Here is a 144179-nt window from a genome sequence, read left to right as displayed (position 1 = left end):
TATTTATGACAGTTGCAATGTCCCAGTCATATTGATAATCTTTTGTGACTTCTGACAAGCAGTCAAGGGAGAAACCAGATTTACTTAACAATCGTGTTACTAATTTAACAGCTGCAGTGATTCACTTAGCAAATGTGGCAAGAAAAGTCATAAAATGGGGCACTTAGCAAAATTAATTTTGAGCTCAGTTGTGGTTATAAATTGAGGACAACCTGTATTTTAACATCTTACTAGTTGGATTACTGAAATGCTTCATATTTAGGAATCCTCTTGTAATCAGAAGCTTCAAATGATTTAGACATCAAACTATCTAAGCTATGCTGTTTGTTTCTCCTAACTGCTAGAGAGCATTTTTTATTGTAGCTCATTAGAAAGCAAGTCAGATTTTATCAAAACTTTTATCAGGGTAGAAATTAAGTAAAAGAGATAGGGACAGTCTCAACAGAATGACTATTATCTCCATATGTAGGTTTTATTATAAAAACAATCTATTATTTGAGCAGCACAGTTCAGTGTACTAAATTGTTAAAAGAAATTCTGCTGAATCTGCAATCTTCTCCATTTCCCTTGAGTGACAATGAGCAAAAGGCATTTCTTTGAAAAATCTAGTAGCTAGCAACTGTCAGAACACATTTTTCTACATGAATATTAAAGCCTGTGACTTGGTTGTCCCATAGGGGAAATCATATGTATAAAAACATTGTTCTCAGTATTATGCTGAGCACTTGTTTCTCACATCTATACCAGAAGTCCCACAGGCCTTTAATTTTTTCAGGACATGTATATTTAACATGTTGGCAGTAATTCTTATGATATTAGGGTAAGTTTCCCAAACTTCTTTCTTCCTTATCCAAAACTGCTGATTCCAAAGTCCTTTTTATTATTATTATTTTTATCCAATGTAAGTAAAATACTTTAGGTCAATATAAATGTCCCTGTTGTGATTGGGTAACGCATTCAAAGGCAAAAATGTAATAAATTGATGGTGTAATTATATGGGAGTATCAACATCTACATTCTACAGCAAACATACATACCATGGTTTACCTTAAAAAAACCCAAACAAAAGTGGTTTGAAAACAAAGATCAGATCATCTAATTACTGGACTAGAAATAAAAAAAAATAAAAAGCAATGAAAGTATTAATCAGAATCTTAGAATTAGGAATTGTTGAGTTTAACCTGGATTCTTCGTGTTCAATTTCACCAATATGTACATTATTTCCTATTTTATGAGGAATGATTCATTTTAATCAAGATATTGGGGATATTGCTTGAAAATCCATTATCAGCTTGCCCAGAGTTGAAATATGGTTACCACTGAATAGCATTCATGTGCATCGGGTAGCATTCAACACAACAGTTCAATTTCACCTTAACCAAGAATGCTTTAGATAGTGACCCTAATTTAGGGTCTTAAATTCTTCTACTTTAAAGTATTAAGTTTGACAGAAAATAAGAAATACACTAGACTTTTATATAAGTATTGATTTAAATAAATTATCCCGTTATAATTGTACTTCTTATATTTGATTTACCCTTCAATCAATGCAATTGAATGCAATTTATTATCTTAGTAGAATATATTCTAGGTCTGTATAACAGAGTTTTTTTGCAAGTGGGAATGTTGTTTCAGATTTTGTTTGGGAATCTAATCAAAAAGCAAAGCTCGACTCCTAGTGACCATCTAGATATGGTAGTTCCAAATAGGGATTTTTTTGGTAATGATATAGGTATTACCTATATTTTTTGCCTATATTGCCTTGCCATTGCCTTCATCCAAGATCCAGTCTTGCCTCTTCTAACTTAGCCTGTAGTCCCAGGCTGAATTATTTATTCAATATTACCTAATCTTGTCCATTTTTGTTTGTGTTGGAGATCAGCTCTTCGATGCCACCTGTGGTGACAAGTATTTCATTCATAATTGTAAAAAGGCTGCATAAAATTCCATCTTAAACTGCCCTCATTGAAATACAAGGTATGGAGAGGGACAGAAACTAAGATAGATGGGCATCTGAAAACAAAATACTGTTAATTCTCTGAAAAAAGGCAATGAAAGTTAAAATTCCCAAACGTATAAAACTTAAATCAATTTCTCTACTATAAATACTATTGTTGGATCATTTCATCCCCAAACAATTAGACTGAATATTTAAACCTACTGCAGTATACCAATTTAAATTGGGTCTGCTTTTCAATTATTTATGTAATTCATTGACAAAAAAGAGTTTGTACTGATCTGGGATTAGAATTAGAGACTGAAGCACTTGGTGTATAAAATCCTTTCTTCATTGATTAAACCATGAAAAAAGATAACTGTAATAGAAAACATTACTATTGTTAGGACTATTTTTCTATGAGACTGGGTGTTGAAATGTCACAAAGGAACAATATATAGTGTCACCTGGTTTCAGTCAATTCTGCTGAATATAACAGAGTTACATGCCTGTTTAATTAAGCTATCATAAACAATCTTTAAGTACATATTTTTCAAATACAAATGATCAGCACACTATATTGTTACATGGTATCAGTTTTTAAGAAAACAGTTGATATTTAAGGGCAAGAATACTATTACATGAACAAAATTTATATCTTATGTACTGAGAGTTTCATAGTCATTCGGACAGAGATTCAGCAGCACCAGTTTCAGAAAACCTTTAAATTAACAAACTTATTAATATTATGCAATTTATGTTTGAAAAAATATATTCTGAGAAACACTGGTAATCTAATTGCACAGTTCACTGGGAGATCTTAACAAACCATATTTTGTCATGTATCATTCATGTTGCTGTGAAGATAAAGTAAACATCCCACCTGACCCAAGATCCTTAGATGAATAGTCAGATAAGCCCAGGGCTTTTTTTCTCATAGAACGCTCAGAACGGAGTTCCGGCACCTTTTTTGGATGGAACCTTGTAGGGTAGGCAAGGCGGCTTGTATGACATGTGTGAGTTCCAGCACCTTTTTCTTTTACAAAAAAAGCACTGGATAAGCCTATCTTTAAGAAACACAGCTGTAAATGTATCTGCCTTTTTACTGCTATTCCAAAGCTAAATTCCCGTGTCTAAACCTATGTAGGTTTTAAGTATTTAGACTTGCAGTCAGAGCAAACAGAATTAAACTAATATAAATGATGCTGTTAAAAATAAATTTACCATATAAATCAAACCACTCAATGCATTTTTAATTTTGGCATTAATAAAAACATTACTAGTGGTAAGATTTTCAGTATTTGTATATCTACTACTTTCTTCCATCCAAGCATTTCTGGTTTTGTTTCTTTTATTCAAGGAAATGTAAATATTTGCATTTTTATCTGTCGTAAGCTCCAAATAGATTCTCATCCCAAACTCTTTTACATTATTTAAATATCAGAAAACTAATTGACACTATACATATACAGAGTACAATAGAGTAGACCGGCTTGGTGGATTTAAAAAAACCTTTTCCCCCCAGATTTGCAGCATGATAAAATCCATGTTAACATGTAGTATTTGATATCATCTGATAGCAAATTTGGTATGATTCAATAGCAAATGTGGCAAGCAGTGTAGGAACTTCAGTAATTGTCAAGAGCCCTCAACTTGAGAATTCAACGTTTCATGGCTAACTACAAGGTTGTATTTGTCTAGCATACAAAGCTTGTTTACCCATGATTTGTTAAATAAACTATATTTGTCTGTGTTCATACAGCAAGATAAGCAATGTTAAATTGTACAGCTCAGCATGATTTGCGAACAATCTATACAATGCAGTTGCAATCCCATGCAACAAAATGCATGTAATATTCAGAACTCAGATTTCTGAGTAACTGTCATCTCTGTTAAAAAAAACACTAAGCTTCTGAACATAATTTTCATACGTAACCTGTTGCAGTCAATATATTAGTCAGAAAACACAGAATAGAATACCAAGGACAACCAAACCCAATGTATATATGACTATTAATCTTTGCTGAAAGTTTAGGTCTTTACTTCTACTCCAACTTGAAACAATTCATTTGTCTCTTTGATGGTTCAGATTAGTTTTCAGAATGTCTTATTTACATATTCTGATAAAGAGCATACAAAATTGTTTATCAAATTGTACCTCATAATTACTCAATCTAAAACTAAAATGAAATTTTTCTAAAAAACTTATTTAACTGAAACGAATCTAAGCTTGCCCTTCAACAAATAGCATCAATTCATGTTATTATAGTAAATATAGGCTTTTTCCCCCTCCTGCCATCTGTGCACATTCTCTCCCAAATCATTACAGCAATTTTCAGGAAAGGAGGAATCTGCTAAGCCAAATTCTCCCTAATCTTTCCAGTTGAAGCAATCCATGGAAACACTGTATCCAGCAATATATATATTAACAGAAATATTTAATTTCATAAGGGCGAAATATTTTCAATTGCTTATGTGGCAAGTATATGTCTGTTAAAGTAATGAATACCTTAAAATTTGATGCCACCCAGAAAATTAATTTCATTATTATCACTACCAAATATAGACTAGCTGTTCAAACATACACATTGTTTTGAAATTTATTTTTTTCTCCACTCTGGAATATTATCTATGAAAAGGAAACAATGATTAAATCCTGTATAAAAATAATATGCAACTAAAGCTTATAAAGCAGATTCAGGGATTGAGAGTTGTTAATGAATTCTTCTTTGTTGTCTAGGAAACTACACTACACCTGCCAACGGAATACTAACCTGAATTGGTATTTAATCATAATTCTTGATAATTATAAGGTGATATTTTTTATTTCAAAAATATGTCTTAGTGACATTTATTGATGAAAACAGATTAACCAGTGTGAAATTTATAGTATGTGTATTTACATACAGATGTAAGAGTCTATTGTAGAGATAAAAATAGCCATGTTGTTTCATTTAACTTTTATGAGTCCAACTTCTGTTTTTAAAGAAATATAAATACTTAAACATTGGGTACATATTGATATGCTGTAACTACAAATGTTGTGCAGTTTCAGTCTTCTTAGGCATAAAGATTTGAAAACAAAATAATTGAGGTGGAAAGTTGGAATGTGTTCCTCTCAGTTCCATTTAGATCTGCAAGTGTAAAAAAAAATGTTAAAATGTTGCAATTAAAGCACAATTGCTCAGATCAGAACAGAAAGGCAATACTATCTACTAACAGTCACAATAAACTTAAATCTGTTGTATTCAGAACTACTCTACTCAAACTGAAATTGTTCTCATTTATTATTTTATTTACAAAATTTATATGGCTGTCCATTTTATATGAAACCTGGGTAACAGATGGTTAATAACAAAACGAAACAAAAACCTCTAATACCTCAACAAAGGACACCAAATGTAAGTAGTTAATCATAATCATAATAGTAAAGTTGGAAGGGACCTTGGAGGTCATCTAGTCCAACCCCCTGCTCAGGCAGGAAACCCTATACCATTTCAGACAAATGGCTGTCCAGTCTCTTCTTAAAAACTTCCAGCGTTGGAGCATTCACAGCTTCTGGAGGCAGGTTGTTCCACTGGTTAATTGTTCTGTCAGGAAGTTCTCCTTAGTTCTAGGTTGCTTCTCTCCTTGACTAGTTTCCATCCATTGCTTTTTGTCCTGCCTTCAGGTGCTTTGGAGAATAGCTTGACTCCCTCTTCTTTGTGGCAGCCCCTGAGATATTGGAACACTGCTATCATGTCACCCCTTCTCTTCATTAAACTAGACATACCCAATTCCAGCAGCCATTTCTTATATGTTTTAGCCTGCAGTCCTCTAATCCTTTTTGTTGCTCTTCTCTGTACTCTTTCCAGAGTCTCAACATCTTTTTTACATCGTGGTGACCAAAACTGGATTCAGTATTCCAAGTGTGGCCTTACTAAGGCATTGTGAAGTGGCATTAATACTTCACGTGATCTTGATTCTATCCCTCTGTTAATGCAGCATAGCACTGTGTTGGCTTTTTTGGCAGCTGCAGCACACTGCTGGCTCATATTTAAGTGATTGTCCACTAGGACTCCGAGATCCCTTTCACAGTTACTACTATTGAGCAACGTACCCCCTATACTATACCTGTACATTTGGTTTTTCTTGCCTAAATGTAGAACCTTACTTTTTTCACCATTGAATTTCATTTTGTTAGATAGCGCCCAATGTTCAACTCTGTCAAGATCCTTCTGCATCTTAAGCCTATCTTCTGGAGTGTTGGCTATTCCTGCCAGCTTGGTGTCGTCTGCAAATTTGATGAGTTCCCCATCTATCCCCTTGTCCAAATCGTTGATGAAGATGTTGAAGAGCACTGGGCCCAGAACAGAGGCCCGGGGCACCCCACTACACACTTCCCTCCATGTAGATGCGGTTCCATTGAGGATCACACGCTGAGTACAGCCGGTCAGCCAGCTACGAATCCGTCTGGTGGTGATGCTGTCTAACCCACGTTTTTCTATCTTATCAAGTAGTAGTTTGTGATCTGCTTTATCAAATGCCTTACTAAAGTTGAAGTAAATTATATCCACAGCATTCCTCTGATCCACTAATTTTGTCACTTGGTCAAAGAATGCAATAAGATTTGTCTGGCATGATCTGTTTTTGACAAACCCATGTTGGCTTTTAGTAATGACTTTGTTTGCCTCTAGGTGTTCACTGATTCGACTGTTCAGGCACCATGTAATTCGACTGTGTGCAACACAAATATAATTTAACTACTTTTTATGATGTTCACATATTAATTCGACCTCAATCTCTGAAAAAAGTATTAACCTCTGTATGATTAGGACAGTTAAGGATTTATAAAAAGTCTCAATTCTTGTAACACTGAAGTATAATGAATCATTATAGTATTTACATGTAAGCAATTTTGCTCAATCTTTCAGAAATCCATTTACATACTAGGAACAAAAGTGCTTTTTAATCATTAAATGACTGGAACTTGACAATCTAATCTCACCATGAGAAGTGCTTAGATAAGGTTTCTGGCAATCCACATAAAATCAAATTAAACTGCAAGGAAAAAAAGTCAGCCCTAATTCTGAGCAGGAGTTACCACTGTCTTCCTTTCATGTCTACTTCATGCTAAGTAAAATATATATATATCCAAATTTGTTACTATCATAAGCAAGGATAACAGCCTATAGGTTTCATGTGGTGCAACATCTGGTGGAAAATGGCCAAATTTCAGTCATGCAACTACAGAACTTTTGAGGAGGGTGTTATGGGTAGTGACGAAGGTTCGCCACTCAGAATCCTCTGGCAAAATATGAACATATATTTAAAAAAATATCAACAGCATTCCTTCTAGTGACACAATAGCATCACCGTCAACCGTCTATGGTCCTCCAGGAGGTGAAACTGAATCTCAATTTTTCAAACACTGTCAACCTGCCCTATACTATAGGGACAAAAATTGTGGCATATTACTATAAACCTATAGTACTCTGTTTCAAGATTTCAAGAACCCCTTAATTCTGTGCTAGCAGATTACATAGGGCAGACCTTTTCCAGTGAGAAGCCTACCGTCCAAAGCTCAGATAATTTTCACTATATCCCTGCTAGATAGTTTCTGTTCACTAAGATATAACAAAGCTGAGGATGAAAATTATGAATACACATTCCCTTTGAACCAGACATGTTAATTTTAAGATAAAATCTTTCTGATTACTTACATCATCAATATCTTCATCATCATCTCCAATATCATCAAACTGGATTTCATCATCATCACCAGGCCCAAATGTATCAGTTTCATTAATTTTGGCTATGTACAAATGAAAACACAAACCATGAATATATTTTTGAAATTGTTTTTGAGTAAGAGGCTAAGTCTATGTGTGTCCTTTATTCACAGTGTCCTGGGCAATGATGAGAATTTCTTACCATGCTCTGGAAGTTCTCCATATGCCTTCAGACTTCTGGCTTCATCTGCATTGTATTTTAGAATGACATCAGCCTTGTTATCCTAAATAATATTATTGTTGATAAAAATGATTTCAGATGAATTTTATGAAAACTTTATTACGATATTTTAAACACCTTTTTTACCAAGCTATATCTAATGAGAGACTCAACCTCTGACACCTTAAAACATTAATTTGATTTGCTCTGTACCATCTACTGACAATAGAACATTGTAGTAAATAGCTCACTAGATCTACGTATTCTTCAAAACATGTATTATTAAAGCTATTACAGAGAGACTGTGCTATTTACCAAGTTATAACTACATTACTAGGTAATGTAAAAACTAACAACCCACTCAGCTTCCCATACTACCATGTTTCTTCAAAAGTAAGACCTAGCAGCAGTAGGATCGTCAGCCAGACTTTTTTTGGGGGGCGTGGCCAGCTGATGTTGGGAGGCCTATGGGGGGACAGGATTTCTTCACTCACACCCTTACCTTTTCCCCAAGCAATTGCCACTTGGCTCTTAAGGGACCGCAGAAGGGGTGTGTTCTGTACCAGCCTGCTACCCATTGCCTTCCTCTGTTTACTAATTGACTGCCTCCTGCGTCGGGCGTCCTTGAACAGGGCCAGCTGTGGGTCATCTTCATCCACACTGTCAGGCTCACACAGCTGGGTCTCCGTGGTGACCAAGTGGGAGGGGCCTGGCTGAGGGCTATCATCAGCAAGATCTTCAACCCCCTCAGCAAGGTCTTCAACACCCCCCTCCTCCTCTGAGTCGTCCGACCCAACTGCCGAACCCACAGGCTGACCCTGAATCACAACACTATCCCGCACCGCAGGGCCCTTCCCCCGGGTCTGCCGATCCGGATGCGGTCGGGATGGAAATTGTTCATGAAAAGCGGTCACCAACGCAGGGGCATGAACGGCGGTCGCGTCTTCCCAGGTGAAGTCCTCTGGTTCGTAACCTTTCCATTCAATCAGGTACTGGAAACGACCTTTCAGCCAACGGGAATCCCTGATGCTGGCGACCTCGTACTCAGGGGTGCTGCCTCCATCACGAGGTCCTGATGGGGGAGGTTCCGCTCGGCGGAGTGGACAGGCCGGTTGCTCGGGGACCAACAGAGACCGATGAAAGACTGGGTGCACGCGCAGGGAACGTGGCAGAGTTAAGCGATAGGCCACCGGATTGATGACAGCCTCGACTGGGAACGGTCCTAAATATCGGTGATCTAACTTTCTCACCGGCCGTGTTGATGGTAGGTTCCTGGTGGACAACCAGACCCGATCTCCCACCGATAGTGGAGGCGTATCCCGTCTTGACCGATCAGCAAACCTTTTGTAATCGGCCTTGGCCTTCTCTAACTGACGTCGCACCAATCGATGGATTGCCTGTAACTCTGCCATGAAGTCGTTCGCTGCCGGCTCCGGTGAGTCCACGGGAGAAAGGGGGAAAAACTGGGGGTGATATCCCACATTGGCCAAGAATGGTGTCATCTGTGTGGAGGTGTGCTGCGAATTGTTAAATGCAAACTCAGCTATGGCCAGATAGTCCACCCAATTGTTTTGCTGCAGATTGACGTAGCAGCGCAGATATTGTTCCAGGATACCAATGACCTTCTCGGTTCCCCCGTCAGCTTGAGGATGATGCGCGGACGAGAGGCAAATCTTGATATCCAACGCATGCATCAAGTCCTGCCAGAAGCGGGCTGTAAACTGGGCCCCTCTATCAGAGAGGCCGTGCAGCCGAAACACCTGCTGAATGAACATACGACTAGTAGCGCGGGCTGATGGTAAGCTGCGACAGGGGATGAAGTGCGCCATCTTGGTCAGCATGTCCACCACCACATACACTGTCGTAAAACCAGAGGATGGGGGTAAATCCGTCAGAAAGTCCATGGACACAGCCCCCCAGGGTCTTTTGGGTGTCGGCAAAGGCTGCAGTAATCCAGGCGGGGCCCCTGTCGCTGACTTGGCCTGCCTGCAGGGGATGCAGGAGGTAACGTAGGACTGGACATCGTGTCGGACTCGGGGCCACCTCCTCCTTCCGCTGAGCCACCCACACCTCCTGCTGCTGTGCCTCCCGGATCCGAGCCCGTATATCAACCGGCTCCTGCACCGCAACAAAAGACTCGATGGGGATCACTGTCCTGGGCAGAAGCTTGTCTTCCACTCGGGAATATTCGGGCTTCCTGGACAGAGCATCCGCTCTTTGATTGTGCCCGCTAGGTATGTACCGAACCCGGAAGTCAAACCTCGCAAAGAAAAGAGACCACCGGATCTGGCGTTGGTTCAAATTCCGAGCGGTCTGCAGGCTTTCCAAATTCTTATGGTCCGTCCGGACCTCGATTTGATGCCGCGCTCCCTCCAGATGATGCCTCCAGGCCTCGAACGCCGCTTTGATGGCCAGCAGCTCCTTCTCCCAGATTGTATAATTGCGCTCCGAAGGGTTCAGTTTTCGTGAATGGTACGCGCAAGGGAAGAGGGTACCGCTGGGTGTCGTTGCCTGGAGTAACACCGCCCCAATGGCAATGTCGGAGGCGTCCGCCTCCACAACAAACGGCCGTTGCGGGTCAGGATGCTTCAAGATGGGCTCCTTCATGAAGGCTTCCTTCAAAGTCTGGAAAGCCCGTTGTTCTGGAGTGTTCCACTGAACCAGCTGGGTCTCCGTGGTGACCAAGTGGGAGGGGCCTGGCTGAGGGCTATCATCAGCAAGATCTTCAACCCCCTCAGCAAGGTCTTCAACACCCCCCTCCTCCTCTGAGTTGTCCGACCCAACTGCCGAACCCACAGGCTGACCCTGAATCACAACAGGGTGAAAAGGGGAAAAAGTAATTCTGTTCTTCCCTGGATTGATTTCAGAAGCTGCCCTGCTGCCACCTGACCAGTGCCAAGGCCAGACTACTGGGCTTGCTGCACCTGCTGGGGGCCAGTGGTGCCTGGGCTGGGCTGCTCTTCATCCAGGGCGACGGGTGGAGGCAGGAGCGGCTCCCTGCATGGGCCATACGGCTGCCGCGCGACCTGCCGCTGCCCTGTCTGAGCTTGGCTCTGGCCGCAGCTCTGCTGTTGTTCTAGTGGGCCCGTGGGCCAAGCTCTTGGCGCACCCAAGTCTCCACCTATCCTTCCTGCTGGCCCTTTTGCTCCTGGGACACTTATTGGCCGTGATGGGTACCAAGTGGCTGCCCGTGCTGCTTCTGGCCTCGCAGGGGCTCTTTGCCCTCCTGGCCGCGCTGCTCTGGATTGCCCTGCTGGGTTGCTCCTGCCTGGCGTGGGGCGTTTGACCTTTGGAGCACCCCCTCGCCACTGGCCTGCCAGGGCCCTTTGCCAGTGGACGATGGTGGAACTGTGCCGCCTGCGCCTTTGGGCTGCTGAGAGTCAGCCTGCATGTCTACTCGGTGCTGCAAGCACCTGGTTATGGGCTGAACCCATAGTAAGTAAGCCCTAGTGCTTATTTCAGAGGCCAAAAGAAAGTAAGACCTGGTATTACTTTTGGGGAAACACGGTATTTGTACTGAGATTACAATACTATACTAAGTAACTCTGGGTCTTACTACTAATATAGCTAGGTTAGAACAACACATTTACATTCTTATGTTTAGTTTGAAGATGAATCAACACGCATAGTTTATAACATCATATAGTCTGTCATTTATATTACTGTCTTGTAACCATATCCGTATTCAACACTACCTGTTTATGACATGACTAAACCTCCCTGCAAAACTACCTACGGTCAAAGAAAGATGTCTTCTTCCTATCCTGTAACCTGTATATTGTCTGTTTTGAAAGATAATGTTACATGTTTGAGCAATTTAGGCTTAAATAAATTATGCTTAAACATAAATTTTATAAATGTTAAATTATTTTTTACCTTTTACCTAAGGCACTGTTCAAGTTTTATAAAAGACATCCAAAGGAAGAAAAGTATCCTTACATTTTTTTTACATTCATAGAAAATAAAAATAAATGTCAATGACTAAATCAGTATTTGAGTTCCACCTTCTGTTGACAAAAATTCAGCCAAACTGTCATCACATTGCCCTATGTAATAATAGTAACATAATATACTTACCTGGTAGTCTCTTAAACCCACCAATATGATATCTGATGTATTTATCCAAACCTAAAAATCAAAAGAAAGAACTGAAAGAAATTTTCTTTTTTTCCACACTAACATTTAAAAAAAACATATTTCTCATTTGAAACACTTAATGAAATGTAATCTTTAAAAGACTTGTAATTGGCTGAGATAAAACAATATAATTCAAGTATTTGATCAGTTGCTGAATATGATATGATGTGTGCATAATATTGCACACTAATGTAGAGGTTAAATCACAGTTGAGTCTACCTGCACATCTTCACATTTAGTTATGCACTCTGGAGCAGAAAAACCATACGGGGAAAAAAGTAACAAGATGCCCTGTTCAACCTTCAACATTCTGATTGTAGAAATTTTTAAACTTTTACAAGTTTGGATAATGTACAACTGCACCTATTCCATTAACCTTATACCATTGAAGCTTTGAGTTATAAAGTAATGTTTGCAATGCTAATACAGAATGGATCCAAAATGCTGCATGCTTACAGTTAGTGGGGAGAATATCTGCAATGAGTCATTAGCAATGGGATAAGTTAAGTAACAGAGAAGTAGAGTAACAGTTCATAGAGAAGGAAGAAAGATTTCCAGGAACTGGAACAGCACTACAGAAACTGTTTAATTTAGTCTTATTTAAGAACTGTTTTCAGTGCTCAAAACAGTATGCAATGTAGAAAACAGTAAGGAACAAGAAAATGTGTAAGGGAAATTGGAGTGAAATTCAGTGAAATTCTTGAAATATGAAGTATTTACCACCAGAACCACAATCAGCTGGAAATGAAAATGGTGAAAAGTAGCAAACAAAATATACAGAACAGGTGTGTATGCAAAACAGGGAAAAAATGCTTCAAATCTAAGAAAAAAATAATTATTTCATGGGTTCTATCAAACGATTTAAGTCATCCAAGATTTGGCAGAACCAAATGTGCTTTCATTGTTTCAGGTTTTAGATAAAACAAATCCAAGCAGGTAGTTAAAGCAGGAATGAGGCACATCATGTCCTCCCCTTTAGCTTCAAGCACAGCACATCCCACTGGTCTGTTCAGCCTTTTTCCTTCAGCTGCAGATTCAGTTCCTTGGCTTTCTTCTACCTCCCACTTAACTACTTCCACCTAGATGAAAACAGCCCAATTTTGTTCTGTGCATGGATTAAAAATAAAAATCTGAGAAAGACATTCTAGTTCAAGGCATGGAAGATCCAAATTCAGGGTTCCGTGCATAGAACAATTACAAGACATATTACATGTCTGTAGTGTAGAACCTCCAGCGGCATCAGAAATTAGAACAGAAAAGAAGATACAGCAAGAATAAAAGATGTATAAAAAGAAAACCAAAAATAGTAATGGTAAAATCAGCAAATGCAGCAGTCAAAACACAGGATAATAAAATGCTTTTTTGAGTCACTAGTTATATCTGTAAAGGAAGTATTGTGTTATGAAAGGCACAGGTCACTCCACCAAATCAAGACCTAGGAAACAGTAGCAGTATATACATAATATACTGCCACATTAGTTGTTTAATATACCAAAGTATTTGAGGTTGCCCATATATCAGAACGCATTAACATACCTTTTTTCTTAACTTTCCTCTGATATGACACAGCCTTTTTACACCATCGAAACATAATGCCTCCAGTCTGCCATTTCCCAACATCTTGATAACTTGGGCATATTCTGGAACACGATTATAGGAATTTGATAATTTTATAATTATGTAACAAATTTATAGCTATTATACCAGAGAAACAGTCTCAAGATTTTAATATATGACAGTTGATTTTAAAAACCTCATATCACAAAGTAGCTATAGCTATTTGAATTTCTTCATCCATCAATTGACTCATGGTTCACATATTGAAAAAGCAAAGTTTGTGTGTAGATTTTTCAGATCTGGGGTGTGAGGGTCTTAAAACAAAATGCATCATGTTGATGCAGGGCTTAGTGATGGAGCTGTGCCAACCATCCTCGCGCTGCTGGGAGTGGCGGCGGCAGGGGAAGGCGGGATCTGGCATGCGCCTATACTTTGCTGCTGCTGCCCCACATCGTCCCGCCTGCACCTCCAGGCTGTGCATGCGGGACAATGTGGGATGGCAGCGGGGAGGGGTGGGCATGCGGCACAGCTCACTTTCCCCTGCCACTACCTCCACCAGCGCAGGTATGGGCAGCACAGCTTCGCTTCCAGATCTGCTGCCAACCAGGCTTGCCGATGCAGGGATCACTGTTGCCGCCTCCTGCTTCCCTGTATGGTTGGCCAGTCAAGGGGCTTGGAGCAGCAGGAGGAGCAGCAGCAGCTGCCCCCGTCAGAGCCACCGTGTAGACAGGGCCAGCACCAGGTGAGGGCTCCTTTCCGGCCATCCCGGGGCCGTCTCCACCCATGCCGATGGGGCTGCCATGATGCAGGACAGCCAGCAGGCTGTGGCTGCTGACAGATACCACTGGCCCCCATGCGCTCACTGGCCTCTTGTGTGTGGGGGCCGATGGTGTCAGGCAGCAGCTGTTCCGGCCCCTGCCTCGCCTTGCTTTGTGGCTATCGGCACACCCGCCCTGCCTCACCCCGCAGGACAAGCATCCGGCCCACCCGCCAGAGATCCCCTAGATCTCCCCCAACCCTGCCCACCCCCCACAGGCGTCCCTCCCCACAAGCATCATTGAGGTGGCCACACCCATCACTGCCACGCCCACCCAGTCGGCCATGACCACTGCAGCCATGCCCACCTGGCACCCGGCGATAAATAAATGGGTTTTGGATTGCAGTTTGGGCACTCAGTCTCTAAAAGGTTCACCATCACTGTCCTAGACTTTTCTAGGGATATCGGACAGGAGCTGTCACTGAGAAGAGTATCTGCCTTCGTGCCTAAGCTTCTTGTTCAGGTAGACAGAATAAAACAGTGTTCGAGAATGTGAGATATTTATAACAAAGTTGTACAGCCTGTGGGAAGGTAATTGGCTTGCTTCCTTTCTATTGAGGATATATCAAAGTTCAGAATATTTGGAAAGTAGGTTACGATTCCTCCATACTTCACTGTAACGTAGCTCACTGGCACTTGGAATTTCATATGGCGGACATGGCATTCTGAGTAAGTAAAAGTAAACTCCAGCCCTGTGAAATTACTTGAATCCATCAACACTGAAACAGTAATCATAAGGCAGACCTGACAATGAGTTACTGAGATGTAAACATGGAAAGGAAAGTGTACTGAAAAACACTGGAGACGTTTTGGTCACTTCTCGGCTCAAGTGCTCCACTGGTTTGTAGCCTTCCATTTCCTCCCTTGTCTATGTTTTCTTTCTTCTAAATAGTGACATACAAACTATTCTGGGTGACAACAATAGACAAAGACTTTCTCTTCTGTGGAGTGCCTTTTCTTCCTTAGTTAAAAACAAAAATGTCCTACTCAGCTCCCTCTCTCTCCTGCTAAAGATTTTGGCACTGCTCTACTTAGGAGTTGATTGGATGCCCATTTGTCCTTCCAAAAATAATATGTGAAAGCTCCATCACTAAGCCCTGCATCAACATGTTTTGCATGAGAGCTTGGAGAGTAATGGTTTTTCTGTTTAAGTCCTAACAGAGAATTAATTCTATAAAGAATTAATAGTTAATACTTCCAATATCTCAATCTGATCCATGATCATGACTTATTTTGTGTCTCTCAAGAGTTACATGTCCAATCTAAAGATCAGGAATTCATGCAGTCAATGATATATAGCTTCAAGAAGGCTATCAGAGAAGTATTCCAGCAGAAGGCTAACTCTCTGGGTATCCTTAATTTTCCAGTCCTGATTCACTAGAGTCAAGATTTTGTAAAGCTGCAGCTCCCATCATTTTCTTTTCCAAGCAAGTTGCCACTCCTCTTGCCTTATCATTTTTTGTGTGTGGTCCCATTGCAATTCTAAATGCTGGGATTCTTGTCTCCAATTCCAGGCGAGAATCTTCTGTAGTGGAATTAGGAACAGGAATACATGAACAGAAGAGCAAGTACAGGTGAAACTCGAAAAATTAGAATATCGTGCAAAAGTTCATTTATTTCAGTAATGCAACTTAAAAGGGGAAACTAATATATGAGATAGACTCATTACATGCAAAGCAAGATAGTTCAAGCCGTGATTTGTCATAATTGTGATGATTATGGCTTACAGCTCATGAAAACCCCAAATCCACAATCTCAGAAAATTAGAATATTACATGCAATCAATAAAACAAAGAGTGTACATAGAACAATATCGGACCTCTGAAAAGTATAAGCATGCATATGTACTCAGTACTTGGTTTGGGCCCCTTTTGCAGCAATTACTGCCTCAATGCGGCGTGGCATGGAAGCTATCAGCCTGTGGCACTGCTGAGGTGTTATGGAAGACCAGGATGCTTCAATAGCGGCCTTCAGCTCTTCTGCATTGTTCGGTCTCATGTCTCTCATCTTTCTCTTGGCAATGCCCCATAGATTCTCTATGGGGTTCAGGTCAGGCGAGTTTGCTGGCCAATCAAGCACAGTAATCCCACGATCACTGAACCAGGTTTTGGTGCTTTGGGCAGTGTGGGCAGGTGCCAAGTCCTGCTGGAAAATGAAGTCAGCATCCCCATAAAGCTCGTCTGCGGAAGGAAGCATGAAGTGCTCCAAAATCTCCTGGTAGACGGCTGTGTTGACCCCGGACTTAATGAAGCACAGTGGACTGACACCAGCAGATGACATGGCTCCCCAAATCAACAGACTGTGGAAACTTCACACTGGACTTCAAGCATCTTGCAGTGTGCGCCTCTCCATTCTTCCTCCAGACTCTGGGTCCTTGGTTTCCAAATGAGATGCAAAAGTTGCTCTCATCAGAAAAGAGGACTTTGGACCACTGAGCAACAGACCAGGTCTGTTTTTCTTTAGCCCAGGTAAGACGTTTCTGACGTTGTTTGTTGTTCAGGAGCGGCTTGACAAGAGTAATATGACATTTGAAGCCCATGTCCAGGATCCGTCTGTGTGTGGTGGCTCTTGATGCACTGACTCCAGCCTCAGTCCACTCCTTGTGAAAGTCCCCAACACTTTTGAATGGCCTTTGCCTGACAATCCTCTCCAGGCTGCGGTCATCCCTGCTGCTTGTGCAACTTTTTCTTCCACACATTTCCCTTCCACATAACTTTCTATTAATGTGCTTTGATACAGCACTTTGGGAACATCCAACTTCTTTTGCAATTACCTTTTGAGGCTTTCCCTCCTTATGGAGGGTGTCAGTGATAGTTTTCTGCACAACTGTCAGGTCAGCAGTCTTCCCCATGATTGTGATTCCTACTGAACCAGAGTGAGAGACCATTTAAAGGCTCAGGAACCCTTTGCAGGTGTTATGGCTTAATTAGCTGATTAGAGTGGGACACTTTGAGCCTAGAATATTGCACCTTTTCACAATATTCTAATTTTCTGAGATTGTGGATTTGGGGTTTTCATGAAATGTAAGCCATAATCATCACAATTATGACAAATCACGGCTTGAACTATCTTGCTTTGCATGTAATGTGTCTATCTCATATATTAGTTTCCCCTTTTAAGTTGCATTACTGAAATAAATGAACTTTTGCACGATATTCTAATTTTTCGAGTTTCACATGTACATGTTATTTCTCTCCTGGAACTGGGACTCAGTCCTTTGGGTTTTCTCAGCTTGCTCATCTTCCAGGAAAAATGTCCAGATAAGCCCTGCTGAGCTGGAATGCTTCAATGTATCAAAAGCCTTGGCAGCAACAGTTCAGCAGCAAATACTGTAAAAGAGTACTATTTGCTACTGCCATTGTAAAAACAAAAGAAACTACCTTTCTCCCATTCACAAAGGAGTACTCATTCTCTCTCTCTCTCACACACACACACAAACAGGCAAATCATCCCAATGATTAGAAGACTGCAAATTCTCATCCCTTCAATTAAAAATAAAATTTATCATGCTAAACTAATGTAAGACATTTTACCCTAGAATTAAATCTGTTCTACATTTTTCAAATCAATATGTTTTTGAAAAAAACAACACATATTAGTAACAGGCCACAGAACCTCTATATTATTTGATATGAGCACATTAATTTACATATTTTAGGTTCTGTTTTTTTCATTCTATGGCTTCTGTGAGTCAATTTTTTTTTAAAATTAATATTATGGCATCCAGTGTAATACAGAATTATTAATTGAGTTACATGTGATACTACTTAAAATACAAAAAAGATTTTAAGCTAGTCTGAAATAATTTACCTTATTTCAGCATAGGGTTTTAAAAGAATACGTCAACACTAAATAACTGAATGACTCCAGTAATGAGTGTGCAAAGAAACTAAGATTTTTTTTTTACTATAGACACACGGATACGTACCAAATGCAGTACAGCACTTTCCCAAAAACTTTCTTCCACTGCATTTTTCATTACATAGATTCTGATCTACTCTCTGCATGTTCTACCAATTTGTCAACAAAAAATGTTCTTTTCGTTAGTACATCCCTTGGGTGAGGCCCATATTTTTCATATACCAATACAATCTTCTGCAAGAACACCACAAATAAGCCTTCCTCCTACTGAACCGCTTAATGTTAGAAAATGAAAAAAGAATACATCTTACCTTGTCCATCCTCTTTAAAAACTAATTCTCTTTTTTCAGATTCATTCTCATTCTTACCTCGTCGTCTGTTTTTACCTCCCTTTCCTAAATTGCAAAAAATGAAAAAGTAACAGTTTAAGGCAGGGTTCCCCAAACCCGGTCCACTGGGAACCAGGCTGTGCAAGTGGCGGGTGAGCACATGAAGTTCTATTTGCGCATGCGTGGGATTAGCTTGCATGCATGAAACCATCCCCACTGCCGTCCACCGCCACTGGTCCATGGAGCTGGAAAGGTTGGGGATGGCTGGTTTAAGGCAAAATCTGAAACTTTCCAATAACACTATTGTTGATAAACCAGAGCTACATTAGACCCTTTCCAAAAAGTGTGAAATTATTATGATACATTAGATTTCCATCTAATATCAAATACAATGGATATAGAAAGACCACACACCTCTGTTAAAATGCCAGGTTTTTGAGATGTAAAAAAATTAGACCAATCACTTCAGAATTCTTTCCACCTTTAATACAACCTATCAACTGTACAATTCAACTGAAAAACAATTTGTGGAAAAAATGAAAAACTAGAATATGAGGCTGCAGAATTGTCCACAGGCTTGTATAACTAGGCATGTGATTGTGTTCAGAATTAACCAATCACATTCAAACTTACAGTAAATAGTAGTCAGTAAACCCCTGCCCTCAATTAAAGTGACTCTGATCATGCTCATATAAAGTTCAGCTGTGCTAGAAGGATTTTTCTGACATATACTCAGTTGCCTCTTACAGTAAAGTCCATAGTCTACAAATATCAAGATAATTTCATTGTTGGAAGGTAACAGTCATGACAAAGATACAAAATTTTCCCAAGGCATTGGATATACCACTGGAACACAGTGAAAACAGTCATCAAAAATAGAGAAAATATGGAACAAGAGTGACATTACTAAGAATTGTATGTCCCTCCAAAACTGATGAAAAAACAATAAAAGTGATCCAAGAGGCTACCAAGAGGCCTACAGCAACATTAAAGGAGCTGCAGGAATTTCTGACTGTATTGGTTGTGTACTACATGTGACTACAATCTCCTGTACTCTTCATACATCTGGGCTGTGGAGTACATTGGCAAGATGGAAGCCTTTTGCAAAAACCTAAACAAAGTCTGACAAAACCATGTGGAAAAATATGCATGGTTTGATGAGACGAAGGTTGAAATTTTTGGCCATGATTCCAAAAAGTATGTTTGGCACAAAAACAACACTGCATCACCAAAAGCACATCACACCCAGAGTGAAGCATGGTTATGGTAGCATTATGCTTTGGGACTGCTTGTCTTCAGCTGGAACTGGGGCTTTAATCAAGGTGGAGAGAATTATGAACAGTTCCAAATATCAGTCTATTTTGGCACAAAACCTTCTGCTAAAATGCTGAAGATGAAGAGAAATTTCACCTTTCAACACAATGATCCAAAGTTTACCTCCAAATTAACAAAATAATGACTTTACCAGAAGAAGATCAAAGTTTTGGAATGGCCCAGCCAGAGCCCAGACCTGAATCCAATTGAAAATCTGTGGAATGACCTGAAAAGGGCTGTGCACAAGAGGGGTCCTCAAAATCTCACAGATCTGGAGCACTTTTGCAAGGAAGAGTGGACAAAGATTCCTAAGCAGGATGTGCCATGCTGATAGGCTTCTATCCCAAAAGATTGAACGCTGTCCTAAAATTAAAAGGTGCTTCAACAAAGTATTAATTTTAGCATGTGCGTCTTTATGCAACCACATCACTGTAAGTTTATTTTCCCTCCTTTAAAAGATTTGTTTTTCAACTGAATTGTACAGCTTATGTGCTAAAGGCGGAAAGAATTCTAAAGTGATTACCCTGGTGTGATTTTTTTTTACATCTCAAAAACCTGGCATTTTAACAGGGGTGTTGTAGACTTTCTATATCCACTTTATATAGCTGAATTAAAGTAATAGCAATAAAAATACCAAAGATGCTTAAACTTATAATTAACAATGGCAACTACTACAAGAAACAAAAGTTTAGATACTTACATGCAAATATGAAACCACTCTGAAAAAACTGTAGGTCAGATTTGCCTAGCCTAGTGATACTGGAAACAGGAATACCTAGACCATAGGACCAGAATATCTGGAGATCATGGAAGGACAACTTCCAAGACATTTTAGATCAGTAAAAACTAACTTTAATCTATTACTAGGAAAGCTATGTACAACCTTGAATTTAGTAAACAATATTTTATCTAGTCCCGCCTTAGCCATGAAAGCCAGCTCGGTGACCTTGGACCAGGCACTCTCTCTCAGCCCAACTCTTCTCACATGGTTATTGGGGGGGATGTTTTAAAGGTGGGATATAAATAATTTTTGGTTCAGATATTTGCAAATCCTGGTATATTTTTCTACTTTGCTGTGGAGATGAAAGCAAGCAAGCCAGGGTGCTTTCTAAATATTTTGTATGCATATATGTATATTTGTGTGCATGCCTGTGTATACACACACACACACACACACACACACACACACACACACACACACACGGTATACAGGTGTACACATATGCAGTTAAGAACAGCTTCAATTCTGAATGTGTTAATGAACCACCAGTTTAGATTTCACAGTAGTGAACTACTCATCTTCAATATTAAAATGATAAAACCATATTCAGTGTTACATCAATGTGGCATCTTTTTAAACATCACAGGGAAGTGTATCCTGGTAGTAAACAGTAGGAACAGTCTTTAAACAGTTCTGAAAGGTATTCTTGTACCCCTCTATTGACAAAAATGAGAGGCCAAAAAAGAAATCCAGATATCAATTATCTAAAACTCAAGGCCAACCTATGATTCATAGAATTCATCCAACAGCCTCTCATTTCTGTTAAATGTATAATATCCGGTCAAAACCAGGAAGAATCAACCTGTAACCATAGCCTTAGCAGTAAGCTCCACTTTATTAAAGAGAGATTACTCTTCTCTGAGAGTTACGTAGCAGCACGTAACTGGAAGGCGGTCTAGAAAAGGTCTGCAAGCAGGCTTATTTCCCGGTCAACTATCTTAGGAAAAGGCTTCGGCCAGAAACGAGGGAGAAAGCACGGGGCGAAACACGTGGAGAACCGAAGTCCTCGTACAAAATTAAAGCCCGGGGGTCCAAGAAAGCACCGAAAGAGCCAGGCCGACCGGCGTCTTCTCCTCGGGGGGATTCATCTACAGACAACGGCGTGGGGAGAGAGAGGAGTCGCGTGGAAGCCAAATTTTTTTTTCCGGGGGGGGGGTCAGAAAGGCCTCACCTTTATTCTTCGGCATGTTGGCGGCTACCAATCAGCGGACACAGCCTTGAGGAGCCCGAACTTAAAGGAAAGAGCCCTTTTTCACACTGCTGGCTCAGGCAAAGAGCAAAAGGAGAGACTGACAGCGTGACGTCGCGCAATAGTAGGTAAAAGTCGATGCGGCCTCGGCCAAAGCCCTCCGAGAGGAAAGGCGGAAGAAAATCTCGGCCCCAGAATGCGCTTCGCGCTCTCTCAACTTCCTCCGGGAGCTCGCGAGCCTTTCTAGCGCCCTCCTCCGGTGGGAGGAATCAGTGCTGGGGAAGGCGGTCCTACGATTTGGAGATCCATTCCGTTACTGCCTATTTACTTGGCATCATAGTAGTTTATCCATAAGCTGCACAAATTGCCGTAAGCCTCCTTCCAAACAGTGGTGCCTGATTCATTGCTGCAATTCTACTAACTCATAACCATCAGCCCACCAGAAATCCCGTAGCTAGACTGCAAAAATTCAAAGAAGTTTCGAGTTTCCGTATCTCTTTGCCTTTGCTGCTTCACAACCTGGATATGTTAGCCCAGGGGTAGGCAACCTCGGCTCTTTTATGACTCATGCACTTCAACTCCCAGAATGCTGACTCAGGAATTCTGGGAGTTGAAGTGCATGAGTCATAAAAGAGCTGAGGTTGCCTACCCCTGTGTTAGCCTGATTACCTCCCTCCCCGCTTTCTCTAAAGTAAGGTATGGTAGAGAAATGTTAGACTTCTGGAGAAAAAAGTAGGAACCTGCCCCACTTCACATCGGAGAGAACTGTGTAGAGAGAGTTTCCTCCTTTAAATTTCTGGGAGTCTACCTCTGTGAAGATCTGACCTGGAAAGTTAACACAACTCAGGTGGCTAGAAAGGCCCAACAGAGGCCTCACTTTCTTAGGGTCTTGCAGAAGAACAGGGTAGAACAACAGCTAATGACCCTCTTTTACCGGTCTACTATAGAGAGCGTCCTCTCGTATGGTATTGTGGTTTGGTATGCTGGTCTGACCGCCGCGGATAGGAAAGTATTACAGAGGGTAGTGAGCACAGCACAAGACATTGTGGGCTGTTCCCTGACACCACTGGATGACATCGCCAGGGCTCGTTGCCTTGGAAGAGTGAGGAAGATTCTCAGGGATGACTCACACCCTGGACGGTATCTCTTTACTCTCCTACCATCCGGTAGAGATATAGGAATATAGCCAGCTGTACCAACAGGCTGAAAAATAGCTTTTATCCGTGGGCTGTTAGGCTTTTAAATGGGACATAATCTTATGCAGAATTGACTTGGGAGGCCGGTGTGTGGTGTAGTTGGTTCACATAGTGTGGTGGGATGGAGGGTTTGTTGTCACTGTGTGTTGGGGGGAGAGAGCAGGGGGGGGGGAGGCTCAGCTAATCTCAATGTACACATATTGTACTTTGACAATAAAGGTTTATTATTATTATTATCAAATGCACTTCTTTGGTGTTCCACATAGGTATATGTTTATGTTCGTTTATGTTTATTGGACTTATATACCGCCCTTCTCCCGTAGGACTCAGGGCGGTTCACAAGGAATTTAAAATAACAATACAAATTACAAAAGTTAAGAACAATTAAAATAATTAAATTTAGTCCTTGAATAAAATAAAACCCCTGTTAAACTCCAATTAAAACCCAATTAAAATAAAATTACAATTAAAATTCTCAGTCCTGGCCGGAAAGCTCAAAGAGCCAGGTTTTCAGGTCCCAGCGGAATGAACGAAGGTCAGGGGCAGTCCTGAGCTCTACGGGCAGCTGGTTCCAAAGGGCAGGCGCACCCACAGAGAAGGCCCTCCCCCTGGGTGTTACTCGCCGGCAATCTTGCAGGCGGTACCCTGAGAAGGCCCTCCCTGTATATTGTAAGCAGGCTACCGAAATGAAGGCTTGGGCTAGGCTGGAATGAATTTGTATATAAAGTGGGTGTATATCCTTTCTCAAATTTATATATTGAATAATTGAATGTATTTAATGCTCTCATCCCAGCTTCTGCCAACCTAGCAGTTCGAAAGCATGTAAAAATGCAAGTAGAAAAATAGGGACCACTATGGTGGGAAGGTAACAGCGTTCCGTGCGCCTTTGGCGTCTAGTCATGCCGGCCACATGACCACAGAGACGTCCTGGGACAAGCGCTGGCTCTTTGGCTTTGAAACGGAGATGAGCACCGGCCCCTAGAGTTGGAAACGACTAGCACGCATGTGCAGGGGAACCTTTACCTTTACTTTAATGCTCTCTGTATTTAAAATTTTCCTCGCAAAGATTTTAGGCATCAGGTTCCGCATGTTCTGTGTATAAAGATTATCTTTTCAGTTCTGAAATAATTATAATTTCTAGACCCAATTTATTCCAAGAGATTATGTAGCTGTTTTTTTTTAAATTCTGTGGTGTTTCCTGCACCTGTACCTGTTAGGTGGATGCTGGGTGAAAAAGAACAAGGCTGACATTTGACCGTTCTAACAAAAGGACAATATAAACCAGATAATTAACTCTAGACCAGGAACGAGCGAGTCTTCCCCCAATGTAGTACCTCTATAGATTGGGATGACCTCAGCAGAGACAGCATTAATGGCAACAGAAGAAAGTGAAAGTGCATGCTTTAAATTGGCTGACCCCAATCAGGTATGCATACATCAGATATGCAACCTTCTGAAATATTTTATACTATGGCAGCAGATATAACTGAGTGCGAAGACCCATCATTGTAGATGAGTATTATTGCCAATTTATAGGAAGAAAACATCCTAAAGTATGAGCCTAAGTTGAATGTGATGCTGGCAATATATTTGCTTTCTATAACTATTATTTTTTAAAACAAAAATTGTGTAAATACAGAGCAATTCTAACAGCTGAATCCATGAAGCACATAACAATCTGATATTCATAGTGCTGTATCTATCTTAATAAAAACTAACTTTCCAAAATTTAGCCACAATTAACTGAGAAAATAGTATTCTATTTCTTAGCTTTCTGCTAAGTGTCTTTCCTTTGATCCTTTCTCTTGTAACATAGAGCAACACTGCTTCTACCTTCCTCAGATGGTAGAGAAAAAACAGCAGCCCAATCTTAGGCATGTCTTCTATTTATTCTAAAACATTCAATTTTGTCTTCCTCTGCTTAACTTTTATATATGTTTCATGAGTTGTCGTAGAAAGCCCTCAATATTGCTTGCTAACTACACAAAACTCAGGCTTGTAGATCTCTATAGCAACAAACATATTATTAATTTTTTAACTGTCTATGAGACATACAAATGAAGAAATACAACTGCTTTGCAACAGACACCTAGGAAAAAATAAAATGCTTCATAAATGCAGTATTTTCAAAGTTTATTTGCTTTATCATTTGAGTTTCTTTTGAAGACTACAAAACCTTTCTTGACAAGAATACAAGCATTAATATCCTTCCAGTCTCATATGTGGTAATGTTTGGAAACAAGATTACACACATATATTCTAAAAACAGAGAGCTCTCAATAAAATAATCAAAAGTATCCCATACTTTTTGCCTAGTTACCAGCATTTTAGTTGCAATGCTAATGAAAGCATCTGATAGATGCAACTTTAATGTTGTCTGAAAGATACAGTACAGTTAAACATGTTACTATATCTTATATTTGCATGCTATACTTATGAAATATAAAGAATTATTGTACAGAACCATATAAAAATATTTTATATGTGTATTTTAAAATTTCTTAAATAATTGCCAGCCCCATTGTCATTAAAATGGTAAAATAACGTTATCCATTGTAAGTGGACTTTCCTTTGTTTAGGTCAGAAGTATCTACATATACATCAGCATCAAAAGCTATTCATTACTACCAATCAATAATTTATATGCTGCAAAACCTTTTATTATTATAAAAACAGTGCTTTAGCTGATCTATATCTACATTTATAAGGAACCTAAATAAAATTTCTCAGCATTTATCTCTTTATGGCCTGACCCTGCCCTTGTCTGGCTAAAAATTCTCACATTTTTTTCTGCCTGCTGGAAATGATTCATTACTTCAGCAACATAATTACATACTGTGTGGGAGAAGCCGGTAGTAAACTATGCCTATATTTTACCAAGAAAAACACTCAGATAAAGTGATTGTTGATATGCCAGAAGATGATTCCATGAAGTCGGATGGCACACACTATGCTACTGAAGAAAAGCTGAGGACCTTTTGGAGTACTAATGATATTTATGATGCAATTAAATTAAAGTTTTCTGAAAATCTAGTGCTGATATTGCGATTCAAGAAAAAAATTCAAAGGCCGCAAAGACAAAATTAGGGAGGGAACATGGAACTTAAAAACATGATTATGGGAAATTTAAACACAATAAAAGATACAAAGTATAAACTGCATTAACATCTTTGGCATCAGGAAATTGAAATGGACTGGAAATTGGACACTTTCAGTTGGAAAATCATACTGTTTATTATTCAGGACATGAAATATTAAGTGGAAAGTGCTGCTTTCATAGTCAGGAAGGATGTAGTAAAGACAGTGCTTGATGACTGATATCAATTAGATCATGGGTGTCAAACTCGCCGCATCACGTGACGTGTTGCGACGTATCTTGACTTTTTTTGCATTGCCAGAGCTGTGGTGGGTGCGGCCTCTGTATGATGCAACCGGCCCGCGGGCCAGCAGTTTGACACCCCTGAATTAGATTCTGCAGGCAATATAATATGATGGTTATTCAAGTTCCATTGATGCAGAAGAAGAAGAAGTTCTATAGCCAAGTTCAACCCAAGATCGACATAATGTCCAAACAAGATGTGTTGCTTGTGGTTGCTGACTGGAATGCCAAAGCTGGAAACAGTAAGGAAGAAAATGTAGTTGGACTACATGGCCTAGGGAAGAGAAATGAAGCAGAACTACTTACCCATTTCTGCCAGTCCAATAATTTCTTCATTGCTGACACATTCTTCAAACAGCCACAATAAGGACTATACGTTTATATGAGCACACTGACAACAAATGGAGTATATTATTGGTATAAGGAAGTAGAAGAGATCGGTTATAGAATGCAAAAATGGGCCAAGGTCTGATTGTGGAACAGATCACAAACTCTACATAAATTTCAAATCAAGCTAAAGTGGAAGAACAAAGTTAGCCAGTTTCCCTGATATGATTTTGAGCACATACCCATTGTTTTCAAGGGGCAACATCAGGAATTGCTCTGAAGGTCTGCACCTTAATAGAAAACCAGAGCAACTGTGGAATGGTCAAAGAAGCTGATGTTTGAAGGAATGTGGAAAGGGACTGTCAAACACTTAACACAGAAGAAATCCACACTGGAATGATGTCGTTACAGGTGGTAGGTATTCCCAAGAAGAAGAGATAGCAAAGCCAAGAAAAACAAATATCTGGGAGGACTTTCAGAGAGTTGTTAAAAGAGAGGAGCAGTATTTCATAAGACATCCAAGTTGGAAACAGAGAAAATGAAGAAAAAGTTTCCAAAAAGAACTCCTATCTCCAATCTCAAGACATTGCATCCATTCGCTATAATAAAGGATACCAATTGACAGTCAGTAATTCATTAAATGTAGATCAAACAAGTGGAAAGTGTATATATAAGGGTTGTCAACATCTAAAATACCTTAGGATACATTGTTTACAAGAACTTCCAGTTCTAGAAGACACAGATCATTACCAAGTTATATCATTACCATGTTGAAATTGATGGAGTACCTGTAGAAATATGGCAAACTGAATAATACTTACCAATATTAAGGAGATTTAGAGTGTGCAAACTATTGCACAATATCTTGACTTCACATGCTGTTAAATAATGTTTAGAATCATCCAATGTAGATTAGACTTTTATATGAAAAAAGAATTATCAGATGTTCAAAGCTGATCTTTTAAAAAGACATGGAACAAGAAACATTATTGCATTCATGCTGGATAATTGAGAAAGCCAAAAAGAAGTCAATTTATACTTCAGTGGCTATAGAAAAGTCTTTTACAGTGCTCTCATGTCAAGCTATGAATTTTCCTTAGGTTTGACTATGAATAATAAACATATCAGCAGTCGAGAAATACAGTAATGCAATTCAAGGTCTTGGAAAATATATTCAGGTGCTGTAAAGTATCTGTACTCACAAAGTTTAGAATTAGACAAGCAATGGCTTTTCCTGTGATGTTCTATGAATAAGAAAAATAGATTAGGAGAACAGAAAAAATATTGATGCTTTTGAAATTTGGTGCTCAAAAGAATCTTCAGAATAACATGGATAGCTAGGAAAACAAGCAAAATGGATCATAGAAGAAATAAATTCAGACTTCTCACTCAAGGCACAAATGATCAGGCTCAAACTATAATTTGGACACATTATATAACTGAAGACCCAGTACCTTTTAGAGTCCATAATGTTGGGAAAAGTGAAACAAAAAAGAACAGGAGATTAGTAGCAAGGTGGATGGACTCAATTGCAACAACTATCAATGTACAACCAAGAGAACAAAAGGGCCAGGTTGAGAACAGTTCAAGGGAGAAAGTCTATCTACATAGTTGCTAAGACTTTGACACTCACTTGATGACACTTAATCCACCAATTTTGAAAATCATTTCAAGATACCTTTATCAGACATTTGCATACTATTTGTGCCGAATCATTAATGCTCGGTGATTCTTTATCATGGATTGCTCATTTAGATAACTGCTTCTTATGGGTGGAGATAATATGTTGCTGATGAAATTCTCACTACACATATATTAAATGGCCACTTAAGTTCTAAACCACATTTGCAGTGAATTATAAGGAAATTTTAATTTTTTTATATGAAGTCCTCAAAGAATCTAAAAATTAAAAGTAGCAATCAATGAAGGTTGTGTTTTGTAATATCTTTCTTTTTGTTATAAAAACACAGGGAGTATAGATTATTTAAAGGCAAGAATTGAAAGGAGAAACACTTTTTCTTCTCAGCTATTAAAGAATAATATTTTAGAAAACATCAATCAGAACAGTCTTAAACACTCAACATATTATTTAGGATTAACTAGTTGGAAGTCACCTCCAATTTATAAACAAATTTTGGTTGATACTAATATTCCCAGCCAGGGAAGACAAAATTCATAGAAGACACTGAAATAATACTTTTCTTTTTAACTTCAAACTTATAAATTATATATTTTCTGATGTGTTATGCTTAAATAATTTCTGGGGAATAATGAGTAATAAATTTTTACCAGTTTTAAAATACTTTAAAAAGGAACAAATACATTACCTATTTTTCTTAAGTAACTTGGAAAATATGACTGAGTTATTGTAAATATAACAATATTTAATGAACTGTTCTTTTTCTTATATGCATAAATGATTGCTTTATATAAAGTAAAAATGTTGGTAGTCTGTATAGGAAAAGTAAATTATTTAATTTAATTTTTCTTAAGGTCAGATGAAACTTTATGATAATATTAAATCTAAAATTTCCAGTGCAACCCAACTGGAAAAACACCTGCTTTTTTATTTATAGATAAATTCCAATGTGTTCATCTTCATGTTCTCTAACCATTACATTTAAGATCATGGTAAGCTAGGCCTATAAATGGATTACATATGAAATACGACTATATATGCTTGAATCCAACTGTTCAAAATTATTTTGTAGAGAAGACATATTTATAAATATGTATACAGACCTATGTATGGCTACATTTATTTCCAGCAGAATGTTATACAAGAAACCTCTAAGCATATATTGTTAATTATAAATCTAACTGCATGAGTCCACTGTGAATGCTGTTGTTGTTAGTTGCTGTGAATGGCATCTTTAAAACATCTAATAAAATCCCTCAATTTGGAAGATGGTTATTAAAAATGTTCATGCAGAGATAGAATATTTTTCCTGCAAGACTATAAAATACAGTAGTAGCAAAGTGAAATAAAATAAGTAGAGCAGCAAACTAATACAAATAATGGATTCATTTTCCCAAGGTTTAAGATATAAATATGTCTTATATGTCTGCTCTTTACTTATTAAGAAAGAAGCAAAGATTTGTATCTTCTCCCAAAATGGAATAAGCATTTTGTGAAATTTCTGGAACTTCAGCAACAACATTTAGCATTTCAGCATCTTTGTTAGATTTAACCCATGTCCAAAAACAATTAGTGCATGTTTATAGACATCAAAATAAGGCATCCATTTGAAAAAAACTCAACATATTTTCTTTAAAATTTCAAAAGCACTCCAGAACATGTTTATGTAGTTGTGAATTGCACCATAGATGGTTTAAGGAAATCATGGCAAAGTAAATGCAATAAACACTTTAGGGTTGAAAACTACTGATGTTCAAAATATTAAAAATAGACATATTAGAAAACTGCAGCAGATAAAACCATACTTTTCCATCCATCCAAATCTAGGAAACAGATCATGCCCATGTATTTCATGTGGAAAATCTAAATCATTTGAATTGTCCCCATGTTACTAGACCCTGTCATGAAAAGCTATCTATAACTACAAAATTTAGGTCATAGTTAGATATCACCTATTTAGGATCTGTCATTGTAATTAAATCTTGAGGCAACATGTAGCAAAATTAACAAATATTTTCAAGCATGACAGAAGAAAATAGCATTTTAAAACTTCAATGTTTAACCAACAGTAAGAAATAAAGGCCTCTTGGTGGCTAATTGGCAGCATCTATACAAGCAAAGACTCATTTAAGAACTAGCGTGTGAAAGGATTTTAAATTACAGTACAAATAAAACTGTGGTAACCTGAAACAGTTGCTTGAGTCTGTACAGCAGAAACATGAGATGAAACCCTTGAAAATACTACAAATTAATATCAACTAAAAGGAAGACAAAGAAACTATAGGACCCAGTGATTAAAGAGATCACGGACATTTGATAGAAAAAAAGATATATTTCATTGCCTACTTTGTATCTATCACAATGATCTGAGACTAACTTATTGGCAAAATGCAAGACAATAAAGAAATATTACAACTGTATAAAGAGTAATTTCTTTGGCAGAATTCTGATGATCCACCCAAAATTCATTTCTTCAGCATACTATATTTTGCAATACATAAAAGTTAGATATCTCACATATGCAAGACAATTTAAAGAGGTGAAAGTTTTCCCCAGTTCCCATGAAAATGATAAAAATAACCTCAGAAATAGTGCCATTATGTTTAGTATGTGTGTTTATGATTGCAACCTTAGCATCTGATTATACAGCATTCTTCAAGGTTGTAATCTATAAACATACCAAACCTTGAAGGCAGAGCCCCTAGAAACAGTTAAAGACACTGGGACACATTCTGTTCAATTTGTACTCATTGCTGCTTTTGTCTATAGACTGAAAGTGGCCCAAGTATAACAGACCTGCTGTTAATTTTTTAGTCACAAAAATGATCTAACATCATTATTATTGGAGAAAGCACTACTTCAATTTAAACATTACATTTCTGCCCTCTCCATTTGCTGATCAGCACTGTGCAATAAATACTGTTGCTGTTTAAGCAACAAAGAAAAACCAATTACAATTAACATCAGCCGAACCAAAGTTAAACTATTTAGCCATAGTTTCTGAGGTTCACAAAAAGACACTCATCATGACGATATGCAGACCCTTTTTGCTTCCATACATAATAAACCACATATGTGATTAAAAGATTCCATTTATACCATTAAATGCTTTAACAATTCCCAAGATTTCTAATAATGTGTCCATGGGAAGATCCAAGCAAGGAAATACACATTCACAGAATTACATTCAATAGCTGTTTAACAGTCAAGCTGTTTTAGAGATGTCCAATCATACTGATTAACATTTTAATCAGATTTTAATTGTCAAATCAATTAGTCTAAAGACAAGGAAACAGTACATAATTGTATTGTTAGGAAAATATACAAAACATATAAAATGCTGGATGGCACAAATTACACAGTGCTAATATAAACATATTTTAAGGTAAGTGCTTAACATAAACTGTCCATCCTTACATGTATCAAATAATTACTTTAAAGGGAGGAAAAACATTCCCTATAAAAATAATGCTATATGGTGCAGAGTGCTTTCTCTTCAGTGTATCTATTGTAACAAGAGGTGTTCATAATTATTTCCATTAATAGTTTTTTTCCCACTGATTTCACTTTTTCCTCCACTTGAAGGAAAATGTTTTATCTTTAAGAGTTTTCAAAAGATGAAAGCAGGAGCAGCAGCATAACAGTACCAGCTGTAAGAGTGTGCTTTCAGGTAATTGGGGCATGTGCTACCTGTTGCCATAATTTGTGCTATCAACTCACTGTGGTACCGGGTTTTTTACACGAGGTCATTTCAGAGAGCGGTTGAGGTAATTTTTTTTACTCCTCTTCTTTGGGCAAGCGTAGAGCGACCCACTGGCTCCAAAACTGGTGACTGATTACGATTCAATGCTGAATATGTAGCTGCCATGGCACCCTAGGAATAAAAATAAAAAGATTTTTAAAATTCTGAATCCTAGGTTAAATGACCACATTATAGAGTTTAAACAAGCAGTAGGATTTAATAAAGTAGAATTTTAATATTTTTAAAAGACATAAAATTATTTATCTCAATCTACAGTGCAATATGTCTCTGTCTATGTTTTGCGCCTCATATCCCTACAGGTTGGAATGTGTGTTAATAATATCCCCCAATCATTTAAAACAGGGCTTTTCAACTTTTTCACCCACTGTACCACTTTTAGGATATGGCAACATCCAAATACCACCAGTTGCCTAGCAAGGTGTCAAAAACTTGATGACAAAAAAAAAGGAAAACAGTGATGAAGTACAGGTAGTCCTCAATTTACAACAGTTCGCTTAGTGACTGTTCAAAGTTACAATGGCACTGAAAAAAGTGCCCCCCAAGTCACAGCCAAGCAAGACACTTGCCTGCCCGCCCGGCGGCACTCTTCCTCCTATCTGAGGTTTTCATTGTTGTGAGCATTTCTGTTGAGGATTGGCAGCGGGGGTGGGGTGGGGTGGGTGTTTGGTTTTTATTTCCCCCGTCTGCTGGGTGGTTGCAGGAGGTTTTGGTCACTTCACATGACCCTGGGACACTGTGACTATCATAAATATGAATCAGTTGCCAAGCATCTGAATGTAAATCACAAGACCCTGGACATGCTGCAACATTCCAGTTGATCGGTGCTTCTTCTGGGCTCACCAGAAGCACCAGGATCAGTGCCGAGCTCCAGCTGGAGCCTGATGGTGATCCTGGCGCTTCCGATGAGCCCTGACAGCTCCGAAGAAGCACTGATCTTGGCACTTCCGCTGAGCCCTGACAGCCTTGCAGCTCCAGCCACCGGTTCAGCTCATTCCCCTCCCCCGCTACCACTTTTCTAGGATGGTCGTGTAATACCTTCCAGGTGCCAGTGTACCACAGGTGGTACCCATACCACTAGTTGAAAAGCCCTGATTTAAAACATTAGTTGACAGGGAATGTCCAACATTCTAGCACTGTATACTTCTCAACTCTCACAAATGTGATTTAGACTTACTCTTAATAATGCTAACTGCAGTTCTCCAATAGGAAGAAGAATTTGTGTAAATAACAAATAACCATTATCTTGCAGAAGCTACAATAATTAGTTAGATGATACCATATGTGTCTTTAGTATCACTGGTTACTAAGTGTTCTGATTTCTATTAAGCATTTTACATTTTTATCTTATCACATTAGATCTGGAAACAAAGAAAAATACAAAGTATGTTAAACAAACTTTGTAGTTTTATTAAATCCATATGTAATAGCAATAAATTGCCTTTTGAAAAACACTGAGTTTATTATTTACTGGGCTTACTTATATGCTGTTCCTTTTGTTGACATTACTGAATGGTATATCTATATGACATCCATAAACAAGGTTAAAAAATAAAAAAAAACTTATAAGATCAAATCCAAGTACATTTCTCTATACATAACTGGGAACTTCAATTATATTAGACAACTACTCCAAAGCCAGAATGAACTATATTAAAATGTCCTAACCTCCATGGTCTGCTGGTATAGCCAAGTTTTTAATGGTCTTCCTTTTAAGCCCATAGGGTAGGATTGACTTGCTTGACAGAAATAAACAATTACTGATTTTATTCCTTAATGATGAAATATTTATTATAGGGAAAATGCCTTCAATGGATCATTTGACTAAGAAAATCTTAAATGTGCAAACTTCAAAGCACTGTTAGAAATGGAAATGGTACAATACAGGTAGTCCTTGTTTAACAATGGTAATTGGGACTGGAATTTCAGTGGCTAAACAATGCCAACATAGAGCATGATGTCACATGATTGTGCTGCTTACAGACTGCAACTCTAGCAATCCCCAGTTACTGTTAAGTGAGGACAGCACGGGTTTTTAAGTGAGAACCTCACATGATCATAACTTCCTACTTCCTGTCAGCTTCCCTACTGACTTTGTTTGTGGGAAACCAGCACTACAGGTAGTGAATTGCGATCAAGTGATCATGGGACACCATGATGTTCGGAAATACAGGCTGGTTGCTGAGTGATCAAATCACAATCACATGGTTGAGGGGTGCTGCAAAGACCAGAATTTCAAGGACCAATTGCAAGTGCAACTAATTCAACAGTGTTGCTAGTTCAAATGGTCTCTGAACAAGTGGTTGTTAAATGAGGACCACCTGTAATGGAAAAAATAAGGGGGAAAACTGCAGATTACAATATAGTAAACAGAATGTTTATTCATTTAACTATTTATATAGCTCACTTTAATTACAAAGGATTATACAAAAGAATTTTTTTGTAAATTGCAAATGAATTCCCTAATAGGTGCTACCATGTAGTCATTCACTGAGACTAAAAACAAATTGAAATAAAGCAGTTTTGTTTCCAGAAAACTAACACAACAGGGTCTGTCTTCCTCTGGAGAAAACTTCCACAGAGTGGGGGTTACTGTAGAGAAGCCTGCCATCTAATCCACTTCCATGTACATTCTTAGGCGGCTTCCTCTAGATGACCAGAAGGGCTATCAGTTCTGATAAAATGTTGTCCAATATATGCCACAAAGGACTACTTTAAGGAATAGTACGCATGGGGTTTTTTGTTTTACCTTCACAAGATGTGGAGCATCTTGCCTGTTGAGTTGGTACTGAGGCAACTGATCACAGTGAACTATCCATGGATGCCTTAGAACTTGAGCAGCAGTCAGTCTCTGATGAGGGTCAACGTGAAGCATTTTTGAAACTAAGTCCTGTAAACAATTAGTTAAATTGCACAAGTTTTATAAAATGATAAAATGATGGATTTGATTCAGATATATTAAACAACATTTCAGATTAGAAAGGATTCCCTGGTCCTTAGCTGAAGGGATTTTTTTTGTAATCAGTGTAAGAGAGAATTTTGTAATGTGTTTACATTTGCTGCAAAAGAAATCAGAAGCTTCTATTTTTTCCTTTTCAATTATTTCTTTCTGCACTTTTGCCTTTCTTTTTTCTTTTTTCTTTCTTCTTTCTTTCTTTCTTTCTTTCTTTCTTTCTTTCTTTCTTTCTTTCTTCCTTCCTTTCTCTTTCTTTCTTTCTTTCTTTCTTTCTTTCTTTCTTTCTTTCTTTCTTTCTTTCTTTCTTTCTTTCTTTCTTCTTTCTTTCTTTCTCTTTCTTTCTTTCTTTCTTTCTTTCTCTTTCCAGCTTCTGCTCTTTGTTAGTTTGTGTTTGTAAAGCTTTAATAAAAAGATTTTTAAAAATGCCTAGGTTATATTTAAATGGAGGTAAGAGATATAAAAGGGATGCGGTGGCTCAGTGGGTTAGGACGCTGAGCTTGTCGATCAGAAGATCGGCAGTTTGGCGGGTCAAATCCCGAGTGCCGCGTAGCAGAGTGAGCGCCTGTTACTCGTCCCAGCTTCTGCCAACCTAGCAGTTCGAAAGCACGTAAAAATGCAAGTAGAAAAATAGGGACCACTACGGTGGGAAGGTAACAGCGTTCCGTGCGCCTTTGGCGTCTAGTCATGCCGGCCACATGACCACGGAGACGTCCTCGGACAAGCGCTGGCTCTTCGGCTTTGAAACGGAGATGAGCACCGGCCCCTAGAGTTGGAAACAACTAGCACGCATGTGCGGGGGAACCTTTACCTTTACCTTTAAGAGATATAAAAAAGGAAACAGAATAAAAGAACTAAATCTGAGGACCCAGATTGTTGGGGGCAATAAGCTGACTTTGTAATAATGCCGCTGGGGGGGGGGGGGGCGAAAGCCCTAATAAGCAGGCATATACATAGAATGAAGGCTATTGTTAAGCACATTGGTTTGTGCTTTAGATTGTAAGATTCCTGTGCCATCACTCTGCTGAACATCTAATTCCCACAGCACTGGCTTAGGCCTAATGATATTTATCCATGTAGTAGGCTGTATTGCTATTATCCTTCTCTTTTCTCATCTTTTCAACTACCTTCTCCTATTGGTATCTTCTGATTTATCACTTGTTGTTTGTAACTTACAATTAATGATTGTAACTATCATTACAATCTCCTGAGAGTACACAGGAGACAAATTCCTTGGGTGTCCAATCACACTTGACTAATAAAGAATTCTAATAGAAACTAGGAGACTATGAGTCTTGCCTTGCACAAAAAACCAGCAGCTGACCTTAGGCCAGTTACTCACTCTCAGCTTTAGGAAGGAGACAATGGCAAACTACTTCCAAAATCTTACCATGGACTAGTTGCCAGGCAATCAACAATTACTTGAAGGCACAAAAAAAACAAAACAACCCCCCCCCCCCAAAAAAAACCCTACACTCATAAAACATGATGCAACTTGCTATTATTAATACTTAGTGATTTATATCCTGTCTTACTTAATGAGCTCTCAAGAACAATGATTAACATACCTTTGCTGTTTCTGAGACAGAATTCCAGTATCCACCACTGAGAGAAAACTTCCCACTACCTATTCGTGCCAAAATGTCTTCAGGAGTATCATCAGGGCCATTTGCAAAGGGAGTATAACTAAATAAAGACAATTGTTTTAACATAGTTTAAAAAAAATATCTGCTGAATTCCATTATCAGAATTGACATGATACTAAATTAATATAGGTAGTTCTCAACAATGATTGAGCCTAAAATTTCTGTTTCTGAGACATTTGTTGAGTTTTGCCCCATTTTATGACCTTTCTTGCCACCGTTGTTAAGTGAATCGTTGCAGTTGTTAAGTTAGTAGCACAGCTGTTACGTGAATCTGGTTTCCCCATTGACTTTGCTTGTCAGAAGATCACAGGTGATCACACTGCAACTGACATAAATCTGAGTCAGTTGCCAAATGGCTGGATTTTGATCATGTGACTATGCTGTTGTAACTTTGAACAGTTATTAAATGAACTGTTGTAAATCAAGGACTATCTGTACTTAATATAAATTGTATAAATAATTATTCATGAGACTATGTAACTGCTTAGCAATTATTGTGAACAAAAAACTTTTCAAAAAGAATTAGGAAAGAAAAGTAATGTATTACATATAGCAGTACTAAAATTGTTCAATACTGGAACAGATTTAGAAGTACTATAATTTGAGCTATGACAAATGAATTCTTTGAAAAAGATTAATAATAGGTATATATTTTTCCCAAGCTTCTAATGAACATGAAAAGTTCTTAAAAATTCAAAGATATCCAGAGTTACATCTGCATTGAAATTAACCCTTGTTGAACATCAGGAGATGACCACAACAAATATTTCATGACATTTTGTATTATATCATAAAATACTTTATGATAATTTTATATTATAAAATGTTTTATGAAAGTTGGCAAATTTCCATTCCACTGAAGCTATGTATCCATGTGTTCTGGATGTTAGCCAATTTGAGGTATCTGGCTCAAAAATGTTTGCTCTGTGATGCATAGTTTAGCCCAGTTAAAGGTTGCAGAGGCAAGAGTTTTAGCAATATATAGATACAGGAGAAAGTAAGTTGATACAAACATACCCAGTCAACATTGTATACAGAAGGACACCAAGGCTCCATATGTCACATGCTACATCATACCCTTGCCTTTTTAACACCTATGGAAATCATGTTATTAATTAAATCATACAGAAAGAGCAATTATCTATTACTTTTGTAAATTACTTTTACTACAAAATCACTGAGAAACTGAAGTTGCTGTATCCATTATAAATTATCCAATAGAAATTGGATAATTTAATTTAATATTTTAATAAACAATATTTGAATTATTAAATCAACGTAAACTGTCATTGCAGTAAAATGACAGTATAAAAATCACTGGACTATAAAAGAAAGGAAACCGAAACTGAAATATATCATTCACATAAATAATGGGTAATCAATATAGCACTATCAAGATAAAATAGTTTAGATAAATTCATTTGCAGAGTTGCTTCTCCATCTCATGGAATCCATTCAGTTCACATAATGACATCTCATGTAATTCAAAGAGAAGTAGAAAGTCACATATCCAATTTCTTGGTTTCTTTGTGTATGATCATCAGCCTCAAATTCTTTAAAATACGGAAAAGATAAGAATGTTCCATAAACTTCAAGGCTTGGCCAAGGCATGTATAGTCCCATATGTAGGATAAAGAACAATTAAGTCAGTGAGGAAAGTTGAGGTACCAGGTGGCTTGCAGGTCAGCAGGAATTTAAGTGGCTGTCAGGTGAGGGAGGGTATGAAGGTGGTTGCTGTGGCACATGTGGATGATTTTGGGCTCAGAGGTGGCTGATGCTGGGTGGGTGGGTGGGGAAATGATAGCTGTAGTGGTGTATGCAAGTGATTTCATGCCCAGGGCAGGGGTGGTGGCTGATGATGGGTGGGGGAAAGATGCACAGATGGCTGCAACGGAACACAAGCAATTTTCAGCACAGGGGTGGCTGCTAGGCAGGTGGGGGAGGGTGTGCAGGTGGCTGCTATGGCATATGTGAACGATTTCAGAGGTGGCTGCTCTTGGGAAAGGGAGACTTGCCAGAACAACTTGCAACCTCTCCTGCTGGCTTCCCCATTGACTTTGTTTATAGGAAGCTATCAGTGAAGGCTGCAAATGGCAATTATGTGATTGTAGGCCACTGCAACCATCCTAAGTGTGAGCCAGTTGCCAAGTTACCAAATCAACATCACATGACTCCAGGGGTGGTACAATGGCTGGAACTTTGAGGACTGGTCATCGGTATAATTTGTTCAGCACCATCCAACTTTAAACAGGCACTGATCAAGTAATCGCTAAGTGAGGACTACCTAGAGTACATAGCTTGTTTTTACAAAGAAGTGAGAAAAAATGTTTTGCACAGCTAGAAATTTTGGTTAAACAGATTGTTAGATTCTGAAATTGTCACTAAGGATGTCCAGATTGTCTTTTGCTTCTGAAGCCACTAATAATATTTTTTCCCTTTTTCTATAAGCCAATATATATTTTGGATAGTAAAGGGGACCAACAGGAAGCAATCAACTTGAGTCTGGTAGATATTCAGTTTTTTAATAATCAGATTTGTGAAAAGCTCTCCTGTTGCTCCAGGAACTATTGTATTCTAAACAGCTGTTACCATATGTAATACTCCTGGTCTGGATGGCTTTTCAGGGACTGGCTGCTAAGCCGCCCTAAATCTTTTGGATGTAAATAATGAATCTTTTTCAGGATGTTAAACTGCCAGCATTGTTTTATACTAAGGATGGATACTAAGATATTTATTATGTTGATTACATACTATATAGTTGCAAAATGTTTTGCCAGATATAATTTACTCCCCCGTCAGGATTGACAAAAAATAATTAGGCATCAGACAATATGTTTATTGATTGATATACTGGATATAACCAAGTACAGAATGGAATCTACTATGCTAGTATCTTTAGACCCAGAAAAAGCCTATTCCCCAAAGCTATTCCTTAACATCTGGAATAACATTTCCCCCACCCCCCCAAAATCACAGTATGACTTATCCCTTCCATATAATTATATAATAAATAGTCATGTTCCAAAGCTTTGGTATAAAATTTAACTTCACGTTGATGTTTTTAGTTTGACTTTCCTGCTTCTCTTTTCTTTTTTCTGATTTCCATCTTTTTTTAGGTTAAATTTTTTTAAAATATATTTGTATTTTTCTAAACGTAAATTAATATATTTAAAGAAAGAAGGAAATGCCAGATTACATGTTTTTTTTTCTTACACAGGAAATGCAGACAAGTAATGAATAGTTATTTTACCTCCGGAGCAACAAAATTTGCTGTATAACAGGGTGTCATTAAGAGGCCATTTTCTGCTCTCAGCTGCTTTGCAAAGCCAAAATCACAAATTCGAATAGATTCTGGGTTGCCTGATTCATCCACATATAGGATATTACTAGGCTTCAAATCTCTATGTACAACCTTAAGAAAAACAAAGCAAAAAATTACTGTGATTTTTATGCAAAATCAGCTGCAGGCTCCTTCATGATTCTGAAAAGACCTATCAGTTTTTCTGCAGCTTTCCAGAAAACCAGCCAGAAAAATAAAGAAGTCTCTGTCTTTCTTTGGTACACATTGGTTTTAGATGGGAAACAATTCAATTGCAGCAGTTCTTGTAAAACCATCTCTTTCTTCTCAATAGGTCTTGTTAAAGAGACTGTGAAAATTCTTTGCAGAAGAGCCTGATAGATAATGATTTTAAAAATAAATAGCTAACAAAAGAAGGCTTACCCCTTGAGCATGAAGGTATTCAACAGTTTTTGTAATTGTCAATAAGACAGCACTAGCTTCTCTTTCAGAAAAAAATTTTTGCCTAAGGATTTTGTCCAGCAGTTCTCCACCTTTCATTAGTTCTGTTACCAGATATACATATTTTCCATCATCATATACCTGAAAATTAACATTAAACATCCAATCATATCATGCACCTGAAAGTGACATACAAAATTATTTCCTCCTGGATCAACCTCAAAATACTGGTTATCACCTCCTGAAACAGTGTATGTATGATATCTAAAGAACCCAGAAAATATCACAAGATAAAGGATAACTCAGTTAAAAAAATCACTGCAACTTAAATAAGATCAACAAAACCTAAAATTGCATGACAATCATAGAAAGGTAAAATTAAATAACAGAGAACAAATATTGGTTAAATTGGCTATGTGAAAAGTTTTTTAAATGATGTCTTCCAAAAGGATAGCTGAGTGGAAAGAGAATCTCCCACTATATAATGAATGAAAAATAAAAGAGCTCTGATATCCACATATATGCCTGTAATACATGTTTATTCATTCATTTCTTCATTTACTTTAAAACCATGTATTAATGTTTTGATTTCTCAGCAATTAAAATTCTGTATCTTTAGTATCATTTCTGCCAAGAAAGGTTTACATCTATGTTTGAAAATGAACTGTCTCTTTGTGTATACAGGTAATCCCTGAGTTACAAGCCTTCACTTAATGCTTGTTTGAAGTTACACAATGAGCACCCCCTAGTGTTTACGAGCAAGCCCCAAAATTAAGAATATTGCAGCACCACGTCACCCTTATGAACGACCACAGAGCCTCTGCAACATTCACCCTATTCTCCCCTCCCGCTCCCCATAACTACTTCTCCTTCCCTTCCTGCCGCGCCGGACTCACTTACCTTGCAAAATCTATTTCCTCTCTGCCGTGGTTTCTTTCCCTTTTAGGGAGAGGAGAGTCAGCTTGAAAATGCTTTTTGCGCTGACAATGGAAGCTCCTGGGTGCCATAATATCATGCAAGTTCAAACACAAATTTTCTGCAAAAGAGATCATGACAACCGGAAGCTTCCGTTCTGGGGGGGAAGTGTTTGCTTCATTTGCATGCCTATGGAACAAAGCGTGGAATTGGAGTTGGATGGGCGCAGGAAATAATGCTGTCTGTGGCCCCGGTGCGCTGCTTGCTTGCGTGTGCCAGCTTTAGTTTTGAGGGCAGGAACGAAGCCTTCAACTGAGCAGGGAGGCATTGCGAGGAGTCCCCTTGCACCTGTGTCCAAGCTGCTGGCGGCGGCATCAGCCACCTGAGCAGCCACAGTCTCCCCTCCCCAGCCAGCCAGCCACCCCACCCAATATACTCCTTGCCTGACCGGCCAGTGGCACAAATCTTGACTGCTCTTCTCCTTGTCATCCTCCCCACTCAAACGGTAGCAGCAGATTAAGTTTTTCAGCTCCATCCGAAAAGAAGAAAGCGGAGGGACAGAGCAGGATTGCACTCAAGATGTGGGTGCACTGTTTGCTCGTGTGCGCCGGCTTCAGAAATGGAGCATTCTTGGCTTCCGGTTCACTTGCGCGGCGCTTCCAGCCGTGCAGGAACAGTCTGCTTCCTGCCGTCCGTTTCTTTCTTTTTTGGAGGACCCTGAAAAGGGTCAAAAATCGCCCTGGAGGGGCGATTACCAAGAGGAGGACTTCCCTGCAATCGCGGAAGGGTGGCAGCCCTCCGCTGGAATCTGGGATCATCTCCTTTGGCCCGAAGAAAAAGAAACCGGCCATAAAGATGGCCGATCACTAAGCCGCTCCCTGCCGAAAGCCAAAAGCAATACCTAGCACTAAGAAGCAATCTGGAGGACCTGGGTGAGCTTTTACCTTTCCTATTCCCTTAACCATCTTCCTGTGGGACTTTTTTGAAAATCTCCTTCCCCATTTTTTGAGAAAATGGCGAATATCTACTCTGGGAACAAATTTTAAAGCTTCAAAGCTTCAAAAGAAATTCAATTAACTCAGCAAAGAAATTAACCAATTTCATCTGTATTTACTGAAAAGCTTCTATTTGTTGCTGGGGATCCACTATCCTATTTTCTCTCTAAGCTGTGAATTAAGGAAAAAATTTGGACTAATCCTACAAAAATTCTATATTAATTTGGAAAAAAGAAAAGAAAATTCTTACTTTGCATGTTATATGTTATTGATGGCATCTTGTGGGGAAACCTGGTACAGCAAGTGAACTTCTGCTGTGAAAGATGACTGAATAACAGAGTTGTCCTTGACATTATGCTTAAAGATAAGTGTGGGAACACCTGGCACTGAAAACAACTCTTCAGGAGGTGGAAAATCCTGGACTATTATTAAAACAGCCTCCATGGAAGATTTAGCTGCAAACAATGAAATGGATGAATACATTCCCCCACTTGATTATAAACTGATACTGGACATGATCTTGGCAATGACAGAGCAAATAAAAGCCAAACTGCAAGAAAAATCTGACAACTTAAAGCCACCAAATCACATTTTGACTTTAAATGAGGAAAAGATAATCCAAAACTAAATAGAAGTAGTGGAAACTAACACTAAAATAGGAGATTTCAAAGAACAACAAAAGCAATCTACAGAAGCCCAAACTTTATTGGCAACTACAACACTTACAATTCAAAAAGCAACAGTACCTGAAGAAAGCACTACCAAGAGTGAAGACACTAAAGGCCTTCAAATACACTATACCAGTGGTGGCGAACCTATGGCACGGGTGCCAGAGGCGGCACTCAGAGCCCTCTCTGTGGGCACCTGCGCCATGCCCCGGAAGTGGCAACTGTCCCTCTTCAACCAGCTGCCTACTAATTCGCCAAGGTCCCACATGGCTGAATGCATCCCGGCACGGCTGGTTTTCCTCCCCCCATCCCATCCCTCCTGGCCTTGCATGCTCTCCTTTTCCCAGACATGACCCACTGCATCACCTCCTCAGCTGTTGACCGACCATCCATCTCGGAGGTGGCTTCTTTGAACTGCTGGCGACAGGCTGCGGAGCCCCAGAGTGCACCTCTTGAGGGGCTGGCAGGCTGTGGTTACTGACGGACACCATTGGCCCCCATGCGCTCACTGGCCTCTGTGTGCGGGGGCCGATGGTGTCAGGCAGCAGCTGCAATAGCCCTTGCCTTGCCTCATGGCAATGGCACCCCCACTCTGCCTCGCCTCACCCCACAGGATGAATCTCCTGCCTACCAACCCACCTGCCTAGAGACCTCCTGGAGCTCCCCCAACCCTGCCCACCCTCCACAGGTGTCCCTCCCCACGAGCAACACTGAGGTGACCACACTCACTCAATCTTCCATGACCACCACAGCCACACCCACCCAGTGGGCTATGCCCACCTGGCACCCAGTGATAAATAAGTGGGTTTGGGGTTGCAGTTTGGGCACTCGGTCTCTAAAAGTTTCGCCACCACTATATTGAGAATTCAACTAATCAAATGACAACCATAATACCAGCTGCTACTTTCTACCTAACCCTGATAAAATGGGAAGAACAAAAAGATTTGACTTGATCTAATGACAACTATATTATATCAATCATCAAAAACTGAATTATCAAAGCAAAACTACAATGGTTACAAAGGGGACATCTTCCTTGCAAAACTGACATCTGGATACACTCCCTGGATTCAAATAAGGGGTATAGGAAGAAAGGAAGATATATTTGAGAATTTAAAGATGCCAAGAGGGAAGCTTGATTGGCACAAAAGGAAGGCAAGAGTTAGATTTAAAAAACTGAACTTGTTTCTTTTTTGGGATTCCTAAAGATAGACTATAAAAATATCTTTCAATGGATTAAGGGGAATCTCTAAAAAATATAACTGATTTTACACTTAGCTTTTAGATTTGTAAAGGAAAACAAAACTAAATTTCTAGAATATAACTCTGAATTATATTATAGAACTTGGAATGACATATCAAAAGATAGTATTTTATAATTGCTGTACGGTCAAGATGACTTACAGAATATATCAATGCTTACTTTTGAACTATAGTATAGAATATAGAATTTTATATATAAAAGATAGAATTGTAATAATTGTTGAATGGTTAAGACAAAAAATATATTTCTAATAACTGGTGATTTGTTAAAAGGAAATCTAGACTTTAATGGTAAAACATAAGAATGTTTTGTAATGAACAATGTAAGTTTTGTAGACAAGAGAATATGCTTTATTGAAATAGGGAATTATGGGTTACCCAAAAATTAAGCTTTTTCCTATATACTATAGGTTACTCTAGAATATTCTATAGCAATTAGATAAAATTTAAAAACAGGATATTGATATGTATTAGTGAAAATATATTTTAAATTTTATTGACTAGGTTACAACTAGAAGTGTATTAACTTGACTATTTTGACTATGTAATAACTAAGGAAATCAGAGAGGAAACCTCTGTTGATGCAACCTGAACTATTTACAACTGGTTATTTCTTATTTTAACTACCCAACCACCATATTGTTTCACAAATACATGTATATGTAAATATTAAAAAATCAATAAAACCTGTATAAAAAAAAACAAAAAATGGAGCATTCCTTTACGTATCTGAAGCCCCCATTAGCAGACACACGGACCTTCCAATCTCTCTTAAGTCTTCCTTCAAATAAAAAGGTTTTGTGTTCCTATGGGGCTTTTCAAAATGCAGGGATATGCTGCGTTTTGAAGCTCCGTGTGATAGCACATGGAGCTTCAAAATACAGCAAATTTTGGTGCACGAAAGCAAGCAGTGCACCGGGCCATGGACGACATTGGTTCCTGCGCCCGGCTGACTCCAATTCCACACTATGTCTCATAGACATATATACGAAGCAAACACTCGCCCCCCCCAAGAATGGAAGCTTCAGGTGGCTGTGATCTCTTTTGCAGAGAATTTGTGTTTGAATTTGTGTGATATTATGGCACTGAGGAGCTTCCACTGTTGACATGAAAAGCATTTCCAAGCTGACTCTCTTCTCTCCAAAGGGAAAGAAACTGCGGCAGAGAGGAGACAGATTTTGCAAGGTAAGTGAGTCCAGCGCGGCAGGAAGGGAGGGGGAAGCATGAGGTATCTTAGTGAGTTGGGGAGGCGATGGGGGCCTGTTCCATCACTAGGCCCCCCATGGCCTTCCCCACCCTGAGATACCTTATGTGCACTTAATGAGCTGCGTGCATCTTAACAAGCAGGGAGTGATCTCATTCAAGGTACGAGATTCACTGCCACTGCTGTTTGTTTGCAAGCATTTTAGAGCAGGGCTTTTCAACCTTTTCACAAATTGTATCACTTTTAGGATATGGCAATATTCGAGTACCACCAGTCGCCTAGCAAGGTGTCAAAAACTTGACCCAAAAAAGGGAAAAAAGTGATAGTACAGGTAGTTCTCAACTTAAAAGTTCACTTAGTGACTGTTTAAAGTTACAACGGCACTGAAAAAAGTGACCATTTTTCACACTTATGACCATTGCAGCATCCCCAGGGTCAATCTACATTTGGACGCTTGGCAACTGATTCATATTTATGATGGTCACAGAGTCCCAGGATCATGTGATCCCCTTTTGCAACCTTCTAAAAAACATAGTCAGTGGAGAAACCAGATTCACCCCTCCTTTTATATCCTCTTCTCTCCCCATTTATATCCTCTCTTCTCTCCTATTTTATATGCTCTCCTTCTTTTATATCTTCTTCTCTTCCCTTCTTTTATATCCTCTCTTCCCTTTTTATATCCTCTTCTCTTCCCTTCTTTTATATCCTCTTCCATTCTTTTATATTCTCTCTTCTCTTCCCTTTTTTATATCCTCTCCCCCCCTTCCTCTTCTCTTCCATGCACCTCCAGCTGATTCCTCTCAAGGCTGTGCTTCTCTGTCTCTCTTTTGCAGTCTCCTTCCTTTCTCCTTTTTTCCTCTTCCTCTCCCGCCAAAACTTTCTCCTTTTATAGCCTCTCCCCTCTCCTCCTTTTTTCCCCCCCGGGGCTTCTGTCTCGCCCTCATAGCCCTGCATTTGCATGCACCGATCCTGGGGCTTCTGCCCAGACCTCATAGCCTCTTTTTGCTCTCAGTTTTGAATTTCTAACATAAATACCCTTTCTGAATGAATTTGTGAATTTGTTTTTGTGAAAATTTGCTAAATAAACACTTGTACCTGGGGGATTGCTTGTATTTACCTATATTATTTTTAGGGTTATTTTTTCTTTTGTTGTGGTTACAGCTCCGTAACCTTATGTTTATGCTTTGTACAGATTATACATCCTATTCCTGGGGACCTCTGGGGAGTAGCAATTTGTGTAAAAAGCAAGAATATGCTTGGCAAATCTGTGGGTCTATCGAAAGGGTCTTAGAAAGCCATCCTCATTGATTTTATTACAAATCCATCAATATTCTAAGATCATATTTCTACATCGAAGACTGGGCCTATTTACCAAGATTGATCATTTCTCTGATCTGTGCTTCTGTCAGCCAAGAAAGAAGGCGACCTCTTTCAACTTAAATAAACCGCCTGCCAAAGTATTTGGGGTTAAAAAAGATTTGCAGTTCACACCTCCAGAGAAAACCCAGGATATATGTATTACTTATGCTGGACAAAATTACATAGTTTTCTAATCTAATAGCTAATAAAGGCAAATAACACATTGATATTAATACTTAATTACTGTGAATATGCTTATATTACCTACTTACATCTTTGAGAGTAATAATATTTGGGTGCTGTCCATATCGTAGCAATATTTCTATTTCCTCTGTGGGGTCTCTCTTACTTTTGTCTATAATCTAGAGGAGCAAATATATATAAATCAATAATTTTATACAGTACTAACAATTTACATTTTAGGTCTCCCCCCCCCACCTTAAATTATGTTTTATAAGAACAACCAGCTTCAAAACAGTATTTTCCCTTTAAGTTTAAAGAGAAAGTTAGTTTGCTGCACTGGTTAAGGCACTGAGCTAAAAATCAGGGGACTGCAAGTAATAATAATAATAATAATAATAATAATAATAATAATAATAATAATAATAATAATAATAATAATAATAATAATAATAGTTGGAAGGGACCTTGGAGGTCATCTAGTCCAACCCCCTGCTCAGGCAGGAAACCTTATACCATTTCAGGCAAATGGCTGTCCAGTCTCTTCTTAAAAACCTCCAGTGTTGGAGCATTCACCACCTCTGGGGGCAGGTTGTTCCACTGGTTAATTGTTCTAACTGTCAGGAAGCTTCTCCTTAGTTCTAGGTTGCTTCTCTCCTTGACTAGTTTCCATCCGTTGCTTCTTGTCCTGCTTTCAGGTGCTTTGGAGAATAGCTTGACTCCCTCTTCTTTGTGGCAACCCCTCAGATATTGGAACACTGCTATCATGTCACCCCTCACCCTTCTCTTCATTAGACTACACATACCCAATTCCAGCAACCGTTCCCTATATGTTTTAGCCTCCAGCCCCCTAATCATCTTTGTTGCTCTTCTCTGTACCCTTTCTAGAGTCTCGACATCTTTTTTACATCGTGGTGACCATTCTAGTCTTGCCTTAGGCTTGAAACTAGGTGGGTAACCTTGGGCCACTCTTTCTCACCCCTGGGAAGCAGGCAATGGCAAACTACTTCTGAAAACTTGTCAAGAAAACTGCAGGGACTTTTAGAGAGTTGCCAGGAAACCAAAACTGACTTTAAGACAGACAGACAAACAGATTAAAGAACTTCATTTCATTCTTATAAATGTTTATTTCTGATTCTCAAAATCTTTCATTTACTGGAGTTCGTAAGCTCCTAACATTTTTCTTAGAGTCAGAACTTCAATTACACTTTCAGCCTCCGTAATCCAACCCATAGCTATCCAAACAGCAACACAACTAATAGCTATATTTCTTATATAGTTGGGCAGCAATTACCTTTACAGCATATTCCATATTTGTGGTTTTATGTATACATCTCTTGCAAACGGAATAGGATCCAACTCCTATATCTTGTTGGACTTCATATCCGTCAGTAAACTGAATGCTGTTCCTGTGCAACTGCTACCAAAATAACATTATTAATTAATGAGTTCTCTTAGCTCTTTGTATTAAAATATCTTAAATGTGCAGTATATTTACAGGTAAATTTGTACTAAATTTAAAATAAAATGAATCTAATTTTTATTTTGTTGCCAGAATGCTCATGTTCACGCATAGTAAATAATGTTTAAATACACTGAGGAGATAAAATAATAATTTTATAATGAACAGTTAAATGTTAAGTATCTGATCTTAATCATAACAAAAAGTGGCTATATCTTTTAGTTAAAAACAGCAGGGCAAAATATATGTCTATAATGAACATTTATAAATGGTTTAAATGAATTTAAATAAACTATATGCACAAAGTAAGAAAGGTACAAGTAGTATGATACTTTGTTCATTTTGCAAGGGAATGACTTACATGCTAAAAGCAATTCCCCATTAGGTACTTAGAAGCAACTTCATAGCATCCTTTAGCCATTGTAGAAATGATGCAAAGCATCACCTCACTGCTATTATGTAGGCATAAGGATAGTGGGATAACTCTAAAAGATGCTAAAACTCACTAAGTGTGTAGCAATGTTAGTTTATATTATTCAAGTCAGCTGTACAACTCTTCCAAAATAAATTTTTACACGTGTGAAACATCTTTCTATAAGCATTTTAAATGTAGCCATCTGCATTCAAAACTATGCAAATAATTTTTGTGCTATGAATGTTGGCCTAGATCAGGGGTTCCCAGTCCCCGGTCCATGGACCGGTACCAGGCCGTGGCCTGCCAGCAATCGGTCCGAACAAACAAGGAAAGCCCCATCCACAGGATGCAGGCAGCACACAAAAGCACACCCACTCCGGTCTGTGGAAAAACCTCTCTCCACAGAACCGGTCACTGGTACCCAAAAGGTTGGGGACCTCTGCCCTAGATAACAGTCAATCTAAAAGTTCTTCATTAAGAACATTCACCTGAACAATTGAATGTCCACCAGATGTCTGCATAGCTTGATTTTCATCATCTGATGCAATAGCTACAAAACTGAAACCCCGGAAAAGCTGGTGAGCATTAGCACTTGGTGGAATACCAGGTGAATCTGCAAAAAATACATTGATTAAGTGTAAATTTTGTAAATATTTAAGGCAGTTCATAATAAAAGATAAGCTATAACAGTAATAAAAATGTTAAAAATTAAGTATATCTTGGTATGAAAAGAGAAATAAGAAAATGCTAAGAAGTTTGAATAAGGGAAGCTTTTGGTTACCCAAATATAACTTTTTTTGAAATTATAAATGATTGGGATATTTTGAATATGGATGGGAAATTTAAATTGAAAAAAGGGAAAATAGGGCATGGACTGAATACCGTAAATGGATATTGAGTACAAATGCAATTAAGATATGTTTTGGTTAGAAAAGAAATTCTAAACTGATATTACTGATACTATTAGAAAATTGTAATAAATGCTGATATACAACTGTATACAACAATAAGAATTGTATTTGCTTAGTGTGGACAAATGTCTATTACCGGAAGAAGAGAAGATGTATTGGATGGTGTAATATTGGATTTAGTTTGAAGAAACTTACAAGTACCATGAAATTACTAATGGACTCAGTCATCAGTTGTCTATTAAGCACTTGATTGTAAAAATAGAAAAATAATAAAATATTTATAAAAAAATATTAAAATTTTAGTTGGCTGATAGGTCAGATATCTGACAGAATAACTATGCTTTTCTGAAAGGCTAATAGCAAGACAGAGAGAGGGATGAGATTTCCAAGAAAATAAATTCAAAAATTTGGGCAAATTGTAGTGTACAAAGAATAGTTTGATGGCTCATGATACATTTAAGTTAAACATAAGGAGACTACCACAAAATCATGGAAGGGATTTTCTTTAATATACAAGGACTGCATATGAACTCTATGGCAAAGTTTTTTAAAATAAAATGTAATATATTTGTGCCAGAGAAAAAATGAAATATATGTGTATACTAAAACTTCCCTGATATAGTATATATGTTACCTTTTGGTGTTTTTGCTGTAAATTCAGGATCAAAATAAAAAGTGTCTTCAGGTCTACCAGTTGCAGGTTTAAATGGTGGATTAATTTCTCTTCTGTACAATTTCTAAGGTAAACAAATTTTTAATATATTACAAATATATACAAGGTAGTCATTGAATTACAATTGTAATTGAGCTTGCAATTACCGGTAGTTATAAGTAATAATGGTTATAAAGTGGATTATCACATGACCAAATCTGTTTTTACGACTTTTACAGCAGTCCCTAAGCACAATGGTTGCTAAGCAAATCCATTATTCCTTCTGAGTGGATTTTGCTGTAAACAAACATTTTCTGACAAAAAATGACTCAAAATTGCAGTTATGTGACCACAAATGGTGAAAAGAAGTGTAAATGTGGGCTGGTTGCCAAGCGCTCAAAATATGACATGTGACTGTGGGGGGGGTGGGGATATGAGAACTTCAGAACTGAATAATTAGCTTTTGGGAGGGGTGTCCACCATAACTTGGAACAGTCAGTAAGCATGATATATACTTACATTCCAGTCTATTGCAGTGAAAAATGGATGCCTCTTAATTTCCTCAACTCCATCGGGACCTGCTCCTATTAGAGGTTATTAACAAAAACAATACCAAAAATCCTTAGATGATTATTTAATTTATTGTTGAAATCTTAATTAGATAACTTTAATATTGTACCTAATCTATTTGCAGGATTTCTTTTGAAAAGCATTCGAAGAAGACTCTGAGCTTCTGGACTTAAAAATTGGGGCATTCCAAGTTTGGCTCTGTAAAAGAAAACAAATTAATAGTTTACAAACATAAAGGGTATTAATCTACATTCACCGGTTTTATTTTATTACTGTAGGATACTGTAGTTTAACTACAGGTTAAACAATTGGTATTAATATTCACTGTGTACCACTGACTGGAATGATTTTTCACTATTCTGCTGCCTATGATCATCTGAGGTTCAGGTCAGGTGGGGATGGTTCAAACAGCTTCCATGCATATTGAGGCAGGAGAAAGAGGCTGAAGAGTGAAAAGGAGAACATGACAAAAAAAAATTCTCCTTTTCTGATATTGGATGCTGCCTCTTGTCTGGAAATAAACTGTTAAAAGCCTCATAGTATGTCATAAAATGGCAACATTAATCATTCTTTATTTTAATCAATTTATCTGGCTGCTCATCTTGTAAGCATGGCTAACCAACATCAGATAAAGAAAGGGAATAAGAAATAATTGGCCAAAGAAATTAAAGGCACAAAATAAGAAAACGAGAAATACAGCTATATCACATTTGCAGTACATCACTCGCTACTTCATTCTTTTCTGTCCTTGTTTCTACTACATTCACAATTTCATACATTACTTTTAGCAATTTTTTAAATAAAAAGCTAAGTTTTGTATTCATTCAGCACCTGTTCATTCATGACCCCATCTCTTTTTCCCCCACGTGACGTGTTTCTCCAAAAATAAACCCCACCCTGAAAAAAAGACCTACCCTGATTTGTAGGGGTCGGCCTAATATAAGCCCTGCTCCAAAAATAAGCCCTAATTAGGACCCGCCCATTCCGTCCCACCTAGCTGCTACAATGGGGCAGGAGGCCGCCAGGCAAATTGTGCCGCTGCCGCCACGAGGCAAGGCAGGTGGGGGAGTTTCTTCCCATTTGACGATAGTATGCTATCTCTTTGGCCATTTTAGGGAAGACTATGAGAGTGAGTCTTTTTAAAATTATTGAACATCAGCCAAATTCAACTGTTTCCAGTTAATGACATTTTTAAGTTCAGGCTCTGGAAGTATCTTGTCCAGACTATAATATTCTATGGGCAGGCTCTTTTACTACCTCTCTGACCTCATTCCAGAAGTTTCAGTATGCATTATTCTGGAACTAATTTCTTCTTTATTTCCACCTGCTGCAGGATCTTAAACTGGCTCCATATTAAGAAGAGAGCACAATTTAAGCTCTTCATAGTAATGTTTAAGGCTCTGCAGCTAGCCTTGCTCACTACCTGTCCCAGCTCCTGTCTTGGTAGGATCCTGTTTAGATAATATAGTCAGTGGGACAGATTTTTTTCTATTTCCCTTCTGCATGTTGCTGCGCCTTATTTCTACATGATTTTAAAAATTATTCCCACCTATTCCACTTTATGGATCTTTGGATGCATTTAAGAAATATTTGAAATTCTTTTTATATAATAAAGGCAAGCAGTGCAAGTGTTTGTGAGCCAATGCTGAGAATGCTGGTAGGATTGTTTTTCTGTACATCTTATGAATGAATTAAGATGGATGATAGGTGTGGAATTTTATAATGGTGTGCTATTTTTATTGTGATTTAAAATATTCCATGAAGTATATTGATTTTATTGCATTTGCTTAATTTTAACTCCGTTTTCGGTTTTATTTGTGGTTGGACCATACTTGCTAAAATGTGTGTTAAAAATAACATTCTTTTTCTTTATGTATAACTTCCAGTTGCTCACTTCATTTTCCTTGTGAAATACAACTACTTTGGTCTGTGGTTCATTGTCAGATCTGTACTTCTTGTAATAGCATTCAGTCTAACATTTACTACATATTTGGGACAAAAACCCAGTTCATCTTCTTAAAAAAGTATAAATCAATTCACATTCCCAGCCTTCACAATTCTAAAGGTGGTAGCAATGGGACAAACCAAGTATCTGATCCAAGAACCATGTTTCAGAGGTTGAGCTAATATTGTAAAATGATGTAAAGTGTCAGTTAAAAGGTAAAATTACTATTAAAAAGAGGCAGGGAAATAGAAAAGTATATTATCCTGATCAAAGCTCTAATGGGTTTAAATTTAACTAAAGAATAATGAAAATATATTTTTCTGCAAGATAACATAATGTAACATTGATGAGGTGGAAGTAGCAGTTCTCAGGGCAACAAAATTGTTATGTAAATATTGAGAAAATAACTCAAGGTCTAGAAAAGAATAGCCAAATTACTCCTAATTTTAAAGGCTAGGAGGAAAGGACCTAGATTTAAACTCTGGAGTGTAAATATATACTGTATAGAGCCTGATTTATCTGTTCTGCAGTTTTTCATTTTCTGTCTGTGAGCTTCTACTAAGTTCCTAAATATAGGGTTAATATCTGAAGAATTAAGTGTTATTATTGTATATGGCAGGCATGTCAAACTCGCAATGTCACATGATGTCGCGTGATGTATCAGAGCAGTATCAGGTGCAGTTTTGTTGTGATGCGTCCGGCCCATGGGCCGGCAGTTTAACACCCCTGGTATATGGCATGAAGTATGATAAGGAATATTTTATTTATTTATTTATTTATTGATGGGATTTATATCCCGCCCTATCTCCTGAAGGACTCAGGGCGGCTAACAACAAAACATATAAGTACAGAAATCAAGATAAAAATAAAATTGAAATCATCTGTGCAATAAATTAAAATTAAAGAATTAAAAATAAATTAAAAATTCTAAATATAAATTAATTAAAATGCCTGTCAGTCCAGGTCAGCCTGGTGGAACAGGAGTGTTTTGAGGCCGCGGCGAAAGGATTGGAGGTTTTGGGCCATCCGAAGCTCAGGGGGGAGCTGATTCCATAGGGCTGGCGCTCCCACAGAGAAGGCCCTCCCCTTGGGGGTCGCCAGCCGACATTGCCTAGCTGACGGTACCCTGAGGAGGCCTTCCCTGTGTGAGCGTACTGGACGATGGGAATTCGTTCCCGGCAGCAGATGGTCCTGCAAGTATCCTGGACCTAAGCCATGTAGGGCTTTAAAGGTAAGTACCAGCACTTTAAATCTCACCCGGAGGGCAACTGGTAGCCAATGCAGCTCACGCAGGAGGGGTGTAATATGGGAGTATCGGGGTGCTCCCATCACAACCCGTGCAGCTGCATTCTGCACCAGCTGAAGCCTCCGGGTGGTCTTCAAGGGCAGCCCCATGTAGAGAGCATTACAGTAATCAATACGGGAGGTGACGAGTGCGTGGGTGACTGTACGTAGGGCATCTCGGTCCAAAAAGGGGCGCAATTGGTATATAAGACGAATCTGTGCAAATGCCCCCCTAGCCACGACTCCAATATGATCTTCAAAACTGATTCGTGAGTCTAGGAGGACGCCCAGATTGCGTGCTCTATCAATGGGAGGTAACATCTCTCCTCCTATAGTCAGAGATGGAATCTCTTGGACTAAACGAGATGACGGTATGTACAGCCACTCAGTCTTGGCCGGGTTGAGTCGAAGCCTGTTTTCTCCCATCCAAATCTGTACCGCTTCCAGGCAACGGGACATCACATCGAGGGCATCACTGGGTTGGTTCGGGGTGGAGATGAATAGCTGGGTATCATCAGCATATTGATGATATTTCACCCCGAAGCTACGGATGATCTCTCCCAGCGGCTTCATATAGATGTTGAACAGGAGGGGCGAGAGCACCGAACCCTGAGGCACTCCACAACTAAGAGGCCTAGGGCTTGACCTCTGCCCTCCTGCCAACACCGTCTGCGAACGGTCCGAGAGGTAGGAGGAGAACCACCGCAGAACGGTGCCTCCCACTCCCAGCCCCTCAAGACGACGCAGTAAGATACCATGGTTGATGGTATCAAAAGCCGCTGATAGATCTAATAGGACGAGGACAGAGGAATAACCTCTATCTCGGGCCCGCCAGAGATCATTCACCAGTGCGACCAATGCCGTCTCCGTGCTGTGCCCGGGTCTGAAACCCGATTGGTACGGATCTAGATATTCGGCTTCCTCCAGGTTCAAAGGGAGCTGTCGTGCCACCACGCTCTCAACGACCTTCGCAAGGAAGCGAAGGTTGGAGACAGGACGGAAGTTGTTTAAAACAGCTGGGTCCAGTGCCGGTTTCTTGAGGAGGGGCCTTACCACCGCCTCTTTCAAGGCGGCAGGAAGTACCCCTCACTCAGTGAGGCATTGATAACTGCTAGGAGCCAGCCTCGTGTAACCTCCCGGGATGCATAGACTAGCCAGGAGGGACACGGGTCCAACAAACATGTGGCGGCACTTAGTTTCCCCATGATCTTGTCCACTTGAGAATAGTACTACTATATCTTGCCTACCATGCAGGCACTTCGAAAAAAATTGCCAGGCATTCATCAAGAGTCAAAGTCTGACAAGATCGTGTATATAACTTACCAAAAATGAAGCAAAAATATCAGTCAAATATAGATTTTTCAAATGACCAGGTATATATTAGAATTAAGTTGGTATGCAAGAATCAGGAGAAATTGTAGAAATAAGCAATGAAAAAACGTATTTCTCACTTATTCAGTGTTAACAAACTTAATATGTGAGAAAACTCTTCAAGGTTGGATTACACCAACACTGTTTTGAAAATAACATGAACAAGAGATATGATACATGAGACATTTGGTGAGTCAAAAGAACTAATAGTTACTGTATGCCAAATTATAAAACATTGGATTAAATGTCTTTACACTTCTGATGGAGAAATCAGGACATCTCAAATATGTATATATTAGTATCTTTCAAAAGAAAGGGAAGAATGGTCATTAAATATTACAAGCCAGAGGGCAAACCCAGTAGAATATCTGAAACATATATAAATAAGAGTGTACTCACTTGAGAATCATAGTCATGGTTTCTTTTCTGTCTTTCCCTTGGAAAGGTAAAGTACCAGTGAGCATTTCAAACTGAAAGAATAAAACTTTCATCAATTATACTAAAAGATATGTAGAAAAACTTCTAATGTAAGAACACATATGGTGAGGCTAAAATGTGCCTTGAAAGTTAAGATGTTTGTAATTCAAAATCATTTGGCATGTTTCTATTTTAATGAAATAATTCCAAAACATATTTATTTTTTTCTTTTCTGCTTTTACACTTTAAGAAATTTAAATATTTAATAAAATGGTTTATGAATGAATATATACATACCAAAATTAGACAAAATTAATTTGGCTACTAATTTTTTGGAAATTGAAATTATTCTTTTTTCTTGTCTAGAAAGTTCTTTAAAACATTATAACTTAATATAATACGAGATGATATCTCAAAGTATTTTAAATCTAGGAGGTATACTGACTAATAAAAACTAAACATTCATATAGTTGGATATTTGAGATTATTTCTCTGAGAAGTTTAAAAAATCCTGTACTTGGACCATTTAATTTTGTTGCAAAATACTTACTCCATGCTAATCATCATAGCTTTTAATATACTTGTGAAGAAATACACTAAGATATAACATTCTACTCAGATTAGAAACATGTTAAAATCCCTTCTTTCAAAAACTGCATAATTATGTTTCTTGTAAAAGCTAACACTTCTTTTTTTCTGTAATACATAAGTAATACTGACCTTGTTAACAGCTTGTACTTTAAACACAGAAGTTCAAAATCTACATACATTTGTTATTTAAGCAAATCTACAGTGAAAATATTGCATTACCACATTTTTAAAATTTCAAGGTTTATACTATTTTCAAGGTATACTATTTTTTATAGTATAATTCTGTTTAAGTATAAATTATTTCCATTTGTCCTGATTCAATCCCATAGAATGTATATTGACAGGATTTAATTTATCCTAGAGCTACTTATGAAATAATAAAAATAGTGCCAAATTTATAGTGACCTGCAAATTGCTAACAAGTGAAATAAAGAACTCAATTATTTATCCTGCCAATTTATATCCCGGGTATACATACTATGTTCAGAATAAATTAACTAGATGGGTTTATATTTGATACTCACATATGATTAAAATGAAGTTTCTTCTTTTTATTTTTACAGAGCTTACTAAGATAAGTGCACTAAAGCATGGGGGTGAGTATCAAGGATCCACAGACTTTATCATCCCATGCATTAAAACTTACCATTAACACACCAAATGACCACCAGTCTGCACTCTGTGTATGACCTCGCCGATTAACTACTTCTGGGGCCATGTATTCCACTGTTCCACAAAAGGAGTATGCCTTTTTTTCATGATCAATAGATTCTTTGCTTAAGCCAAAATCTGGAAGGAAAAAAAGTACATTTAGTAATATTTCTAACCAGAAAAATGTGTAGTTTTTAAGTGGGCTATTTTTAAGTGCATGTATTTTGCAATCGTTCTGTTTTGTCACACCAAAAGCAAGGTGCCTACAAATCATTCATAGAAAGTAAATTTTGCCTTACATACCTGTTAATTTAATATGTCCTTCTTCATCAAGAAGTATGCTATAAATAAAACGAAGTTTTAAATTGGTTATATAAATTTTATTGACAATGATTAAAGAAAGCTATAGAATATCATTTCAGGGTTACTCCGTTATTGATACAGGTAAAGGTTTCCCCAGTCCAGTTGTGTCTGACTCTAGGGAGTGGTGCTCATCTCTGTCTCTTAACCAAGGAAGCCAGCATTGTCTGAAGAACCTCCGTGGTCATGGAGCCAACATGACCATACACCAAGGCGCACGGAATGCTGTTACCTTCCCACTAAAGCGGTAGCTATTTATCTACTTGTATTTGCATGTTCTCAAACTGCTAGATTGGCAGGAGCTGGGGCAAGTAATGGGAGCTCACCCCATTGTGTGGTGCTCAGGTATTGAACCTGGGCTGTCAGCTTTTCAGCTTATAAGCTCAGTGTCTTTAACCGCTGAGTCATCACACCTCTATTGATAGGAGTCATCTATAAGCCTCTACAATAAATAAAATTTATCAAATGTATAAATTTAGCCATGGGCATTTGCAAGTGTTTGTTTCTTTTATAAGAAAGATGAAAGCAGTGTTGTGCTATACATTATTCCTCTCTAGTATTTCCATTGACATTACAATATACATAGGAAAAAAGCAGAGACTTATGACATTTTTTTTGCCGTATCCTTCTGCCTCATAATTCCGTGGATACAGCTACTTGAATCCAATTTGAAATAACTTACTTTTCTGGTTTTAGATCTCTGTATATTATCCCAAGACTATGCAGATGGTCTAAAGCGAGTGCTAATTCAGCCAAATAAAATTTGACATCATCCTCTGTGAACATGACCTACAAAGAAAAACATGCATTTCTATAACTAAGGTAGTGTCACGTCCTGCCAGTTCCTACCATCAACGGCTGGAGGGGGGTGGACAAATGGACAATATGATTGTGTGTACATGATGGGAAATAGGAAGGGAGAAATGACAGGTGATGAAGACCAGAGAAGTCTGGAACCATTTTGTACCAGAGGCACCAAGGCCATGCACCCTGAGAAAGGAATGTGAATTGCCCACAACATCTCAGTGTTCTCATAACATCTTGGTGAGACCCCGACTGGCGAAGCATAGAATGGCCACAAGGGGAGAAGAGAAGGGAACCTTTTCTGTATCTTTTTCATGCTGGAAAACCTTAGAGCTAGCCTGACTTCACTGCAATCAACTTCGTTAGTTGAAACAGTCCTAAAAGGAGTGGAGGTCATGGAGTTCATCCTATCTTCCAAAGATGGTGAGAGAATTCTGACTGAACTGTTGGACAGCCCAGTAGAGACCGACTCTGACTATGACAATGTTCTCTTGATAACTCGCCCAGTCAACCCAGTGACTGTCCTCATAGAACTGATGGTACCTTCCTTGGGACACAAAGGGAATTTAGTAGCCCTCCTAGATTTAGGGTGTACCAGGTGTCTGGTCAACCCAGCCGTGATTGAGAAATTGGGTATGAGACTCAGGCAAATTAAGAGTGCCCATAAGAGTTTTGCCAGCTGGATGGCTCAGTGGGAGGGGAAATACCGGCAATGTTCGTCCCCAAGCTGATAGAAATGAGGATGGGCATGCATATAAAGACTCTAAGCTTTAACATGGCCCCGGGCATAAAGAGGCCTCTGGTATTAGGACTATTTTGGCATTTGAAGTGGAACCCTAATGTGAACCGGAGGAACGGCTTATTAAAGATCCAGCGGGCTACCTGTGAGAAGAGAGGGGACAAAGATTGTTAGAAACCCACCCCTAAGCTGTCAAGGGTAGCACTGAAGGATGTGCTGCAACCAAAGAACAATCCCATGGCAATTTTTGGAACCCCAAAGAATACTGGGACCTATGGGATGTTTTCAGTAAGAAGGGGTCACAGACTCCAATTTTACCTATCAACTGACTGTTCCATAGAAATCCTGCGGGGGGCTAAACTGCCCAAGTCTAAGCTGCATTTGATGACCCCCGGGGAATTAGAGGAACTACAGACCTTTATAGACAAAAACCTGAAGTATGGGTTCATACAGTTTGTCAGACCAAGAGTGGCCACGCCAGTGCTATTCAGGGAAGAGGATAGGTCCCTTCAACTATATGTGGACTAAACGGTGTCTGTGTGGAGAATGTTTACCCCATCCCCTTGATGAAGGACATGTTGGCCCACTTGGCAAAAGGGAAAATTTTCACTGAATTGGACTTGCGGGAGGCATACTACCAAGTCAGAATCAAGGAAGGGGATGAGTGAAATACAGCTTTCAATTGCCCCTTAGTCTGTTTCCAGTTCAAGGTCATGCCTTTTAGATTGTTGGGTGCCTGTGCTGTGTTCATGCAGCTAATAAATGAGATGCTACATGAGCACCTGTATAAAGGGGTCTTAGTCTATCTGGATGATATTTTGATCTACACCAAGACCATGACAGAGCATGTGAAACTGGTCAGGGCAGTGCTCAAGAAACTATGAGTTGCCCAATTGTATGCCACACTTTCCAAGTGTGAATTTCACCAAAGTAAGATTGACCACCTGGGATATCAAATATTCCACAAGGGCATAGAAATGGACCAGGAGAAAGTGCGGGTAGTGCTGGAGTATTAGAAAGCAGCTGCCAATTCATTCCCTCATTTGCCCAGACAGCCCTCCCCATCACCAACTTGCTAAAGACAAAGGGAGAAGGAAAACCCAAGCCCAGCCAGCTGCTTATATAGTCTTTGGAATGCAAAGCTGCATTGGAGAAACTTAAACAATTGTTCATGCTGGACCAGTGCTGAAACACCTACACCCCAATGCACCCTTCGTCATCCAGGTGGATGCCAGCAATGTCACAGTAGGCGCGGTACTTCTGCAGGAAAATGAGCAAGGGGTCCTACAGCCATGCGCATATACAGAAACTAAATGAAACGCAACAGTTTGGGAGAAAGAAGCCTTTACTATATGGTGGGCATTCCTAACTTGGAGGTATTTCCTAGAAGAGGGGAAAAACCTATTTGAAGTCTGGACTGGCCATAAGAACTTAGAAGCCTTGAGAATCCTCCAGAGACTAGCACCAAAACCGGCCCAGTGGGCCCAGTACTTTAACCTATTTTTTTAAAATCCCATTTATATCCCGCCCTTCTCCGAAGACTCAGGGCGGCTTACAATCTAAGCACAAATCAATGTGCTTAGCAATAGCCTTCATTCTATGTATCTGCCTGCTTTATTAGGGCTTTCGGGGGGCCCCAAGCGGCATTATTACAAAGTCAGCTTATTGCCCCCAACAATCTGGGTCCTCATTTTACCTACCTCGGAAGGATGGAAGGCTGAGTCAACCTTGAGCCTGGTGGGATGCGAACCTGCACTAATTGCAGGCAGCTGGTGTTACTTAAGGAGGCATTAGCCTACTGCTCCACCAAGGCTCTTTAACTTCATCTTATGTTATTTCCCATGGGGAAAGAATTTCCTAGCAGATGCTCTATCCAGACTGCTGTAATACAATAATTCAAAGCCAGAGGTGATTAAGGAAGTCATCCTCTCCAGGCAAATAGTGGCCCCAGTCACCACCCAAGCACACACAAAAGTGAAAGCTCAACTAACTGATGATCTAAAGAGAACCATAAGAGCAGCTTTAGGGGGAGACAAATGGTACCAGGTGCTTAAGAATGAATGTACACTGCAGAATGGTCTAGCATAGGTAAGGGCAAAACTGTACGTACCAGGAAGCCATCAGTTGTTGGTCCTACAACAGAGGCACGACTCAAAAGTGGCAGGGCATTTTGGGTTTGTAAACACCCTGCACCTAGTCAAGCGACAATTTTGGTGGCCATTCCCTCAAAAAGGACATAGAAAGCTACATAGTCAGCTGTCCTGCCTGTGCCTCTGCCAAACGGAGACAAGGGAAGAAACTGGGCTCCTCCCAATCTGTAGCAGAACCAAAAGCTCCACGGAAAGAGATATCAATGGACTGTATAGAAGAACTGCCTGAAGGTTTGGAGAACACAGTAATTTGGGTAATATCAGATTTATTTTCCAAACAGGTGCATTTTGTTCCCTGCCAAAAAAATCCCCTCCACTCACACTTTGGATAAACTATTCATGCAGCATATTTACTAGTTACATGGCACTCCAGAACAGATCAGCTCAGATCACAAAGTCTAATTCACTTCGTGGTTTTGGCAGGAATTCCTAAAACTTTTGGGGACCAGTCAGGGGCTCAGCTCCTTGCATTATCCGATTACTAACGGGGGCTATGAACGTAGCAATGGGGTATTGGAGCAGTACCCCAGATGCTATATTAATTACCAGTAGGACAATTGGACAGACCTTATCCCTTATGCAGAGGTTGCTTACAATAATTCAGTACACAGTAGTACTGGGTTCACCCCATTTAAAGTGGCCATGGGACAAGACTTTGTATCTATCCCCAAATTGCTTCAGGCCATCCTATCAATAGCATTACTCCAGGAATGGGTGACCCAATTACAAACCACCTGACCAGTAGTGAGAAAGGTTTTGGAGGAAGCCAGAGAAGCATTCAAAAGGCAAGCTGATAAAAAGTGCACAAAGCCTAAGAACTTTAAATCAGGAGATAAGGTCTATCTGTCTACTAAATTCCTCCAGTCTAGGCAACCATCCAAAAAATTGGGACCAAAATATATTGGACCTTTCTCCATAGAAAGAATTATTAACCCATTGACTGTGGAACTACCAAAAACGCTCAAATGCATACATCCCATATTTCATTGCAGTCTGGAAGTCACTTCTTCCCTGCGTCCAAAGTCACAGCTACTTTCCGATCCTATTATGATTGAGGGAGAGCAACACTTTGAAGTCAGAAACGTTTTGAATTCTCGTGTACATCAGGGAAAAACCCATAATCTGGTGGCATGGAAAGATTTTCCTCCTTCAGAGACTCAGTGGGTTGATTCCAAACATATTAAAGCCTCCAAGCTGCTTAGGAAGTTCCATGTATATTACCTAAAAATAAACCCCATTGAACCAACTACTAATGATGAAACATTCTGTGTCCCTTCCTCCCCTCTTCTCTTCCTTTGCAAGACTAATATCCCTGTCCAGCGGGGCAGAATGTCAGGTCCTACCAGTTCCTACCATCAAAGGCTGGAAGGGGGGGATGGACAAATATGATTGTACATACATGATGGGAAATAGAGAGTGGGGAATGACGTGCAATGAAGACCAGAGAAGCTCCAGAACCAGTTTGTACCAGAGGCACCAAGGCCATGCACCCTGAAAAAGGAATGTGAATTGCCCACAACATCTCAGTGCTCATAACATCTTGGCAAACTCTGATTGACGAGGCACGGACTGGTCATGGGGGGAGGGAAGAAGGGAACCTTTTCTGTATCTTTTTTGTGCAGGAAAACCTTAGAGCTAGCCTGACTTTAGTGCAACCATTTTCCTTAGTAAAACAACTTTTTGCTTCAATCTAATGAAGTCGAGGGTCTTTCTTCCCTAAGGGACTGGATTGGGGCAGATCTGACAGGTAGTAAGAATGTTTATTTCTCAATTTAAAGTGTAACATATATAATTAAAAGTAGCATACAGATATTCATTTTATAAAAGCCACTGTCATTAGTAAATAAGTATTAACACAAAGCATCTAAAATTCATACTAATATATAATCATAATTAACTCTTAGAATTATTTCAAAGTATAGAAAATGTAGAAGAAATGCTATATGATAAATGCAAAAATTAAGAAATGTGGAAAATATTCCTACATAGTAAAGCACATTTTTAAAAGTTCTATTAAAAAGCTCTTGTCGTAATTATAATATAAACCTTGCTTACCTCTTTGGATAAGCGTGTAAACAAATCGCCTCCCCTGAGAAAGTCTAAAATAAGATATAGCTTCCCTTCTGTTTGAAAAGCTGAGGGAAAAGTAAACAATTGATTTCAGTAAAATCAATACAGTATCTCTAACCATGGAAAGGAACTATTTAATTATTTATGTTATACTCCATAGGCTATAACTAGATAACCATGCCCATGCTAGCATCCATCACTTTTTAGTGCCTACTGCTGCTGTTTGTTTAAGCTGCTACTGTGCTGCAGTAAGTAACTAATTGCATCTACTGATGCTGCTACCATCCTCTCAATCCTTCCTGAAAATTACCCTACTAGAGACGGCTGAACTATTATTGCCTGCCTAAGGGGCTTCACAATCCCGCATTAAAAAAGGCTGTAAAAAGCATAATGGCTGTTAGAGCTAGCTTGGAGGGAATCTTTTGTCATGTGAAGTATTCATATTACAACATTGCTATTTCAACATGCTTGGTCATTAACTTTTTTTTGGAAGTATTAAAATAAAACGGCTAAATTCCAGCATTTTCCATGGGCTATGATTTTCAAATAATCAATAAAACAATGCCCAAAGCTCAAATTCACTAAAAATGTACAATCATTGCCTGTTAATGCTAAAACATTTATTGTAGAATTTAGTGTATCCTAAGAGACAATACAGGAGCTCTTCCTCATTAAAATGTCTTCAAGCTAGGTTCCTGAATCTCAGTAAGAATGTTTATAAAAGAGAAATGCTTCTATGAAACAAATGATGTCTGGTGGAAAATATATATACAGCATTTGATTATTTAATCTTCGCAAGAAATACATTGGTCTGTTCTTGGCAAGAACAGCAATATTGCTCTACATTATGAGCCTATTGTTTCACGGTTTTATGAATTGATACTATTGTGCAGAATTGGGATGGCATAAAAGACCTTGGATATAGCAGAACGTTATATACCAACCTCCATGTAAATGGAAAACGTTGGGGCAATCTTTGATTATCACCATATACCAGGTAGTATTAATGCTACTTTTTTATTGTCATATTGTCTGCATGGTTATTTGTATGAATGTAATAATACTATATTTTACCATGCTTGAAAAATAAGAGAAAATATTCCAGTGAGGCTCGATATCATATCTTTCAGAATCTATTTAAACTAAGATATTTATTCGAGTCAGTTTTTGACTCCTGCCCACTGCCTGGACAAGTCCTTGTAGTTTTCTTGGCAAGATTGATAGAAATGGTTTGCTATTCACTTGCTCCTGAGAGGAAGGGCAGAGAGAGAGTGACTGGCTCATGATCACTCAGCTGCTTCATGCCTAAATTGGTATTAGAATTCATAGTCTCTGGATTTCTAGCCTGAAGCCTTAACCAGATATTGGCTCTAAATTAAGCTATACGTTGTAATATATTGTCAGTTTCATAAAAGTTTGCACACAATGCCTCAGAGGATCACTGTAGGAAAGCTCTGCTTTGCCCGTCAGAAAGAAGGATGCTGGATTTCTTGAACCAGGACTTTGATAGTAAATCTATGCATCTCATCCCAGCTTAATTTGGCTGGTAGGTTCAAATTTGGCTAAAGTCCTTCAGATACATAGCACAGCATTGTTAAATAAGAATCTTCACTGAAATTAAGGATAATTAAGGATGAACTTGGCAATGTGTTACACAGTCCAAAAATTGAAGAATAAAAATGAAACTTAAAGTACCGTATATACTTGAGTATAAGCCGAATTTTTCAGCCCACTTTTTGGGCTGAAAAATTCCACTTCGGCTTATACTCCAGTCAACAAAAAAACTTACCGAGGACTTGTGCGCGGCCGAGGCTTTGGTGCTTCCGGGATCGCGCGCACCTCTCCCAAGCCACCGCCATCCGGAGACCTGCCGAAGTTTGGGGAGGTTTGGGGAGGTGCGCGCGCACCTCCCCAAACCTCCCCAAACGTCGGCAGGTCTCCGGACCTCCGCGCCTTGCCTGCCTGCTTCTTTCCGCAGCGGAAAGAAGCAGGCAGGCAGGGCGCGGAGGAACGGAGACCTGCCGACGTTTGGGGAGGTTTGGGCGCCTCCCCAAACCTCCCCAAACCTCGGCAGGTCTCCGTTCCTCCGCGCAGACCTGCCGACCTTTGGGGAGGTTTGGGCGCCTCCCCAAACCTCGGCAGGTCTCCGTTCCTCCGCGCAGACCTGCCGACCTTTGGGGAGGTTTGGGCGCCTCCCCAAACCTCCCCAAACCTCGGCAGGTCTCCGTTCCTCCTGCCGACGTTTGGGGAGGTTTGGGCGCCTCCCCAAACCTCCCCAAACCTCGGCAGGTCTCCGTTCCTCCGCGCAGACCTGCCGACGTTTGGGGAGGTTTGGGCGCCTCGCCAAACCTCCCCAAACCTCGGCAGGTCTCCGTTCCTCCTGCCGACCTTTGGGGAGGTTTGGGCGCCTCCCCAAACCTCCCCAAACCTCGGCAGGTCTCCGTTCCTCCTGCCGACCTTTGGGGAGGTTTGGGCGCCTCCCCAAACCTCCCCAGGTCTCCGTTCCTCCTGCCGACCTTTGGGGAGGTTTGGGCGCCTCCCCAAACCTCCCCAAACCTCGGCAGGTCTCCGTTCCTCCTGCCAACCTTTGGGGAGGTTTGGGCGCCTCCCCAAACCTCGGCAGGTCTCCGTTCCTCCGCGCATACCTGCCGACGTTTGGGGAGGTTTGGGCGCCTCCCCAAACCTCCCCAAACCTCGGCAGGTCTCCGTTCCTCCTGCCGACCTTTGGGGAGGTTTGGGCGCCTCCCCAAACCTCCCCAAACCTTGGCAGGTCTCCGTTCCTCCTGCCGACCTTTGGGGAGGTTTGGGCGCCTCCCCAAACCTCGGCAGGTCTCCGTTCCTCCGCGCAGACCTGCCGACGTTTGGGGAGGTTTGGGCGCCTCCCCAAACCTCCCCAAACCTCGGCAGGTCTCCGTTCCTCCTGCCGACGTTTGGGGAGGTTTGGGCGCCTCCCCAAACCTCCCCAAAGGTCGGCAGGAGGAACGGAGACCTGCCGAGGTTTGGGGAGGTTTGGGGAGGCGCCCAAACCTCCCCAAAGGTCGGCAGGAGGAACGGAGACCTGCCGAGGTTTGGGGAGGTTTGGGGAGGCGCCCAAACCTCCCAAAGGTCGGCAGGAGGAACGGAGACCTGCCGAGGTTTGGGGAGGTTTGGGGAGGCACCCAAACCTCCCCAAAGGTCGGCAGGTCTGCGCGGAGGAACGGAGACCTGCCGAGGTTTGGGGAGGCGCCCAAACCTCCCCAAAGGTCGGCAGGAGGAACGGAGACCTGCCGAGGTTTGGGGAGGTTTGGGGAGGCGCCCAAACCTCCCCAAAGGTCGGCAGGAGGAACGGAGACCTGCCGAGGTTTGGGGAGGTTTGGGGAGGCGCCCAAACCTCCCCAAAGGTCGGCAGGAGGAACGGAGACCTGCCGAGGTTTGGGGAGGTTTGGGGAGGCGCCCAAACCTCCCCAAAGGTCGGCAGGAGGAACGGAGACCTGCCGAGGTTTGGGGAGGTTTGGGGAGGCGCCCAAACCTCCCCAAAGGTCGGCAGGAGGAACGGAGACCTGCCGAGGTTTGGGGAGGTTTGGGGAGGCGCCCAAACCTCCCCAAACGTCGGCAGGTCTGCGCGGAGGAACGGAGACCTGCCGAGGTTTGGGGAGGTTTGGGGAGGCGCCCAAACCTCCCCAAAGGTCGGCAGGAGGAACGGAGACCTGCCGAGGTTTGGGGAGGTTTGGGGAGGCGCCCAAACCTCCCCAAAGGTCGGCAGGAGGAACGGAGACCTGCCGAGGTTTGGGGAGGTTTGGGGAGGCGCCCAAAGCTCCCCAAAGGTCGGCAGGAGGAACGGAGACCTGCCGAGGTTTGGGGAGGTTTGGGGAGGTGCGCGCGCACCTCCCCAAACCTCCCCAAACTTCGGCAGGTCTCCGGACGGCGGCGGCTTGGGAGAGGTGCGCGCGATCCTGGAAGCACCGAAGCCTCGGCCGCGCGCAAGTCCTCGGTAAGCTCTGGGCGGTCACTTGCTTCGCGTCTCCTGAGGGAAGGGGGGGCGACTGGAGCGGGCGTGTTTCCTCGCCTGCTGGGCGCCGCGATTTGCCCGGGGAACGCGCGGGCCCTGAATGGCAGCGTGGAGCGAGGAAGCGGACAGCCAGGGCTTCCCCGAGAGCCGCGGCCACACAGGGTATTCCTGTGTATTCAGGCTTGCAAAATGGCGGATCGAGCCTCTGCTGGCGGCAGAGGCTTGCAGAACGGCGGATCGGCTTATACTCGAGTCAATAACTTTTTCCAGTTTTTGGGGGTGAAATTGGGGGTCTCGGCTTATACTCGAGTCGGCTTATACTCAAGTATATACGGTAACCCCACCTTGATTTTGGGCTTCAAAATTCTGTTGTTATACTCTCCCAACAATAAGCTAGCAGTCTTGGAATCTGAGGTATCTGGATTTTTTTACCTAGCCCAGGGGTCAGCAACCTCAAACAGTGAAAGAGCCACTCGGAACCGGTTCCCTCACAAAAGGAAAAACTGGGAGCCGCAAAAAATATGTGTGCATGCGTGTACATGCGTACATGCACAGAACAGGGTTTGACTGAAGAGTAGAGCCAAGGCGAGATATGCACCTACCCTGCATATTTGAATTCATTGGTTGAACTTTTCTAGTCCCACTTTTTTTTTTTTGGACTTCACATGGCAGAGGACCAGGAGCCGCAGGAGACAGCTGAAAGAGCCGCATGCGGCTCCGGAGCCGCGGGTTGCAGACCTGTGACCTAGCCTAACACAAAGGGCTCACACAGATATTCTAATCATATGGCATTGATTTGCAAAATTTATTAAACTTACCATAATGTAACTTGACAATAAAGGGATGGTTAACTTCTACTAAGATGTCACGTTCCATTTTTGTCCGAACACGATCACGAACTATAAAACATTTTGTTCAAATTAATAGCTACAAAGTGAATTTAGACTTTTTGTTTTGGAATATCTAGTTATCTCAGCCTAAATGTTTTCCAGAACGTATGTCATGTAAAATGTAGTAAATGCAGTTAGGTAGCCAAATACCATTTTTTCCTTCTACTCAAATGAGTCCGATTCCTAGAAACTGCTTGGACAAGTCCCTGCAGTTTCCTTGGCAAGTTTTTTCAGAAGTGGTTAGGCACTGCCTCTTTCTTAGGACTGAGAAAAAAAATGATAACCCCAAGGTCACTCAGCTGATTTTGTGCCTAAGGTGGGACTAGAAGTCACAATCTTCCAGTTTCTAGCCTGATGTCTTACCCATAAACCAAACTGGCTCTCAATCAAATGCTACTTGATAGTTAAATCAGACAAGTCTGCCAATACCAACCTGTGTTTCAGATAGCTAATAGACAGACAAGCTTTGGCATAGGCAGAAATATTATTATCATCATCACTTTGATAATTTCAGGATTGTTCTACAGAAATATTGGCCATCACTAGACTAACCTCTCCATAAAAGCACTGAATTACAAATACAAATAGGTGATCAGGGAAATACTAATTTGACTATATTTCTACCCTCACCACAATCCAGCAACTTGTATGTAAAATAAATTATTAAGCAACTGAATATTTGGCATAGCAGCAGCATGAAAACCTTCATTAACTTCTGCCTGAATACAGGTATCCTCACTTAGCAACTCCCTTGTACAGTGACTGTTCACAGTGACAACCATGATGAAAAAGTAGCTTTTTCTTTAAAACATCTATTGGTTGCATAACTTACCTTTCAATGTTGCTTTTTTAAGTACTTTCATTGCATACAGCTGTTTGGCATCAGGTCCTGAGATTTTTTTCACAAGAAATACCTGTAGCAAGCACAAGTAAAGCCTTTTTAATGTCAAATGCAACAATGTTATTGTGATAAACAGTTGAACAGGCCAACAATATAAACTCTGCAAAGCTTTAAAAATGTGAAAGTGAATGGGGCATTTACAAAGTACCCCCTTCTGAATCCTTACAGTAAATGTAAGAATTTGCAGCACCAGAAGTTGCTCCTAGCTGTCTATACAATATGTGCATATGCATGTATACTAACTTAACTACAGTGGGAAAAATGACGTAGTTGTGCATGTATATCACTTGCAAAAACAGGTGGGAGCAGATTCCAAAGCAGCTACATCAACCTGCACAAAGCAGCCCTTTTAACAATTTGGTACACACATGCAAAATGTATTAATATTCAACTCTGCAGCTTGCAGGAGAATAGAATATGAAAAACCCTCTGACTCCCAATAAGAGGAGTATGGCTGATCAGCACATACCAAATATTATTCAAATGTAAAGTTCTCCAAATGTTTTATATGCTTCTGATCTAAAACAAAGTCCTGCCTACCTCAAAGTTAGTCTATTTAGTACTTTGATAGATTCTGAAAAAGTCCTTTGAAGAATTTAAGAAAATGAAAGTAACTTTGTTTGTGACTCTTAAAATAGTGATATCTCTTTCCATGATCTTATGGCAGCTGGATCTTGGGAAAAGATGTGGTTGCTTTGAGGAGTTGCAGACAGATGCTACATTCATGGTCCTGTATGTGTCAAAGCACTCTGAACCAGAATCCAAAGTATTGCAGTTTTATTAATGAAACAAGGTTTTATATTAATTCAACCATGGAAAATTGTGAGGAAGTATACTATGTTTAGATTATTCACCATAATTTATGAACAATCATTCTTAGATATTCAAATCTGAGCTTGGGCAGAAAACTAAGAGACAATTAAAGAACCTGAAGAAAGATTTGGTAGGTGGAATTTAAGAACTAGATATTCATTTAGGGAATTCTGATTAGTATAAAGGTAAAAGTAAAGGTAAAGGTTTCCCCGCACATGCGTGCTAGTTGTTTCCAACTCTAGCTGTTTCAAAGCCGAAGAGCCAGCGCTTGTCCGAGGACGTCTCCGTGGTCATGTGGCTGGCATGACTAGACGCCAAAGGCGCACGGAACGCTGTAGTATAGGTTGAGGCAAATACTATGGTAGCTTTTAAAAGATCGAAAGTCTCTCTTACCTTTCCAAAAGATCCCTGGCCTAGTACTTTAAGGAGTTCAAATTGTGAAGGATCTGCTTTTTCATGCCCTTCTTTGACATGATATGTTATTGCAATCTCTTTAATATTGCCTTCTTCCTAGAAAATAAAATAAAATTGGTTCAATGTAATGAGGGGAGTTCATGTCATTTTTAAAAATATGTATGTTAGGAGATATTATACAATAATAAAAAGAAAACATACAATATAAATTAAAAGAAAAGTACAAGTGGATGTTAAAAATGTAAATGAAGGAAAGAAAAAATGAATTTATATAAAAAATCAGCTTGACCTTTACAGCAGTTATACATTTAACATGAACCCTCCCCCTTTTAAAGTTATGTCATAATTTCATTGTTTCCATATTTTCCTTTCTAAGCATCGAATCCATAAATCAAATCCATTGCCAGCAAAAAATCCATAAAGGGTTTCCAGTCATTAATAAATGTACTTGTTGCCTTCTCCCTAATTAAACAAGTCAATTTTGCACCGAGTGGAATTTATCTCAGAAGATTTTTTTAAAAGACACATATAATAAAAAGAATATGAACAAGACAAAAACAGATTTCACTGAATATAATTTTGATGCAACAAGAAAAACGGACAAGCAGTTATGATTAATGCTGCACTGAACTGCACGTCATAGCATAAAATTTCAGAAGTTCCCATTATGAAGCATGTGAGAAATGAGAGCATATAACACAAAGTAGTTTGACTTACTAAAGAAGAGTTTCTAGATTCCTCTAAGTTCCACTAATCAAAGAAATGTGTTTATATCTCTCTTTACTTAAACATTTATTCAATAAAAGCAGGCATGTTTGTATCTAGTAACTCCTCCAAGGTCAAGCAGGGCAACATATACAAAATGTTTATTTTTATAATCTTTTGAAAATAAGATTTGGCTCAGTCAAATCATGGCTATCGACCTCCAAAGACAAAATTGATGCTAGGGAGTTAAAATGGCTGGATCTTCAAAATTTTCCATTCTTGATTTAAATAAATTGATTAGTGGCATATTTAGAAGAAAAGATAATTCATGTAAACAATTAAACTAGATTAAGAACATCAGAAACTGGGCAGAAGTTTCATGTAGCATTTGAATAAGTCTTCCTTTCTTTTCTTTTTTCTTTTTTTATAGTTAATAGTAATAGTGTTTGTAGTTATCCTATATGAGCTAGAGAGTGATAGATTTTAGAGTTTATGGTTGCTAGCATTTGGATGTTCATGAGTGTTTTTTTTTGTTTTTATACCCTGTACTTAGCTCTGGGAAGTCGGGGGGGGGGAGGGGTAGGGAGGGATGGGTGTGGGAGGGGGAGGGGGGATTGTTAAAGATAAAATGTATGTTAAAACTTTTTAATAAAAAAAAAAGAAACTGGGCAGAGGATATCAGCATGAATTAGCTGCAATAACTTAACACTAACACATTAGTTACTGAAACAAATAGTGGAACCTGCCAGAAACATCCTCATGACTATGGTGGTTAACTTTGCATATATCCACATATATTGTACTGACATCATGCTGGCCACATGACCACAGAAATGTCTTTGGAGAGCACTGGTTCAATGGCCCTTGAAATGGAGATGAGCACCACCCCTTTTAGTCAGCAGCGACTAGTGGAGTAAATCCACAGGGACACCTTTACCTTTACATATATTGCACACTTAAACACACTGGATTGTATGAGTTCTCTGAACTTTTTCCTCCAAAATATTAAGTAAACCTCATTCCTAGTCATTAGATGAAATCATTACACTTCTATAACTTTTGTGATCCTTGGAAGATTTTTTTTAAAAAAAAAGAATCTTGAATCACCCAATCCTACACCACAAAATGTGTGATAAAAGAAACTTTTCCTTGGGTTTTTCATAAAACCTCCCATTATGTCTTGCGTATGATGAACAATGGATATTTTGCTAGTAAATTTAAACAGAATTCATTCTACTTATATGTTCTGTTATATTTAGAAATGTCAGATAAATGAATCATAAGGCATATTACATCCATGTATTACATTTTATATCAAAATTTGAATCTAGTTGGGTCACTGTTGTTGCTTAAATAAATGAATGAGGATATTGAATGGAATCTAGATCAGAGGTCCCCAACCTTTTGGGCACCAGGGACCGGTTCTGTGGAGAGAGGCTTTTCTGTGGACTGGAGGGTGCAGGGTTTTGTGTGCTGCCTGCATCCCATGGATGGGGCTTTGCTTGTTTGGGCGGACCGGTTGCTTGTATGCTGCAGCCCGGTACTGGTCCACAGCCCGGGGGTTGGGGACCCCTGAGCTTGACTACCACATAAGAATGTCAAAAAAACCAAGAACTGTCTATGAGAAGGGTAAATCTAGAGACAAAATATGAAGTGTTCTATCACAAACAGTCCAGACACAGCTGTGAAATTTCTCATTCCTTTAGCAAGTTGTTCAGAATTTAGATAAGTTGTCTTCTTGAATCCGTGAAATGATAAATTCAACACAGATGTAAATGGATTTTCTTTTCCATCCTACAGTGTTATACTAAAATGTTCTTGGCATATTACATTAAAGTCTGTGGGAGTCTAAGCGGTTTTAATTTCTTTAAATAATATTAAACCACTAAAAATATCAGCACTCAGATTATTTTTACTTTACGGCACACCTTAAACAATTTGGAAAATTCTAATCTAATGCTATACTAGCTACAGGTAGTCCTTACAACCACAGTTCAGATTAAAAATTCCATCACTAAGTGATGATCGTTAACTAAGTCAAGTCCAATTTTACAACTTTTTTGCAACAGCTGGTAAACCAATCAGTGCAGTTAAGCGAATCATGGTGATTCTTAATGAATTTGGCTTCTTCCATTGCCTTTCTTTGTGGAAAGCCCAGTGGAAAGGTTGTAAATGATAATCATGTGGTTATACATGCCAAGTGCCCAAAGTCTGATCACGTGACCATGTGGATGCTGCAACAATCTAAGTGCAAGGACCAGTTGTAAGTCACTTTTTTGTTTGTTTGAAAATCTGGGAAAAATTACAATTAATTGATCCCAGTATTCAACCTTATTGAAAAGCAACTTACCAAATATAATTCAAAATATAGCAAGGTTTACAAATTATGTCACAAAATGTATATTTTAATTTTAAAACATTTGTACTTTGTAAAATAAACTTCAGGAAAAACAAATACCAGCATGAACAAGAATCCTTAAAAATTCACTTTATAGAAAAGTTAAATTACAATGCATGTTACAGCTTTGCTATTAAATAAATTTCTGAGGAGACGCCCACAATGGAACTGTGGAATAAACATTTGAACCCCTGTGTTACAAAAATATCAGAGATTTTTTGAAGAATATTGAATATATTTTAATGCTCTTAAAATTATACTAATTCAACAAATGATTTGTTCATGTTTATTGGCCATCTAAGACAAGTGTCTTTTTGGTGTTGATTACATTATGTTGGTAGTATAAAATAATAAAGGCAGGATAAAAGTAAATAAAAATAATGTATCAGATAGTTGCCCTACTATCATACTTTCTAGGTTTAATATTCATAAATTTGTTAATACAATTTTGGAAACAGAATATGATATAAATATGTGGATGTTTAAATCTGAATTATACGCCAACAATGTGGAATACATCCAGTATCCAGTATGAGTTACCTATCAAAACAGTTTCAGTATCCTTGGGAAAAAACCAGTCTGAAATGAATACATAGTTAATAAGTACCTCTGCATTCTAAGCAGAATATGACAAAACAGACCGATTCTGAATTAGAATTTTAACGTAAGTTTATGTAAGTGATTGTTGGAAAGTGGAGAATGGAGCTTTTGAAGATTTATCTCACAGGATGCAACTCAATTCAGATATGAAAAAAAGCATTTCAAAGAGACTCTACCTTAACTGATTCACCATAACCGAGGATGAGAATTTACCATTATGATTTAAAAATACTGTATTTAGCCCAGAGTAGTGTTAAAGATACCTTCCTGAAATCTGTTATTCTTGCTTTAATGTCTTTAGCAAATTACTGTTTGATGAAAATGGCAGGATTCCTTCACCTCAATCACAGAGGTAAGAGAATTGACTGAATTAACATCCAGTATAATTGAAAGTCCCTTGGACTGCAAGGCGATCAAACCGGTCAGTCCTAGAGGAGATCAACCCTGACTGCTCTTTAGAAGGCCAGATCCTGAAGTTGAAACTCAAATACTTTGGCCACCTTATGAGAAGGAAGGACTCACTGGAGAGAGCCTAATGCTGGGAAAGGTTGAGGGCAAGAGAAGAAGGAAACGACAGACAATGAGGTGGCTAGATGGAGTCACTGAAGCAGTAGGCATGAGCCTAAATGGACTCCAAAAGATGGTAGAGGACATCCCTCCTCGGGAGAAGAGGAGGGGGTGAGCCCCCAGGTAGGGGTTGAGTTCTCCGGGGCCGCCTGAGCTTGGAGCTTGGGCGGCTGAAGGATCGAACTCCCCCGTAGCCTGGGCTGCTCCCAGCTGGCTAGCGTCTCTGCTCCGGACTTCATGGAGCAGAGCCAGGCGTCTGCGACCATCCCTGCTTGAAGGAGAGACTATGAAAGGAAAAGAGCAGGCAGAGCAGTACAAGAGGGAAAGATGAAGAGATGAAAAGGACTATTTTATTTTACTCTCGAGCTTGATGGACTTTGCTTAAAACTTAAAGTGAAAGTGCGACACAATTGTAAGTAAAAGATGGCGTCTAAACCTCCCCCTAGAACTTTTCGGAGTGCTGGAAATTCTCCGGTGCAACAACAATCATTACTGCAGGCGTTGCATTCTCCAGATGTAGTGACATCGAAGGATCTTGAAAAACATACCCAGTTAATTTTGGAGTCAATGGGTGTTAAATTTGCACAGATGGAGGAGAAATTGGAGAAATTGGAGCAGAGAATGGAAGAAAGGATGGAACAGAAACTTAGAGAGATGAAGGTAGACATTTTGTCCTCAGTGCATAAAATAGCTAAATGTGTGGAGGTGCTGGATGACAAAGTGGCAGAACTGATTCAAAAGAATGCTATATTAGAAGCAAAAGTATTGGAAATTGAAGATTTCAAAGACAAAATGGATAGCGAACTGAGTTTGGCCCAATTTTATCAGATGCAGTTTGCTGTTAGAATTAGAGGCCTAAAAGAGAATATTAAGGAAGATTTAAAGCAGCTGGTTTCTGAGGCTTTTGAGGTGGTATTGAACCATCCAGCATCTGAAATAAAACAAGGCATGGACAAAGTGTTTCGTGTGAACTCGTGGATTGCTAAACAGAGAAAGTTGCCTAGAGATGTGGTGGTTTATTTTGTAAAAAGGGAAATTAGAGATGAAGTTATACAAGCTGCCTATGATACTAAAGTTGTGATTGCTGGTCAAGAAGTTTTGGTTTTAAAAGAAATTCCTCCAAAGATTTTAAAGAGAAGGAAGGACTTTATATTTCTTGTGCAAGAGCTCAAGCAAAGGGATATAAGGTTCAGATGGGAGATCCCAGCTGGGTTGAGCTTCATGTATGAAGGCAAAAGGTACTGTTTGGGTACTGTGAAGCAAGCGCATGATTTTTACAACAATGTCTTAAAAGCAACCCCATCAACACTTTTGGAAGCTGCAGAGGGATCTGGAGAAGGAGAACATCAAGAGGATGAAGATGGACTGATAGACGAGAATGCTACAGGAGGAGATCAAGCTGCAACTCTTTTGGATGATTCTAGAGAACAGAGGGTGACGCGTGCTGCCTTAAAACGCTCAAAAAAGAAAAGAAGATAGGTCTAGTAGAAATCTATGGAACTTCCACAACATACTGATAGTCAAGTGGTAGTTATGTTTTTAAGAGTTTTGGGATGATATGTATGGTAACAGAATCTTTAATTTGGAATTAATGGACAATTTACTACAGAGGAAGAGGAAGAAAGTTTTGTGGGTTAATGTGGGTTAATTTGTGTAAGAATTATCTATTATAGCCTATTTTGGCTAGAGAGGCTAATAGGGATAGGTGTTTGTGATGTGTAAATGAGAATATGTTTAGGAAATAGTGAATTGTGGAAGAACATAGATGGGAATGACGCTAGTTTTCTTTTATTTTAGTTCTTTATACATATTTAGTATTATTAAGGATTGGTTTACTCTATATAAGCTAGAGAGTGATGGATTTTAGAGTTTATAATTGTTAGTATATGATTGTTTATGATTGCTTTTTAGATATATACCTTGTATTTTGCTCTGGGAAGTCGGGGGGGGGGAGGGGGGGAGGAGGGGAAGTAGGGGGGGAGGCAGGGGAGGGAGGAGGGAGAGGGGGAGGGGGGAGATAGGGGGGAGGTAGGGAGGGGAGGAGGGAGGGGGAAGGGGGGGTTTTTTAAAGGAAAACTGTATTTTAAAACTTTTCAATAAAAAAAAAAAAAAAAGATGGTAGAGGACAGGAAGGACTGGAGGAACGTTGTCCATGGGGTTGCAATGGGTCGGACACGACTTCGCAACTAACAACAAATAACTGAAAGCAGCCAGCCACCTATCTATAGGGAAACATTTAGGATCTAATACTGCATTATTCTTGTTCCCATACCAAATATCTTACCTCATTTTTTGTTAGAGGAAGAATGGAAGATTTTTTGTTAGACACTATGTAAGATGGACCTAAATATTTATCACTGTTTCAATCCCGTATTTGTTTAATCCAAGAAAGTTTATCAGAAGCAGCAGGCATTCAAATAAACTTCATGCTAATAATTAACATTATTTTGCTTTCTCTAGACTGCTTGGATAATAACTGCCTATTAAGAGCTAGGGAAAAAAGTCAAATTTACTCTTTCACTATTAAAAAAAATCAAACTCCATACTAATAAGTTCAGAAAATTATCAAAATTTGCAAAAGGTAAATAAATATAGCCAGAATGAGGGCTAAGGAAGTATGATATTTAACTTTTCTTAGTAATCTATCATAAAAGACTAGGAGCTTAAGTGCTTGGTGCTGCAATGTTCCAGAAATTAAACATTTCGTATTAAAACATCATCTATTTTCGTTCAAACCAACAACAAATAAAAAGGGAAAGAGCTACATGGAAGAGCTAACGGAAACAGAGCTGATTTGGACAGTGTATGAGAAACTAATATGAAATTTGTCACACTAATGGATGTTTTTTTAATTAATATATGAGTACTTGATATAACCAATAGCTATTAATGAAGAAGAAAGAGAAAAAGATGATAATAATAATGAATTGCCTCAAATAGATACTGAACATTAATTTTTAATTAATAATTTCATGTGATCATCTTTAATAATTAAATATTTTAATGATTTAATAGTTTGGTGTAGGGCAGAGTTCCCCAATCTTTCGCAGTTGGTGGCCTGGAGCAGGGGGAAGGGGGAAAGAAGGGAAGATTTTGTGTGTGGGGGGATAAACACATGCAAGCACATGTGCGCGTGCACAAACATCCGTTGCTCATGTGAGTGGCACTGCGAGCACCTGCATGCTCACGGTGACGCTTACATGAATGGGGCTGTGAATGCTAATGACACTCACGCAAGCGGGGCCATGAACGCCTCTGATGCTCATGCGAATTGGGCCGCGAATGCCCGCAGACACTCGCACAAGTGAGGCCGTGACCACCCATGATGCTTGCACGAGAGGGGCCATGAACACCTGCAACATTGTGAGCGCGGCTGTGCATGCATGCACATATGTGTGTACCGGCCAGCCATTCACGCGGCTCGGTAGTGGGCTGCAGACCACAGGTTGGGTGCCCCTGGTGTAGGGATTAAGGTGCTAGCCTAGAAACCAGAAGACTTAATTCTAGTCCTCCCATAGGCATGAAAGCCAGCTAGGTAACTTTAAGCCAGTGTCCCTCTCTCAGTCCAACCACTTTACTAAGTTGTTGTTGGAAAAAACAGGAGGAGGAAGGAGTATTATGTATGCTTGCTGCCTTGAGTTACCTAGGAATAAAGGCTAAACTCTAATAAATAAAAATAAAATAAATATTTCACTGAGTCTTCCTTTCCCCCTATCACACATTATTTTGTCCCAACCTTACAGTAGCTTTATAAGAAGGACCAGTATGATTTTTTTTCCTATGGCACTCACTGGGGAACACAGGGCGGAATAAATAGTTTGCCTTAAATTAACCAAAGTATTTGCAGCCAGAGTGAAATTCTAATCAGAATCTTCCTGATTTATAGATCATTCTTAGTCACTATAACTTAGTCATTTGCAGGTCATTTTTAGTCATTGTGAAATACCAACTGAATAGTTTTATATTCCTAGCTTTAAACAGTTGACATTTATCTTTGATAAATATTATAATCATTAACTATGTACTACTATTACTTGACTAACAAGCTACACCAAAATGAATAAAATTTTTATATAATATAACATTAATGTACATTTTTTCCCCAAACAGCACTGTACATAGACACAGCTATTTAAGCCTTTACATTCAATTCTCTGCAGGAATCCAAATTAATAGCATCTCCAACAATTGTTTTCTCTAATGAAGGAGTTGTAATTGATTCTAAGCTTTAAACGTAATCTATAATCCTTTAATTTAAGAATTATTTTTTGTTCTCCAATCTAAGCAGTTAAGGAAGTAAAAATTCATTTATACTCAATTATCGGATGACATACATTATCCCATAAATACTATATAAAATAAAAACTTAAAAAATTCATTTTAGTACATTTTTCATAAATAGCAATATACAATGCAATTAACACAAACCTATACCAAAAGACTTGGGGGAAAAATTGGAACTTTAATGTTATATATGTTGACGGCAGCAAGACTGCTTTATGCACAAAAATGGAAGGATATATTTTGATCCCCACAATGGGTGTAAAAGTTGACGGAGTTAGCAGAGATAGCGAAATTGACTACTTTGATCAAAGAAAAAAACATTAAGTACTAGTTACAAATACACTGAAAAAAGTGACTTGTGACCATTTTGCACACTTACGACCATTGCACATCCCCATGGTCACATGACAATTCAGATGCTTAGCAACTGATTCATATTTATGACAGTTGCAATATCTTGGGGTCATGTGATCAGATTTGCAACCATCTGACAACCAAAGTCAATGAAGAAGCCAGATTCATTTAACAACCATGTTACCAACTTAGCAACTACAATGATTCACTGAACAATTGTGGCAAGAAAAGTCATAAAATGGGGAAAACCTCACTTAACAAATATCTCACTCATTTATCCATTTTTAAGAGCAGATTATTGTTTTTATCAGTGAAGTGCTGAGCAAAACACCTTTTAACTATGAATACCAGTCTTGATTACCTCTTTCATGTAAGAGATTTCACATACAGTAAAATGACAATAAAGATTATCTTATATTTTAAACAAAAGAGAAATCATAGCTGTTCTTATACTTACAAAAATAATGCTTTAATTCTATTCAACGTCTATTACAATTAAATGTAAATGAAATGGCACACAAATTTAATAAATAAGGTTTTCATGTTCAGAGAATGGCTGACATAATTTATAAGCTGACTAGAAACGACTTGCTGATCACTGAGGAAAAGATACTATACTAACCAAAAATTAGGTACAACTCAACAAAGAATTGATAAGTTTATATTGATATGTTATACACTGGAGAAGTGGGAATGTAGTGGGTCTTATTAGAAGTACCAGGAAGATCAGAAATACTAAGCTCAGTACAGATAATCTTTAACTTACAACCATTGATTTAATGATGGTTCAAAGTTACAACAGCACTGTCCATTTTTCACACTTATATGATCATTGCAGCATCCCCATGGTCACATGACCAAAATTTGGGTGCTTGGCAACTGGTTCATATTTATGACAGTTACAGTGTCCCAGGTCATATGATCAGCTTTTGCAACCTTCTAACAAGCAAAGTCAATGGGGAAGCCAAATTCACTTAACAACCGTGTTACTAGCTGAACAACTATTGCGATTCACTTAACAACTGTGGCAAGAAAGGTCATAAAATGGGGCAAAACTCACAGCAACAGAAATTTTGGGCTCAATTGTGGTTGTAAGTTGAGGACTACTTGTACAAAAATGAACCATCTTTAAGGATTTTCAGGGTGAGAAAATATGGAAAAATAGAACAGTGTAGACTTATTGGATAATTGCATGATGCATACCAAAAAGAGAGGATTTTAATAACAATTATATATTCCTTAAAAAATAGTTACAGCACAGGAGCTGTATTGCATTAAAAAATATGTTTTATGGAGGTGTGCAAAACATTCAAAAGTTTTATAACAAACTAATTTATAAAAGTACAAGTATAAGCAACTGTATTAAAAAGCAAATTTAAAATTAATAATCATGATAATAAAAAGGGAAGAAAGAACCTGGAAAATTATGTTAAGTAAAACAATTCTGAAAAAATTGACTACAGTAGCAGAAAGTCTTATTGTTCCTTGGTCAAAAATAACAAATATGGATGTTCACAGGTAATACATATCAACAACACACCATTTTATTGGAAAACTTCCAATGCCTCAAAAGCCCACAATTCTAAACACCAAGAATACTGCCAAGAAGAACATTGTATGTTCACAACAACTGATCCAAAATTATACTAGCAATGCTGTTGATTTCAGCCCAAGACATGATAATAGAAGATAGCTCGAGGTTATATGAGTTAATATTGAAATTTCTTAATTGCATCTCCAAGAGCAAGATGATCACAGCCTGAGGCTAAATATTCCCTGAGGCATCCAACATATCAATACTTTAGGATGGAACAAAACAGAACTGAACAGAATAAAATTCTGTATTGGCTGAGTGTGATTGGACACACAAGGAATTTGTCTCTGGTGCATAAGCTCTGTGTACATACAAGCAACAAGTGATAAATCATGATTACAATCATAAAATACAGTCATACTGTATATCATAAGATACAAACTCAGTGATAATACTTTTAGTTAAAATGTGGAACAATTATAGAAAGTTTTACATCAGGCTTAGTATATCAATGCATTTGTCTTACTAGGAATTGAACTAATAAATTTTACTGAAATTCTGCATATGTGTTACTAAATAGTTCATATAAGAACCTTTATTTTTAAATCTTACAAGTCCCTTTCACTCATGGATTGAAATTATCTAAATAAAGTATGAATCTTCATATTCTACTTACTGTTTGTAGATTTAGTTCTTCTTCGCACATAGGCTCATCCATAATTTGTTGGCCATTCTACAAAAATCATAATTTAAAGAAGAGTTATTGGAGGAACTTTATTAGAGCAACTGAAGTGCAGATAGTCCTTATTTAGGGACTGCAATTGGTGCTAGTGACTTGGTCACTAAGCAAAGCAGTCACTATTGTGTTTCTCTGAAAATAAGACCCACCCAGAAAATAAACCCTTGCCTGATTTTTGGGCATGCACCTAATGTAAGTCCTACCCCAAAAATAAGCCCTAGTTAAAAGCCTGCCCACTCCGTCCTACCGTCTGGTTGCTTGCTGCAGCAATGGGGCAGGACAATGCATGTCGCACCGGTTCTGCTGCCACAAGGTGAGGTGAAGCAGGTGTGGGGGAGTGGAGCTGCTCCACGTGTCCTGCACCCACTTACCTCAGGGCCCCTGCAGGCAGGCCGCTCCCCGCTTGGCGACCTCCTCCTGTCCATTCAATGACCCAACTGCCTACCTGCCTCTTCCCTTTCACTCCCTTCCCGAGCTGGACTGCCATGCTATGGAGGATGGGCGAGGGAGGCATGGTCACCTTACCAGCTCTCCCTCCAGTATTTTGGAGCTAGGCGAAAAAATCCTCCACCACTGTGCAACAGCTGCGTCTGCTGATGGAGGGGCTTTCTTCGGTCCTGGCCGCCCCTGCTTTGCCCTGCAGATCACCTGCCTCCTTCTCTTCCTTCAACTCTCCCATGGCTTGTGCCGTTACTGGGTGGTACAAGCCTCCTGTCGCTTCCCACCGCCAGCCAGACACCCGCCAAAGCCGTTCACCTGCACCCTCCCACCGTCTGCTTACCCACAGCTGCAATGGCTTACAGGGCTTCCCAGCGCAGACACTCACGAGGTGAGGGTAGTGCTGGCGGAAAGCACCTTCAAGCAAGGAGAAGAGCGGTGCGGACAGGCAGGGGTAGTCAAAGGACCAGGCGGCACAAGCCTCCCCTGCCGCCTTCCTCTGCCTGCCAGACACTTGTGCCACCCAGTCCTTCAGCTGCCCCCGCCTGTCCACGCCACCCTTCTCCTTGCCTGAAGGCGTGTTCTGCTAGCACTGCCCTCGCCTCCAGAGCGTCTGCCCTGGGAAACCCTGTAAACTGTTGTGGGTGGGCGGGCACAAAGTCACGGTAAATGAAAATCATATGACAACTATGCTTTCGATTTTACTTAAGCTTTCCTTTGGTTTGTCAGAAGGATATGACCCCAAATGGCTAGGTGAGCCTAAACAGTAAGAAAGGTTTCCAGAACTTAATTTATGAGGAAGCTACTTTAACCTCACTTCCTCAACCTTCGGAATGCTTGCCCAGTGCTAGGATAATTAGCAAGAAGATAATTGATGCTTCTATTTACATTCATTGCAGAGGAAGGGATTACAAGAGAGTAAGCAGGCACACAATGGTTCAGGCACAAGGTAATATGTACTAACTGACTATAATAGGAAACACATGATTGAAAGAGAGATGCCGAGGAGGACAAGAATGTGGGCTTTGGTCACAAAGTTACTTTTTCATTACTGCTGTAACTGAATGGGCATTGTCCAAAGCAGTCAATAAATGAGGACTATCAGTATAATTATATTAATATTGTCAAGGTTTAACCAAAACCAATTTTGCCTTTGCTTATCTAAAAAATATAAAACATAGTTTTGTAAACCAATAATTATTAAAAAAAAATAGCAAAGCTACTTTTAGACAAACTAAAGTCTTGCTTTCTCCCAATGTTTTGAAATATTGTTATTTCAAGTACTGTAAGATGTAAACACTAATAATATCTGTTTAAGAATAATGTTCTCTATGAACTGAAGATGGCAGATTAACATGTAATATAAGCCTCTAGAGCAGGGTTTCCCAACCTATGGGGTACTAGTCTGTGGTCTAGTGGCCACCGGGCTGTGGGAATGGCTGGTGAGTACGCTTTAGCGACGCCACAAGGATGCTAGTCGCCGCAAGGGTGCTAGTGGCCCCGTTTGCGCATGTGCAGGGGGCACTAGCATCACCACCAGCATTGCGTAGGAGGCTAGCACCCCCGTCAGCATCACACAGGCACTAGTGTGCCATGGGTGCATGCAGTTCTGTTTGTGTATGTGTGCGGGTGCGGGTGCTAGCACCACTGGGCTGTAAGAAGCCTGTTTGTGCATGTGCACGCGTGGGCATAAATTTTCTTGCTCCTCCCTTTCACTCCGGGCCGCCAAACGGGAAAGGTTGGGGACCTCTGCTCTAGAGTACTAAGGGAAAAAAAGATGTACTTCCTTAAACATTTCAAGATGACAGTTCATCACACAAATTCTCTGGCATATAAGGTATGGGTCGGCCCTACTTTGCAGCCTTTTGATCACAGCTTTGAGTTCACCTTAAGCTTATCTAAGCATATGTAGTGTTTCTAAATCACATACTTGGGCTTCTGAACTATATGCCTGCAATTGGTTGGCATTTCCATTTTTCCAGTCTAATGTCTAAAGTAGTTCTTTTGGATTTCTGTGCACTGGGAAAGGTGCAAGGGAAGAGGAAAAGAGTGATCGGTAGCAAGATGGATGGACTGAACTATAGCCACAATGGGTGCACTGTTGAAAGTTCTGGTGGACCAAGTGGAGAACAGATTGTCCAGGAGAAAATCTATGTAGTCATTAAAAGTTGACATTGACTTGATGGCATACAATCAGACAGCTGGAATAAAAGCAATGCTTATCTTCTATGCATCATCCTATAGGAGATATGAGTTAGAAACGAGTGATCAAACTTAATTTCAAAAGATTTAATCACCAGACACATTTTTAAAAATTTGATTAAGGTATGTATCTGAATCAAATGTGTAAATATTGCATAAAAATTAAATTATCTACTTAACATCTAACAATATTTCATCTGGTTTCATTATTTTCTCAATTATATCTTACCCACTGGGTTCTCTTCTTTCTCATTTTAGTTACTGATACATTGAATACTAGAGTGAAAAAATTATCATAAACATGGAATTGTACCCTCCAGTGACAAACACACACACGCACACACACACACATGTAAAATGGTAATTATGTTGCCATCTATAGAATTTTTTTTAAAAAAGATCACTAACACATTCATAAGGTAAAACATAAAAGTCTAATATAAAATGGATTATGAGTGGGAAACAAATTAACACCTAATTATATACATTTAAATAAGGTAGACACAATAATTACCATTATCCCAAAAAATAACAAAGTGAACCCTGTAAGCATGTAATCAAACTTCTCAGGATTACTTTTTGATTTATTAAGCCAGACAATCTAAATTTAGCCAAAACTATTTTGGATAAACTATTTTGAACAACTAGCACAAACTGCTTCTTGAAATATATGAACTGTGAGAAAAATGTGGAAACAAATCATCACCAGTTCCTCTGCCGTTGTCTTTCTTACAGCAGAAGCAAGATGTGCAAACTTTCCTTTTAAAAAAAGTATTAAAAAAACATCTAGCCCTCGCTGCAAACTTTCTTCCTTCTTCTTAAGACTAGGAGAAAGTTAAGCATTTGGGCAAAATGAGAGGAAATGGAGGGAGGAATGATGTGAAAGTAACCAGACACCACCAAAGGGAACAAAAGCGGCAGGAGTCCTTCAACTGTGCATTACCAAGGCTGACAATCTGGCAGCCCCAACCCCACTCCGATATTACCTTCAAGAGGACAAAATGAGGAAGATATGTTTACAGTCTCTATAGTTCTGCATTAGCAAATTCATATATAACAGCCACTAAAAACTTCGCACAGAAAGTTATATTTCTGTAGTGTTAAAGGTGGGTGTAACATTTCTCCCCATAAACCGTAAAAACTACAAAGAAGGGATGCTTTAAACACTCTCTCTATAAAAGAGACACAATACAAATATTCATTTCAAAAGGCTCCTTTATCATGGAAGATACTGTTGTGAAAAACAGGAAAATGTCAAATAATTAAAAAGGTGTTATTAAATTAACATGAGAATGTCTGCGTGAAGGCAAATGAAAACAAAGGGCATACAATCCAAATCATAGATGTTCCATTATTTAGAAGGAACAGCATTCTGTAGCCCTACACACAAAAAGTTATTTGGAAAACCCTCCCTTTTATACTTGTTTGCAAAGGAAATTAGTGTAAAAGGATAAGAGGGTAAAGAGTTCCAAAAGCATGTTATTTGCTGCAGAGAAGAAAATAAGGATATATATTATCAAGTTTTATTCCAAAAGTCTGCTGCATGTGTACAGTACTCCAGGGTTATAGGAAGGGGGACTGTAAGCGAACAGATAAGAATCGAACAACTAATTTAGTCAGTGAAATGTTGGAGGCAAAGATGGACAAAGATGGTCACAAACTGACTGAAAAATCGATCTGAGGTAGTGATGTGAGGCAATCTTGATGTCAAACAGCTTTGCTAGATAAATGGCTTCCATCCTCCTCCCCCACCCTAGTTGGGAGTAATAAGATCTGCAACCCAACGTACTCTGGGGACACAGGATTAAGGGAGCCCGAGTCAAAGAGGCAAAGCAAGCAGGAAGCCTTTTACTTCCCCGGCTTCCGCCCAGCGCCTCTAAAAGAAATAAAACGAGGAAATGGAGCGCGCCTGACTCTTCCCAGCCCTCTCAATGAAAGACGGACAAAAGGCGGCAACGGGGCAGTGACGCTCCTTTGCTGAGGTGGTGAGCGATCTTTTCCTCCCGCTTTTCTCCCCCCACTTCCTCCTGATCTTGCCCGGCAGCGAAGAAGGGGTGGTGGTGGTGGTGGTGCAGGCGGGATTCCACGCGGTTGCCCAGCCGAGCCCCGCAGATGCGGGAATGCCCAATCCGCTTACCTCGACGCTGCTGCCGCTCTCGGCCGGATTCTCCACAGCCATTTTCTGCCAGGGGTCCGCCAACTGTGCCAACGGCATCTTTCTTCTTTACCTTCACGCTCCCGCCGCCGCCGCCGCCGTTGTCTCTTGCCGCCCCTCAGGAACACCACTGAGACATAGGATCCCTCTTCGTTATTTTCCTCCCCGGCAAGGGGAGGAGACTGCCGGAAACGCGGTTCTTAGCCCTCCGGATGAGGCAAGGATACCCACGCCGGCGTAGGAGCAGACGTTCAACTGGAAGCCTCCGCCGCTGGGTAAAGCTAACCTCAGCGCCTGACTTGTCCCGCGGCTCAGGCTATTACTCATTTCACTTCCGCTCCCAACATGGCCGCGTCCGAGCCGTACCTGCCTATCAAACGGAGATTTTCTGCGTCATTCCCGAGGGCGGGACTGACACAGCCAATCATTTTCTAGCTCAGGTAATAAAGAAACCGACTCAGAGCTGCGGGCTGTTTTCACGGGGGGGGGAGAGAGCGGGGGCCGACGGTAGATTTGCTGGTGGAGGACTCCCGGATACGTGAAGGTTCTGTCACGTCGTAATCTTGAGCGAGAAGCGCCCCAGGTACGACTGCTGTCCTCTGCTGCCTTTACCAAAGACGCGTCATCGCTCATCCTTCTCAGAATGCGGTATTCTGCGCACGAGGTCACGTTCATTCATCTCCGTGGCCGTTTACCCTCAAGCGTCGGTAATAATCCGGCATAATTGCCACCACCCCCTTAAAGGATGATGGCACGAAACGTGGTTGGGGATTCTTCAGAGCGTAATTAGTTCTCTCTTGCTTTTTTTTTTAAAACGGCCTTTAGGAAAATCAAGACATTTTTAAAATGTCCCGTTACACAGGTATTAACTTGGCTGGAAAACGGGCGCTCCTCGCGACTCTACTTGCAGGAATTGCAGCGCCCGTAAAGACTCGTCGCTCTCTTTACTGTAATGACTTCCTCTTTTTTTCCCCTTTATTTAAATTTTGTTGGAGATGATAAAATAACATGTTCATCTGTAATGCTGCAGATTGTTCGTGGTTATTGGTTCATAATTAAGAATTGTATGTTCCCTAAGAAATATATAAAACTAAAACCTACAGCTAAGGGAGTGATTCTGAGAAATACTTCATTTTTGGAAAGGGAATTATTTATTTCCAAGGAAATGAGCTCAGAATTTTACTGAAAGAATAATACTGAAGACAGAGCTTTTTTTTTTGAATAACCAGTTTAGGAATTACAAGATTGCAGCTGTAAAATAACATATATTTATTAAATTTATATCCTGCTTTTTTCCAGGAGCAAAGCTGGTAAATGTGTCCCCATATTATCCTCACAAAAAACTGCATTGTAAATTGGATTGAAAGACAGCAACTGATTTTCAGATCAGTTGTGCAAATTTAAATCTTAATCTCCCCAATCCTTATTAACATTCTAGGTAAAAGGTAAAGGTTCCCCCGCACATGCGTGCTAGTTGTTTCCAACTCTAGGGGCCGGTGCTCATCTCCGTTTCAAAGCCGAAGAGCCAGCGCTTGTCCGAGGACATCTCCGTGGTCATGTGGCCGGCATGACTAGACGCCAAAGGCACACGGAACGCTTACCTTCCCACCGTAGTGGTCCCTATTTTTCTACTTGCATTTTTACGTGCTTTCGAACTGCTAGGTTGGCAGAAGCTGGGACGAGTAACAGGCGCTCACTCTGCTACGCGGCACTCGGGATTCAACCCGCCAAACTGCCGATCTTCTGATCGACAAGCTCAGCGTCCTAACCCACTGAGCCACCGCGTCCCTTATTAACATTCTAATCACTGCTTTATTTCCAATGACAAAGTCCTACCAAAAGTAATCATTACATTATTTTTTCCCAGAACAGAAACCACAACTGTACTTTGAAACATTCTTACTAAAATCTATACTTTATAATATTTTGAATAAATACAATATTCTATAGTATTACCTGAGGTTTTAAAGAAGATTGTGTGTTAGTGCTTGAGAATAAACCGTTCCCCTTTTTAACTGTCATAAACATAACACATCTATTTTGATTATGGAAGGAGTTTGTTGTTTCCAGTGTATGTATTGTGAAAAGAAAGCTTTCTGTCAATCCACTTATATCACGGGTGTCAAACTCGCCACGTCACATGACGTGTCATGATATCGTGATTCTTTTTGTATTGCCGGCAATGGGGTGGGTGCAGCTTCAGTATGATGAAACCGGCCCATGGGCCGGCAGTTTGACACCCCTGACTTATATGGAATGCAGGTATATTTAAATCAAGTTTGACTTTCAGAGAGATTATGACAAGCGTTAAACTGAAAAGGTTACATCAGCAGGGGATATTACAACAGTCCTTACCTGTTGTTTTTTTTTAATCTGAGCTAAATTCAAAGTACCTGGACTTTGTATAATTTTTTAAGAAGTGTATAGTAGAAAGAGGAACTCATAGGAGGGCATGTTTATATTGAATGCTGCTCATGAAAACTATAAAAATAAGGATCAACTGTGATATCTATAATTTACACAGTCATTTTAGCATGTGAGTGACTTCCTCTGTTCTTGGCTCCTTGATGTATAATTGACATCCACTAGGAATTTAGAATTTCTGCCAGGATGTTCTGGTGTAATTTTGGGAATGTGGATGTGGGCGGGATTGTTCAGCCACAAATGAGAGAGTTAGAATAAAGGTCATTTGAATAAACAAGGCTGTTCTACTCTTATTATACATTTGGGGAAAACACGAAATACTATGTTGTGTTAAACCACTTGTAAATTCCTTAAATTCCAGAATAAATGTGACTGTCTATTTTATATTGCGTGAATGGGGAATAATTCTTTGTATTTGGGTGTCAAACAGTTTCAGAAGACCAGAAATATAGAATAGGAATGGATATACTTTGATACCTGAGAGGACACAATATTCTGTAGAGGGTTAACTGACATGATAAATAGAGGTTGTGCATGAGGTAAGGCCAAGATTCTGTTTGTTTTCTAAATGTAGAGAATCTAGTTGAATTTGTTTCCTTTTTAAATCACATTTAGACTTTTATGTTGCTTAAAGTTTTGGTTGGTTTCCTGCCTCAAAATGGTAGATAATTATGTTTTTGCCTTTGACAAACGTTTTGCTCAATTTTTTTCAATGGTTTTACTCATTTATGTAAGGTATCTTGTTTTATTATACACACACATGCAAGATACACATACACATGATGAAGACTACAAACTTTATCCTTGCTGGCCATATTTTGATCATATTTTAACAGCAATTTTATGCCCTTAAGTATCTTCTAATTATTAGTTTAGAAAGGAAGTCGCAATAGCAGGAAATGTTTCTTTAAATATCTGAATCACTGGCATGCTTAGTCTGGTTGGTGTTCATTGTTGATGTGCAAACTCTGAGCAATTCTAATTGCATATGTGTCTATTTGTAAAATCAAGTAGTGTATAGAGGCTTGAGTTGTACAAGCCACTGTGGAGGGTTTTTGTCCATGTTTATTGAAACTTATCTATAATGCTTGTGAATAATAGAAAAGAAAGAAGCAACTATGCCTTTAAAATTCTTAAATGTCTAGCCTTCATTACTATAATATGGATTCTATATAGCTGCCTTTCAAAATGTCAGGTAATACAAAATACAATGAGAAGATGTTCATTCACAGTCATAGGGAACCATTATTGTACATATAATCATGCAGACAAATCAGAACTCTGCTTACTAGCTTTTTTCTGTGCTCTAATATCAGTTCTAGTGTCTGTCTTGATAGACTATCTATTTATATACTACTAATACTCTTGATTCCTTTAATGGGTAAAACAGTGTAAAGGTAAAGGTAAAGGTTCCCCCACACATATGGGCTAGTTGTTTCCAACTCTAGGGGCCGGTGCTCATCTCCGTTTCAAAGCCGAAGAGCCAGCGCTTGTCCGAGGACGTCTCCGTGGTCATGTGGCCAGCATGACTAGACGCCAAAGGCGCATGGAATGCTGTTACCTTCCCACCGTAGTGGTCCCTATTTTTCTACTTGCATTTTTACGTTCTTTCGAACTGCTAGGTTGGCAGAAGCTGGGACGAGTAACAGGCGCTCACTGTGCTACGCGGCACTCAGGATTCGACCCGCCAAACTGCCGATCTTCTGATCAACAAGCTCAGCGTCCTAACCCACTGAGCCACCGCATCGCTATTAAACACATAGGGCAAAATCTAAGGTACTTCAAATGGGCTAAATTACTGAATGAGTCCAAAATCCAGGATACATGACTCCCATGGAAAGTAAATTTGGCAAATTTTATAAAACATGACATAAACTTTATCATAAAGCAGTTTATAACATAATAAAAATGTCAGAAAACATTTTCTATGCTGATGTTTGACTTTCTTATATAGCTCAGCATGGGCTAAACATAAGCAGAAAATGGTTTATGACATTTTCTATCTTATGTTTTTGTAATACAGTTCAACTTGGGCTATTTTCAATGCAGGTACATCTCTGAATACATCGTGATGTTTTCAGTGAAGACAGTACATTAGAAACTCTGTAATTGCTAAAGGGATTGATGAATCTGGTAAGGAAATATCTCTGAAAGGATGAGCCCAGGGTCATGAGTTGTCTGATCTTTAATAAGGATGGCTGTTACACATATGTACAGTACCTTTTCCAAAGATATTTTCTTTGCCATTTGAATTCAAACCTGTTTGGTGACACTTCAGGATTATGAAGTTATGGCACTCCATTCTTTACTATGGAGAATAATGACTGAGCATATGAGAAGAATTACATTGTATTCTAATGCTAAAAGAGCTTTTACTTGCTTATGAACAGAATTAATTACGTATATGATCATGCATCCTTTTTATGAGTCTTCATCCTGAAGATTTTCCACCTGACCATTCAGAGGCAGCTATGTCAGAGGTCCCCAACCTTTTGTGCACCAGGGACCGTTTACATGGAGAGAAGTTTTTCTGCTAACTGGAGAGTGTAGTTTTGTGTGCTGCCTGCATGCCATAGATGAGCTTGTTTGTGCAGACTGGTTGCTGGCATGTTGCACCCCAGTACCAGTCCACAGACCAGGGGTTGGTGACCCCTGAACTATGTAATTAATCTTTTGACTTGGTCTATTGCAAAATGAGCTGCTGCTACAATGCATCCCTCTGCTGGACAAGTTTGAGGAATTCATTAGACTGCTACAAATAATGCTTGAACATACAATGCTCAAAAATAATGCTTAACCAATAATGCTCAAGTCCCTTATAGCTAACTATGGTAGCAAAGAGTTACACCAAGGTTATTGCCCAATGGCAGATTATGGGAATGATTTTTAGGTTTTAGCCCAAGTCATGAACTGGAATGAGGCTACTTTGATAAATTGGGTTCAGGAAGGACTAACTGATAAAATACTGGACAAAGCAGCCAGAGTTTAATGTCTATTCACATTGCTGATTCACCTCTGCTAATGCTCAATTAGCAACTGGAACAAAATTGACTAAGTTATTGCTGTGATTTCCAAGAATCATGGCAAGCAAGCAGTGAGCACCATGGAAGAAATTGCAACCCCTTCTCAAGAACCCCTGCAGTTGGGAGAATCCAACCTTGTTTCTCCCTTGAAGAAAAAGCCCATCACAGATAAGCATACTTACATTCATACATGTTTATTTGATTTCCATGTGCTCAACTAAAGCCACATCATACACTCGTGGGAAATAGTTCCTGTCGCATTTAGATGGGCTACTAGAGTAGGAAAGCAGTATTAGCCAGCTAGTTCAAATGCCAATATCCAACTGTCAGTTAATGGTTCTTGTGACTACAGATCCCAAATCAGGCAAGTATGTAGATCATGGATATGATGTCAATACTGCAAACATTGACATGTTTTTGCACTGACAATATAAGAGACAGCCTGTTATTTTAATTGCTTCATTTGGGAGGGAGGAATCACCCAGAAGTTATGATAAAATTGCAAAAAGCCACGTACAGAATGGGAAGTGAACCCTCATATGCAAAACTAATTGGATAATGTGATTTATGACGGGTAGATAAGGGTGGGGATTGTGTGTGTGTTATAAAGGGTTTGGGGGGAGGAGATTTCAGATTCTGGCATCCCTCCATGAGTGCCGATGTTTTGTCTCATTACTAAGACTTTTTAGATAAATAATATGCCTGCAATCTGTTTGATTTGTCTTATTTGTCGGAACCAGGACATATGATAGATTCTGAGTAACCACCAATTTCATTGATGTAACGTTTGTGGAATCCTAGAGATCCTTAGACATTCAGTTAAGCCTTCTTTGATTGTAAAAATCATTGATGGTTGCCATTACTGTCTAATCTGGTGGTTTGGACCTGTTGAACATGGACTTGGCAAACCAAATCTTCGTTGCTAATGTTGTATTTTACAGTCAAGGTCACATGTTCGAGATGAGCAGCCATATAAATTGAATGAATGAACAAGACAACTGGTTAATATTTTTACATCCAATGGACTATGCATGTCATGTTTTAGAACATGCATCTACCCAGATGACAGTCTTCTTTACAAACTTAAGGCATCTCTCAAGATCTACTTTGTGTTTCATTGGTCCATGCTGATTCCTATATCTCTTGTTTTAAATGGATAAATCACTCAAATCCATTAGGACTCTGGGCAGCATATAATATACAAAATTTAAAATAAAACAATCCACACAATACAATAACACAAAAATAATGTCTAGATAAAATAACCATCATCTCATAGATTGCACACCACACAAGACCTGGGAAGATAGGCAGGTCTTAAGATATTATTTTAATATAGTCAGAATGGCAACTATACACATCTCTGAGGAGGCACTATGACAGAGAAAGCTACCTGGTCCCATCAGATGTAATCAGTGAGACCCACTGGTATAGGGCAGCAACAAAGGATGCTTGGTATGCAACAGACTGGTTTGAATATTTGAGTCTGAAAAGACTATGTAGATCCTGAATATTCTGGGAGGTAGTGAGTGATGTGCCTATAGCTTGCTTACCCACTGTCATTTAAAATATCATTATAAGCTGTCTGGTTGCAAAATAAAGCTTCTGCTAGAAAGTAGGCACTGAAGAAGACAAAGATTTGGTAAAGTGATATATTTGCATATGATATTATGTAATAGAATTTTATCCAATGCATGCAACATCCGTTACACTGAGGCCTGGAAAAATCAAGGTTTACTGTATTTGTGGCTGCCTAAAATGCTGGAGTATGATATTTGGAAGCATTTGTACTTCAAAATTTGTGCCATTAGTTTTTGGTGTTAAAATATTTCCCATTGTCGGTGTTTTTACCAAATAGTATAAACAATTACTAAATAATTCTGAGACTTTGTGAATAAAGCAATTTATTTATTTTATTTATTTATTTAATTAGTTTTCTATACCGCCCTATTCCCGAAGGACTCAGGGCGGTTTACAGGGCAATATTTAAAAGACAATATAAATTAAGATAAAAATAGAATTAAAAAGAATTAAATTAATAATAGCCCAACAATAAAACAATGTTAAAATTTAAAACTAAACCCCCCCTCAGTCCAGGCCGGATAGATCGAAAAGCCAGGTTTTCAGGTCCCAGTGAAACGAGTGCAGGTCGGGGGCAGTCCAGAGTTTATCTAGATTATTTTCATTCATTGTCTCAAGTTCTTGTTTTATCTCTTTAGCAATCTAGAAGTGTTCATAGGAATCACATGGACAGTTTTTTTATTGAAAAGTTTTAAAATACATTTTAAAAACATAAACTTCCTCCCTCCCCCCCACTTCCCCTCCCTCCCCCTCCCCCCCGACTTCCCAGAGCTGAATACAGGGTATTAACTTTTACAAACTTAAGCTAAAATATGCTAACTAACTAAAAAAACACTTTAAATTCTATCGCACTTTAACTCCTCTTAAACATAACTAAATAACTAAATAATAATAACTAAATAATAATACATCTTATAATACTAATACTTGTTCATATGCTAAATGAAACTGTTTAGTCCTATATTTATTCTGAATATAATCGATCCATCTTCTCCATTCCAAAATATATCTCTGTTGCGATTGTTCTTTCAAATATGCTGAGATTTTTGCCATTTCTGCCAGGTTTGAAACTTTTAAAGTCCACTCTTCTATCAACAGTTGTTTTGAGATTATTAATTTTAGGACTTAGTATATCTTGTAATGATGTATAAAGCTCTGCAGGTAATCCATCTGGACCCGGAGTCTTATCATTTTTTGCCTTTTTATAATCTCCATCATTGATATTTTCCCATTTAATATATTGTGAATATTCTCTGAGATTTTTGGTAAGTCCTACATTGAAAAAACTGTGTAATGAAATACTTTTGGAGGCTAAAATACCAAATACATGGACTGAAGCCAATATTATCTTAATTCCCAAAGAACTCTGATCTAACGCAAATAAAAACTATAGACCAATATTGTTATTAAATGTAGATTATAAATTTTTCACCTCAATAATAGCAGAAAGACTAAAGAAATTTTTGACCAAATTTATACATATAGACGAAAATGGTTTTTTACCTGAAAGACAGTTAAAAAAATAATTTAAGGATGATTCTTGACATGTTAGAGTACTATGAAATTCATCCAGGGAAACAGATGGCTTTAATATTTCTTGATGCACAGAAAGCGTTTGACAATGTGGGAAGTCAGCCTCCCGAGAAGGAAATATTAATATATTTCCCTAAAGGATTTTAAAAGCAGAAACCAACCCTGCCCCCAAGTCTCTCTGTCCCAAGCAGAAAAACAGTGCTGAATTGCAGATGTGATAATCTTGTCAGAAAGACTGGAATCAGGAAACTGGGATTAGAAAGAAAGATCCCTAGAATCAACACCAAAAATCTAAGAGTCATCAGCCCCAGCCCCAGAGAAGCAGGATATGACTTTTGGGACATAATAGGATTAACCCACGACCATCAGAATACCAGAAAAGCATACTCAGACTCAGGTCAAAGTTCATGCCACAGGAACAACTCCAAACAAAAGGCTCCAGAGGGTATAAAACATGTGCTCACTCTTCTTTTCTTCCAGAGCCATCTTCCTGTCTGGCTCTCCTCTTCAATAAACTGCAACCTTCTTTCTAAAGCAGTCGCCATATTGTTTATTCCCGGCTTGGACTGAACCATGATGAAGACTTTTCCCTCAACAACAATGTAAACTGGCAATTTTCAGTTTCAGCAACTAGTGGAATTGGATTTTGGAGAAAACTTTATAAATGCAATTAAAACAATTTATTGTAAACAAACAGCAAAAATAATTGTAAATGGAGATTTTACAGAAAACATTAAAAAAGGCACAAAACAGGGATGCCCACTATCTCCATTATTATTTATACTAACACTGTAAGTATTGAATAGAAACATCAGACAAGATATAGAAATTAAAGGATTGGAGATAAAAGACGAAAAATATAAACTACAAGCAATTGCAGATGACTTGGTTTTTATATTGGAAGATCCGCTTGAAACAAGCACTAAACTTATGGAGAAAATAGAAAAATTTGGAGAAGTGGCAAGCTTGAAAATAAATAGTGTTAAGGAATTTGTTGTGCAGAGGTCTCCTAGTGCTACCAAAGAGTTGCACAGACAAGGAAGGGTACTGAGAGTAGTAAAAGTCACACACAAGAGTACACTGAGTTGTAAAAGCAAAAAGTAGTTTACTTGAAGGTGGTGTAAAAACAAAAATGCACAGTCAAAAATAAACAGTCCAAGTAGCAATCCAAAATACAAAGTCTTCTTACCGGTCCAGAGGTCAATACACAGTTCAGGTAACAGAGCAAAAACAGTAACAGTAGAGAGCAGTGAATTCAGAGAGAGAGAGAAGCTACGTTTCTAGCTTCCTCTTATGGCCATGAGAACACTTACACACCCATTGGCCAATTAACAACTTAAAGACATAGCATTATGGTTAATATATTTTCAACCCAACGTTGTAGGCTAACACCATATGCCTAACACAGAGAAAAGACTAAAGTGCTTACAAAAAATCTAACAGAAAAAGAAAAAACCAACTAGCAAAAAAATATTTTCAAATAGTTAAATTTAAATACTTGGAATTTATCTATCAGCAAGATGTGTAACAATAAAAGAAGATAACTACGTTAGATTGCTAAAACAAAATTAGATCTGGAAAAGTGGAAAAATCTACAACTTTCAATGCTGAGGAGAATAGCAACAGTGAAAATAAATATCTTACCAAAAGTACTCTTTCTATTTCAAACGATTCCTGTAAGACTGGGAAAAACCTTTTTTGATGAACTGAATACAACAATACTGAAATTTATCTGGCAAGGAAAAAAAGCTAGAATTAGACTGAAAATGCTACAAGAAGTGAATGAAAATGGAGGATTTGGACTGCCGGATTGGATGTTATACTACCAAGCAAATATTCTAACATGGCTTAAAGAATGCTTAGAGACAAAAGACTATTATACCTAGAGGGGCATGACCTACAAATTGGTTGGCATGCCTTTCTGTGGTATGGGAAGAATAAAATACATAGATACTTTCAAAACCACTGTATAAGAAATGCACTTCTTTTAGAATGGGAAAAAATAAAAGTGAAAATTTATATCAAGATACCAGGATGGGTTTCAACAATGGAAGCTTTTGCTTACCCAAATTTAATTAATTATGACAAAGTTGTGATCTATAAAGATATCTTGGATAATGAAGGGAAATTGAAAGACAGATTTATAAGAACAAGGTATTGATTTATCATGGTGGCAGTATTTGCACATCCAAATGAGCTATGAAAAAGATATGAAAAATGGGATTTTATAAAGAACAGACAGAATTTGACCAGATACTGTTAAAAACAGATGAAAAGTTGATTAAGAAAGTATAAATATCTGTTAAGCTTAAAGATGGAGGAAGAACAAGTAAGAAATAATGATAATATGGGCAAAGAACTTTGGATATAATATAGAATTAGAAAACTGGCAAAAGTTATGGGAAAGATGATAAATTAGCAAAAGCAGTGACATGTAAAGAAAATTTATATAAAATGTTTTACAAATGGCATATGACACCAGTGAGACTAGCAAAATGTTTAAAAATACTTCAAACAAGTGTTGGAAATGCAAAGAATGACCAGGTACTCATTACCATATCTGGTGGACATGCCCTAAAGCAAAAAGATTTTGGTTAACAATATATTATGGTTGGAAAAAATGACTAAAAAACAAATAGACTTTAAACCTGAATTATTTTTGTTAGGAATAATAGGAGCAAATTATGAGAAAGACTGTATATATTTAATTTCTACATGTACTAACTGCAGCAAGAATTATATTTGCCCAACGTTGGAAAAATGGAAATTTACCAACTGAAGAAGAATTAAGAAAATTTTAGAATGTGCAGAAATGGATAGATTGACTTTAAAGATAAAAGAGAAAGAAGACTTAGTGTATTTTAGAACATGGGATAATTTTTATCAATGGTTAGAAAAACAAGTTAGAAAGGAATGTGATATGTAACTTTGAATATATGCAAGAACAAGACCATCGAGCAATTAATTAACATATTGTTTATGATAATTAACTACTAATTGTTTTTTTAAATACATGAACCCAGACATTATGCTGTTTGCTAAATATTGAGAATGTTATTTTAAAAAACCCCTAATCCTAATGCAAATCCCAATCCCGACCCCACCTTATTCCTAATCCTATAAAAACTAATAAAATATATATTAAAAAAGAGATATCTTAGTTGGTGAACCGAAACATTGTTTTAAGCAACTATTTTGACCTGAATTTAGCCACATACTGCAATTTTAAAATATTGATGTAATTGTATATAGGAACAAGTACCTGTTGTTCTAATATAATTAAAGAAATTTTATGGGAAGAAGCTTAATTATCACCTTCTTTCCCAGGTCCTTTATTTGTCAAATGTTCACCCCATTTTTTAAAAGATTAAATGGCTATTAATGTATATTTAAACCCCTATCCTCTGTATTTATATGTGATGTTTGGAAGGAAAAAAACTAGGAAATCCCCCCCTTTTAAAGTAGCCCTTAGCTTTATATTATTAGTTAAACATTTATTTTCTCTCTCAGCATTTTATATGAGTGCGCACAAAAGAATGTTAATCTGAATTGCCTCTAAATGTGGAAACTTCCTATAATACGAAATTTTGAGAAAATGTTATTGTTATATTTAATGAAATAATATTAATAGATGTAAACCAGTGTTTAGTATAGCTAGTCCTATTTTATCTATAGGACAAATTGTCCATGATATGGCCAAACAAAAGATACTAAACACACAAAGCAGCTCCATTTTTTGCAGCTTCATAGAGAAAAAGAAAAGTGAGACTCAACAAGAAGTAATAAAGATTATAAAAAACCCAAAATATATTGCAACTATGTAGTCTTCGCTGTGTAGAACAGTAATGTTTGGATAAACCTGATACATGTAAACTATATATATATATATATATATATATATATATATATATATATATATATATATATATATATATATATATATATATATATATATATATATATATATATATATATATATATATATATATATATATATATATATATATATATATATATATATATATATATATGTATGTGTATATATATATGTATGTGTATATATATATATATATATGTGTGTGTATATATATATGTATATATATATATATATATATATATATATATATATATATATATGTATATATATGTATGTATATATATGTATGTATGTATGTATTTAGTGAACATGTATGTAGTTACCCATCAGTAACATTTGGTGTATAATAAAAGATAAAATAACAAATATAAACACCAATATGCAATACCATAAGAATACGAACAGACTGTCTGCATTCTTACAACACTCTGAAACAAACACTAGTTAACTGTATATAATTAGTTAAATATGTTATGCAACCCAGGAAATTGGATTAAATGGATCGTGCCACTAATAGTCTTCCTAGACTGAATTAACATCATGTACTTTACCTTGTATGTTATTTTCGCTTATTTATTTTCACTTACAATTAAGATTACATCCTAATTTCAAACCATTTATAACAGACATGTCAAACTTGCGACATCACGTGACGTCGTGTGATGTATTGGAACCTTTTCCCCATTGCCAGCAATGGGGTGGGTGCGGTTTCGTCATGACGCGTCCAGCCCATGGGCTGGCACTTTGACATCCCTGATTTATAACTTTCAACTGTCAAATTGCAATTCACATTCTCTCTTGGAAGAAAATTATGCCTTTAAAACTAGTTTAGTTTTTTATAATTAGTGGCTAACCTGGAGAAATAGAGATAAGAATAAATGACCCAAACTAATGCAATCCTATAAGATAGGTAGGCATATTTGTGAAGATCTGACTATTCCTTTAGCAGCATAGCACATTCACATCTATTTTTGTGATCTAAGATTGCAGATCACTTCTAAATTCTTTGGGAGTGGTAAAACAGCCATACCCACTCACCTCCATTATTTCTCTGTCAAATAGTAGAAGGCACAAATTATTTGGCTCCTAATTTGGTTCAACAAAAGATTGTGTATGCTATTAAACACAAGGAGCAGAAGCAGGACTGTAGCCTGAAATTTATAGAAACTGACAATAACACTTTACTTTGAAGCCCAAGCCCAAATGAATTTAAACCTAGGATATTGGACAAAGTAATTTGTGCCCTGGTTTAATTCTTACATATTGGCTTTGGGAAATCCTAGAGAACTGATGAAATGGCAAATAAATGGCAGACAGCAAATGTCTCTGCCTTCTAAAAGAGGGAGGTGGAAGATCCAGCTAAAGGCAGATCAGTCTGTCTGTGACATCTATTCTTGGGAAGGTTTTAGAGCAGATCCTTCTAATCCACAAAACCTTAGCTGTAAGAAATCTCCTAGCCTTTAAACTGCCACAAGATGTTTTTGAAAAACAGAAACATTCATGATCAAAGATTATGAAAAATTAGCTGACTTGTTATCAGTTTGATATGTGCTGTGACCACACTTGGAAATAAACTTTTATGTTCATCCATTTTCACAAACAGATCCAGCTTTACAGTCTCTTTGATTAGAGGAATCTAAGTTCACATCTTTTAAAATGGCACGTTTGTTTCATTTAATCTTATTTTACATTCCAAATTTTTATTTTGATAAATTCAAACATGATTTTCCAAGCAACTGTAAAATTATTATAAAATACAGAATTAGAAAAGAGTGCTTCTGTAATATTGTACTATTTTATGACATCAAGAATAGGGAAGATTGTAGCATATCATTTTGTTACTTAACTGTGCTCTGCTTCCGATGTAAATAATCTAGCTTACAGGTGTCAAACTGGATCGCATCACGTGATGTATCATGACATATCATGATGTTTGTTGCCTTTGTGGAGCAGGGGCCCCTAGGCCGCCAGTTTGACACCCCTGATCTAGCTAAACTATTTTTCCTGGTAGGTAGTTTTTTTGCATATTATATCAATTATTTATATTACTCTTCCCCAACTTTGTATTTTCCAGATATATAGTATTGCAGCTCCTAGAATTTGTAGACAAAATGATCTCATACTAATTTCAACCAGCTGTTCCAAGTTGAGGAAATCTGATTCACAGAATGCTTACACCCAGATTATTAAATTTAGTGTATAACTGGGAGACAAAGCCCCAAGTATTCTGTAGCTAAAGCCCAAAATCTGTAGAACCTATAATTGGGGGGGTGGGGGTGGCTTCATTTTTACAATTGAGTTGTCAGCTCCTTACAAGTTATCTTCTGAATTTTTAAAAAAAAAAACATAGATCATGAAGATAAATTCAGAAAACAGCATACAGTATAGACAAATATATTCCAAATAGGAGGACTTTCTCTTTTCTCTACCACTGATCATCATGTTTGGGTACTTTGGGAGTTAAGGTCCAAGACAACCAGAAATTGTCACAAAGGAAAGCTGATACATCTCATTCATTTAATAGCAAATAGCAAATGGCCCAATGAACATTGAGGGTTTGACCATATTCAAGCTCTTTTGTTGCAAGAAATGATATTAGTAGTTTATCTTATCTGAGACATGTAGCTAACCAGCATTACAATGTTTCCACCAAGCTGCTCCGGGAAAATTTGGTTTTGGAGGGGAGCATACAAGTGATGAAGATAGAGAAATACATGTTAGAGGAAAGTACTAAAAAGAAATGCATTCTTACAAATAAAGCACAATATATTCCTTTTGTTAGGAGATGTTATAAAATGCAACAAAAGAGCTTGAATATGGTCAAACCCTCAATGTTCATTGGGCCGGCACCCCTGTTTCACTGTTTTTATGTGTTCACAGGCTTTCCGGTCTACCAAACGGCCTTGATGAGGGCTGCCATGAAATGGTTGAAAGTTTCTCAATTCTGGAGCATTGCAATTGTATAGGGTCACCATCCAGTGACAGTGTCTTCCAGTGCCAGAGTGACTTTCTTCCCAACCGTGGGTAGCATTCTCCTGTATGTCTGCATGTAAGTGAACACCTGGGCTAGGAAGAACCCCAAACATTTGGGATTTTTTGTCAAACCCGAAACAGAATCAGTTTCACTTCCGCAGACTGGGGTGGGCCCTCTCTGGGTACTTGGGAAGGACGCCCTCATTGTGGCGCTGCTGCAAGGGGGGGCAGCCACCACTGCTGCCTCTGGCACTGCTAGCTCTTCTTCCTCCGCTCCTTCCTCGCTTCTTCCTCTGACCCTGGGCGCTCTTTCAGTTGGGCTTTTAGTTCCCCACAGGACTTTCTCACATACAGTATTCCATGGTCTGCTTTAACACTGCTTCTATCAGCTCCAATTTGGGATCTTCTTTCTCCTTTTCGGGAGGGGTAGGCTCCGGATTTTTCTTAGTTTTTTTCTTTCCTCTGCCTCGCGTGAGGGTTACTCTCTGAGCCTTTTCCTCCCAGACTTCTTTCTTTCCAATGCCGAGTGACCACCTGGCTCAATCTCCTTTGGCTGAGGGTTCAGCTTCTTCCAGGTCCCTGGAAGTGCCTTCCTTGGGGTTTGCCATTTCGCCCTCTTCCATTCTGCTGTTAGGAAGGAGCAAGTCGGTCCCGACCCATCTTGGTAGGGTGGTTGCCTCTCTGGGTTGGGCACTATGCAGATTTTGCCTTATGTAAGGACCTAACAAAGCCACCCAAGAAAGCAGAACTCTTGAAACAGACATTGTCTCAAAAGGAACTTTTATTAGGGGCTAGTAATAGTCATGCCAGCCACATGACCACGGAGACGTCCTCGGACAAGCGCTGGCTCTTCGGCTTTGAAATGGAGATGAGCACCAGCCCCTAGAGTTGGAAACGACTAGCACACATGTGCGGGGGAACCTTTACCTTTACCTTAATAGCAGGAGAAAAAGGCAAGATGTGGAGAAAAACTCCTCCCCCAGGTTCCCAGGTCCGATTGAATTCCAGCCAATCCACAGGTGGCATCTGTTTTGATAACTGGCTCCATTGGCATGCTCCTCAAGGTCTCTCGCTTTCATCTCCTTCTAGCTCCAAGCGCCAACCATCTCCTAGATAAGGGAGATGCATTCTTTCTCCTGGGAGGAAAGGCATAGTGGCAAGACAGTGCAAACCATCCCCGAAGTATCCTCTCTCCCAACAGAATGGTAGGCCCCAAATAATGGTTACAAAAACAGTTTTCTTTGGGGACCTGATATAACTATTGTGTTCATTAAAATTCTAGCTAGTGATGGTTAGGACTTTGTTTAAAAAGTAGCGGAAAGTAAACCATATTCTTTTTCATTACTGCTGGAGAAGAATGCTTACTGAGAAATCCATGGAGCTAGGATTTTATTTATTAAATTTATTTGCAACCCATCTCACTGTAAAGTGACTGGGCGAGATAGATGAGATTATATTAACCACGAGTCGTGGAGTTCAGCATAAACCTTTTATATTTTGGCTGTTTGAAGAAGATACTGTACTTTCTTGAATAGCACTGATGCCCTGGAGCTCTGTATTAGTTAACTAGGTCATTCCAATTAACAGAGGAAGAAAATATGGAGATGGGGCTGGACTTGTTCATTATCTGTTTGCATTCTGACTGATTAGTAGAATGTCCTTTTATTTGTCGGCTTTAGCCTTTCAATTGCCAAAACAGGCTCTTTATTAATTTCATTGCCATTCTTCTATTTTCTGAAAAACGTTGATAGATACTAAGTAAAAGCTTTTTCCAACAATAGGCTTCTTGTCTTAACAGCAGCAGAACAGGCCAACGTTTCCTAGGCAGAACTGTACTCCATCCAATAATTACAATAGGGAAATGGCTACCTGCAATCTGTACTCAGTGCCTGAATATATCCATAATGATAATAAATGCATAATAAGTACTCTTACATCAGTGCACAATGCCAGTAACTGATTTATTTTCTGCAACTATTTTCTTGAGCAGTTTAAACTCACAGGAAATAAAAAACAAGATGCTGAAAAGGCTCTGGTCATACAATACAGGTAGTCCTTAACTGACAACCATTCATTTAGTGACTGAAGTTACAATGGCACTCAAAAAAGTGATTTATGACCAGTTTTCACACTTATGACAGTTGCAGCATTCCCATGGTTACCTAATCAAAATTTGGATGCTTGGCAACTGGCATGCATTTATGACCATTGCAGTATCCCAGTTTCATGTCATCACCATTTGTAACCTTCCCAACGAACTTCCAACAAGCAAAGTCTATATAGCATCCTTTCATAGACTCATCCTCAGTCTATGAAAGACATAAGCTTAAATCATCCTGATGTTCAAGGCATTTCTAATGCCTTCCAAGACTGTTCATATTTATCTGTATTTTCCTTTAAAGAATGGAATTTCTCATTTTAAATTGTTAAATACTAAATTGTTTTAGGTTTCAGTCTGAAGAATCTGGATAGTTCATTGGCAAAATTGAGTGAGATCAATAGTTCTATTAAAGATATAGAAAATCACTTTATCTATTGTATTCACCCCGTCCCCTAGAAAGCCTACTTTAGAAAAGCTGATTTGAGATAGAAAGCAGAAAATTCCAAGTTGAGGAGCTCTCCAGGCTGAATCTTTCTTCATTTTCTCCCCAAAATTGTTTTTGGTTGGGCAGAGTTGTATCTCTCTCAACCCCCAGTCACTATTTATTTGCAGGTGTTATGCTTTTTCTTTAGTTTCAAATTCCCTAACACACCAACATAAAATGTATATGTATGCTAAATATTCCTGGCTCAAATATCTCTGTTGCTAGAAAATTTGTTATTCCTGAATAAAAAGAAGACCAGGTCTCTGGCCTCTTTTGCAATTAAAACCAAAATAACTATGGAAGAAAGCATTTCTTAGCAGAATTCCTGGACAGAATGAAGCTGAGCAGATCACTGTCCTTGATAACATCTTCCCCAGGTTCATCCCTGAGGCACTCTAAATTGTGTGCATGAGAAGTTTCATTTTGGGAGAATTAAGGAAAACAGCATTTTCAAACTAGAACAAACAAAAATTTGTCTTGGCTGTCTCACCTGTGGGTTGGGGATGAGATGGAGCTGATGACCTAAGGACATATTCCTCAGAATGGTTAGTAAAGCATCTTGGTGCTGTGACAAACAGAAAGTAAGATTAAGTCCTCAAAATCCAATTTTCTCCCCCAAATTTGTGATTTTTTACTTGTGTCTGACATGCAGTTATTAGCAGCTTATGATATTCCCACATTCTTATATATTCATAATGATCCACAAACTGCCTATCCATGCTTTCTGACAAACATTTTAACCCTTTCAGATTGTTGGGGGCAATAAGCTGACTTTGTAATAATGCCACTTGGGGGGGGGGCGAAAGTCCTAATAATAAGCAGGCATATACATAGAATGAAGGCTATTGCTAAGCACATTGATTTGTGCTTTGAACTGTAAGCCGCCCTGAGTCTTCGGAGAAGGGCGGGATATAAATGGGATTTAAAAAAAAATAAAAAAAATAAAGGTCTATTTTCATTTCCCTGCCCATACTAATAAAGTACTGGTAATGATTCTCTTTCCCTCTGCATTTCCACGTGAAATTTGTTATTTTCTTCTTTTTTTATCACTGCAATACTCTGTGTTAGTTGAATTCAGTGGAGTTAAGTGATGAAGATAACAGTTGGTATTATCAGCATCTTTGAGGGCCCTCTACTTCAAATCTCTGGGTGCCTTCCCTCAGCAGTTTCTTACAGATATCATATAGTATAAGAGTAAACATAATAGTCAACAATTTAGCCTTCAAGCAATAGTTCCCCAGCACTATCTTCTGATTCTAACTGATAAGAAGGACTGGAACCACTGCAAATCAATAGCCCCAAGCCAAAATCATACCAGATGGCCCAGAAGGATGTTATAATTGAAAGTACTAAAAGCTACAACCAGGTTGGACATGTCTTGAGAGGAGGAGGTCAAGGAGGAAGTGGACTCATGGGCTTTTAGTGACAATAGTCCTGGAGTGAGTGATTGCAACAATAAAAGGACCAAAGATCTTAATCTGATTGCCTCTCAGTCAATCCTGAGCAAGGTTATGCTTTAAAGATAGAACAGCAAAAGCCTGAGCCCTGCAGGTCAGACTGGGCAAAAAGCAGACATCCAGGAATGCAGATTCTAATGAGTAACATGACTCATCTGTACATTTGGGTGAAGGCTCAGCAAGGCTGATTTATTGACCCCAGCTTCTGGGAAAAAATGCTAAGAATATCTTTTCAACCTTTAGCTTTGTTGTGTTTATCTTGTTGTACCATGCTTAGCATTCTGGATTCCACCCCATTCTACTGTATTCCATATTTCTCCCCTTCAATATGTTGTTTGACCACCAGACCTGTGCTAAGCCTGTGGATTTGTTTGCGGTATCCTAAGATATTGGTAAAAAGAATTGCTTCTTCCAAAATACCATTCTGCTTGTGCTCTTATATCACTTATATTTCCAGCATAGGGGAAAAGCTGTTGAGAGAGTCACGGGAATTAGTAGTCTTGAATTCTCTCCATTTACTTTTCTTCATAAGTCATTCACCAAAATGGCCAGAGCAATGTGTTCCACTGGCTTTTACCGGGCAGGTAAAGAGTGGGTTAGGAAAGATGCTGTGAGATTTAAAAATGTACAGATATTTTCAATGTGTTGCTATTTATGCAATAGATTAATAAAATGAAGATTTTTTTTCATACAGTATTCATTTTCAAAACCATTCTACTGTAGTCTCACACCTGCAGATGCCATAAACTATATCCCAGAGCAGCTTTTCCTTTGCCCCTTGTTATGCTGTCATTGCTTTCTAAAAAAAATCATAATGACACATAATATCCAAAATATTTTTAAACAATAAAACATACTGTGCTTGAGGCAACTTCATCTAGCCCCAAACAGTGAAAAGTAATCAAGACAGGTACAAAACCTTTCAGTCCCCTAAACAAAAGCTAGGTATTAGAACCTTCCAAAAGGTAGGTAAGGTTGGGGTTATTTGGATCTTGGGTGGGTGGGTAGAATGCCATTCCATTGTGCAGGTAACAGAAGGCATGTCTCCTCAGCTCCACCATAACACTACTTTAATGACAGGACTTGGAGCCTGTTCACAGTTTTAGATCTTGTCAGATGGATGCCATGTATTGAAGCCTGATTTACTAAGTGTTAATCTTTTTAGAGTATAAACATCTTTGATTTCATTAAACTTGGATCCCTGCATTATGGAATGTGATATTTTAATTTTCTTTCTTTCTGACACTTGTGCTAATGTGGCAAAGCTATATATTCCTCCCACAGAAATTTCCTGGAATGGCTATCATGGGGAAATTCTAAAGGACAGTTATGGTAAAACAGTTGCAGCAAAAAATACAGATTTTTTTTTTAAAAAAGACAATGTACATATAGCCAAGTTGACAATAGTAATCACATATTACAGAATACTGTTAAGGTCTTGCCTCAACTCCTCCCCCCAAGAAAGCAGAACTCTTCAAACAGGCATTGTTTCAAAAGGAACTTTTATTGAGAGATAGTGATAGCAAGAGAGCAAAGCAAGATCTAAAGTTTTCCCATGCAAATTGGTATTCTAAAAGATTTGTTTCACAAAACCTCACCCCAGAGCCCAACTGTCCAGTTTGTGTCCAGCCAATCCACAGGTGTTATGTTGTTATGGGAACTGGAGCTGATAAGGGGCAGTTCCCAGGTGCTTCACTGGATCTCACAACAGACTGAAGATAAGGCAGATGGCCCCTGGCACATTCCATTCTTCACTTCACACCCAAATTTGAGGAGAAACCAAGCAGAGGAAGTATAAGCCACCAGCCCCCTTCCCAGCAAAGGTAAAGCCTCATCCCTCACACTAGATTGGCAGAGCCCCAAAAAGAAGGATTGAAGGGATTTCTGACATGCTGCCCCCCTTAATAGAAGGAAAAATCTGCAGAAACAAAAAAATAGGGAGGGAAAGAGAACAATAGGTTAATTAGGTTTATCTGGGTAATGAGCATGAAAACGTTTAAGTAGTCTAGGGGCTCTTAACATGCTTTTTATGTACCTACTCATTTTGGGAGGCTGGAAGATCTTTCCAAGCCACCAAATATTGGACAGCCCATGGTGCCTACGGGAATCTAGGATGTCCTTAATTTCTTTTTTTTATTGAAAAGTTTTACAGTACATTTTATCTTAAACAAAACAAAACCCCTCCCAACCCCCTCCCCTCTTCCCAACCCTCCCCAACACCTCCCTCCCTCCCCCTCCCCCCTCCCCGACTTCCCAGAGCTAAATACAAGGTATAAAAGTAGAAACAATCATACTCTACCATATGCAAACAACAATAAGCTATTAAATCTATCACACTTTAACTCTTATAAAATGACTACAAGCAATATAAATATCACATCAATACTTATTCAAATGCTAAATGAAACTTTTTAGTCCCATATTTATTCTGGATGTAATCAATCCATTTTTTCCACTCCACAATATATCTCTGTTGCGAATGGTCTTTCAAATACGCTGAGATCTTTGCCATTTCCGCCAGGTTGGAAACTTTTAAAGTCCATTCTTCTATAGTCGGCAGTTCTTCCTTCTTCCAGTATTGCCCTACTAAAAGTCTTGCTGCCCTTAATTAAGGATGTCCTTAATTTCAAAGTGCTGCTCCCTCTCTATCGTAATAGGTTGTGGTGCAGGAGGAGCTTTTGGCCTTAAAGGCGAGGTTATTTTTGTTTTTGTAAACTACAATGGAACACGGAGGTTCTAACTCTACAGTAACTGGGCTTATAATACATTTGATGGGAAAGAGTCCTACAAACATGGGCCTAGCTTCTTTGAAGGTTGAAGTGACTGTAGAAACTTAGTGGATAGATAAACCCTGATGTAGAAAGGTTGGGTTTCTATTTTTTTTATCTGCTTGAACTTTGTAGGTGTCCCTGGCTTTGTCTAGAGCTTTCCTTACTTTTAGCCAGGTATTTTGTAACTGATTCATCCATTTTTTAAGGGAAGAGATGGTAGGCAGTTCTAGCATTGGTTTAAACACCTGCCCTGTAGCCACTTGAAAGGGAATGTATCTGGTACTAGTGTGGATAGCCTTGTTATGTACCACTTCAGCAAATGGCAGGAGGTCGGTCCAAATGTCCTGTTGATAGTTAATAAAACATCTAAGGTATTGTTCTAGAACTGAGTTTGTTCGTTCTGTCCCCCCATTCATATGAGGAAGATGACTAGAACTCAAACCCTGTTCTGTGCCCAAAAGATCCAAAAAGGCCTTCCAGAACTTGGAAGTAAATTGGACATCCCTGTCCAAAATTATGCATTGGGGGGCTCCATGTAGTCAGTAGATGTGTTAAAGAAACATTTTAGCTAAGGTTTTGGTGGTTGGGATCTTCTGGCATGGGATGAAGTGGACCTATTTTGAGAATAAGTCAGTCAAGACCCAAATAACAGTGTTTTCTGCACTGTCTGGCAGTTATGCAATAAAGTCCATAGAGATCTCTCTCCAGGGTGCTGAAAGGCTCGCTACTGGCTGTAAAAGGCCAGGCCTTTTTTCCTTCTGTACGTTTCACTGTGGCACAAACAGGGCAGCTGGCTACATAACTTTCAATGTCCTTTTTCAATTATGGCCACCAGAACTGCCTCTTTACTAGGTTAAGGGTTTTTCATAAACCCAAAGTGTCCCACTAGTTTTGAATCATGGGAGGCTTGCATAGTTTTTAGCCTTTGTGTAGCTGGGACATACACTTTTCCTCCTACCCACATCAGTCCATCTCACATTGAGCAGAGATTCTTGTGCTTTGAGAACCATTTACCTGTCTCAAGGGCCTGCTTGAACTTGGTCCATTTGGGTGGGGGTCCTCTTCTGTGATCTTGTAACGACTGGCACTGCCAATTGCTGGGCTGGTAATAGAGGTTTGACTACCTTTGCTTTGCTGTTGTTGTATTGTGGCATTCTAGATAGAGCATCAGCTAAATTTTTTTTCCCCCCAGCAGGTAATGGAAAGTAAAATTGAACTGGTGGAAGTGTTGAGCCCACAGTGCTTGTTGGGGATAACTTCTTAGGTGTCTTCAGAGCTTCTAAATTTTTGTGATCAGTCCATACTTGGAAAGGGATCTTGCTCCCTTCCAGGAAGTGTCTCCAGGTGAGGAGGGCTCAGCACACAGCATAAGCTTCCTTCTCCCACACTGCCAAACATTGTTCAGTTTCTGATAACTTTTTGGTGGTCTAAGCACAGGGCTGCAGTTTTCCCTGTTCATTCTCTTGAAGTAACACTGCTGCTACTGCTACATCACTGGATCCCAACAATGCACAAACACACAGACCCCTGCAAACCTGCCTCCTGTTTGCTTCCTCAAGGTGGAAGGTGCAAGGTGATCAATCATTGGGAGGAGAGGGGGGGAGCAAACTTGGTGGAGAAAGCAAAAATCATTTAGATGCGTTTCTCCCAGTGGAGCCCCTGCATTGTTAGGCATATGGTGTTAGCCTACAATGTTGGGTTGAAAATATATTAACCATAATGCTATGTCTTTAAGAAGTTAATTGGCCAATGGGTGTGTAAGTGTTCTCATGGCCATAAGAGGAAGCTAGGAACGTAGCTTCTCTCTCTCTCTGAATTCACTGATCTCTACTGTTACTGTTTTTGCTCTGCTGTTGGTTTACTACTGTTGTAAACCTGAACTGTGTATTGACCTCTGGACTGGTAAGAAGACTTTGTAGTTTGGATTACTCTTTGGACTGTTGCTATTGTTTATGACCTGGACTGTTTATTTTTGACTGTGCATTTTTGTTCTTACACCACCTCAAAGTAAAATACTTTTTGTTTTTATAACTCAGTGTATTCTTGTGTGACTTTTACTGCTCTCAGTGCCCTTCCTTGTCTGTGCAACTCTTTGGTAGCACAAGGAGACCTCTGCACAATAAATTCCTTAACACTACAGGGGACCAAGGACCAGACATAGGCTAGGAGGAAGGGGGACTTAAACCAGACTGGATGAACGGAGGGGAAAAGGGGGAACAGAAGTGAGCTGAGAGCCCCGCAGAGGTCTGTTAGGCTGGAGTCCAGGTACAGAGGCAATGACAGATGGGAGAGGTCAAAATGGGAAGCCCTTGCCCAACGCTGGCTGCCTGTTGCCCTCTCTGCCTGGAGCTTAAAGCCTGGAGAGCACCGGCTTCCTTTTTTCCTTCCGCCCTCCCCTCTGTTGCCTCTGCTCTTGGACTCTGGCCTCACACTGAATGGGGAGTTGGCCTGCTGCCCCATGCCAGGCTTACCCCATCCTTCCTGCCCCATGCCAGGCTTCTCCGCCCCTGCAATTGGAGAAGCCACACTGGCCCTGCCGTTTGCCTGCTGCCTCACAACACAGCCTCTGCAAATGCCCATTGCCAGCTGCCTCCCGCCCCTCAGAACAACATGGCTGTTGCCTGCCACCCATTTGATTGGTTGGCAGCTAATTGTCCCATGTGGCCAAAAGCCTGGGACAAAGGGGGCCTGTAGCTAGTGTGGCTGGGACACCCCTTGCGATGGACCCATCAAGTTGGCAGAAGCAGATAGAGTTTCTTAACCTCCTTAATTAGACCCCTAATTTTCCAGCCAGGGCTGTCTGACCAGACATCTGTTGCATCCTGAGTCTAAAAGGGTGGTCTGGGTCACTTTTCCTTCTCTGCCCTGAATTAACAGTTCTATGGGCATGGTCATCGGCGCGATCGGCCCACTTATCAACAGGTCATCATTGTAATCACTTTCTGGCACCCCAGTTCTTCTGGTGGGGTTGGAGTTCCACCCTTTGGTTTTGGGGTTGGACAGAACTCCACAGGGCTGTGTCTTTCTGGCGTTGGCTGGGCATAGTCAGTTTTCCTGCAGATTGCCGATCACCTCTTTTGGTCGGAGTTTTGCTGCAGCATTCCACAGCACGATTACTCTGCCGCACTTGAAGCAGGCTGTCCAGTGAGGGGGTGCAGGTTTTTGCTGTTTCTCTCTTCGTTGGGAACTGTTTCCATGTTTTTCCGGAGCGGTACGGGTTTTGGTGCTGGTTGATCTCCACCTCCTCGACCAGGAGGCACCAGTCATGTAATCGAACTGGAGCACCCATAGCCACGCAGGCATTGTACATGGCACCTTCTGCCTATCCTGGAAACAGCTGATTAAGATGTCTTTGGACCAGTTAAGGTGGCATGCCAGGCCCTGGAACTCCTCCGTGTACTCAGCCACTAGTCGACACCCCTGCCTCACAGTCTTTATTTGATCCTGAGGCCTCTAATCAGCCAGGTGGTCTTTGAACCACCATCTCAGGGAAGTCATGAAACAAAGTTTCAGAGCTCTGGTGCTTTGCAGTTATGCAGGGTAACCATCCACCAAGATGTGGTTCCATTCTCCACACCCAAAGAGATACATCAAAGTTGAGGAGAAACAAAGCAGAGGAAGTACAAGCCACAAGCCCTCCTCCCAGCAGAGGAAAACCTCCCACCTCCCCCTGGAATGGCAGAGCCCCAAAGAGTATTGAAGGGGTTTTTAACAAATATACAGAAACCATTATTCCTGAAATTCTGCTCATTATATAGGATATTTATAATGAAACTAAAAAGAAAAGACCTAAAAGAGATAGCACCTTTCCTTAATAAATTAAGATTTCTCAACTGCTAAAGAAAATTTCACATTGTTGTTAGTTGCGAAGTCGTGTCTGACCCATCATGACCCCATGGACAAATTCCTCCAGGCCTTCCTGTCTTCTACCATCTTCTGGAGTCCATTTAAGCTCACGCCTACTGCTTCAGTGACTCCATTCAGCCACCTCATTCTCTGTCGTCCCCTTCTTCTCTTGCCCTCAATCTTTCTCAACGTTAGGCTCTTCTCCAGTGAGTCCTTCCTTCTCATTAGGTGGCCAAAGTATTTGAGTTTCAACTTCAGGATCTGACTTTCTAAAGAGCAGTCAGAGTTGATCTCTAGGACTGACCCATTTGATCGCCTTGCAGTCCAAGGGACTCGCAGGAGTCTTCTCCAGCACCACAGTTCAAAGGCTTCAATTCTTTGGTGCTCAGTCTTTCTTATGGTCCAACTTTCACAGCCATACATTGCAACTGGGAAGACCATAGCCTTGACTATACACACTTTTGTTGGCAGGGTGATGTCTCTGCTTTTTAGTGTGCTGTCTAGATTTGCCATGGCTTTCCTCCCCAGGAGTAAATGTCTTTTAATTTCTTAGCTGCAGTCCCCATCTGCGGTGATCTTGGAGCCCAGGAAAATAAAATCTGTCACTACCTCCATTTCTTCCCCATCTATTTGCCAGGAATTGAGAGGGCCGGATGCCATGATCTTGATTTTCTTAATGTTTACTTTCAGGCCAACTTTTGCAATCTCCTACTTCACCTGCAACAAGAGGCTCTTTAGTTCTTCTTCACTTTCAGCCGTTAGAGTGGTATCATCTGCATACCTTAGGTTGTTGATATTTCTCCCGGCAATCTTAATCTAGCCCTGCCTTTCTCATGATGTGCTCTGCATATAAGTTAAATAGGCAGGGTGACAGTATACAGCCAGACTCCTTTCCCAATTTTGAACCAATCAGTGGTTCCGTGTCCAGTTCTCACTGTTGCTTGGTCCACATATAGGTTTCTGAAGAGACAAATGAGATGGACTGGTACTCCCATCTTTTTAAGAACTTGCCACAGTTTGTTGTGATCCACACAATCAAAGGCTTTAGCATAGTCAATGAAGCAGAAGTAGATGTTTTTCTGGAACTCCCTAGCTTTCTTTATGATCCAGCATATGTTCACAATTTGATCTCTAGTTCCTCTGCCTCTTCGAAATCCTGCCTGTAGTTCTGGTAGTTCTCGATCCACATACTGCTGGAGTCTAGCTTGTAGAATTTTAAGCATAATTTTACTAGCATGTGAAATGAGTGCAATGGTGCGATAGTTTGAACATTCTTTGGCACTGCCTTTCTTTGGAATTGGAATGTAAACTGATCTTTTCCAATCCTGTGGCCACTGTTGAGTTTTCCAAATTTGCTGGCAAATTGAGTGTAGCACTTTTACTGCATTGACTTTTAAGATTTTGAATATCTCAGCTGAAATACTGTTACCTCCACTAGCTTTGTTGTCGCTCAGCATTCTTGAGGCCCACTTCACTTCACATTCTAGAATGTCTGGCTCGAGGTCAATGACCACCTCATTGTGGTTATAAGGGACGTTAAGCTCATTCTTGTATAGTTCTTCTGTGTAATTTTGCCACCTCTTCTTAATCTCTTCTGCCTCTTTTAGGTCCCTGCCATTTTGGTCCTTTATCATGCCCATTTTTGCATGAAACGTTCCCTTCATCTCTCCAATTTTCTTGAAGAGATGTCTGGTCCTCCCTATTCTATTGTTTTCTTCTTTTTTTCTTTGCAGTGTTCATTTAAGAAGGCATTCTTATCTCTTCTAGCTATTCTCTGGAATTCTGCATTTAATTGGGCATATCTTTCTTTTTATCCCTTGCCTTTCACTTCCCTCCTTTCCTCAGCTATTTGCAAAGCTTCCTCAGACAGCCATTTTGCTTTCTTGCATTTCTTTTTCTTTGGGATGGTTTTAGTTGCTACCTCTCGTACAGTGTTGCGAACCTCTGTCCATAGTTCTTCAGGCACTCTGTCTATCAGATCTAATTCCTTAAATCTATTTGTCACCTCTACTGTATATTCATCAGGGATATGATTTAGTTCATACCTGAGTGGCCTAGTGCTTTTTCCTATTTTCTTCAGTTTAAGCCTAAATTTTGCAATGAGAAGCTCATGGTCTGAGCCACAGTCAGCTCCTGGTTTTTGTTTTTACTGACTGTATAGAGCTTCTCCATCTTTGGCTGCAGAGTACATATTCAATCTGATTTCTGTGCTTACCATCTGGTGATGTCCATGTGTAGAGCCGTCTCTTGGGTTGTTGGAAAAGAGTGTTTGCTGTGACCATCGTATTCTATTGAGAAAATTCTATCAGCCTGTGCCCTGCTTCATTTTGTACTCCAAGGCCAAACTTGCCTGTTATTCTGGTTATCTTTTGGCTTCCTCCTTTAGCATTCCAATCCCCCATGATGATAAGGACATCATTGTTTGGTGTTAGTTCTATAAGGTGCTGTAGGGCTTCATAGAACCGGTCAATTTCATCCTCTTCAGCACCGGTGGTTGGGGCATAGACTTGGACTATTGTGATATTGAGTGGTTTGCCTTGGATTCAAACTGAGATCATTCTGTCATTTTGGGGATTGTATCCCAATATTGCTTTTCCTACTCTTTTATTGACTATGAAGGCTACTCCATTTCTTCTGAGGGATTCTTGCCCGCAGTAATATACCTGATGGTCATCTGAATTAAATTCACCCATTCCTGTCCATTTTAGTTTGCTGATTCCTAAGATGTCGATGTTCAGTCTTGTCATCTCTTGTTTGACCACGTCCAGCTTGCCTTGATTCATGGGTCTTATATTCCAGGTTCCTATGGAGAAAAAATCTTTAAGCATCGGACTTTCCTTTCACCACCAGATACATCCACAACTGAGCGTCCTTTCGGCTTTGGCCCAGCCACTTCATTCTTTCTGATGCTACTGGTACTAGCCCTCTGCTCTTCCCTGCGAAGATCTTACCTGGAAAGTTAATACAACCCAGGTGGCCAGAAAGGCCCAACAGAGACTTCACTTTCTCAGGGTCTTGCGGAAGAACAGAGTAGAACAATGGCTAATGACCCTCTTTTACTGGTCTATTATAGAGAGCGTCCTCTCGTACTGTATTGTGGTTTGGTATGCTGGTCTGACAGCCGTGGATAGTAAAGAATTACAGAGGGTGGTGAGCACAGCACAAGACATTGTGGGCTGTCCACTGACACCACTGGATGACATCGCCAGGGCTCACTGCCTTGGAAGCGTGAGGAAAATTCTCAGGGTTGACTCACACCCTGGACGGTATCTCTTTACTCTCTTACCATCAGGTAGGAGATATAGGAGTATAGCCAGCCATACCAACAGGCTGAAGAACAGCTTTTATCCATGGGCTGTTAGGCTTTTGAACGGGAAATAATTTTATAAACTTTATGCATGATTGACTTGCAAGGCCGGTGTGTTGTGCAATTAGCTCACATGGTGTAATACGATGGAGGGTTTGTGTCACTGTAAGTTGGGGGTGGGGGCACGAAGGGAGGCTCAGCCAATCTCAATGTATACATGGTTGTACTTTGACAATAAAGGTTCATTCATTCATTCATTCCCAGTAGTATATTGGACGCCGTCCAACCTGAGGGGGTCATCTTCCAGCGTCATATCTTTTTGCCTTTTGGTACTGTCCATGGGGTTTTCATGGTAAAGATACTGGAGTGGGTTGCCATTTCCTTCTCCAGTGGATCACATTGTTCTGTACCACCCTGCTACCGGCCCTGCAGCAAAGGCAGGGACAACCCCTTTTACAAGAAGGCAAGAGGCTGGAATTACGCTTGCCAAATTTATTGCCACAAAAACAAACAGAAAAAGACAAACCAAGAAACAGGAGCTTTAAGAAACAGGAACTATCCAAGCGGTTGCCTTCAGCAAACCAGCCCTCCCACACATTCCCCTTATATAGAGTTCAGGGCGTGGCTTCTCTCTGCCTCCTTCCGAGGAGCCCCATTGCCTTCCTCTGTTTACTCCTAATTGACTGCCTCCTGCGTCAGGTGTCCTTGAACAGGGCCAGCTGTGGGTCATCTTCATCCACGCTGTCAGGCTCACACAGCTGGGTCTCCGTGGTGACCAAGTGGGAGGGGCCTGGCTGAGGGCTCTCATCAGCAAGATCTTCAACCCCCTCAGCAAGGTCTTCAACACCCTCCTCCTCTGAGTCGTCCGACCCAACTGCCGAACCCACAGGCTGACCCTGAATCACAACACACATTTTGTCAGAACTCTTTGCTATGACTTGTGCGTGTTGGGTGGCCCTGCACGGCATAGCTCATAGCTTCATTGAATTACGCAAGCCCCTTCACCAGGACAAGGCAGTAATCCATGAAGGGGAATTTCACATTATTATTAATAATAATAATAATAATAATAATAATAATAATAATAATAATAATAATTAATTTAATTTAATTTCTATACCGCCCTTCTCCCGAAGGACTCAGGGCGGTGTACAGGGCAATACAACAAAATATAATATACAAAAGTTAAAAAAATATTAAATATTACAGCCCAATTCAATAAGTTAATACAATAACATTAAAATACCCCTAAACCCATCAGACCAGGCCGGCTTGTTCAAATAAATATGTTTTTAGGTCACGTCGGGAGGAGCGAAGGTCGGGAGCCATCCGGAGCTCCACCGGTAAACGGTTCCAAAGGTCTGGCGCGCTCACAGAGAATAGGCAGGGTGACAGTATACAGCCAGACTCCTTTCCCAATTTTGAACCAATCAGTGGTTCCGTGTCCAGTTCTCACTGTTGCTTGGTCCACATATAGGTTTCTGAAGAGACAAATGAGATGGACTGGTACTCCCATCTTTTTAAGAACTTGCCACAGTTTGTTGTGATCCACACAATCAAAGGCTTTAGCATAGTCAATGAAGCAGAAGTAGATGTTTTTCTGGAACTCCCTAGCTTTCTTTATGATCCAGCATATGTTCACAATTTGATCTCTAGTTCCTCTGCCTCTTCGAAATCCTGCCTGTAGTTCTGGTAGTTCTCGATCCACATACTGCTGGAGTCTAGCTTGTAGAATTTTAAGCATAATTTTACTAGCATGTGAAATGAGTGCAATGGTGCGATAGTTTGAACATTCTTTGGCACTGCCTTTCTTTGGAATTGGAATGTAAACTGATCTTTTCCAATCCTGTGGCCACTGTTGAGTTTTCCAAATTTGCTGGCAAATTGAGTGTAGCACTTTTACTGCATTGACTTTTAAGATTTTGAATATCTCAGCTGAAATACTGTTACCTCCACTAGCTTTGTTGTCGCTCAGCATTCTTGAGGCCCACTTCACTTCACATTCTAGAATGTCTGGCTCGAGGTCAATGACCACCTCATTGTGGTTATAAGGGACGTTAAGCTCATTCTTGTATAGTTCTTCTGTGTAATTTTGCCACCTCTTCTTAATCTCTTCTGCCTCTTTTAGGTCCCTGCCATTTTGGTCCTTTATCATGCCCATTTTTGCATGAAACGTTCCCTTCATCTCTCCAATTTTCTTGAAGAGATGTCTGGTCCTCCCTATTCTATTGTTTTCTTCTTTTTTTCTTTGCAGTGTTCATTTAAGAAGGCATTCTTATCTCTTCTAGCTATTCTCTGGAATTCTGCATTTAATTGGGCATATCTTTCTTTTTATCCCTTGCCTTTCACTTCCCTCCTTTCCTCAGCTATTTGCAAAGCTTCCTCAGACAGCCATTTTGCTTTCTTGCATTTCTTTTTCTTTGGGATGGTTTTAGTTGCTACCTCTCGTACAGTGTTGCGAACCTCTGTCCATAGTTCTTCAGGCACTCTGTCTATCAGATCTAATTCCTTAAATCTATTTGTCACCTCTACTGTATATTCATCAGGGATATGATTTAGTTCATACCTGAGTGGCCTAGTGCTTTTTCCTATTTTCTTCAGTTTAAGCCTAAATTTTGCAATGAGAAGCTCATGGTCTGAGCCACAGTCAGCTCCTGGTTTTTGTTTTTACTGACTGTATAGAGCTTCTCCATCTTTGGCTGCAGAGTACATATTCAATCTGATTTCTGTGCTTACCATCTGGTGATGTCCATGTGTAGAGCCGTCTCTTGGGTTGTTGGAAAAGAGTGTTTGCTGTGACCATCGTATTCTATTGAGAAAATTCTATCAGCCTGTGCCCTGCTTCATTTTGTACTCCAAGGCCAAACTTGCCTGTTATTCTGGTTATCTTTTGGCTTCCTCCTTTAGCATTCCAATCCCCCATGATGATAAGGACATCATTGTTTGGTGTTAGTTCTATAAGGTGCTGTAGGGCTTCATAGAACCGGTCAATTTCATCCTCTTCAGCACCGGTGGTTGGGGCATAGACTTGGACTATTGTGATATTGAGTGGTTTGCCTTGGATTCAAACTGAGATCATTCTGTCATTTTGGGGATTGTATCCCAATATTGCTTTTCCTACTCTTTTATTGACTATGAAGGCTACTCCATTTCTTCTGAGGGATTCTTGCCCGCAGTAATATACCTGATGGTCATCTGAATTAAATTCACCCATTCCTGTCCATTTTAGTTTGCTGATTCCTAAGATGTCGATGTTCAGTCTTGTCATCTCTTGTTTGACCACGTCCAGCTTGCCTTGATTCATGGGTCTTATATTCCAGGTTCCTATGGAGAAAAAATCTTTAAGCATCGGACTTTCCTTTCACCACCAGATACATCCACAACTGAGCGTCCTTTCGGCTTTGGCCCAGCCACTTCATTCTTTCTGATGCTACTGGTACTAGCCCTCTGCTCTTCCCTGCGAAGATCTTACCTGGAAAGTTAATACAACCCAGGTGGCCAGAAAGGCCCAACAGAGACTTCACTTTCTCAGGGTCTTGCGGAAGAACAGAGTAGAACAATGGCTAATGACCCTCTTTTACTGGTCTATTATAGAGAGCGTCCTCTCGTACTGTATTGTGGTTTGGTATGCTGGTCTGACAGCCGTGGATAGTAAAGAATTACAGAGGGTGGTGAGCACAGCACAAGACATTGTGGGCTGTCCACTGACACCACTGGATGACATCGCCAGGGCTCACTGCCTTGGAAGCGTGAGGAAAATTCTCAGGGTTGACTCACACCCTGGACGGTATCTCTTTACTCTCTTACCATCAGGTAGGAGATATAGGAGTATAGCCAGCCATACCAACAGGCTGAAGAACAGCTTTTATCCATGGGCTGTTAGGCTTTTGAACGGGAAATAATTTTATAAACTTTATGCATGATTGACTTGCAAGGCCGGTGTGTTGTGCAATTAGCTCACATGGTGTAATACGATGGAGGGTTTGTGTCACTGTAAGTTGGGGGTGGGGGCACGAAGGGAGGCTCAGCCAATCTCAATGTATACATGGTTGTACTTTGACAATAAAGGTTCATTCATTCATTCATTCCCAGTAGTATATTGGACGCCGTCCAACCTGAGGGGGTCATCTTCCAGCGTCATATCTTTTTGCCTTTTGGTACTGTCCATGGGGTTTTCATGGTAAAGATACTGGAGTGGGTTGCCATTTCCTTCTCCAGTGGATCACATTGTTCTGTACCACCCTGCTACCGGCCCTGCAGCAAAGGCAGGGACAACCCCTTTTACAAGAAGGCAAGAGGCTGGAATTACGCTTGCCAAATTTATTGCCACAAAAACAAACGGAAAAAGACAAACCAAGAAACAGGAGCTTTAAGAAACAGGAACTATCCAAGCGGTTGCCTTCAGCAAACCAGCCCTCCCACACATTCCCCTTATATAGAGTTCAGGGCGTGGCTTCTCTCTGCCTCCTTCCGAGGAGCCCCATTGCCTTCCTCTGTTTACTCCTAATTGACTGCCTCCTGCGTCAGGTGTCCTTGAACAGGGCCAGCTGTGGGTCATCTTCATCCACGCTGTCAGGCTCACACAGCTGGGTCTCCGTGGTGACCAAGTGGGAGGGGCCTGGCTGAGGGCTCTCATCAGCAAGATCTTCAACCCCCTCAGCAAGGTCTTCAACACCCTCCTCCTCTGAGTCGTCCGACCCAACTGCCGAACCCACAGGCTGACCCTGAATCACAACACACATTTTGTCAGAACTCTTTGCTATGACTTGTGCGTGTTGGGTGGCCCTGCACGGCATAGCTCATAGCTTCATTGAATTACGCAAGCCCCTTCACCAGGACAAGGCAGTAATCCATGAAGGGGAATTTCACATTATTAATAATAATAATAATAATAATAATAATAATAATAATAATAATAATAATAATAATAATAATAATAATTAATTTAATTTAATTTCTATACCGCCCTTCTCCCGAAGGACTCAGGGCGGTGTACAGGGCAATACAACAAAATATAATATACAAAAGTTAAAAAAATATTAAATATTACAGCCCAATTCAATAAGTTAATACAATAACATTAAAATACCCCTAAACCCATCAGACCAGGCCGGCTTGTTCAAATAAATATGTTTTTAGGTCACGTCGGGAGGAGCGAAGGTCGGGAGCCATCCGGAGCTCCACCGGTAAACGGTTCCAAAGGTCTGGCGCGCTCACAGAGAACGCCCTCCCCCTGGGGGCCACCAGTCAACACTCTTTGACTGACGGCACCCTAAGGAGGCCCTCTCTGTGGGAGCGCACTGGACGAAGGGAAGCTGATGCCGTCCGCAGGTGCTCCCGTAAGTAACCCGGACCCATGCCATTTAGGGCTTTATAGGTCATAACCAGCACCTTGAATCTTACCCGGAGGACAACCGGAAGCCAATGCAGCTCGCGGAGTAGAGGTGTTACATGGGAGTATCGGGAAACCCCCACCACCACTCATGCGGCTGCATTCTGCACCAGCTGGAGCCTCCGAGTAGTCCTCAAGGGCAGCCCCATGTAGAGAGCGTTGCAGTAGTCCAAACGGGAGGTCACGAGTGCATGAGTGACTGTGTGCAAGGCATCCCGGTCCAGATAGGGCCGCAACTGGCGCACCAGGCGAACCTGGGCGAAGGCCCCCCTAATCACAGCTCCTATATGATCTTCCAAAGAGAGCTGTGAGTCTAGGAGGACACCCAAGTTGCGAGCCCTATCTACGGGGGGTAATATCTCACCCCCCATAGTTAACGATGGAACAATCTGAATTTCCCGAGACGCCAGCACACACAGCCACTCAGTCTTGTCAGGGTTGAGCCGAAGCCTGTTCCTCCCCATCCAGACCCGAACCGCCTCCAGGCATCGGGACATCACATTAAGAAACCAATATTATATTGTGACCTGTCCCAAAGTAGAAAAAAATCATGGTATCTCTGCATAATGAGAACATCTTGGCCAAATTTTCTTGGGAGGTAGAGGATTGATTATGCATTGTTGCCATGCAATTAAAAATAGAACTTCTTTAAATTGCCGATGACATATAAACAGATAGTTTGGTCTGAGAAAGATGAGTTGAAAAATTAGCAACTAATTCATTTATTACATTTTAGAATACAACAGATTTTCAACTGATAAATATAGCCCTTCTATCACCCATCAAACATTTTGCCTTATTTACTTAGTTTTCTTCTGGAAACTTTAAACATTCTTTTATAAACAAGTTCAGGTGTTTATGACTCAGAAGCTCAAATTGTCATCATATTTTAGCATTTAGCAATGATTACTAATTTCTTTTGGCCTTTTAATTTATTTCTGGAAGACTTTTTTCTGTACATAATAAATAATGCTAGAAAACGCCCTGAAGAACATATTTTGGTATCAGTATCCAAAAGAAGGGTGTAGAACTTATAAATTGCAAAATTTAGGAATCTTTTGAAGGCATCAGAGCTGAGCTAGCCTAAAAGATTTCATTATTGATTTCAATCTGCAGGCACATCTATTTGTGCATTTTTCTAATGAGATGATTAAAGAATAGAATACTTCATTGGCCAAGTGTGATTAGACACCCAAGGAATACAAGGTAGTGAAACAAAGAGATTGTCAAGCTTGGGTGACTCATTGAAAAATTTTGTATTTATATTCCCAGTTCTCCTCAGTTACTCTTAAGTTGACCTTAAACAAACCAAAGTATCGTAATATAGTAATTTATTTTTATTTTTATTTTAATCCCATTTATATCCCGCCCTTCTCCGAAGACTCAGGGCGGCTTACAATCTAAGCACAAATCAATGTAATATCAAATAATGTCTATTTTTCCCCTTTAAAGAAATACTTTTTATATTCATGCATTCAAAACATGGTTGTACACATATTTTAAATTTCTCTTCTTGTCTGGGGCAACCTAATAATTCACCTGCAGTGAAAATGATAGATGAATGGTTTTCATAATAGTGTTTAATTGTAATGGTAAACCTATGATAATGTCAAACGTGACATGCCACGATGTTTTGGGTGATACTCCAACATTCACCAACAACTATTTTCAAAAGCATGCCCTGGAGATTGTGTTGGAATGAGGTTTGCTCTCATGCAGTTTTCGAAGCCTCCAAAAATCCCACAAGAATGAGACATGCTTTAGTGCAGTTTTCAGAGGCTCAGAGACTCTGCATTCTCCAAAGCTGCTTCAAAAATGAAGGCCTTGTGCAACCCAGAGAAGCCTCATATAGATTGCAGGAAAGAGAATACTGCCTGAAAGTAAGCAGTGCACCTTGGGGAATAGCACAAAGCAGCCTTTCTGAGTGGCAGCAGGAGCACTAGGGTTCAAGCTGAGGCCAAAGCACTGCTGCCAAGTGCTGAGGCCTAGATGAGGTGAAAGGTGAATTGTTTTTGTTCCAGGAACAACAACAACAACAACAAAAGGCTCATCAGAAGGAGATTCTACCTGTAACTACGGAGGAATTTGCTGACAATGAGAACAGTGAATCAATGGAACAGCTTGAATGCTGGAATTGTGGTTGCTCCATCATTGGATGTCTTCAAGAAAAGATTGGACAACCATTTGTCCAGGATAGAATAAGGACTCCTGCCTTGGGCTGGGGATTGGACCAGAAGACCCCCAAGGTTCCTTCCAGCCCTATGATTCTATGAGGTGTGTGACACACTAGAAGAGTCAAGTTAGGCATTTTCCGAATTTTTGACACATCAAGCTGAAAAGGTCCATCACTGCAAAGTTCTAGTCCTCAAAAAACTCGATGGCTACAAAAAGAATTTCTGTACCTATTTGTTGTCATCTGGATTTATCTAACCCAGATATCATATTCCTAATAAATGGGTTTGAACAATTGGAGACAATGGTATGGATAACCTCAGTCATTGATTCTTCTCAAGTTAACTGTAACACAGCTCTAATGTTGGTTAATCCTGGAAGTACACATTGAAGAATGCTTTTCGGTCAAAACACAAATGCCTGAGGGTTGGATGAAATGATGTGCTAACAGTACAGGTAGTCCTCAACTTACTTCCATAATTGAGCCCAACATTTATGTTGCTAAATGAGACAGTTAAGTGAGTTTTGCCCCATTTTACGATATTTCTTGCCACAGTTGTTAAGTAAATTACTGCAGTTGTTAAGTTAATAGCAGTTATTCAGTGAATCTGTCTTCCCCATTAGCTTTGTTTATTAGAAAGTCTCAAAAGGTGATCAAATGACCCAAGGGATGCTGCAACCATCATAAATATGAGTCAGTTGCCAAGCATCTGAAGTTTGGATCACATGGTCATGGAGTACTGCAACAGTTGTAAATGTGAAAAACTGTCATAAGTCACTTTTTTCAGTGCTGTTGTAACTTTGAACAGTCACTAAATGAACTGTTGTAATTCAAGGACTACCTGTAATTCAGCTGCTGAAGTGGAAGCTGCTGAAGAACAACATGGCAATGTACCTAATCAAGAAATGTTTCAACAACATTGACTGGTAGATTGTCAGATGTTGATCACAAATATGAACCAAGATGAAGTTATGCTCAAACAGCAACACTGCTCTTGCATATGCCTCGTAAATACTTACCGGTAGTTAATAGAATTTATACAGCAGTAGGTCAAGATAATTGGTTGCCTTCTCTGTGATAATTATAACCTTCATTTTTGAATAGTTTGTGCATTGTATCACATAAATATAGTAATAATACAGTAGATACTAGAAAGTATTAGAAATACTTTGTATTAAAAAGACTTTGTCATTGTTGTGAAGGGGTTTGAGATGCCTAATTCATGAATGTATTTGAGAGAGAAAGACTTCTGAAATAATTATACTATAAGAGCTGTGGTGGCACAGTGGTTAGAATGCAAAATTGCAGGTTAATTTACTGCTAACTGCCAGGAGTTCAGTCCTGACTGACTCAAGTTTGACTCATCCTTCCATCCTTCTGAGGTCAGTGAAATGACAATCCACGTTGTTGGGGGCAATATGCTGACTGTAAACCATTTAGAGTGGGCTGTAAAGTACTATGGAGCGGTACATAGATCTAAGTGTTATTGCTATACTTTTGTTATGGACCACTCAGTATTATAGACAGTTTATGATTCACATTAGAACTGTTTGTTAAGCACATACTTTTTTGGGAAGATCTGCACAACCTTCCAGAATAATTTTCTTAAAGAGGTGAATTATTTTAGCAAATCTATTTATAGATAGAAAAAAAAACCTGTCTTTTCAAGGAAGCCTTTACGATGTAAGCAAATCATACTAAGGATAAAAGCTGATAAGACATATTTCCTAAATAATGCCTTTATTTGTTTGATATTTGCTATTTATATTCCTTGTTTGCATAAGAATATATATATATATATGTTAAATGTTTGTTAAGTATTTAGAATTTAAGTATTTAACACATATCTCCTTTGCTTCTCAGCTAACAAAGCGAGAAAGAGCCAGTGGCCTAAAGGTTAGAACAATTGCCTAAGGTGCAATTGGCCCAGGTTCGAATCTCAGAAGGGTATGGCTGACTGATGAGAACAGATAAGTTTGAAATGATCATATCAGTTTCCCTTTAATTCTTTGTTAGCAATCCAAAACAATTTACATTATATATATATATATATATATATATATATATATATATATATATATATATATATATATATATATATATATGTGTGTGTGTGTGTGTGTGTGTGTGTGTGTGTGTATGTATGTATGTATGTATGTATGTATGTATGTATGTATATATATATATATATATATATATATATATATATATATATATATATATATATATATGTATATATGTATTTGAGTTTCAACTTCAGCATCTGGCCTTCTAAAGAGCAATCAGGGTTGATCTCCTCTAGGACTGACCAGTTTGATCGCCTTGCAGGAGTCTTCTCCAGCACCATAGTTCAAAAGCCTCAATTCTTTGGTGCTCAGCCTTTCTTATGGTCCAGATTTCACAGCCATACATTGCAAGTGGGAAAACTATGGCCTCGACTATATGCACTTTTGTTGACAGGGTGATGTCTCTGCTTTTTAGTATGCTGTCTAGATTTGCCATAGCTTTCCTCCCCAGGAGCAATCGTCTTTTAATTTCTTGGCTGTAGTCCGCATCTGCGGTGATCCTGGAGCCCAGGAAAATAAAATTTGTCACTACCTCCATTTCTTCCCCATCTATTTGCCAGGAATTGAGAGGGCCGGATGCCATGATCTTGGTTTTCTTAATGTTAAGTTTCAAGCCAACTTTTGCACTCTCCTTCTTTACCCGCATCAAGAGCCTCTTTAGTTCATTTTCTGCATATCTTAGGTTGTTGATATTTCTCCTGGCAATCTTAATTAAGTTAATCTTAATTAAAACTAAGTATTTTAGATATTTTTAATAATCTTTTATCATTAATTTTATTACTGTTTTTATTCAGTATTTGACCATACTCAATGTATTTTTATTGTCAGATAAGTATGACTCAGTCTCTCTGAAGGTAGATAGGTTTTGTTATGCTGTCTGTAAAACTAGGCAGACTTTGGACACTCATTTATTATATCATTAATTGTAATATATTGCTATGCCTTCTTGTGTTCAGTTATGTTTAGTTCTGTTTTATTTGAATGTTTAATTTTATGTATTGGCCTATGGCTGTGATAATAAACTGATTGATTGATTGAAGTCCTACATTTTCATTCAGCTGTCCATTTCTTCAGATGCATAAACCTTATTTGGAAATACAAGTAAATTTACATCTATGTTTACAGAAGAACAGGGGAAGGAACTGTAAGCAATAAACAAAATAAATGTGATCTATTAAGTGAAAAGAAATCTATTTGCCTCTCTTTAAATTGTCCAACTCAAATGCTAGTCAAACTCTAATAAATTGTATTTTGCAATGTTTATTCAAGTATATGGCCCCAACTGCATTTTTTTGTTACCCCAACCAAAATCTGTCACCAGAATTGTTTAAAATGCAAATACTTCCCTGTCATTTTTGCCCATAGATAACAGACTGATTTTGCTCATCCTGTTGCTATAGTTACTAGGGCACAGCAGTTATTAGCTGCATTTTAAAAGTTTGAATATGCTTTGGTATGGACCTACAATTCAAGAGAGAGCGTCCTTGTATTGTATTTCATAATTGTATGAAATAAAAGCCCATCCTTGGAACTGATCAGTTATTTCTTCCAGGTTATCACATTGATATGTTTTAAAATGAATGAATTTGAAATTCATTCATTTTGGAACTTATTGTGTGGTTTCTAAGTGACATGGAAACAAGAAATTAAGGTCTGCTTGATTGTCATTTGGTAATAAACCCACAAAGGAAAATGAAATCAGCAAAGTACTGTACATTTCTTGTGGGTGGTAATATATAAAATAGAGGTTTTTACCATTTTTGCTTTATGTCCTATGTCCTTGGATGTAAGTAAGGATGCTTCTCAGTTTCTATTTTTCTTTTTTTATTAAATATTTTTAATGTTATTGATCCTTTAGTATGTGAGTTATAATATTGTCGCACAAATAAAACAATCTTCAGTCTGAGTATGGCATTTTAAAGTGCTTTCACTGTACATAGGAAACAGCTTTACAAAGATGTTTCTATTTTATTTTAAAATGTTGAAAATAGTCATAATAGTTTAAGATGACCAACCCTGTTATCTATTATAGCTATAGCTGTCCAAAACATCAAAAGTAAATCCATTTAGTTTAATTAGCCAGGGTGCAAAATAAAGCATAGGAATTGTAACCTTCTGCAGGTAATGGAAAAATAATGAAATGGGGAAAAAAAACAAATCAGGAAAGGACACCATTTGTGATTCAGCTGAATGTATAGACCATAGGTGATATAAAGATGACTTTAAGATTAATTTAACAACCTTAAATTAAAAGACTGTTTATCAAACTTTAAAGAATATTTTTTTAAAAAAGCTGTCCCAACATCCCAAGAAGAAAATATCAGATTTCAGAACTCTAGTTTGGATACTTCTAGAAATATGTTTGTAAAACATTCAAGTAGTTTCCTAAAATATTAATGGTACTTATTGGGCAATATTTTTAATTTTTAAAATTTAAATTTTTAAAGATTGTTTCGGCTGCACCACAGGGCCAGAAAACACTACTGCTCAGATTCGCTGACTGTGTAACTTGTTAGTAAAATATAGTAAAAATATTCCTCTGGGAAATGAATCATTTTAGATAAACTTAGGTTTCTATATATATACTTCTTAGATATTTATTGTTAAGAAAACTGCCTTTACAAATTGAAATTTTAGAACATTTTTACATTTTAAACCTTGACTATCAATGACTAGTGCCCATAATGGTACCTTAAAAAAGGTAAAGGTTCCCCCACACATGCGTGCTAGTCGTTTTAATTTTAATTCCCTTTTAATTTTTGTATTTGCTATTTATATATGCCCTGTTCACCGCCCTGAGTCCTTCGGGAGAAGGGCGGTATACAAATTTAATAAAAGTAAAAAGTAAAAAAAAGTTTCCAACTCTAGGGGCCGGTGCTCATCTCTGTTTCAAAGCTGATGAGCCAGCACTTGTCCGAGGACGACTCCGTGGTCATGTGGCTGGCATGACTAGACGCCAAAGGCGCACGGAACACTGTTACCATCCCACCGTAGTGGTCCCTGTTTTTCTACTTGCATTTTTATGTGCTTTCAAACTGCTAGGTTGGCAGAAGCTGGGACGAGTAACAGGCGCTCACTTTGTTACACGGCACTCAGGATTCAACCCACAAAATTGCCGACCTTCCGATCAACAAGCTCAGCGCCCTAACCCACTGAGTCACCACATCCTGTAATGGTACCTTACAATGTCACAAAGAAGTAACAAAAACCTGGGAACTTGCAAGGCATCAGAGTTAGCATCTTGTAGAAGCTTGTTGATTTATAGTGTTAAATAATGTATAGTGGCTTTTTAAAATCCACTTAAACCCAGTTCATTTACTTTAAATGCATTTTAAAACTGAATGATGAGTGTAATTCATACCATAGTCTCTTTTCCCCACCCTCTTCTCATCAAATTTGATCCAGTTCTGTTCTCTTTTGGGAGAGTGATTCTGTTAGTGAACTAAGAGAGTCCAGAGCTCTCGTGCATGATTTCTTTCAAGAAATACCTTGGGTTAGAAAGAGAAAAAAGGATAGAGCAAGAAAAGATAAATTTAATTTAATTAAAATCAAAGTGACATTTAATTATATTCAGTTATGAGGCTGTCAGCTCATGTACTTAATCATCTCCAATTGTATCACATTAAAAAAACATAGGCAGAGAGACAGCCAGAAGTGGCAAAATATTATTCAGAACACATATGGGTAAGTACATAATATCTGTTGAGAACACTTTAAAATAAAAATTCATTTCCTAGAATCCCATAGCAGCTGTGGAGTGCTGCTGCTCAGTCTCAGAAAATGACACAGTGGCCTTGAAATGCTCTCAGAAAATACTAAATATAATATCATACATACATACTTACATACATAGATAATAAATACTAAATATATGCACAGACATGCTCCATATCTTTTTTTGCTCTTTGAGCAACTACGTCTGAAAGGTCTTTGATAAGGCTATTATAAATTACAGCAAAGTATCACATTCTATCTCTTGCTTCCTGTATCAATTAATCTTGATACGTCTGGTCTCTGAGAACCATACTTTAGGGATACTGAGTTTATCCTTGGTTGAAATGTTAATGGCTGTAATGGAAGAAAACCTTTTATTCAGTAATACTACTCTAATTTATGGTGGTGAAGGAGTTTTTCTTAAATTTGCAATTCTGTTTTTTAATCTTCAGTGTTATTAGGCTTCCTGATGACAAGATATTAACTCATAAAAACTTACTTGAATAGATCTGGCAGTTTCTCTGAAGCTCAGGAGTGGAGATTCCACCAGGACCTCTAATGTATTGGTTGATAACAGTAACAACAACAACAAAAATACATTTCTTGTTCTGCTGACTCCCCAGTGGGGAAATATTTTAAATATACCTACTTAAGATGTGCATACTATAAAGGTAAATTCTGCTTGAAGCAGATGGCCCTGGGTCCCACACCAAATAGAACTTTCTAAATGAAGAACTGAATTATACCTACTGGCCACCAATGTAAGACTGTACTACTGCCATTACTGGCATATATAAGAATATAGAATATAGAAATCAGATAGATTATAGATAGATAGATAGACAGATAGATAGATAGATAGATAGATAGATAGATAGATAGATAATAACAGACAGATATAGTAGCTATGAACAAGCTGATAGTTGTATTTTGTATCAATTACAGTTCAATGTAGTCTTCAAAAGCTGTACACGTACATACCATACTAGTGGTAAGGGTATCAATTACTGATACAACAGTGCTACAATAGGTGTGGCAGCTGGGCAGAGGACTGTTGTCCCCAATTCCGGGCCTTAGCCTGGAGCCAAAACTGATAAAGACTACCAGACACAAGGTGCAGGACTGATTTTCTTTTATTGAAGCACTTCAGCAAAAGGGTTCCCAGCCAGCAAAATGCCAGGACCCAGAAAAAAAGGATTCAGCAAGTTTTTATACAGTTTTTCAAGTCAGGATAAAGATAATAGGCTTTTTGAAAGTTATCTAAAGGGTCCTCTATTGGCTTCACACCATCCCTATTTCTAAGTCTGAACTAATAAACACTTCAAAAGTTATCTAACAAGTATTCTATTAGCTCCTTCAAGCCTATTCCTAAAAGTTAACTAATAGGCATTAAATCTTCTGTTGGCTCTGTCTTAGCCATATTCCTTATCTTAGCAGTATGTCTTGTATAATATGCCTGACAGTCAGCTCTTGTTCTCTACGTTGAAAAGGGCCCCATCTGTCCAAACTCCCTCTTCTTTTATCTTTCTTATGCAGGCTTTGCAAATACACATCGCCCTTTCTTCTGAGTTCATGCCATAATCTTGCATTTTTACAGCAAATGACCCATCAGGACTGTCAGCCATGATCTCTACATTTCTACTTAATAGTCACTCTAAGCCTATGAAGACCCCCAAGGTTGACCTGCTCCTTCAGCAGGAATACCCTCACTTCCTTAGTAATTACTGTAGCAGATAGAATGGCTGGAGTCATTCTGCTACAACTACTATTCCATTATTATTGCTGTGAGTCACCATATCTGAGGAGGATAGGTTGGAAAAGGCTGTTTCTGAAGGACAAATACTTCTATGGATTATTCAGATCCTTCAAAACTCTTAAAAAGTCTTGATGTTTGATCCCTATCCTGATTTCTTTTTAAAGGAACAGAAAATATGTTCATTCATAACAATCACTTTATTTCTGAATCTATCAAAAATATCATTTCCTATGTTATCCTTCAGCTACCACATCTTGATTGTACTGAAGATCATTCTGAGAAATTACATATACTGAAATAAAATCTGATTGCAAGAAATTCATGGTCATCATTGTGTTCCCCTGATGACTCATTAAAGTAAAAAAGGCAAAGGCAGCATTAGTCACTCGTTTTCTGGATGGAAAAAAAGAACCGTTGTCATCATTTACAGCCCAGGACTCCATACTTATTGAGGGCAAAGGACATCCTGCAGCTAAATAAGCTTTTACTCAGCTTTCATCTTGGCATTCAGTTTAATAGCCGAGTATTTGTAGATATCCGTTTCACTTTTTTCAACTTCAACACAGGTGCAGCCTTTATAGAAATAAAACATTCCTGAATATTTTTTCCTATTCTGAATAAGGAACTTACTCCTCAGCAGCATTCCTTACTCTTCTGCAGCCTAGGTGGCAGCACAGGACACAGTATTGTATCATGGGGAGAGAAGTAGCCAAACTAAATAGGAAGGTACTTGGAGAGGGGGGAAAAAGGAGGAAAAAGAAGCAGAAAGTTAGATAAGGAAGATAGAAAGGATAAAGGAAAAGAAGAAATTGAGGCAAGGAGGAAAACACCAACAAACAGGAGTGCAGCGAATGAATGGCTGCATGTGGAGTTGGAGACAGCCGGCAACCAAGAATGAGGAAGCCAGCTCTGGAGCACAACTAAGCAGCCCAATGCTGGGGGAAAAGGCAACAGAGAGCAGCGAATCAGCAGCTGAATAGCAGACAGGGAGGCTGTTGGAAGCAGCAAACCAGTGGGTCACAGCATATTCTGTAATTGCCTAGGCCAGGGCTTTTCAACCTTTTCACCCATTGTACCAATTTTAGGATATGCCAATATCCGAGTACCACCAGTCGCCTAGAAAGGTGTCAAAAACTTAATGACCAAAAAAAGGAAAAAAGTGATGAAGTACAGATAGTCCTCAACTTACAACAGTTTACTTAGTGACTGTTCGAAGTTACAATGGCACTGAAAAAAGTGCCCCCCAAGCCACAGCCGAGCAAGACACCTGCCTGCCCACCTGGCGGCGCTCTTCCTCCTGTCCGAGGTTTTCATTGTTGTGAGCATTTCTGTTGAGGATTGGCAGCGGGGATGGGGTGTGGGGGGTGTTTGGTTTTTATTCCCCCCCCTCTGCTGGGTGGTTGCAGCAGGTTTTGGTCACTTCACATGACCTGGGACACTGAGACCGTCATAAATATTAATCAGTTCCAAGCATCTGAATGTAAATCACAAGACCCTGGAGATGCTGCAACATTCCAGCTGATTGGCGCTTCTGGGCTCAGAAGCACCAGGATCAGTGCTGAGCTCCAGCTGGAGCCTGGCACTGATCCTGGTGCTTCCGCTGAGCCCTGATAGCCCTGCAGCTCCAGCCATCTCTCGCTCAGGCTTGTGCGGTGCTACCACCGGTTCAGCCCATTCCCCTCCCCTGCTACCACTTTTCTAGGATGGTCACGTACCACCTGCCAGGTGCCAATGTACCACAGGTGGTACCCGTACCACTGGTTGAAAAGCCCTGGCCTAGATCCATACCTCAATCTAGGCAGTCCAGCTCAAGGGGGCAGCCAGACAGCCTGACCCAGGGCTCAGCAAAGTAGAGATAGCCCGACTACCACAGCCCTCTCCCTGCCTCCTTCCAGCCCCGCAGCCCTCCCTAGTGGAGACTTGCCTCAGCGTTCCCTTCCCAGTGAGATCAGCAGCCCCCTTCCCCACCTCCTAGTAGCCTGGTCTGGCAGAGGATAAAAGGCCTACAGCAATCTGTCAGCTGTGAGGAATTGGTGGTGGCAAAATCTGAGGAGGGGAGAAATGCAGCAGCAGTGACAATTCGAGCTAGAGAGCTCTGATCTCTGAAGCTGAGTGGCTGGCTGAGAGGAGCAGATCAGACAGTGGAGCTGAGCCAACTAGAAAGCTGAATAGAGGCCTTACCAGAGCAGAGAGAAGCATTGAAAAACAGAAGGGAGCTGGCAGAGAAAACAAGAGGCCGGAGCAGCAAGCAACGGAAGTGAAGGCAACAAAAGTTTGAGGTCCCAATAGGAAGGCAGGAAAGACCACCAGTAAAGAATAAAAAGGAATTGGAGCTCAAAAACCTTTTTAAAAAATAGAGGGAAGGAAAGGATAAATAAAGCTAACATAATAGTAAGAAGGTTAAATAAATAACAAGGTAGAAAAACGAGCACAAACAGGCAGAAAAAAGGATAAAAAATAGGCACAATTACCTAGAACAGAGAAGGAAGAAACAAGGCTAACAGCAAAGCACATCCACCAACCAAAAAGAGGGATTTTCAAACAACAAACTCATGGAAAAGGTGGCTGATACTATTGTGGTATGCAATACATGTTCCATGTATGTGCTTATGCCCAAAGAACACCCAAATTATACATGTAAACTAAGTGAACTACTAGAGGAAAAAGTAAGGGACTTAGAGGCAACTCCAACCTATGCAAGAAAACTGTACCCAAACTGTACCAAATAATAAACAAATCTCAGAGGATTTGACCTTACTGATAAACCCTTGGAGGAAGACAAATGGAGGTATGTCACACATAGTAGGAAACACAATACTCAAAAGAAGCAGCAAACCTCTAACAAACCCCTAGGTAAAGGTAAAGGTTCCCCCGCACATGCGTGCTAGTCGTTTCCAACTCTAGGGGCCGGTGCTCATCTCCGTTTCAAAGCCAAAGAGCCAGCGCTTGTCCGAGGACGTCTTCATGGTCATGTGGCCAGCATGACTAGATGCCAAAGGCGCACGGAACGCTGTTACCTTCCCACCGCAGTGGTCCCTATTTTTCTACTTGCATTTTTATGTGCTTTCGAACTGCTAGGTTGGCAGAAGCTGGGACGAGTAACAGGCGCTCACTCTGTTATGCGGCACTCAGGATTTGACCTGCCAAACTGCTGACCATCTGGTCGACAAGCTCAGCGTCCTAACCCACTGAGCCACCACGTCCCTCAACAAACCCCTACTGCCAATCTAATCCAACCAGAAGCAGCCCCATTAAAAGTGACTTCTCCCCTTAGATGGAAATACACAGACCCACAACCTCCCCCTCAAAGAAAATATGCAGACATCTAGCAAAAAAACAACAACACCAAACATCGCTAAAAGAGTCACATCAACAAACACACCTGAGATAAATAGAAAAGCACCCCAGACTGCACCCGTTGAAAAAGGAAGGTGAGTATTGGTAATAGGAGATTCTATCCTCAAAAGAACAGAATCAGCCATCTGCAGACCAGGCATACAAACCAGGGAGCTATGCTGACTCCCTGGAGCAAAAATCAAACGTGGCCAAGAACCTAACCAAAATAATTAGGCCCACAGATTACTACCCTTTCTTCCTACTTCACACTGGGACGAATGACACAACAAAGAACCTGAGAACAATATTGAGAGATTATAAGCAACTAGGCAATAAAGTTAAGGAGCTAGGAGCACAAGTAGTGTTCTCATCAGTACTCCTAATGAAAGGCCAACCCCCATTGAGGGAAAAAAGAATTCTAGAAATAAACCACTGGCTAAATGGTTGGTGTTGCCAAGAAAACTTTGGTTTCCTCAATCATAGGCTGCATTTCCTATGCGAAGGACTCTTGGCAAGGGGTGGGCTGCACCTCACGAAAACAGGGAAAAATGTACTTGGAAAAAGACTGGCCCAATTCATCAGGAAGGCTTTAAACTAAAATTGAGGGGGAAGGATGACCAATCTTTAGAATCTCTAGAACACAAAACCAGTCATAAATCCAAAAAACAAAAACAAATCAAACAATGAGGTAGGCAGTGATGAGATAAAAAAACACAACTCCAATAACAATCAGGAGATGCAGGAAACATACGGACAGGCATAAAGGTCTTAAATGCTTATATACAAATGCTCAAAGCTTGGGGAACAAACAGGGTGAACTAGAAACAATAGTACATGAGGGCAGGTATGGCATAGTTGGCATTACAGAAACCTGGTGGGATGACCCATGAGTGGAATGTATGGATGGATACAAATTGTTGAAAAGAAATAGATCTACAAAAAGAGGAAACGGAGTTGCACTATATGTAAGAGAACACTTCATATCTACAGAAATGCAGGTGATCAAAGATAAAATCTCTTCAGAATGTATATGGGTCAATATAAAAGGGGAAAAAAGTGACATTGCCATAGATGTATATTATAGCCACCCAACCAATCAGAAGAAATAGATGAACTCTTTGCCAACTAGTTAACAAACATACGTAGGAAGCATACCACAGTAGTGATGGGAGACTTCAACTATCCAGATATCAACTGGGAGACAAATTCTGCAGCGAGTGGGAGATCAAACATATTCTTAACCAACCTAGCCACAATTTTATCATCCAAAAAGTAGAGAAGGGAACTACAAGTAAAGTTATACTGGACCTAATTCTAATTGAGAAGAAGTGATGGCGTTGAGGTTGCCGGAACCTTGGGTGAAAGTGACCATGTCATGGCATCACTGGAGGCTTACAAGAAGAGACTGGGCTGCCATCTGTCAGAAATGGTGCAGGATCTCCTGCTTAGGCAGGGGGTTGGACTAGATGACCTACAAAGTCCCTTCCAACTCTGTTATTCTATTCTAATGGCAGGAGCTGCACCAGCGCTATTCGCCTACTTGCTGCCCCACACCATGTCCCCTCCCTGCAACGGCAGGAGCCGCATTAGCACTGTTCGCCTGCTTGCTCCCTCATGCCAGGCTCCCCCAGTGCAATGGCAAGAGCCACACCGGTGCCATTCACCTGCTTGCTGCCCCATGCCAGGCTTCCCCCCTCAATGGCAGGAGCCCCAAAGTTTGAGGAGCAGCCACAGCACTTTTTAAAAAAATCTTGCATCGCATGCTGCACCTCCCACACAGCCAGCCCTTGCGATCACCTATCACATGCTGCCTTCCACAGCACCATGGCTTCTGCCTGCCACCCATGCAGCTACAGGCCTGGGACAAAGGGTGCCTGGGTGAAAGGGCTGGCCTGAAGGGCACGGGGCAGAGGGCAAGGGGCCCATTGGCCAGGGAGAATGGGGCCAGCTGAGGTGGAACGCTGGCTGTAAATGGGCTAAGGCAGGAGGAGGGAGGCGGAGGAGGCGTGGCCAAGGTTCCATGCCTAAAGGTCCCATTCCATGTTATAGAAGGCCTTCAGTGGATCAATTGCAAGAATAGCAAATGCTGATCAGCAGGAATGTATCAGCCCAGAATGCAACTGATCATGGGTGCCAAGCACTGCAGTCAATGTGGTTTGTAGAGACTATGTGTTCATTCAGTTTTTCAATTGTATCTATGTTGAAAGAGCAGAGAGGAACTTATTAGGTATCAATTATCCAGTTTAATTCATCTTGCCAGCTCCTTGGTGGTCAGAAGATCATTGATCTTTCTTTGGATTGTTTGGACAAGATCCTGGATTTAATCTGTTATATTTCCTTATAAAAATAATATTGTTTACATTTTAAAGATGTAAACTTTGAAAAAGAAAGGGATAAATAAATTGCAAATGAAATGTAGAACTTGAGCACAGTTTTTATTTTTAAATTTTATAAAGTTACTCTCAATCTAGTCCATTGGGTAGGGCTTGTATTTTTTAAAATCTTTTTTGCAACTGTTTGCACAGGACTATTATGTTTGTCTGAAAAGATCAGAGAAAAAGACAAAGGACTGGAGCTGTGAAACGTTTACTTTTGATTCACTCAGAATGTTGAAAGATCCGTGTTGCAAAAATCTGGACAGTCACTGACTAGAGCACGGGTCGGCTCTTCGAATGGGCAGTGGTGCGCGCGCACCTCTGCCTGAACGGGCAGTGGCGCTGCTCATTGGGAAAGCTGCCGCGGCCCGTTTGCACAGCTGCCGTGTTTGTCCATGTTTGGCGAGCGTGGCAGGTCTCCCAACGAGCGGCGGCGGTTTGGAGAGTGCGCGCACCTCTCCAAACCGCCGTCGTCCCATTTGCGCAGCTGCTGTGTTCGTCCATGTATCGTAGGTCAGTATGCTTAGATCGTGTTCTGATGGCTGCGTTTGTTGCCATCTTGATTGCAGATTGATTATCTTCATAAATGAGAAATGGACTTTCTACAGTTAGTCCCATGTCCATTAATACTTGTTTATAACATAGTAGTTCAGTACACAAAACAGACAAACAGGAAAATTCAGCTTCCATTGTGGACAGACTGATATGTTTCTGCCTAATGGATTTCCATCCTATTAGCAAATTACCTAACATTATCACCAAACCTGATGTTGATTTCTGAGTAGTTACATCAGTAGCAAAACCCGCATCTGCATAAGCAGTTAAAACAAATCACGATTAGTTTCCAAATATAATGAGTAATGTATGGTTTGTTTTAGATATCTTAACACCCGCTGCCTGCCAGTGCCTAACAGTAGGTTCAGCATTATATCTAGCTAATTGGTTCACACTATACAGAATATCTGGCCTAGACCAATTACCTAGATATGAGAGACTACCAATCAAAGATTGATACACCAATTTGTCAAATGCAGGACTTGCTACATTAGCATGTTTAAAGTTCTGTGCCATTGGAGTCTTTGCAGGCTTACAGAGCTCCATGTTGTATCGCTTCAGCAGTTGGCTTATCTTTCCAGCCTGTGAAATCTTGTAACCTTTATGCTGGAAAAACAGTTTTGAAAAACAGCATTCAAAGTTTTAAAATAAAATGAATGAATTGTAGGAAGAAAACAACAGGTCTGGTTCCAAGCCAGAGAAAGATGCTGAAAATAAAATGGAGGCTGTTAGGACAGAAGATCTCTGTTTATTTGATAGCCAGAAACTAAAATGGCAGCAGCATGTTTCTGTGGTAGCTGACAAATTAGCTTGTGAGTACAAGGATTTTTATACAGCTTATAGTATTTTCTAATTTTGAATCTTGCTTTGTGTGCTTTTATTATTTGATTGGTTTTACTTTTTTCACAAAGGCTTGTGATTGGTCTTAAGTGTGGCTTCTCTTGGTCTTAATCCTGTCAGACAAATGTAATTGATTTTATCCTGTCTGACTGTTGCCTCTAGTGTGCCTCCTTTAGTGAATAGGTAGTCTTGAGTCAATGTTTCTGCTTTTCTCCATGACCAGGTTATTCAAGTTCATAAGTGAAACATTGTTTCTGTATTTCTTTTCCTGAGGTTTATTCTTGTGATTGGGGGGGGGGACATAGTAAAAAAGGATTGGTGTGTGTGTGTTCTTACCACAGAATAAACATGAGAAATGAACCTATGTAGCTATAAACTCTTCTTCTCACTTAGTAAATTTGAAATAATTTAAAATCACTTTTTCTTCTGCTCACTAGAGGGCACTCTCAACTAAAAGATAGCAACTACTTTGGTAAGTCTATAAAAAGCTTTGTAGAGATTAAAGAAAATTGTGGTGTTCAAAAATCTTTGTGATTTTTTTCTTAAGTAGAAGTCTTGATATAGCATTTCACTTTCTCTGCTAGATGAGATGTTTTCCTGTCGCCTGGGACTTGAAACATCTTAAAAGATCCATTCTGGTAATTGTTTTCTTTTTCTACATTGTTTTCTTTTCTAGAGCCACAAAATAAACTGGATAGTCATCAGGCCCTTGCAAACTGTTAGCATACTCTTGTCTAGACTTTTTTGGTAACTCAGAACAACTTTGGATTTCTGACTGTATCCTTCTCTAAATTGCAAATATTTGAGTTGTATTCCTGAAACAGTGGTACTGCTGTATTCTTCCATGAATCATTGTTTTCTTTTCCAGGTTGTCTTTCTGCTGCAACCATAACTCTGCGAGCTGCAATGGCTTGCCAGTTTGCTTCAGGGTCCAATTCAAGGGTAGGTTTTAACTTCCAAAACCCTTCATGGCATGGGACTGGGTTATATGAGGGCAGTGGTGGGATTCAGCCAGTTCGCCCCACTTCGGCAGAACCGGTAACTCATTTTTTGTTGCTCAGGCCCAGAATGGACTTCTGGAAATGGCATCCACACAGAGAACCAGTTGTTCACATATTTGAATCCCACCACTGCCTGAGGGACTATCTCTCCCCAATTACATTATCCTTTCCAGTGAGATCTGGCAGAGAAAGCACATTATGGGTACCATCTTCTAGGGACTTACATTTGGTGGGTCTTAGGAGGCAGACTTTCTCTACCATGGAACCTGCCTTATGAACCCCAACCCCAACCCCAAAGTTAGATTAGCTCCATTCCTGTTATTGTTCTGAAGATCCCTCAAGACCTGGTTATGTTATCAAGCCTAGGAAACCATGGGAATTGAAGACGTTCTTAAATGGCTCCATTATTATGGCTGATATGTGCCTTGTGGTTTGTATATTTTAAATTTGTAATAACATTTTAATGTTTAATAATGATTCTTTATATTTTTATAATTGTTTTTATATAGTTATTGTTTTATTGTTGTATGCTACCCAGAGTAGCTTTTAGTGCAATAGGCAGTCATATAAATTTGATCAATAAAATAAATAAATAAATAAATAAACAAAGAAATAAATAAGTAAATAATAGTGCTGAGTTTCTGCTCAAAGGGTTTGAGTTGGTGACTGTCTACTGCAAATGCTGATGTAGGCACTTCAGCATTACCTCATATTTACTTTATTTCAATTCTTTTAGCTTAAAACTTCCACCTGTCATAGTTCTATACCTTGCTGCATCTAGAGTTTATACAGTATGAATTTCATCCATTTGTGATAGATCTAGCTATACTTTTCAATCTGCTATTTAAATGTTTGGGTCTTTTGGCCCAAGAATGGCTTCCATGAAGATGCCAACATAAAATGATAGGAATATCAAATAAAATTATGTCAGCTTGTATGAAAGTAGCCTGTAACAAATTCACTCCAGGTTGATATAAATTTGGTTGAAAAAAATCCCTATGGGTTTAAAAGAACTATAATAGAAAATCCTCCTGAAATGGCTCTATAGATGTGTTTGCTGCTGCAGGGACCCAGCATGTTATCAGCCCACTCACAAAATGAGGCATAATAACAATGTGAAGATTGTACATCTGAGCAAGTACTAGGTGGCTAAATTGAAATAAAGCTCTAAATAATCCCTGTCTTGTTAAAACAGTTGACTCTCTCTCTTTCTCCCTACACCCCCCCCCCCGTGTGAGTGTGTAAGAGGCAGAAACAAAGAAGGGGGAAAATTTTAAATCTCAAAATCACAAACAATCTTTGCTTCTTTTAAACTTTTTAATAAAGTTATCTCTGTAAAAATAAAGGTCATATTTGCCTACAGAAAATGGAAACTGATGCCCAGGTATAGAGAGATTATTCTATTTTTGGCACATGTCAGTTTGACATACATTCAGGTATAAGTATTTCCTCCAATTTATGCTATAGGTTGTGATTCTTTTAAAGAAATGTAAAAAGCTTTACATTTTCAAACAAAATTTTCCAAAATGTGCATACTGTATACACAGTATTTTCTTATATACTTATTTTAGTATGCAGTTACATAAGATATCTTTGGGGCAATTTCAAAAATAAGAATTTGCAAAATTTAGAGCACTGTTTAAAAGCTAACTGCATTCCATGGTGGTGCAGTAGTTAGAATGCAATACTGCAAGGCTAACTCACTGGTCACTCCAGGAGTTTGATTCCCACCAGCTCAAAGTTGATTCAGTCTTCTAAAATGAGGACACAAATTGTTGTGGGCAAGATGCTGACTCTGTAAACAGCTTAGAGAGGGCTGTAAAGCACTATGAAGCAGTATATAAGACTAAGTGCTATTGCTATTGCTATTCCATTTTTCATATTATTCCAAGAAGTAAAAATTAGCTTGGCTTCAATACAAATATTTTCTCCCCTTCCTACTGAGATCTTTCTGCAATTTCACACTGCAACAAATAATAAAGGCTTTATAAAATGTATTCTATTAAAGTGTTAGCTAATTAGAAAAGCTGACTAAAGTCCAGAAATAAGATAGTTCTATATCTTACAAAGAATATGGGCTAACCTATGCCATATGGGCTATCCCATATATTTATTAATAGGAGGTAATGGATAGTAAGGTTTACTATGTCAGGAGAAAAGAAAAAAACTTAGATTTAATCTCACTATTCTGTTTATTGATTTTTCTCTCGGTAGAATTTTAATGTCAGGCCAGATAACAGTACAATTTTCCTAAATTAAATAAAACATATATTTTACATTATCTTGTTTCAAATTCTAATTGCAAATATTTAATAATCTTTTTTTATTGAAAAGTTTTATAAAAGTTACAATATTATCCCATCCCCAGCCCACCCCTAAACCCCCCCTCCCCCTCCCCCACTTCCCAAAGCTGATTACAGGGTTACAAATACAAAATAATCATAATCTAACTAACATTAACCAACTATATAAATAACCAAATACATAATACACTTTAACCCGCCTATAACATAATTACAAACAATCTAAAAGTATCCAACTTATACTAATACAATAATAATACCATATAATATATATATTATTATAACTAATAATAAAAAAGAAAAAAGAAAAATTTCCAGTATAATAAATTATAACAATCTAAAATTTACTCATAAGCTAAATGGAACTTTTTAGTCCCATATTTTTTCTGAATATAATCTATCTATCTTCTCCAAACCGAAATGTATCTTTCTTGTGAATGATCCTTCAGATAAGCAGAAATCTTGGCCATTTCTGCTAAATTAGACACTTTAAGCGTCCATTCCTCTATAGTAGGCAGGCAATCCTTCTTCCAATATTGCCCTACCAATAACCTTGCAGCTGTTATCAAATTCAACATCAAGTTAATTTCTTTAGTATCACAATCTGTAATAACACCCAATAAAAATAATTGTGGGGTAAACTTTACCTTCCTCTTAAAAATATTTTGGATGTTCCACCAAATTTTAATCCAAAAAGTTTTCATATTTCTACAAGTCCACCAAATATGAAAATAAGTAGCGTCCAAACTACCACATCTCCAACATTTGGGCTGTAAATTAGAATACATACAAGACAGCCTTTGGGGATCCAAATTCCATCTATAAAACATTTTATAAAAATTTTCTCTTAAATTTTGGGCTTGAGTAAATTTTACATTTCTAACCCAAATTACCTCCCATACATCCAATGGGATTGGTTCTTGAATATTTTGAGCCCACTTTACCATACAGTCTTTCACTAATTCCATTTCCGAATCCAATTCTATTAAAGCATTATAAATTCTCTTTATATGCGCTCGAGTTTGATCTTTAATCTGTTTTACCAAATTTTCATCCATCAATGTCAAACCAACCTTCTGATCTAACTTCCACCTAGCTTGCAATTGAGTATACTGAAACCAAGACTGTACAATATTTTCTTGTTTTAACTCAGCTAACGACCTTAATTGCCAATCATTCCCTACCAATCTAAGTAATTGCTTATAAGAAATCATATCCAAGTTCACACCATAGATACACCCTCTATTGCGTGTCCAGGAATCCCCCAAATTGGTATTTTATAATCGAACTTATAATAATACTTTTTCCAAACATGCAATAAAGCACTTCTTAAAATATGAGATTTAAAGGCCTTGTCAACTTTTTTAGAATTCCCACAAGGGGGAGCCCTGCCTGCTTCTAAAGAAAACAGCAGGAGATGTGGATTATGCCACGATTTTGCCTCCGCCCTCAGTGAGTCCGACTTTTTTTTTAATCCCATTTATATCCCGCCCTTCTCCGAAGACTCAGGGCGGCTTACAATTTAAGCACAAACCAATGTGCTTAGCAATAGCCTTCATTCTATGTATATGCCTGCTTATTAGGGATTTCGCCCCCCCAAGCGGCATTATTACAAAGTCAGCTTATTGCCCCCAACAATCTGGGTCTTCATTTTACCTACCTTGGAAGGATGGAAGGCTGAGTCAACCTTGAGCCTGGTGGGATGCGAACCTGCACTAATTGCAGGCAGCTGGTGTTACTTAAGGAGGCATTAGCCCACTGCTCCACCAAGGCTCCTAAAAGCCTTGAAAGCCCTCTCAATGGAATACCGAGATTTGGCTGAAGCCTTCAGTGAGCATAGGGCAGATGAACTTCCCCCTCACAGACCCACAGACTGTCCTATTGAGATCATCCCAGGGGCGAAACTGCCAAAGCCAAAAATGTACTCTATGACTCCCAGGGAATTAGACAAACTTGAAAAATTCATCAAAAAGAATCTGGAGTAGGGCTTTATAGAGCTAGCTAGACCCCGGGTAGCAGCCCCTGTATTATTCAGAGAAAAGAAAGATGGCTCTCTTCATCTATGTGTGGATTATAAGAGTCTGAATGCTGTGTGCATGGAGAACATTTATCCACTGCCTTTAATGAAAGACATGCTAGCACTCCTATCAAAAGGGAAAATCTTTTCGAAACTAGATTTGAGAGAAGCTTATTACCGCATACGAATAAAGAAAGAGGATGAATGGAAAACTGCTTTCAATTGCCCACTTGGTTGCTTCCAATTCAAAATTCTCCCATTTGGGCTACAAGGGGCTCCTGAAGTATTCATGCAACTGATTAACGAGGTCAGACGTGATCACCTGTGTAAAGGGGTTTTGGTTTACCTGTATGATATCCTTATTTACACCAAAACCAAAGATGAGCACATCAAACTGGTCAGAGCAGTACTAAAAAAGCTGCACTCTGCCAAGCTGTATGCCAAACTATCAAAGTGTGAGTTTCACAGAGATCATATTGATTACTTGGGCTATCATATATCCAATGAGGGAATAGAGATAGACCCAGAGAAAGTGAGAATAGTCCTGGACTGGGATCCTCTGAGAACCAGGAAACAGCTCCAAAGTTTCTTAGGATTTGCGAACTTTTACAGACAATTCATCTCATCTTCTGCACAGATTGACCTCCCAATCACAAACCTGTTAAAAACCAGAGTGGGGGAATAAGCCAAAGCCCAGTCAACCATTAAAATGGACAGGAGAGTGTCAAGCAGCCTTTGAAAAACTTAAGAGACTTTTTATCTATGGAGCTGGTTTTGAAACATCTGGACCCAGAACAACCATTTATAATTCAAGCAGATGCTAGT

General features: G+C 39.4%; 2 protein-coding genes across 3 annotated transcripts; both read right to left on the bottom strand.

The window, feature by feature from the left end:
- Positions 1 to 2270: 2270 nt before the first annotated feature.
- On the bottom strand, positions 2271 to 22046 carry EIF1AX (eukaryotic translation initiation factor 1A X-linked). Its single transcript, XM_081327203.1, has 7 exons — positions 21835 to 22046; positions 18551 to 18634; positions 13541 to 13644; positions 11945 to 11995; positions 7850 to 7931; positions 7639 to 7730; positions 2271 to 5070 (listed from the first exon to the last, which is right to left on the bottom strand). The coding sequence occupies exons 1-7, from the start codon at positions 21848 to 21850 to the stop codon at positions 5065 to 5067; spliced, it is 435 nt and encodes a 144-aa protein (XP_081183329.1). The 5' UTR covers positions 21851 to 22046; the 3' UTR covers positions 2271 to 5064.
- Positions 22047 to 25164: 3118 nt separating this feature from the next.
- On the bottom strand, positions 25165 to 86767 carry RPS6KA3 (ribosomal protein S6 kinase A3). Of its 2 annotated transcripts, none has more exons than XM_081326811.1 (22): positions 86432 to 86767; positions 81592 to 81648; positions 70453 to 70569; positions 69178 to 69259; positions 68274 to 68354; positions 63453 to 63532; positions 58387 to 58493; positions 57648 to 57685; positions 57340 to 57482; positions 56085 to 56155; positions 51195 to 51283; positions 51035 to 51099; positions 50498 to 50600; positions 49441 to 49565; positions 48370 to 48495; positions 47168 to 47257; positions 40474 to 40632; positions 40003 to 40164; positions 37770 to 37846; positions 36675 to 36792; positions 34903 to 35043; positions 25165 to 32267 (listed from the first exon to the last, which is right to left on the bottom strand). In XM_081326811.1, exons 1-22 carry the CDS (start codon positions 86507 to 86509, stop codon positions 32145 to 32147), a joined length of 2232 nt encoding a protein of 743 aa, XP_081182937.1. In that variant the 5' UTR covers positions 86510 to 86767; the 3' UTR covers positions 25165 to 32144. The 2 variants fall into 2 exon arrangements, with proteins under 2 accessions (XP_081182937.1, XP_081182938.1); XM_081326812.1 differs by having other exon boundaries at positions 48370 to 48492.
- Positions 86768 to 144179: the final 57412 nt, after the last annotated feature.

The sequence above is a fragment of the Vipera berus genome, assembly GCF_964194415.1.
Source record: "Vipera berus genome assembly, chromosome: 4".
NCBI classification, from domain to species: Eukaryota; Metazoa; Chordata; class Lepidosauria; order Squamata; family Viperidae; genus Vipera; species Vipera berus.
Note: the sequence above shows the minus strand (reverse complement) of the source record. Positions and strands in the feature narration are given on the sequence as shown.

Bases quoted from the DNA above. Each gene is read 5' to 3' on its own strand.
- RPS6KA3 (XM_081326811.1), bottom strand. From the start codon at position 86,509: ATGCCGTTGGCACAGTTGGCGGACCCCTGGCAGAAAATGGCTGTGGAG. The intron at 69,260-70,452 runs GTAAGAGAGACT...TGCTTGCTACAG, and splicing joins GCCAGGGATCTTTTGGAAAG to GTATTTCTTGTGAAAAAAAT. The intron at 57,483-57,647 runs GTATGTAAGGCA...TTTTCCTTCCAG, and splicing joins AGGACATATTAAATTAACAG to ATTTTGGCTTAAGCAAAGAA.
- EIF1AX (XM_081327203.1), bottom strand. The intron at 13,645-18,550 runs GTAAGATGTATT...ATCGTGTTCCAG, and splicing joins TTTTAAAGAGGATGGACAAG to AATATGCCCAAGTTATCAAG. The intron at 7,932-11,944 runs GTAAGTATATTA...AATATTATTTAG, and splicing joins TGGGTTTAAGAGACTACCAG to GATAACAAGGCTGATGTCAT.